Raw genomic sequence first — 144179 nt, 5'->3', positions numbered from 1 at the left:
GACAAGCCTTCTGTGCTTGACGTCGACCAACAGGCCATTGGCACAGAGGAAGTCCGCGCCGAGCAGTGCCATAGGCACGTCGGCAGTGACGAACGACCATCGGAAAACCTGCCCTCTGAACCGCAGAGAAAGGCAGTGTTTTCCGTATGTGCGAATGGGCGTACCGTTGGCAGCAAGCAGCGCGGGGCCCCGGCCCGCAGACTGCTTGTCGGACGTACCGGCAGGAACGACACTCACCTGCGCTCCCGTGTCGCACAGGTAACAGCGCTCGGATAAGGTGTCCATTATGTACAGGAGGCTGTTTAATCGGCCGGCGCTCAGTGCCACTACCGAGGGCCGGCCCAGGCGTTTCCCGACCTGCCGAATGAGCACGGCGGGCGACATTGCCGAGCCTCGTGGCCGAACCTAGTGTGGAAATGGCACCAGGTTTGCGGCGAAGCCGGAGGTTGCAGTTTCCGCGGTGGTGGTGGGCGGGGCGTGGCGGCCGCCACGAGACGCCCCTCAGAGCAGGGGTGGGAACCCGCAGGAGGTTCGGGCTTGGGAGCCGCTACGGCTGCACCGAAACTCGCCTGCGTGTCCAACACCCCGTAGAACTTTTCGGCCTCGGCCGCGAACGCACGGGGTTCCGTTGTCGCGGAACTGGCCAACGCGAGGCGGACTCGTGCCGGCAGCTGGCGTCGAAATAACGCCTGGAATAGAGCGTTTGGGGTTTCGTCGCCCATGAGCGACAGCATATGGTCCATTCGGAATGACGGTCACGTGTCACCGAGCTCGGGGAGGTCCAAGAGGCGATCGGCCTGTGCGTCCACCGTGAGGCCGAACGTGGCGAGGAGGAGACGCTTGATCGCCTCGTACCTGTCGTCGGCCGGTGGGTTCCTCAGGACCGACACGACGCGGGCGGCCGCGCCGGCCCCGAGGGAGGCGACCATGTGGCAGTAGCGTGTCTCGTCCGCCGTGATGCGTCGAAGCCTGAACTGGGCTTCGGCCTGCAGGAACCAGATCTCCGCCTGAGCTTCCCAGAACTCGGGGAGCTTTATCGCTACCGCGTTGGTTTCCATGGCTGTGGCGGGTTCGGGTGGTCAGTGACGGCTGACCAGAATGTCGGAGTCACCAATGAAGCGCGGTGCTACGCGCGCGACTTGCTACCAAGGAGGAAGCGGACAACGCGGTTAAAACAAAAGTGTCTTTATTGACAAGAGGTCATTGTAGCACTGGCGCGCTCCAGGCTGCGCACCCGGTGTATATCCTGAGGCCACGCCTACCCCTGGGGCGTGGCCGCTGCCCACTTGGTGCGCGGAATGATTTCACCACGCCAGTGGGTTTTCGTGACCGCCACAATAGCCTATTTTACTCCAGTGGATCCCAGGATTAACCAGCAAAATTTCGTTGCGATCGGTTCAGCCTTTTTTGCGGTACCTGGGAACAGGCAGACAGACATTTGGTGAAATATAGTTTTTTTTTTTTTTTTTTTTTTTAATACTGAATCGAGGCTCGTGAAAGAGCTAACATTTACTTCACAAACAAATCAACCAGACAAACAAAACACACAAAAAGAGGGAGCGGAAAACAAGATGGGGAGAGAAGGGGAAGCACACAAACACAACATTTGAGAGCAGGGAGATGTGTGGAAGGGAGAGGGCTTGGGGGGAGGAGGCGTGGGAAGGGGGGGGGGGGGTGGAGGGAGAAGTATAAAACACAAGGACTCCAAGGACTTCCAGGACAGAAGTTGGTATTTCCAAAAAGTGGAATTGGGGTGAAATTAGCGGGGGTAGAAAAGATCAAGGTTTTGGATGGGGGAAGATAAGAGATGGTGGTGAACAGCAGTTTTAAAGACCTGGAGGGTGGAGTGGGATTGAAGAGAGTGAGGGAGTTTGTTCCAGAGGTGGGAGAAGAGAGGAATGAAGGAGTGAAGGTGAGCAGAGAGTCTTGATTTTGGCAGTTTGACCATAAGAGGGTTGCAGGCAGATCTTGTGCGACCTGTAGGAATATTTGCGGGACAGAGCCCAGAGAGAGCTGGGGGGGCAACGCCAGAGAGGAGTCGGTAGAAGATGGAAAGACCACCAACCTGCCTGCGGTGAGTGAGTGAGAGGCCCTTGGAGTTAGCTTCATCGCGGGAGATTCCAATGATTCTGAATGCTTTGGTTTCAACAGCGTGAAGACGAGCTAGGTGTGAGGCAGGAGCACCAGCCCAGAGGGGAGAGCAGTATTCCATTGAGCTGCGGATGAAAGCCTTGTATGTGGTGAGGAGCTCAGGTGTGCCAAGGAAGGACTTTGCACGACGGAGGATGCCCAGTCGGCGACTGGCTTTGGAGGCCAGATTTGAAATGTGGTTTTCCCAGGAAAGATCATGGCAGATAGTGAGACCCAAAAGCTTGAGTGACAGAACTTCTTGGAGAGGATTATTCAGAAAGTGGATGGGAGGGTTGTCCAGTCGGTCTTTTCGGAGAGACATCGTAAGAGTGTGAGATTTGTCAGGATTGAAAGACATGTTCCACTTGTTTGCCCAGTCTGTGATTTTGTCCAGGTCTGCAGAGAGTGAGGAGGCAGCAGACTGCCGATCTGAGGGATGAAGAATGGAGCGACAGAGAGTAGATTCATCAGCAAAGAGATACAGAGGATTTTCAAGAGAGTCAGAGAGATCATTGATGAAGACCAGAAAAAGCACAGGGCCCAGAACACTGCCTTGTGGAACTCCAGCCTGAACAGGAAGAGGAGATGAGAGAAACCCATTCAGGGCCACACGTTGACTACGACTAGAGAGGAAGTCTGCCAGCCATGCGTGGAGATTTCCATTGATACCAAAAGAGGAGAGTTTGGTGAGCAGAGCGGGGTGCCAGACCATATCGAAGGCACGTGATATGTCAAGGGAGACTGCTCTAATTTCCTGTTTGGCATTGAGGACCTCCATCCATTGTTGAGAAAGCAGAAGCAGCATGTCCAGAGTAGAGTGTCCAGGTCTGAAACCAAATTGATGATCAGAGATCAAGCCATTGGAGAAGAGGAAAGATTTCATATCTGAAGCAATGATGGATTCCATGACTTTGCTGATAATTGGGAGAAGGCTGATTGGTCTGTAGTTGCTGGGATCTGTTTTTGCACCTTTTTTGTGCAAAGCGGTGATGTTGGCAGATTTCCAAGCAGATGGAAGATGACCTTGAGCAAAAGAGAGGGTGAAGAGAACAGAGAGAGGGAGTGAAAGAGCGGAAGAACAGGATTTTAGGACCCGTGGCCTGATGCCGTCAGGTCCAGTTGCAGAAGCCGAGTCGAGGGTTGACAGAAACTTTTCCACCTTGTCAGGAGGAAAGGACACAGAGTCCAGGAGCAGCTGGGTACGACTGGGTACGGTGGGTACAGAGAAGGATGGGTTTGGGACAGAAGATTTAGAGGCAAACACAGAGTTGAGGCATTCAGCTTTTTCACGCGCAGAGTCAGCCGTGTGGCCATTTGAGGTGAGGGAAGGGATGGAGGGGGAACAAACACCAGAAACAGATTTGACCAGATGCCACCAGGATTTGGAAGAGGGAGACAGATAAGAGAGTTCTGTCCTGAGAATGGAGAGATATTGTTTCCTGGCTCTCCTGAGGGTGGACACACACTTGTTTTGGGCTTTGTGAAAGGAAATGAGATTTCCTTCCGTTGGATTTGCTTTCCAGGAGACGAAAGCAAGTTGTTTCTGGGCAATAGCCTCACCACAAGATTCCGTGTACCATGGACGGGAGGAAGGGTAAGACAACAGAAGACGAGATGGGATAAATCTGTGCATGAGAGAGAGCAGTTTGCTTTGGAAGAATTCCCAGGAAGAATTTATGTCAGAGGCAGTAGAGATGGGAGACCAGTCCAGATGATTGATGGCTGCTTGAAGACCGTGCCAGTTGGCCTGAGTGAAATGGCAGACTCGTCGACGCTGAGGAGGCTCTCTGAGAATGGTCAGAGAGATGTCCACTTTAACAAGCACATGTTCAGAAGAGCCGATTGGAGCAGAAGAAGAGCAGCAGACATTTGCAGGGAAGTTAGTCATAACCAGGTCCAGAAGAGAAGATGCTCCGTTGACTGAAATCCGGGTCGGGAAATTGACAGATTGTGTCAGTCCCAGTGAGTCACAGAAGTCCTTTGCTGAAGAGCCATGGCTGGTGAGAGCGGTAGCCACACCCAGCCAATTGGCATGGTGACAGTTGAAATCACCACATATGAGGAAGAGAGAGTTGGGATGGGTGGATAGAAGTTGGTCCATATTCTCAGACAGCGAGATGTAGATGGAGTCATCACTGTTTGGTGGACGGTACAACACACATATGAACAAAAGGTGGGAGCGAAGGGGAAGCCGTAGCCAAAGGTATTCCTGGGGGTGAGGTGGAGAGAGGGCAGTGCAGGGCGAGTGAGGAAGAGAGTTTTTTTAATAAAGATTAGGATGTTTTTTATAAAGATTATAAGATGAGTTTCCTTACAAGTAACTTCAACGCAGGAGGAGGCCATTGGGCCCATCAAGCCTGCACTGTGGTGGTTGTCAGTGCTTTTTTGTATGCATGATCGAAGCTCGTGGAAGACCTAGAGCAGAATGGAAATAAACAAAATGGAAAAGGGGGAACCACCAACAGCAGAGTAGAAGTGAGAATGAGAGCATTGGGGATGGTGAGGAGGACAAATGGGGTTGAACAAGCTGATTGAAACATAGCAAGAATAGGAAGGGGGGAAAGCGGGGATGAAAGAGAAAAGGAACAAACCAACCGACATCTAACAAATTTGAGGAGGATGAGGGAGAAGGGGAAAATCGCCAAAACCTGGAAAAATGGAGTGCTTAGCAATGGGGTAATTTGGGGTAGAAGAGATCATGAGTATGGATGGGGGATGACTTGAGGTAGTTGTGAACAGCTGTCTTGAAGCCCTGGGGGGTGGGGAGGGAGGAATGGGACTGAACAGATTGGAGAGGTTGGTTCGACAGATTAGAGAAAAAGAGGAACAAATGAGTGGAGGTGAGCAGTGAACCTGGACTTTGGGGATTTAACAAGATGAGAGTTACTGGTCGTGCCTGCATTTTGGGAATTTAACAAGAAGAGGGTTACTGATCCTGCTTGCATTTTGGGAATTTAACAAGAAGAGGGTTACTGGTCGTGCCTGCATTTTGGGAATTTAACAAGAAGAGGGTTACTGGTCGTGCCTGCATTTTGGGAATTTAACAAGAAGAGGGTTACTGATCCTGCTTGCATTTTGGGAATTTAACAAGAAGAGGGTTACTGGTCGTGCCTGCATTTTGGGAATTTAACAAGAAGAGGGTTACTGATCCTGCTTGCATTTTGGGAATTTAACAAGAAGAGGGTTACTGGTCGTGCCTGCATTTTGGGAATTTAACAAGAAGAGGGTTACTGGTCGTGCCTGCATTTTGAGAATTTAACAAGAAGAGGGTGACTGATCCTGCTTCCATTTTGGGAATTTAACAAGAAGAGGGTTACTGGTCGTGCCTGCATTTTGGGAATTTAACAAGAAGAGGGTTACTGGTCGTGCCTGCATTTTGGGAATTTAACAAGAAGAGGGTTACTGGTCCTGCTTGCATTTTGGGAATTTAACAAGAAGAGGGTTACTGGTCGTGCCTGCAGTTTGGGAATTTAACAAGAAGAGGGTTACTGGTCGTGCCTGCATTTTGGGAATTTAACAAGAAGAGGGTTACTGGTCATGCCTGCATTTTGGGAATTTAACAAGAGGAGGGATACTGATCCTGCTTGCATTTTGGGAATTTAACAAGAAGAGGGTTACTGGTCGTGCCTGCATTTTGGGAATTTAACAAGAAGAGGGTTACTGGTCGTGCCTGCATTTTGGGAATTTAACAAGATGAGGATTACTGGTCGTGCCTGCATATTGGGAATTTAACAAGAAGAGGGTTACTGGTCGTGCCTGCATATTGGGAATTTAACAAGATGAGGATTACTGGTCGTGCCTGCATATTGGGAATTTAACAAGAAGAGGGTTACTGGTCGTGCCTGCATTTTGGGAATTTAACAAGAAGAGGGTTACTAGTCGTGCCTGCATATTGGGAATTTAACAAGATGAGGATTACTGGTCGTGCCTGCATATTGGGAATTTAACAAGAAGAGGGTTACTGGTCGTGCCTGCATTTTGGGAATTTAACAAGAAGAGGGTTACTGGTCGTGCCTGCATATTGGGAATTTAACAAGATGAGGACTACTGGTCATGCCTGCATATTGGGAATTTAACAAGAAGAGGGTTACTGGTCGTGCCTGCACTTTGGGAATTTAACAAGAAGAGGGTTACTGGTCGTGCCTGCATTTTGGGAATTTAACAAGAAGAGGGTTACTGGTCGTGCCTGCATTTTGGGAATTTAACAAGATGAGGATTACTGGTCGTGCCTGCACTTTGGGAATTTAACAAGAAGAAGGATACTGGTCGTGCCTGCATTTTGGGAATTTAACAAGAAGAGGGTTACTGGTCGTGCCTGCATTTTGGGAATTTAACAAGATGAGGGTTACTGGTCGTGCCTGCATTTTGGGAATTTAACAAGAAGAGGGTTACTGGTCGTGCCTGCATTTTGGGAATTTAACAAAAGAGGGTTACTGATCGTGCCTGCATTTTGGGAATTTAACAAGATGAGGGTTACTGGTCGTGCCTGCATTTTGGGAATTTAACAAGATGAGGGTTACTGGTCGTGCCTGCAGTTTGGGAATTTAACAAGATGAGGGTTACTGGTCGTGCCTGCATTTTGGGAATTTAACAAGAAGAGGGTTACTGGTCGTGCCTGCATTTTGGGAATTTAACAAGAAGAGGGTTACTGGTCGTGCCTGCATTTTGGGAATTTAACAAGATGAGGATTACTGGTCGTGCATGCACTTTGGGAATTTAACAAGAAGAGGGTTACTGGTCGTGCCTGCATATTGGGAATTTAACAAGAAGAGGGTGACTGATCCTGCTTGCATTTTGGGAATTTAACAAGAAGAGGGTTACTGGTCCTGCTTGCATTTTGGGAATTTAACAAAAAGAGGGTTACTGGTCGTGCCTGCATTTTGGAAATTTAACAAGAAGAGGGTTACTGGTCGTGCCTGCATTTTGGGAATTTAACAAGAAGAGGGTTACTGGTCGTGCCTGCATTTTGGGAATTTAACAAGAAGAGTGTTACTGGTCGTGCCTGCATTTTGGGAATTTAACAAGAAGAGGGTTACTGGTCGTGCCTGCATTTTGGGAATTTAACAAGAAGAGGGTTACTGGTCCTGCTTGCATTTTGGGAATTTAACAAGATGAGGGTTACTGTTCCTGCTTGCATTTTGGGAATTTAACAAGATGAGGGTTACTGGTCGTGCCTGCATTTTGGGAATTTAACAAGATGAGGGTTACTGGTCGTGTCTGCATTTTGGGAATTTAACAAGAAGAGGGTTACTGGTCGTGCCTGCATTTTGGGAATTTAACAAGAAGAAGGATACTGGTCGTGCCTGCATTTTGGGAATTTAACAAGAAGAGGGTTACTGGTCGTGCCTGCATTTTGGGAATTTAACAAGATGAGGGTTACTGGTCGTGCCTGCATTTTGGGAATTTAACAAGAAGAGGGTTACTGGTCGTACCTGCATTTTGGGAATTTAACAAGAAGAGGGTTACTGGTCGTGCCTGCATTTTGGGAATTTAACAAGATGAGGGTTACTGATCGTGCCTGCATATTGGGAATTTAACAAGAAGAGGGTTACTGGTCATGCCTGCATTTTGGGAATTTAACAAGAAGAGGGTTACTGGTCGTGCCTGCATTTTGGGAATTTAACAAGAAGAGGGTTACTGGTCGTGCCTGCATTTTGGAAATTTAACAAGAAGAGGGTTACTGGTCGTGCTTGCATTTTGTGAATTTAACAAGAAGAGGGTTACTGGTCGTGCCTGCATTTGGGGAATTTAACAAGAAGAGGGTTACAGGTCGTGCCTGCATTTTGGGAATTTAACAAGGAAAGGGTTACTGGTCGTGCCTGAATTTTGGGAATTTAACAAGAAGAGGGTTACTGGTCATGCCTGCATTTTGGGAATTTAACAAGAAGAGGGTTACTGGTCGTGCCTGCATTTTGGGAATTTAACAAGATGAGGGTTACTGGTCGTGCCTGCATTTTGGGAATTTAACAAGGAAAGGGTTACTGGTCGTGCCTGCATTTTGGGAATTTAACAAGAAGAGGGTTACTGGTCGTGCCTGCATTTTGGGAATTTAACAAGAAAAGGGTTACTGGTCATGCCTGCATTTTGGGAATTTAACAAGAAGAGGGTTACTGGTCATGCCTGCATTTTGGGAATTTAACAAGAAGAGGGTTACTGGTCATGCCTGCATTTTGGGAATTTAACAAGAAGAGGGTTACTGGTCGTGCCTGCATTTTGGGAATTTAACAAGAAGAGGGTTGCTGGTCGTGCCTGCATTTTGGGAATTTAACAAGATGAGGGTTACTGGTCGTGCCTGCATTTTGGGAATTTAACAAGAAGAGGGATACTGGTCGTGCCTGCATTTTGGGAATTTAACAAGAAGAGGGTTACTGGTCGTGCCTGCATTTTAGGAATTTAACAAGATGAGGATTACTGATCGTGCCTGCATTTTGGGAATTTAACAAGAAGAGGGTTACTGGTCGTGCCTGCATATTGGGAATTTAACAAGATGAGGGTTTTTTTTTTTTTTTTTTTTTTTTTTTTGTATACTGGATCGAGGCTCGTGAAAGAGCTAACATTTACTTCACAAACAAATCAACCAGACAAACAAAATATATAAAAAGCGGGAGCGGAAAACAAGATGGGGAGAGAAGGTGAAGCACACAAACACAACATTTGAGAGCAGGGAGATGTGTGGAAGGGAGAGGGCTTGGGGGGAGGAGGCATGGGAAGGGGGGGTGGGTGGAGGGAGAAGTATAAAACACAAGGACACCAATGACTTCCAGGACAGAAGTTGGTATTTCAAAAAAGTGGAATTGGGGTGAAATTAGCGGGGGTAGAAAAGATCAAGGTTTTGATGGGGGAAGATAAGAGATGGTGGTGAACAGCTGTTTTAAAGACCTGGAGGGTGGAGTGGGATTGAAGAGAGTGAGGGAGTTTGTTCCAGAGGCGGGAGAAAAGAGGAATGAAGGAGTGAAGGTGAGCAGAGAGTCTTGATTTTGGCAGTTTGACCATAAGAGGGTTGCAGGCAGATCTTGTGCGACCTGTAGGAATATTTGCGGGACAGAGCCCAGAGAGAGCTGGGGGGGGGGGCAAGGCCAGAGAGGAGTCGGTAGAAGACGGAAAGACCACCAACCTGCCTGCGGTGAGTGAGTGAAAGGCCCTTGGAGTTAGCTTCATCGCGGGAGATTCCAATGATTCTGAATGCTTTGGTTTCAACAGCGTGAAGACGAGCTAGGTGTGAGGCAGGAGCACCAGCCCAGAGGGGAGAGCAGTATTCCATTGAGCTGCGGATGAAAGCCTTGTATGTGGTGAGTGTTGTGTAAAACCAATCAGGTCCACACAACTTTAGTCCAACGGGTTGGTTTAATGGCATTTAGATCATAACATCATCCTGTAAAGTAGAAAATACAATAAGTATACGATGTGACATCTCATGGGTCCATTCATATCATTCAATGCAAGCAAGCTGGATAATCTATGCAGGCGTACCGTTAGCGAGTCTACCAGATGTAACATGTCACAGGAGAAGTCTCGGAGCACCGTTCGCAGCAGCGGGTCTTATAGTCACGCCCCTAGCGGTGTCAACGAGCAGCGAGCATCACCCCGGGTTCAGTACGAATACGATTTCACTACATTCTCCCCCCCTGTCAGAATTTTACGGCAGCGCGGCTAAAGCGAGTGAGCGTCAGCACGAATAGGGTGCGGAACATCAGTCGACCAAACCGTATCGGGCCGGGCGGCGAATTTCTCTGCCAGCACGCGTCCGAAATTCCCCAGGTACGGCATCATGTATCCCTGTGTCCCCGGCGTCAGAGGCGCCAACAGGGTCGGGTGACGAAGGGGGTAACTCCAAGTCGTCGGGCCCAGGTAGTCTCGGCGAGGGGAGGGTCGGTAGACTTTCGGCGATGGGAGCGTCGGGAGAGGCCATAGTCTCATAGATGGGTTCGACCGGTTCGTCCGATTCCCTACTTAGGTCGTCGACCCCGCAAGGGGCAAGGTGACGGACGGAGACAGTAGTCTCACGGCCATCAGTCGTCATCACACGAGCATGCTCAGGATTAGCCTGGAGAATCTGCACTTTGTCCACTAGGGGGTCGTACTTGCTCGCGCGAACCGCCCGTTTAAGGTAGGCCGGCCCGGGCCCAGCGAGCCAACTGGGCAAAGACCGTATACACCCCGAGCTCCTGGGGTGGTGGAAAAGTCGTTCGTGGGGAGTTTGGTTGGTTGCCGTACTCAGGAGAGCCCTGATCGAGTTCAACGCCGCAGGTAGCGACCAAGCCCATTTATCGAGGCCCCGGCCGAGGGTCCGGAGGTGGAGCATGACGGCCCTCCAGATAATCCCGTTGAAGCGTTCGATCTGCCCATTAGCCTGGGGTCTGTACGGCGTGGTGTAACTAGACGCAATGTTATTTTGGAGCAGATAGCCGCGCACCTCCTGAGACAAGAAGACCGCACCCCGGTCGGTATGGACATAGGCCGGGTAACCGAACATTGAGAACAAGTTCTGTAAGCATCGCATCACCGTGGCAGCAGTCATGTCCACGCACGTATAGGCAAAGGGGAATCGCGAGTACTCATCTACGATAGTGAGCAGATAGCGAGAGCCGCTCGACACCGGCAATGGGCCCTTGAAATCCATCGCCAAGCGTTCCCACGGGCGTGTAGCCTTCACCAGAGTCCCCATGGGAGGGTTATAGAAACGCGGTTTGATTTCCGCGCAGATAGCGCAGTCGCGACAGATACGGCGGATATCGTCAATCGAGTATGGGAGATTCCCACTCCGCACAAAATGAGCGAAACGCGTTACGCCGGGATGGCCCGCAGTGGCATGCAGCACCCGTAGGCCCTCCAAAGAGGTGATACCGGCACATGTAGCTGGCCGTGATAAGGCCTTCTGGCCTTATCGTGATAATGGCCTTCCCCGGGCGATATTTGATGGTGTAACAGAAGTCGGCGAGTTCGATACGCCAGCAAGTGATTTTCTCGTTCTTAATGTGCTGGGCGTGTAAGGTGTCGTACATGAACGCAACGCTTTGCTGGTCCGTGATGATTTGGAAGCTCCGCCCGAGTAAGTACGGGCGCCATCGCCGAATAGACTCGACGATCGCATACGCTTCCTTTTCAACGGACGAGTGTCTCCGCTCAGCGGTGGTAAGAGTCCGAGAAAAGAAAGCCATGGGACGCCCCCCTTGGGAGAGGGTCGCCGCGATGGCCTGATCCGAGGCGTCACTTTCGAGGACGAACGAGCCGCTCTCGTCGATTGTCGCCACGGCAGCTCGGGCGATGTCGGCCTTAAGGCCGTCAAAGGCCGTCAACGCGGCCGGACTCAGGGGGAAGGTGTCGCAGGCCACAAGGGGGCGAAATTTCACGGAGAAACTTTGCACCCATTTGGAGTAATGGGCGAACAGCCCAAGGAGCGCTTCAGGGACGCCCGATCGCAGGGAGGGGCCATATCGAGCAAAGGTCGCAGACGCTCCTTATCCGGAGCGACAGAGCCATGGGTCACGGTGTACCCCAGAAAATCTATCGTGCGTAGGGAGTATTGGCACTTATCCTCGTTCATAGTTAAGTGATACCGCTGCGCGACCTCAAGGAAGCGGTTCAGATTAGCATCATGGTGCCCTTGGTCATATCCACAAACCGTAAGATTATCGAGGTAGACGAAAACATCGGTTAAGTGCTCCCGTGCAACGAGGTCATCCATGGCCCTCTGGAAACAAGCGACCACGTTCGTTACCCCAAAAGGCAGTCGCGTAAATTGGTACAACCGCTGCCCCGACTCAAATGCGGTATAGATACGATCCGCCCTAGAGATAGGGATCTGGTGGTACGCACTACGGAGATCGAGAGTGCTATAGACCGAATACTGGGACACCTGTTGCACTAGCGCGTCCATCCCCGGAAGGGGGTAGGCATCCAGCTGTGTAAAGCGGTTAATCGTTTGGGAATAGTCGATTACCATGCGTCTGCGATGGGCCTCGCTGCGCACCACCAAGACCTGGGCGCGCCACGGCGACCTACTAGGTTCTATGATGCCGTCTTTCAAGAGCTGAGCCGTTTCGTCCGCAATGAATTGCATGTCAGCGCGAGAGTAGAGTCGGGATTTTACCGCGACAGGGGTGCAGTCAGAGGTTAGATTGGGGAACAGCGAAAGCGGCTGGACGTCCATTTGCGCTAGGGCACACACCGCAAGCGCGTCGTCCGCCCCCACAACAAGAGTGTCAGGCCCACCAAACTCCATTACCAGACGTCCATGCAGCTTAAGAAAATCGTGTCCTAACAGAATATCAGCACATAATGCGGGTAAAACCATAAGGTGTACATCAGGGAAAACCCGTCCCTTTAGCACGAGTTTCAATCGGCATTCCCCCTTCGTGCTGAGTCGAAGCCCCTGGGAAGCCATGAAGATCCGTCTCGTAGACCTCCAGATCCGCCATCCATGCCTGAGCACAAGTCGCTGGTCGATAAAACTATCCGTAGATCCTGTATCCACCAAGGCCCGAACACAATGGCCTTCGACCATGAGGGGAATAAGGGCTTGAGCCAGGCCAGACGAGGCTGCTGGGAGCGGGACTGAGCCCCCCGAATGGGTCGGACCAGCCTCGCGGGTGGATCCTACGCCAGCAGCAGTTTTGCGGTTGTGGCCGGAGTCTGTGTTGACCATGGGGAATCCATTATCGTCATCAGAGGGCTTTCCCAAGCATTCCAGTGTTTCGCGATTCAAAAACTGACAATTCTGACGGGAAAAGGCCTCCGTAGTATTTGAAATCACCTTTTGACACTTTTGGCAGGAAAAGGCTTCCGTAGTATTCGAAATCGCCTTTTGACATTTTTGGCAGCAAAAGGCCTCCGTAGTCTTTGAAATCTCCTTTGTCGGGGCGTGGGCCGCCGTTAGCTCGTGGACGACTCGAGGAGAACGTTCCGCTGGGGCTTGGCGTGGCTTCAAAGCCCCTTGCATAGCCCGGAGTTTGGTCAAGGACACGTCCTTTGTGCCCGATGGAGGATGAGACGATGGTGGCTGTCCGGTGACGCCCACCAAGGACGTCTGAGCGTCCAGGGGCCCGCAGAGAGGGGCCCTCCCCTTCGAAGTCGGGTAGGGCGCCGGGTGTCGGGCTCGGCTCGCGGGCTCCGCAATGAGCCCATTCAAGGTCGCCGCGCCCGCGCGACCGCGACCGCGCGAGTCAATGAGCCGCGAGCCGCGTGCCGTTTTCCTGCACACTTTCGCGTAATGACCCTTTTGCGAGCACAAATGGCATATAGCGTCTCGTGCCGGACACACGACCCGGGCATGACGTGGCCCCCCACAGAAAAAGCATGCGGCCCCGCGTAAGGCCTTGGGTCTGGTCGTAACGGCAGCCGTCAGGGCTGGGTCTTCCTCCAGAGCATCCCGGAGTTCAGCGAGCGGATCCGCGTCCTCGGCGGTAGCACTCTCTGGCCGGGCGTGTAGTGTGGTGCCCGCCACGAGGCGCGTGCGATCATAGGTGTTCGATTGCATCCGAGCTTCGGTGTAGACTGTCCCTTGCTCGAGTGCCGTAGCGAAGGTCAGGTCGGTCTTCTCCAAGAGTTTGAGCCTTAGTTCCTGGGAGGAGACCCCTGCAACGAAGGCATCTAAAAGACGATCATCCTGAGCCTGCGCGGGAGTCCGTGGCTCCCTGACGCTGTCCAGCAAAAGCTGCCAGAGCTCCTGGGCGTAGTGGTCCATCGCCTCGTTGGGTTGCTGACGTCGCATTTGCAGCAAATATCGTGCATACACCGGGCTTTTTTCCTTTATGTACAGCCGTTTGAGCTCCGCGATAGAAAGGTCATACGTCGCGCATTGAGCGATAGCGTTGTATACCCGGTAGTCGATTTTTGAATGGAGAGTTGCTAGCTTCGCGGCAGCCGTCGGAGCGGTCTCAGGCTCATCAAAAAGATTCTCCAATTGTCTGAGCCAGTGCTTCAGCTGCAAGCCTCCATCCGTGGCTTGCGGGTCGGCGCTGAATACGGACACCGTCAGCGTCTTGTTGCCAGCCATGTCTGTAGATCTTAAATGCAATTAAGTGTTGTGTAAAACCAATCAGGTCCACACAACTTTAGTCCAACGGGTTGGTTTAATTGCATTTACATCATAACATCATCCTGTAAAGTAGAAAATACAATAAGTATACGATGTGACATCTCATGGGTCCATTCATATCATTCAATGCAAGCAAGCTGGATAATCTATGCAGGCGTACCGTTAGCGAGTCTACCAGATGTAACATGTCACAGGAGAAGTCTCGGAGCACCGTTCGCAGCAGCGGGTCTTATAGTCACACCCCTAGCGGTGTCAACGAGCAGCGAGCATCACCCCGGGTTCAGTACGAATACGATTTCACTACAGTGAGGAGCTCAGGTGTGCCAAGGAAGGACTTCGCACGACGGAGGATGCCCAGTCGGCGACTGGCTTTGGAGGCCAGATTTGAAATGTGGTTTTCCCAGGAAAGATCATGGCAGATAGTGAGACCCAAAAGCTTGAGTGACAGAACTTCTTGGAGAGGATTATTCAGAAAGTGGATGGGAGGGTTGTCCAGTCGGTCTTTTCGGAGAGACATCGTAAGAGTGTGAGATTTGTCAGGATTGAAAGACATGTTCCACTTGTTTGCCCAGTCTGTGATTTTGTCCAGGTCTGCAGAGAGTGAGGAGGCAGCAGACTGCCGATCTGAGGGATGAAGAATGGAGCGACAGAGAGTAGAGTCATCAGCAAAGAGATACAGAGGATTTTCAAGAGAGTCAGAGAGATCATTGATGAAGACCAGAAAAAGGACAGGGCCAAGAACACTGCCTTGTGGAACTCCAGCCTGAACAGGAAGAGGAGATGAGAGAAACCCATTCAGGGCCACACGTTGACTACGACTAGAGAGGAAGTCCGCCAGCCATGCGTGGAGATTTCCATGGATACCAAAAGAGGAGAGTTTGGTGAGCAGAGCGGGGTGCCAGACCGTATCGAAGGCACGTGATATGTCAAGGGAGACTGCTCTAATTTCCTGTTTGGCATTGAGGACCTCCATCCATTGTTGAGAAAGCAGAAGCAGCATGTCCAGAGTAGAGTGTCCAGGTCTGAAACCAAATTGATGATCAGAGATCAAGCCATTGGAGAAGAGGAAAGATTTCATATCTGAAGCAATGATGGATTCCATGACTTTGCTGATAATTGGGGGAAGGCTGATTGGTCTGTAGTTGCTGGGATCTGTTTTCGCACCTTTTTTGTGCAAAGCGGTGATGTTGGCAGATTTCCAAGCAGATGGAAGATGACCTTGAGCAAAAGAGAGGGTGAAGAGAACAGAGAGAGGGAGTGAAAGAGCGGAAGAACAGGATTTTAGGACCCGTGGGCTGATGCCGTCAGGTCCAGTTGCAGAATCCGAGTCGAGGGTTGACAGAAACTTTTCCACCTTGTCAGGAGGAAAGGACACAGAGTCCAGGAGCAGCTGGGTACGACTGGGTATGGTGGGTACAGAGAGGGATGGGTTTGGGACACAAGATTTAGAGGCAAACACAGAGTTGAGGCATTCAGCTTTTTCACGTGCGGAGTCAGCCGTGTGGCCATTTGAGGTAAGGGAGGGGATGGAGGGGGAACAAACACCAGAAACAGATTTGACCAGACGCCACCAGGATTTGGAAGAGGGAGACAGATAAGAGAGTTCGGTCCTGAGAACGGAGAGATATTGTTTCCTGGCTCTCCTGAGGGTGGACACACACTTGTTTCGGGCTTTGTGAAAGGAAATGAGATTTCCTTCCGTTGGATTTGCTTTCCAGGAGACGAAAGCAAGTTGTTTCTGGGCAATAGCCTCACCACAAGATTCCGTGTACCATGGACGGGAGGAAGGGTATGACAACAGAAGACGAGATGGGATAAATCTGTTCATGAGAGAGAGCAGTTTGCTTTGGAAGAATTCCCAGGAAGAATTTATGTCAGAGGCAGTAGAGATGGGAGACCAGTCCAGATGATTGATGGCTGCTTGAAGACCGTGCCAGTTGGCCTGAGTGAAATGCCAGACTCGTCGACGCTGAGGAGGCTCTCGGAGAATGGTCAGAGAGATGTCCACTTTAACAAGCACATGATCAGAAGAGCCGATTGGAGCAGAAGAAGAGCAGCAGACATTTTCAGGGAAGTTAGTCATAACCAAGTCCAGAAGAGAAGATGCTCCGTTGACTGAAATCCGGGTCGGGAAATTGACAGTTTGTGTCAGTCCCAGTGAGTCACAGAAGTCCTTTGCTGAAGAGCCATGGCTGGTGAGAGAGGTACCCACACCCAGCCAACTGGCATGGTGACAGTTGAAATCACCACATATGAGGAAGAGAGAGTTGGGATAGGTAGATAGAAGTTGGTCCATATTCTCAGACAGCGAGATGTAGATGGAGTCATCACTGTTTGGTGGACGGTACAACACACATATGAACAAAAGGTGGGAGCGAAGGGGAAGCCGTAGCCAAAGGTATTCCTGGGGGTGAGGTGGAGAGAGGGCAGTGCAGGGCGAGTGAGGAAGAGAGTTTTTTATAAAGATAGCAACCCCACCTCCAGGACGAGGCTCAGGTCTATCATACCGGAGTAGGGAGTAACCTGGGAGAGATACCAAGGAATCAGAGACATCATGAAGGAGGAAAGTTTCTGTTAAGCAGATCACGTCTGGTTTGTCAGAAGCAACCTGAATGGAGAGATCAGACATGTTTGAGCGAAGGCCCCGGATGTTTGAGGTCCATACTGTTAAGGAAGAGGAAGGGGGAGCATCGGATACAGAACAGGGGGGGGGGGGGGGAGCGGTAGGGTAAGATGTGGAAGAGGAGGAAGAGGTAGGGAGAGCTGTTGAACGTGTGTCAGAGATTACAGAATAGCTCGGAGAAAGGGAAGGATGGGGCAGACAAAAGGTTTGATGGTGATTGGGAGAGGCGCAGTGAGGTGTTATTTGACGAGGGGGAAGAGCGAGGCAGAAGGTTGAGGGAGATGAAGGTGAAAGTTGGAAGGGGGAAGAAGCGGGGAGGACGCTTTGAGGGGGAGGGGTGAGAGGGGAGTCTAGGAGGGGAGGAGCGAGGGAGAGTCTCGGAGGGGAGGGGTGTGGGGGGAGATTTGAAAGGAATGGGTGATTGGGAAGATTTGGAGGGGAGGGGCAAGGGGGAAGATTTGAAAGAGATGGGTGATGGGGATGGTTTGGAGGGGATGGGCAAGGGGGTAGATTTAGAGGGGAGGGGTGATGGGAAATGGGGTTTTGGGGTGATGGGATTTTGAAAAATGTACGATTAATGGGAAACGAACATTTATTGCAAAATGAGTTTCTTGAGACATTCGAGTCAAAAATACGTTTGAGGACGCTGGAGGGAGGATGGAGTGCTGGAGAGTTTAGGGAATGAATGAAAGATGCACTATAAGAGATGGAATTTTTTTTTGGAATGAATGGATTTGGTGAGCAAGTCGAAAGCATCCTTTTATAGAAGAAGAAGAAAAAGGTGTTATAGAATATGACAGAATACAGGTCTTCAGGGTTCAGATGAGACATTTTTTAACAACGTGATCACAAACAGCGTGGTCGAAGAATGAACGAACGAACAACTAAGAACGAATAAACGAATAAAAACGGAAGGAAATGCTTTTGGGGGTTTTTTTTTTTTTTTGGAGATTTTAAAACAAGGAAGTATGGGATGAAAAGACCGTGAAAACAGAGACCGGAAAAAAATTTCAGCGTGATCGGAGAACCGCTGAGACAAAAACAAAGCCTAAAGCCAAGGTTGGACACAGTAGCCTAGTACTACACTTAGGCCTCAGAATACACGATGAGAAAGACCGACGATTCTGTACACAGGTACAAAAATCCAACGCCAAGAATACTATTAAAGACACCCCAATAGGTACATACAAGACCAGTTTCGACAAAAACACAATTGTGAAAAGTTACTTAACTTCGAAAGCGAGCGTGCATGGACAGCTTTGAAGAGACGAGACCTCCAATCTTGCGCGTTACTGGTCGTGCCTGCAGTTTGGGAATTTAACAAGATGAGGGTTACTGGTTGTGCCTGCATTTTGGGAATTTAACAAGAAGAGGGTTACTGGTTGTGCCTGCATTTTGGGAATTTAACAAGAAGAGGGTTACTGGTCGTGCCTGCATTTTGGGAATTTAACAAGAAGAGGGTTACTGGTCGTGCCTGCATTTTGGGAATTTAACAAGAAGAGGGTTACTAGTCGTGCCTGCATTTTGGGAATTTAACAAGATGAGGGTTACTGGTCGTGCCTGCATTTTGGGAATTTAACAGGAAGAGGGTTACTGGTCGTGCCTGCATTTTGGGAATTTAACAAGATGAGGGTTACTGGTCGTGCCTGCATTTTGGGAATTTAACAAGATGAGGGTTACTGGTCGTGCCTGCATTTTGGGAATTTAACAAGAAGAGGGTTACTGGTCGTGCCTGCATTTTGGGAATTTAACAAGATGAGGTTTACTGGTCGTGCATGCACTTTGGGAATTTAACAAGAAGAGTGTTACTGGTCGTGCCTGCATTTTGGGAATTTAACAAGAAGAGGGTTACTGGTCATGCCTGCATTTTGGGAATTTAACAAGAAGAGGGTTACTGGTCGTGCCTGCATTTGGGGAATTTAACAAGAAGAGGGTTACTGGTCGTGCCTGCATTTTGGGAATTTAACAAGAAGAGGGTTACTGATCCTGCTTGCATTTTGGGAATTTAACAAGAAGAGGGTTACTGGTCGTGCCTGCATTTTGGGAATTAACAAGAGGAGTGTTACTGGTCGTGCTTGCATTTTGGGAATTTAACAAGAAGAGGGTGACTGATCCTGCTTGCATTTTGGGAATTTAACAAGAAGAGGGTTACTGGTCGTGCCTGCATTTTGGGAATTTAACAAGAAGAGGGTTACTGGTCGTGCCTGCATTTTGGGAATTTAACAAGAAGAGTGTTACTGGTCGTGCCTGCATTTTGGGAATTTAACAAGAAGAGGGTTACTGGTCCTGCTTGCATTTTGGGAATTTAACAAGAAGAGGGTTACTGGTCGTGACTGCATTTTGGGAATTTAACAAAAAGAGGGTTACTGGTCGTGCCTGCATTTTGGGAATTTAACAAGAAGAGTGTTACTGGTCGTGCCTGCATTTTGGGAATTTAACAAGAAGAGGGTTACTGGTCGTGCCTGCATTTTGGGAATTTAACAAGAAGAGGGTTACTGGTCGTGCCTGCATTTTGGGAATTTAACAAGAAGAGGGTTACTGGTCCTGCTTACATTTTGGGAATTTAACAAGATGAGGGTTACTGGTCGTGCCTGCATTTTGGGAATTTAACAAGAAGAGGGTTACTGGTCGTGCCTGCATTTTGGGAATTTAACAAGAAGAGGGTTACTTGTCGTGACTGCATTTTGGGAATTTAACAAAAAGAGGGTTACTGGTCGTGCCTGCATTTTGGGAATTTAACAAGAAGAGTGTTAGGTCGTGCTTGCATTTTGGGAATTTAACAAGAAGAGGGTTACTGGTCGTGCCTGCATTTTGGGAATTTAACAAGAAGAGGGTTACTGGTCCTGCTTACATTTTGGGAATTTAACAAGAAGAAGGATACTGGTCGTGCCTGCATTTTGGGAATTTAACAAGAAGAGGGTTACTGGTCGTGCCTGCATTTTGGGAATTTAACAAGATGAGGATTACTGGTCGTGCCTGCACTTTGGGAATTTAACAAGAAGAGGGTTACTGGTCATGCCTGCATTTTGGGAATTTAACAAGATGATGGTTACTGGTCGTGCCTGCATTTTGGGAATTTAACAAGAAGAGGGTTACTCGTCGTGCCTGCATTTTGGGAATTTAACAAGAAGAGGGTTACTGGTCGTGCCTGCATTTTGGGAATTTAACAAGAAGAGGGTTACTGGTCGTGCCTGCATTTTGGGAATTTAACAAGAAGAGGGTTACTGGTCCTGCTTGCATTTTGGGAATTTAACAAGAAGAGGGTTACTGGTCGTGCCTGCATTTTGGAAATTTAACAAGAAGAGTGTTACTGGTCGTGACTGCATTTTGGGAATTTAACAAGAAGAGGGTTACTGGTCGTGCCTGCATTTTGGGAATTTAACAAGAAGAGGGTTACTGGTCGTGCCTGCATTTTGGGAATTTAACAAGAAGAGGGTTACTGGTCGTGCCTGCATTTTGGGAATTTAACAAGAAGAGGGTTACTAGTCGTGCCTGCATTTTGGGAATTTAACAAGATGAGGGTTACTGGTCGTGCCTGCATTTTGGGAATTTAACAGGAAGAGGGTTACTGGTCGTGCCTGCATTTTGGGAATTTAACAAGATGAGGGTTACTGGTCGTGCCAGCATTTTGGGAATTTAACAAGATGAGGGTTACTGGTCGTGCCTGCATTTTGGGAATTTAACAAGAAGAGGGTTACTGGTCGTGCCTGCATTTTGGGAATTTAACAAGATGAGGTTTACTGGTCGTGCATGCACTTTGGGAATTTAACAAGAAGAGGGTTACTGGTCGTGCCTGCATTTTGGGAATTTAACAAGAAGAGGGTTACTGGTCGTGCCTGCATTTGGGGAATTTAACAAGAAGAGGGTTACTGGTCGTGCCTGCATTTTGGGAATTTAACAAGAAGAGGGTTACTGATCCTGCTTGCATTTTGGGAATTTAACAAGAAGAGGGTTACTGGTCGTGCCTGCATTTTGGGAATTAACAAGAGGAGGGTTACTGGTCGTGCTTGCATTTTGGGAATTTAACAAGAAGAGGGTGACTGATCCTGCTTGCATTTTGGGAATTTAACAAGAAGAGGGTTACTGGTCGTGCCTGCATTTTGGGAATTTAACAAGAAGAGGGTTACTGGTCGTGCCTGCATTTTGGGAATTTAACAAGAAGAGTGTTACTGGTCGTGCCTGCATTTTGGGAATTTAACAAGAAGAGGGTTACTGGTCCTGCTTGCATTTTGGGAATTTAACAAGAAGAGGGTTACTGGTCGTGACTGCATTTTGGGAATTTAACAAAAAGAGGGTTACTGGTCGTGCCTGCATTTTGGGAATTTAACAAGAAGAGTGTTACTGGTCGTGCCTGCATTTTGGGAATTTAACAAGAAGAGGGTTACTGGTCGTGCCTGCATTTTGGGAATTTAACAAGAAGAGGGTTACTGGTCGTGCCTGCATTTTGGGAATTTAACAAGAAGAGGGTTACTGGTCCTGCTTACATTTTGGGAATTTAACAAGATGAGGGTTACTGGTCGTGCCTGCATTTTGGGAATTTAACAAGAAGAGGGTTACTGGTCGTGCCTGCATTTTGGGAATTTAACAAGAAGAGGGTTACTGGTCGTGACTGCATTTTGGGAATTTAACAAAAAGAGGGTTACTGGTCGTGCCTGCATTTTGGGAATTTAACAAGAAGAGTGTTAGGTCGTGCCTGCATTTTGGGAATTTAACAAGAAGAGGGTTACTGGTCGTGCCTGCATTTTGGGAATTTAACAAGAAGAGGGTTACTGGTCGTGCCTGCATTTTGGGAATTTAACAAGAAGAGGGTTACTGGTCCTGCTTACATTTTGGGAATTTAACAAGATGAGGGTTACTGGTCGTGCCTGCATTTTGGGAATTTAACAAGAAGAGGGTTACTGGTCGTGCCTGCATTTTGGGAATTTAACAAGAAGAGGGTTACTGGTCGTGCCTGCATTTTGGGAATTTAACAAGAAGAGGGTTACTGGTCCTGCTTACATTTTGGGAATTTAACAAGAAGAAGGATACTGGTCGTGCCTGCATTTTGGGAATTTAACAAGAAGAGGGTTACTGGTCGTGCCTGCATTTTGGGAATTTAACAAGATGAGGATTACTGGTCGTGCCTGCACTTTGGGAATTTAACAAGAAGAGGGTTACTGGTCATGCCTGCATTTTGGGAATTTAACAAGATGATGGTTACTGGTCGTGCCTGCATTTTGGGAATTTAACAAGAAGAGGGTTACTCGTCGTGCCTGCATTTTGGGAATTTAACAAGAAGAGGGTTACTGGTCGTGCCTGCATTTTGGGAATTTAACAAGAAGAGGGTTACTGGTCGTGCCTGCATTTTGGGAATTTAACAAGAAGAGGGTTACTGGTCCTGCTTGCATTTTGGGAATTTAACAAGAAGAGGGTTACTGGTCGTGCCTGCATTTTGGAAATTTAACAAGAAGAGTGTTACTGGTCGTGACTGCATTTTGGGAATTTAACAAGAAGAGGGTTACTGGTCGTGCCTGCATTTTGGGAATTTAACAAGAAGAGGGTTACTGGTCGTGCCTGCATTTTGGGAATTTAACAAGAAGAGGGTTACTGGTCGTGCCTGCATTTTGGGAATTTAACAAGAAGAGGGTTACTAGTCGTGCCTGCATTTTGGGAATTTAACAAGATGAGGGTTACTGGTCGTGCCTGCATTTTGGGAATTTAACAGGAAGAGGGTTACTGGTCGTGCCTGCATTTTGGGAATTTAACAAGATGAGGGTTACTGGTCGTGCCTGCATTTTGGGAATTTAACAAGATGAGGGTTACTGGTCGTGCCTGCATTTTGGGAATTTAACAAGAAGAGGGTTACTGGTCGTGCCTGCATTTTGGGAATTTAACAAGATGAGGTTTACTGGTCGTGCATGCACTTTGGGAATTTAACAAGAAGAGGGTTACTGGTCGTGCCTGCATTTTGGGAATTTAACAAGAAGAGGGTTACTGGTCGTGCCTGCATTTGGGGAATTTAACAAGAAGAGGGTTACTGGTCGTGCCTGCATTTTGGGAATTTAACAAGAAGAGGGTTACTGATCCTGCTTGCATTTTGGGAATTTAACAAGAAGAGGGTTACTGGTCGTGCCTGCATTTTGGGAATTAACAAGAGGAGGGTTACTGGTCGTGCTTGCATTTTGGGAATTTAACAAGAAGAGGGTGACTGATCCTGCTTGCATTTTGGGAATTTAACAAGAAGAGGGTTACTGGTCGTGCCTGCATTTTTGGAATTTAACAAGAAGAGGGTTACTGGTCGTGCCTGCATTTTGGGAATTTAACAAGAAGAGTGTTACTGGTCGTGCCTGCATTTTGGGAATTTAACAAGAAGAGGGTTACTGGTCCTGCTTGCATTTTGGGAATTTAACAAGAAGAGGGTTACTGGTCGTGACTGCATTTTGGGAATTTAACAAAAAGAGGGTTACTGGTCGTGCCTGCATTTTGGGAATTTAACAAGAAGAGTGTTACTGGTCGTGCCTGCATTTTGGGAATTTAACAAGAAGAGGGTTACTGGTCGTGCCTGCATTTTGGGAATTTAACAAGAAGAGGGTTACTGGTCGTGCCTGCATTTTGGGAATTTAACAAGAAGAGGGTTACTGGTCCTGCTTACATTTTGGGAATTTAACAAGATGAGGGTTACTGGTCGTGCCTGCATTTTGGGAATTTAACAAGAAGAGGGTTACTGGTCGTGCCTGCATTTTGGGAATTTAACAAGAAGAGGGTTACTGGTCGTGACTGCATTTTGGGAATTTAACAAAAAGAGGGTTACTGGTCGTGCCTGCATTTTGGGAATTTAACAAGAAGAGTGTTAGGTCGTGCCTGCATTTTGGGAATTTAACAAGAAGAGGGTTACTGGTCGTGCCTGCATTTTGGGAATTTAAAAAGAAGAGGGTTACTGGTCGTGCCTGCATTTTGGGAATTTAACAAGAAGAGGGTTACTGGTCCTGCTTACATTTTGGGAATTTAACAAGATGAGGGTTACTGGTCGTGCCTGCATTTTGGGAATTTAACAAGAAGAGGGTTACTGGTCGTGCCTGCATTTTGGGAATTTAACAAGAAGAGGGTTACTGGTCCTGCTTACATTTTGGGAATTTAACAAGAAGAAGGATACTGGTCGTGCCTGCATTTTGGGAATTTAACAAAAAGAGGGTTACTGGTCGTGCCTGCATTTTGGGAATTTAACAAGATGAGGATTACTGGTCGTGCCTGCACTTTGGGAATTTAACAAGAAGAGGGTTACTGGTCATGCCTGCATTTTGGGAATTTAACAAGATGATGGTTACTGGTCGTGCCTGCATTTTGGGAATTTAACAAGAAGAGGGTTACTCGTCGTGCCTGCATTTTGGGAATTTAACAAGAAGAGGGTTACTGGTCATGCCTGCATTTTGGGAATTTAACAAGAAGAGGGTTACTGGTCGTGCCTGCATTTTGGGAATTTAACAAGAAGAGGGTTACTGGTCCTGCTTGCATTTTGGGAATTTAACAAGAAGAGGGTTAATGATCGTGCCTGCATTTTGGGAATTTAACAAGAAGAGGGTTACTGGTCATGCCTGCATTTTGGGAATTTAACAAGAAGAGGGTTACTGGTCCTGCTTGCATTTTGGGAATTTAACAAGAAGAGGGTTACTGGTCGTGCCTGCATTTTGGGAATTTAACAAGATGAGGATTACTGGTCGTGCATGCACTTTGGGAATTTAACAAGAAGAGGGTTACTGGTCGTGCCTGCATATTGGGAATTTAACAAGATGAGGGTTACTGGTCGTGCCTGCATTTTGGGAATTTAACAAGAAGAGGGTTACTGGTCGTGCCTGCATTTGGGGAATTTAACAAGAAGAGGGTTACTGGTCGTGCCTGCATTTTGGGAATTTAACAAGAAGAGGGTTACTGATCCTGCTTGCATTTTGGGAATTTAACAAGAAGAGGGCTACTGGTCGTGCCTGCATTTTGGGAATTAACAAGAGGAGGGTTACTGGTCGTGCTTGCATTTTGGGAATTTAACAAGAAGAGGGTGACTGATCCTGCTTGCATTTTGGGAATTTAACAAGAAGAGGGTTACTGGTCGTGCCTGCATTTTGGGAATTTAACAAGAAGAGGGTTACTGGTCGTGCCTGCATTTTGGGAATTTAACAAGAAGAGGGTTACTGGTCCTGCTTGCATTTTGGGAATTTAACAAGAAGAGGGTTACTGGTCGTGCCTGCATTTTGGAAATTTAACAAGAAGAGTGTTACTGGTCGTGACTGCATTTTGGGAATTTAACAAGAAGAGGGTTACTGGTCGTGCCTGCATTTTGGGAATTTAACAAAAAGAGGGTTACTGGTCGTGCCTGCATTTTGGGAATTTAACAAGAAGAGTGTTACTGGTCGTGCCTGCATTTTGGGAATTTAACAAGAAGAGGGTTACTGGTCGTGCCTGCATTTTGGGAATTTAACAAGAAGAGGGTTACTGGTCGTGCCTGCATTTTGGGAATTTAACAAGAAGAGGGTTACTGGTCGTGCCTGCATTTTGGGAATTTAACAAGAAGAGGGTTACTGGTCGTGCCTGCATTTTGGGAATTTAACAAGATGAGGATTACTGGTCGTGCATGCACTTTGGGAATTTAACAAGAAGAGGGTTACTGGTCGTGCCTGCATATTGGGAATTTAACAAGATGAGGGTTACTGGTCGTGCCTGCATTTTGGGAATTTAACAAGAAGAGGGTTACTGGTCGTGCCTGCATTTGGGGAATTTAACAAGAAGAGGGTTACTGGTCGTGCCTGCATTTTGGGAATTTAACAAGAAGAGGGTTACTGATCCTGCTTGCATTTTGGGAATTTAACAAGAAGAGGGCTACTGGTCGTGCCTGCATTTTGGGAATTAACAAGAGGAGGGTTACTGGTCGTGCTTGCATTTTGGGAATTTAACAAGAAGAGGGTGACTGATCCTGCTTGCATTTTGGGAATTTAACAAGAAGAGGGTTACTGGTCGTGCCTGCATTTTGGGAATTTAACAAGAAGAGGGTTACTGGTCGTGCTTGCATTTTGGGAATTTAACAAGAAGAGGGTTACTGGTCGTGCCTGCATTTTGGAAATTTAACAAGAAGAGTGTTACTGGTCGTGACTGCATTTTGGGAATTTAACAAGAAGAGGGTTACTGGTCGTGCCTGCATTTTGGGAATTTAACAAAAAGAGGGTTACTGGTCGTGCCTGCATTTTGGGAATTTAACAAGAAGAGTGTTACTGGTCGTGCCTGCATTTTGGGAATTTAACAAGAAGAGGGTTACTGGTCGTGCCTGCATTTTGGGAATTTAACAAGAAGAGGGTTACTGGTCGTGCCTGCATTTTGGGAATTTAACAAGAAGAGGGTTACTGGTCCTGCTTGCCGTTTGGGAATTTAACAAGATGAGGGTTACTGGTCGTGCCTGCATTTTGGGAATTTAACAAGAAGAGGGTTACTGGTCGTGCCTGCATTTTGGGAATTTAACAAGAAGAGGGTTACTGGTCGTGCCTGCATTTTGGGAATTTAACAAGAAGAGGGTTACTGGTCGTGCCTGCACTTTGGGAATTTAACAAGAAGAGGGTTACTGGTCGTGCCTGCATTTTGGGAATTTAACAAGAAGAGGGTTACTGGTCGTGCCTGCATTTTGGGAATTTAACAAGAAGAGGGTTACTGGTCGTGCCTGCATTTTGGGAATTTAACAAGAAGAGGGTTACTGGTCGTGCCTGCATTTTGGGAATTTAACAAGAAGAAGGATACTGGTCGTGCCTGCATTTTGGGAATTTAACAAGAAGAGGGTTACTGGTCGTGCCTGCATTTTGGGAATTTAACAAGATGAGGATTACTGGTCGTGCCTGCACTTTGGGAATTTAACAAGAAGAGGGTTACTGGTCGTGCCTGCATTTTGGGAATTTAACAAGATGATGGTTACTGGTCGTGCCTGCATTTTGGGAATTTAACAAGAAGAGGGTTACTCGTCGTGCCTGCATTTTGGGAATTTAACAAGAAGAGGGTTACTGGTCGTGCCTGCATTTTGGGAATTTAACAAGAAGAGGGTTACTGGTCGTGCCTGCATTTTGGGAATTTAACAAGAAGAGGGTTACTGGTCCTGCTTGCATTTTGGGAATTTAACAAGAAGAGGGTTACTGATCATGCCTGCATTTTGGGAATTTAACAAGAAGAGGGTTACTGGTCATGCCTGCATTTTGGGAATTTAACAAGAAGAGGGTTACTGGTCCTGCTTGCATTTTGGGAATTTAACAAGAAGAGGGTTACTGGTCATGCCTGCATTTTGGGAATTTAACAAGATGAGGGTTACTGGTCGTGCCTGCATTTTGGGAATTTAACAAGAAGAGGGTTACTGGTCGTGCCTGCATTTTGGGAATTTAACAAGAAGAGGGTTACTGGTCGTGCCTGCATTTTGGGAATTTAACAAGATGAAGGTTACTGGTCGTGCCTGCATTTTGGAAATTTAACAAGATGAGGGTTACTGGTCATGCCTGCATTTTGGGAATTTAACAAGAAGAGGGTTACTTGTCGTGCCTGCATTTTGGGAATTTAACAAGATGAGGGTTACTGGTCGTGCCTGTGTTCACCTTGCAGAAATCCGAGAGAGACAGAGTCAACAGAGGGTAGAGGGTGCAATACCTAAAAGGAGGCTTTTTTCTTTTTAATTTCTGAGCATCAAGCAAGGAAGCAGCAAGGTCCCATTTTTAAATCTTTGGTTTTGACTATGACAGGGATTCAAATCACTGACCCCACAGACTCAGAGCAGATGCTCCAACTATTACACCAAAGCGTATGTTTAACATCTTTCATGTATGAACACATTGTCACACGACAGCCTAATATATTTTACATCTTTCATCAATGAACACCATATAATTGTTGGTTCAAGGAGGAAGGTATCTTTGGGCAGCCAGTGATGGATGCGTTGTTCTGCACAGATGCTTAATTGGATTATAAGATCGGGAAGTCGGGACAGCCATGGAAGTCATTGTCATCTTATGCACAATACAGGCCTAATGGACGGTGACATTGTTGACCCGGAGCATCCCGTTCCCACGTTGTCACCGGATGTCATCTGCCCCGGAATTTAATGAGATCACAACCGAGCAACGAAAGATGCCTCAGATCATGACACCAGATCATGGCAGCATGGATTGTTTGAATGATGGATGGGGGTTCAGTGCTTACCGACATATCCACAACATCCGATTGCTTGCATGTGTTGTCTAAAAGGGTGAATGTGATTTGTCGAAATACAAAACTCTTCTGTTAGATATATTTCCTATTCACGACATATCAGGCTCCACTGCAAATTTTTATTAGTCCTTTATCCGGAAGAGACTATAGGTTTGCTCTCCATCTGTCCGTCTGTCTGTCTGTCTCTCCGTCCCACATGTGGTTTTCTGTTCTTTTTCCATACCCTTTAACATATTCAACTGAAACTTTGTACATGGCTTTATTACAAGTTACAGAACAAGTTCCAGTTTCAGGGCAATTCATCTATTTTGTTAAAAATAAATATCTTTTAATTTTTTTTTTAGGAAAGGATAGTTTTCCTAAATTTTTTTTGCAGGAAAGTTAAAAAAAAAATTTAATTTTTTTAAAAACATTAATTGGAACCGGTAGGAGGCATGGATTGAAAAGAAATTCTCACTTCTTTTTAGATTATCTGGAAATTGAATTCCAGATCAGGTATTGTCATCGTGCACGGTCCGTCCGGCTATTATTTCGACTTTTTCGACCAAATTTGTAATTTGTCCTGATCCAGCTGAAATCTGACTGCAAGGTTCCACTCCTGACTGGTAGCGGGTATTGTAAAGCTCATTCCGGTCATGTGACACACTTCCGGTCATGTGACACACTTCCGGTCATGTGACCGGAAGTATGTCAAAATGGCAGACTTAGTAAATTCCTTCAAAAATCTTTTTCTCCAGATCCACCAGTCAGAATGCCACCCAATTTGGGTTACAACATTAGGCCAGGGTAGGCATGTTAAATTGCAGAGGTCACGCCAATCACGTGACTGGAAGTATCAAAATGGCTGACTGAGTCAATTTTGTGGAAAATCTTCTTCTCCAGATCAACCTGTCAAAATGTTACCAAGTTTTGACTACAACATTAGGCCATGGCCCAGATAATCTACCGCCTATGGGCCCAGTGGTCCTATTTTTATTATATCTGTTTGAAATGGTGATTGAAGATTCATGGAGACGTTTGAAATACAAGGACAATGGACAAACCGATATTTGATATGGGATTTGAACTTATTACCGTATCTCGGCATCGTCATGAGAACCTTCAAACAGGTCAACCCTTTGCAATAATGAGGTGCTTCTAATTAAATATATTTGGGGTAAGTGGAAGATCAGATCATGTACCATGCTCTATACAGGAAGTCGGTGCTCCCGAAGCAGTTTCTATGGCTGGGGTTACAATACTGTTCGGGTCGTCACTTCGACCGAGGAAGACAGGGCAGGAATTTGTAATTTGTCCAGGCTGCCGGCGATAGCTCGTCTACTCTTCACGAAGGGAAGGACACCGTTGGATCCCTCACGTCCACCTTATGAGGTCTTACATTAGTATTAATTGTACAAAACTCTCGAGTATTTTTCACCAGGTATTTTATGATCAGGTTAAAGTTGTAGTTCTTTGTTTTTGCCACAACAGTTATAAATACGTAGCCTACACGACACGGGATCTAATCTTTCCTCCATTTATCCCTTCCCTTGAACCTGATACGACATAGCAAACATCAGAGTGCGTGGTCATTTGGTGAGTTTTATGGATATGTTAGAAAACCTTTTGGTGGTCCTCACTTTGGCTATTTGAAAGTGGAAAAAACAAAACAAACAATGACAGTTGATTGCAGTAGTTTTGAGGTTGGGGAGGAGATGGAAGTGAAGGTGACGTTGGAAGAAGAAACCAAAATTAAAACTATAAAGCATCTGCAAATGCAAAGCCCGTCCGCATCCGTTTGTCGGAAGATGTCTTCTTCTTTTTCTTCTGGATGCTTAAAATAACAAAAAGCTATTTAAAAAAAATACAAAATGAAAATTGATGATTTTATGCAGCCTTGACCTTTGAGCTTTAGATCTAAAAAAATTTGTCAGCTTCTATCTTTTGATTGGTGAACCAATTAATTTGCCTTCTCCATATACTCAAAAGAAAACTTTGTTGAAAATTTGGTGAGAAACTCAAATGGTAAATTGGATGAAAATTGTTGATTTTAGGTGTCGTTGACCTTTGACCTTTAAACCTTTTGATACAATTATTCATTTGCCTTCTCCGTATTATCATAGTAAAGCTTTGGTGAAAGTTTGATGACAAAACTCAAATGGAAAAAAGTTAAGGCCCGGACAGACACACACATGCAGAGATTGCAGACACAGTAGTGATTGCGAAACACCGTCTTAAAGGGGTGTTTAAATGTTCAATAGTTAACAAATTTATTCGGTTTTAATGGAAGTAATCTTCGTTTAAGATTTATTTTTACGGCGTAGGCCATAGGGCAAAGCCATCTAGAACAGTGTTTGTCTGACGATATGACGTATATATGTATGTATGTATGTCCCCTCAAACGTACACCAATCAGAGCTGATGATCTGGTCACATGACATGGCTGCTGTGATGTCATTACGGCGGTATGACGGCTGACTCCTCATACCGCCATTTTGATTCCTATGCCGTTCAGGCACTGATCTCTACAACCACTGGATAGCGCATTGGCTGATCGATCTGACGCCAAACGTACGAACCGGCCGCCATCTTAACCACTCGCATTGATTCTCCAAGTAAGCTCGCGTTAACACTCCTGCCAATACATATATAATTTTGATTCGTTATCTATCTATAATTCCAGTAATCTCTGTTTGTACGTCTGTACGTTTGTACGTCTGTACGTTTGTCTGTGACCGCTGTTTCTCGACAACCACGGGTCCGATATACTTTTAACTTGCCAGGTATATTGCTGGGGACCCGAGGATGTGCCTTTTCAAGGTTTCATATTAATCGGACAATTACTTACCGAGCTATGTCCAAAAAACGATTCAACCAATCAGAGAGCAGCGAACGATCGCGTGTGCCGAACGTGGAGGACACACTCTGCCTCGGATGGCACATTTGAGAGCGTATTCATTTATTTCACGTTTGCAAACTATGTTGGCGTTAAACTATGTTTTAAAACTAATAAAACCGAATTTGCGATTCATTCGCTTTCCTGCGCGTTTGTGCACGCGATGGCGATTTCTTTACCAAACTCCGGAAGCCGTTCGCTTTGGACCAAACCATTGCATGTAAATAGAGGGGGGGGATTGTCACCGTACTCGCAAGCCGTTCGCTTTGGACCAAACCATTTCATGTAAATAGAGGGGGGGGTTCTGTGGTCGTTGCGAATGGACCAAACCATTCATGTAAATAGAGGGAGGGGGGTTCTGTGGTCGTTACTGCCACGTGGTTTCAAAGTTTTTTTTTGTTGTTGTTGTTTGCACGCATGTTTTTTTGCACCCACGTACGGGCACGCCCTAGGATGTTTACACACACACACCCCTACACAAATTTTTTTTTTTTTTTTTTTTGGCAAGGAACGGGCACCCACGTACGGGCACGTCCTAGCTTATATATAGTACGGGCATGCCCTAGTTACTATAAATGGGCTCAAGATGCCTTCATGTGCTGCGGTCAACTGCACAAATAGGCAGTTCGAGGGTTGCAATCCAACATTTCATCTGTAAGTATAATAAAGTTACTGTAAATGAGACTGTTTAGAGTTAATAGCGTGCAACACATGAACGAGTTCGATGTTTGTACAGACCCATGTGTAGATTCCCTTGTTAGTTGCTGTGTAAAAAAGTTCAATATTTTAGATTTACATTACAATCTAACTTTTAGTTAGGCTACTTTAAAACAAATAGCTTGCAAAGCCACAGATTTGTGTGGAGCTAAGTATGAATTATTACTTAATTGTAAGTGAAGAATAAAAATCTGTAAAAAAAATGCACAAAATTACGGTGTAAAACTGTAATCAGATCTCGATCTGATTACAGTTTTACACAAATGACAATGTGACTAGATCTAGAGTCTCGACTCCAGATCTCGATCTGATTACAGTTTTACACAAATGACAATGTGACGAGATCTAGAGTCTCGACTCCAGATCTAGATCTGATTACAGTTTTACACAAATGACAATGTGGCTAGATCTAGAGTCTCGACTCCAGATCTAGATCTGATTACAGTTTTACACAAATGACAATGTGGCTAGATCTAGAGTCTCGACTCCAGATCTCGATCTGATTACAGTTTTACACAAATGACAATGTGGCTAGATCTAGAGTCTCGACTCCAGATCTCGATCTGATTACAGTTTTACACAAATGACAATGTGGCTAGATCTAGAGTCTCGACTCCAGATCTCGATCTGATTACAGTTTTACACAAATGACAATGTGGCTAGATCTAGAGTCTCGACTCCAGATCTAGATCTGATTACAGTTTTACACAAATGACAATGTGGCGAGATCTAGAGTCTCGACTCCAGATCTCGATCTGATTACAGTTTTACACAAATGACAATGTGACGAGATCTAGAGTCTCGACTCCAGATCTAGATCTGATTACAGTTTTACACAAATGACAATGTGGCTAGATCTAGAGTCTCGACTCCAGATCTCGATCTGATTACAGTTTTACACAAATGACAATGTGGCTAGATCTAGAGTCTCGACTCGAGATCTAGTCACATTGTCATTGAAGAGTCTGGACTCGTAGCTCAAGCAACACTGCCACTACATGACTGTAAAGTATCTTGTATGTACATGCATGTAGTTTATTCCTTAAAGGCTAAAGGGCTAAGGCAGTTCCCTTGATAAGATTTATAATTTCTGAAAGGAATACTTAGATATCCTTAGAAAGGAATACTCGAACTGTTCTTCTGTGCGGTACGGTCAGCCAATGGGACAAATAACAACCCAACAGGTAGACAATTCCAATCCACCTACAAGAGGCTGCTGGTTCGTCATGAAATCAAGGGAATGGGAGGTAATTGCATCGCGCAAGACAAGACACCGATCCTTCATGTGTCCAGTGTACTTGTCAGCCATGACAGAGAAGGCCGCATCACCGATGAGAGCGACATGTTTCTTATCAGGAAATATGACTTGGAAGATCGGCAGCCATGTAATGAAGACCATGATTACATTGATGCACCTAACATCCCTCCCTTGTCTCCAGTGCTACATGATGCTATAGGATACGTAGCAGGCTACGTTGTACGTATGGTAAAGAGACGCACACCTTGCCTTGAATGTCAACAGGTTCTGACTTCAAATGGGATGGATGCCGGTGGACGCCTCTTGAAGAGAAAGAATCGGGGTGGCCTTATCAAATCTTCTGATGATGTGGCGAAGGTGTGCAAATCTACTGAGCGATGCCTCCAGAGACTGCTCCGTACAACAGACGGTGCTCTACCTCGGTCCGAAGGGATTGCATCTGCCCTATCGACGGCCGTTCTGCATGATGTCGGATCTCAATGTTTGTTTGCACAGCTGAACGATCACATGTTCGGCTGTCCGCCAGACCACAATCACGTTTTTGTGCTTATCAAGTGCATTGCAGCATGTCACATCAAGATCCGGATGCATCACCTTGCCAAGTGCTTCACTGAGAAGATAACAGGACCCAAACTACGCAAACAATTGTCAAAGCTCATGTTATTTAGGCATGAGTAGTTCGAACTATTAGCAGCTTTCATGAACAAGGAAACTACCCGCATCCTATTACCATGGATGGACGTACAGGATAACTCTTTAGATATTTTATATAAATCACTCCATCGATTGACTTTGTCAATGCAAACCAAAAGCTTGCAAGTCAAAGACCCACAGCCAATGTAGGCATATTCAATGCAACTTGAGTCCCCCTGTGGCAAGTCGCTGTCATGAGAATAGCCTCGGTTGATAGCTCATTGTACCAGTACAATTGTACTCCTTTAAATACAAACATTGCCAAGGGACGATCAATTACAAATTGCCTTTCATTGCCACAACTGTACTTTTTGCCTTACATATTGCCTTTCATTGCCATAACTGTACATGTATTCCTTAAATGATTTTTAAGTTTCCTTCATGCCCCCCCCCCACCCCCCCCCCCCATTTACTACTGAAAAGAGTTTACTTCTGACAAGAAATAAGAATGGAAATAAATCACTAGAAAGTAATTACCTTTTTAAAATTACTTTTATTCGGCAAAGAAAACAAATTACCATTCAATAAGAACTGTTAGTGGAGGCCATTACTGATCTCGTCTGCAAAATGCTGCAACATTAATAGCATTGTTTTGTTTTGAAGAAGGAAGCAAATGATTGGGACTTGGTGTAGTGGGGGACATTTTTTTGATGATTAAACAAGTTGATGTTGATGTAGGCCTCCATTACGAGAATACAATTTGAAACTAGAGTATAAGGGATTTGATATAAAGTCCAGATCTGAAGGAAAGTAGCGAGCTTAGTTGGGAATTGCATACAAATTACGTGTTGTTCACTCCCTGGCTCCTGACGCGTCCGCATACGATGCGAGTGGTTAAGATGGCCGACCTGTGTGTGCGGCAGCGTCACTTGTGTGTGTTACGTTCAGTGGGCGATGCGCTATCCAGTGGTTCTAGAGATCAGTGCGTTCAGGCCGGACATATCGTCAAACCCGTCATGTATCACAATCTGCATGCTCTACCTTCACGTTTTTCATTCAGTGTGAAACACAAACACGTGAAACACATGAAGTAAAACACGTGAAAATAAGAATCTTTTATAACACTCGGTTGTAATATCGTGGCTGTTGTGGCGGACACAAGGGACACAAATTCAGCGCACCAGCAGGTGGCCGGAACGTCCAGGCGGGGAACTGGAATGCATGCCCCGCCTATCGGCCGATCGGCCACGCCCGGGGACTAGGCGTGGCCTCGGGATATATATGCGGGCTCTAAGCTCGAGCTCGCTCAGTGCTGCAGTACGACCTTTGGAATAAAGACTCTTTGTTGTAACAAACGCGTTGTGGCCTACCTCTTTGGCATTCAAGTCATGTGTGCGCAGCACCACACCTCACTGGTGACCCCGATTGGTTCAGACGTTGCTGACCACCGAACGCGCCATGGCCACCAACGCCGTCGCAGTCAAACTCCCAGAGTTTTGGGAAGCACAGGCCGACGTTTGGTTCGTGTAGGCCGAAGCCCAATTTCAGCTCCGAGGCATAACGGCGGACGAGACCCGGTACTACCACGTGGTCGCCGCCCTCAGGCCCGGCACTGCCGCCCGAGTCGTGTCCATCCTTCGGCGCCCGCCGGGTGACAACAAGTACGAGGCGCTTAAACGTCTCCTCCTCGCCACGTTCGGGCTCACAGAGCTCGAACGGGCCGACCGCCTACTGGACCTTCCCGAACTCGGCGACACACGACCATCCGTGCGGATGGATTTTATGCTGTCGCTGCTTGGAGACCAGCCCCCGGATTTCTTATTCCGGTCGCTTTTCCTACGCCAGCTACGCGCACAGGTACGCCTCGCGCTGGCCGGTTCCAAAATAAAGGAACCCCGCGCCCTGGCCATAGAGGCCGACAAGTTTTTTGCGGCCTGCGACATGCGGTCGGGTTATGGTGCTGCCGTCGTGGATCCCGGGGCAGCGGCTACAGCGCCCCCGGCTTCCCTCGTGGCGGCTGCTGCTCCCCGCCCACCACAGCCACCGCCATCACCACGGCCGCCGCCGCCGCAAACCTGGTGGTACTACCACGCCAGGTTCGGCCACAAGGCTAAAACGTGTTGCCCGCCATGCTCTTTCGACAGGTCGGGAAACGACCGGGCCGGCGCTCATTAGCGGCCCTGAGCGTCGGCCATTCCGGCAGCCTCCTGTTCATTACGGACACCTTGTCCGGGCGCCGTTTTCTTTGTGACACAGGAGCGCAGGTAAGCGTCCTCCCAGCCTCCATGTCCGACAAGCAAACCGTGGGCCGGGGCCCCGTTTTGCTTGCCGCCAATGGTACACCCATCCGCACATTCGGGAAGCGTTGCCTCTCCCTGCGGTTCGGAGGGCAGCGCTTTCAACGGTCGTTCGTGACGGCCAGCGTGCCAATGGCACTGCTCGGTGCGGACTTCCTATGTGCGAATGGGATGTTAGTCGACGTGAAGCGCAGACGGCTCGGCCAGGCCGAAACCTTCAGCTCGCTCGCTTGTTCGCTGAGCGGCTCGTTGAGCGGCTCACTGAGCGGCTCACCGAGCGGCTTGCTGAAGGGTTCCGTCCCGGCGAGTTTAGTTTGCACGCTTCCGGCAGCGCACGACTTTACCCGCCTCCTCGCCAGTTTCCCGGCCCTCACATAGCCCACCTTCTCAGCGGTGGCCATTAAACACGGGGTGGAGCACCATATCCCCACGGTCGGGCCGCCGGTCTATGCCCGGGCACGCCGACTCGAGCCCACGAAGCTCGCGGTGGCGAAAGCAGAGTTCGCCACGCTAGAGCGGCTGGGGATCGTACGGCGTTCCAGCAGCGCTTGGGCTTTTCCTCTGCACATTGTGCCGAAGCCCGGCGGAGGATGGCGGCCGTGCGGGGACTATCACCGGCTCAATGATGCCACCACCCCCGACCGCTACCCGGTCCCGCACATCCAGGACTTTTCCGCCCGGTTGGCAAACACGACCGTGTTTTCCAAGGTGGACCTCATCCGGGGCTACCACCAGGTCCCCGTCCAACCGGACGACGTCCCGAAGACGGCCGTCATTACCCCTTTCGGCCTCTTCGAGTTCCTGAGGATGCCTTTCGGGTTGAAGAATGCGGCCCAGGCGTTTCAACGGCTTATGGACAGCGTCTTGCGCAACTTACATTTCCTGTTTGTCTACCTGGACGACATCCTGGTCGCGAGCGCGTCCCGGGAGGAGGACCTGCTGCACCTCCGCACGCTCTTTGAACGCCTGGGCCAGCATGGCCTAATCATCAACCCCGCCAAGTGCCGTTTCGGCGTCGCCACCATCGACTTCTTGGGGCACCACATCACCAGGCACGGGGCCGTCCCTTTACCGGCCAAGGTGGAGGCGGTCAGGGATTTCCCGCGGCCCCGCACGATCAAGGGGCTCCAGGAGTTCCTGGGCATGGTAAATTTTTACCACCGCTTCGTGCCCCACGTCGCCCAGCTCCTCCACCACTTGCACGACGCCCTCCGGGGCAAGCCGGGCAAAGGTGACATCGCCTGGTCGGCGCTGATGACCGCGGCATTTGTGGGCGCAAAGCTGGCCCTGGCCGACGCCACCATGCTGGCGCACCCGGCGCCCGATGCACCAATCGCCCTCACCACCGACGCATTGGACTACGCAGTGGGCGCGGTGCACGAGCAGTGGGTGCGTGGTGCTTGGCAACCGCTGGCATTTTTTAGCCGGCAGCTTCGCCCGCACGAACGCCGCTATAGCACCTTCGACCGTGAGCTGCTCGGGCTCCACCTGGCGGTCCGACACTTCCGCCATATGCTGGAGGACCGCCCATTCACGGCTTTCGTCGACCACATGCCCCTTGTGTTCGCGATGGCCAAGGTCGCCGAGCCATGGTCGGCACGGCAGCAGCGTCACCTCTCTGCCGTGTCCGAGTACACGACGGACATCCGTCACGTGGCGGGTAAGGACAACCCGGTGGCGGATTGCCTTTCCCGGTCCGTCGTGCTCGCGGTCCACCTCGGGTTCGAATATGCCCGGATGACGGAGGACCAGACCGCCGACCCCGGCGTCCAGGCCTTGCGGACCGCTGTCACGGGCCTCCGCGTCACCGAGGTGCCGTTCGACGCCGCGGGCGTGGCCCTCCTATGCGACATCTCCCTCGGCCGGCCTCAACCCATCGTGCCCGCTGGCTGGCGGCGCCCAGTTTTCAACGCCATCCACGGCCTGTCCCACCCGGGCCCGAAGGCATCCCAGAAGCTCGTCGGGGCGAAGTTCGTCTGGCACGGCCTCCAGAAGGACGTCCGCGACTGGGCAGGACGTGCCTCGCGTGCCAGCGTGCAAAGGTCCACCGCCACACCCAGGCCCCGTTGGCCCCGTTTGCGGTGCCCGAGCGTCGGTTCGACCATGTGCACGTCGACTTGGTGGGACCTCTGCCCCCCTCGCGGGGGTTCACCCACCTCCTCACCATGGTGGACTGCACCACACCGTTGGCGGCGACGTCTGCAGCTGATGTGGCGCAGGCCTTCATCGCCACTTGGGTTGCCCGGTTCGGTGCCCCCTCGGACATCTCGTCCGCCCGCGGCCCCCAGTTCACCTCGGAGCTCTGGGCTGCGGTGGCGCAAGGGCTCGGGGTGACACTACATCGCACCACGGCCTACCACTCCCAGGCCAATGGCCTGTGCGAGCGCTTTCATCGATCAATGAAGGCCACACTCCGGTCCAGCCTCCGCGATAGCGGCTGGGTCGATAGACTCCCCTGGGTCCTGCTGGGCCTCAGGACGGCGCCCAAGGACGACCAGCGCGCATCCTCGGCGGAGCTGGTCTTCGGGCAACCACTGCGGGTACCGGGTGAATTTATCCCCGACTCCACGGCTCCTTGGTCCGCGGCGCAACAGCGTTCCGCCCTTCAGGAGACCGCCCGGAGGTTCGCCCCGGTGCCGACGGCACACCACGGTTGCCCGCCTTCCCACGTCGCCCCGGAGCTTCGCACGGCGAGGTACGTCATCGTCCGGCACGACGCCCACCGGGCACCGCTCCGGCCCTCGTACGACGGGCCCTGCCGCGTGCTGGAGACCGGGGACAAATTTTTCACCATTGACATCGGCGGTGCCCCGGATCGCATCTCCGTGGACCGCCTCAAGCCGGCCCACCTCGATCTGGACCACCCCCCGCAAGCAGCTCTGCCTCCGCGTCGAGGCCGCCCCCCTGCTGTCGGACCCCCGGCACCTTTTGGTTTTTGGAGGATTGGAGGTTTTTGGAGGTTTTTGGAGGTTTTTGGGTGAAGGCAGACACCTTTTCCCTGACAGTGATCATGTTCACCCCTGTTCCTTGGATGCAGGTGTTCAAATCGTTGAGGTGTGTGAATATATCTGCCAGGTATGCCAGGGACAAAATGATGTCCCTATTTACAAGGTGGTCAGCAATGTCACTGTCTTGCTGTCAACCCTTGTAATTTTTAACAAAAACATTTTAACCATTGTCATTTTTAAATAAAAACATTTTAACCCTTGTAATTATTTTAATATAAAAACATTTTAACCCTTGTAATTTTTAAATAAAAACATTTTAACCCTTGTAATTTTTTAACAAAAACATTTTAACCCTTGTCATTTTTAAATAAAAACATTTTAACCCTTGTAATATTTTAATGAAAACATTTTAACCCTTGTAATATTTTAACAAAAACATTTTAACCATTGTCATTTTTTAATAAAAACATTTTAACCCTTATAATTATTTTAATAAAAACATTTTAACCCTTGTAATTTTTAAATGAAAACAATTTAACCCTCATAATTTTTAAATAAAAACATTTTAACCCTTGTAATTTTTTAACAAAAACATTTTAACCCTTGTAATTTTTTAACAAAAACATTTTAACCCTTGTAATTTTTAAATAAAAACATTTTAACCCTTGTAATTTTTTAATAAAAACATTTTAACCCTTGTAATTTTTTAATGAAAACATTTTAACCCTTGTAATATTTTAACAAAAACATTTTAACCCTTGTAATTTTTTAACAAAAACATTTTAACCCTTGTAATTTTTAAATGAAAACAATTTAACCCTTGTCATTTTTTAATAAAAACATTTTAACCCTTGTAATTTTTTAACAAAAACATTTTAACCCTTGTAATTTTTTAACACAAACAGATTGACCCTTGTAATTTTTAAATCAAAACATTTTAACCCTTGTAATTTTTAAATCAAAACATTTTAACCCTTGTAATTTTTTAATCAAAACATTTTAACCCTTTTAAATTTTAAATAAAAGCATTTTAACCCTTGTAATTTTTAAATAAAAATATTTTATCCCTTGTAATTTTTAAACAAAAACATTTTAACCCTTGTAATTTTTTAACAAAAACATTTAAACCCTTGTCATTTTTAAATCAAAACATTTTAACCCCTGTAATTTTTTAATCAAAACATTTTAACCCTTGTAATTTTTTAATAAAAACATTTTGACCCTTGTAATTTTTTTATAAAAGCATTTTAACCCTTGTAATTTTTTAATGAAAACATTTTAACACTTGTAATTTTTAAATAAAAACATTCTAACTGTTGTAATTTTTAAATAAAAACATTTTAACCTTTGTAATTTTTTAATAAAAACATTTTACCTGTTGTAATTTTTAAATAAAAACATTTCAACCTTTGTAATTTTTTAATAAAAATATTTTAACCCTTGTAATTTTAAAATCAAAACATTTGAACCCTTTTAAATTTTAAATAAAAACATTTCAACCCTTGTAATTTTTTAATAAAAACATTTTAACCCTTGTAATTTTTAAATAAAAACATTTTGACCCTTGTAATTTTTTAATAAAAACATTTTAACCTTTGTCATTTTTTAATAAAAACATTTCAACCCTTGTAATTTTTTAATAAAAACATTTTAACCCTTGTAATTTTTAAATAAAAACATTTTGACCCTTGTAATTTTTAAATAAAAACATTTGAACCTTTGTCATTTTTTAATAAAAATATTTTAACCCTTGTAATTTTTAAATAAAAACATTTTAGCCTTTGTAATTTTTTAATAAAAACATTTTAACTGTTGTAATTTTAAAATAAAAACATTTGAACCTTTGTAATTTTTTAATAAAAATATTTTAACCCTTGTAATTTTTAAATAAAAACATTTTTTCTGTTGTAATTTTTAAATAAAAACATTTTAACCTTTGTAATTTTTAAATAAAAACATTTTAACTGTTGTAAATTTTAAATAAAAACATTTGAACCTTTGTAATTTTTTAGTAAAAATATTTTAACCCTTGTAATTTTTAAATAAAAACATTTGAGCCCTTCTTGTTTTCCTTAAATACTGTTATACCCTTATTTTTGAATTGAAATTTATTTTGGGGCGGCATGTCTCGAACCCCCAGCTTGGAGATTTCATAGCCCGAGGGGGTACAGCCGTACAGGTACCCCTGGTTAAGAACCTATGGACAAAACTAAAGTATCAAACAAGCCCGGCTACGCCGCTTAGACTTTTGGTCTTGTTACCCTGCGCTCGCGAAGCGAAAAGTGGGGTTAAGCATTCAGGTGACTCCGTGTGCCGTGTGCTGTACATGTGCTGTAGGCTGTACGTGTGCCGTGTGCCGTGTGCTGTACGTGTGCCATGTGCCGTACGTGTGCCGTGTACTGTACGTGTGGCATGTGCCGTACGTGTGCCGTGTACTGTACGTGTGCCATGTGCCGTACGTGTGCCGTGTACTGTACATGTGCAGTTTGCCCGTCTGCATTTTAAAAATTCATTTTCTTGGCATCCGTTGGTCCGATTAACATGAAAATTTTACCATAGGAGGGCCTCCTCCTGTATAGTAGTTTAATGATTATTATGACGTCATAGGTCACATGGTACAGGCGCCATCTTGGAAAAACTTCGCACCTCGATATCCCTGAAACCACTCTATGGAATAAAATTGAGACCTGGCTCATTGCAAATTACTCCCCATGGGGAATAAGATATGTTAATGATTATGTCATCGGTGCCTTCGTTATGACATCATAATTCGACAAATACAACACTTATCCATCGATCATTATGATTTTTTTTCAGCAACTGTTGGTCTGATGGACACGAAATTTTCACCATAGGAGCGCCTCCTCCTTTAGAATATTTTAATGATAATCATGACGTCATAGGTCATGTGGTACAGGTGCCATCTTGGAAAAAACCAAAAAATGTTGCACCTCTATATCTCCAAAACTGCTGCATGGAAAAAATTGAAGCATGGCTCATTGTAAAGAACTCCATATGGGAAATAGGTGTTAACGATGACATCATTGGTGCCATAATTATGACGTCGTAATTCGACAGGGACAACACTTAGTCTGATCAGTTTGAAATGTATTGAGCGTGGTCTACTGGTCTATGCAACAATTATATTGGAGAATATAAATTTATGATGTCATCGCTCACGTGGTCTGGCAGCCATATTGGATCCCCCCCAAAAAATGTTCAAAAACAAAAGAGTTGGCTTGCAACAAGTTGACTGCGTACGTGACTGCGTACACGGCACACGGTGACTAAGTATTCTTTGAATACCATCTAGTTTGTTAAAGAGACACTTTCGTCTTCTTGTTTATCCGCTAGCACCACCTCCAGATGATAATCTGCATTACTAAGAACATTCGGATATTGTATCGAATAATAGTAAAAGTAGGGCTGGTAGGATAGCCGAGAGGTATGCACACGGCAGCACACTCAATATTGAAGCTGCCTTGCCTGGGTTCGAACCTCGACACAGCTATCAACTTTCACCTGAAGACGCTGCATCATGGAGTACGCCATACCTTGTCGAGGATACTCAGTTGGGTGTGTCGTCCACCTGGATTCGCTTTTTGAACGCTGTTTTGTTTGTACTGCCAGATACCTTTCCGGGTAGACCATTGCATGCATTAATTGACCTGAGTGACAATGACCTTGATACACTAAGCCAGTCCTTTGGTGTGACGTGAACGTTCAAATTAGGATATCGAACACGCAACCAAGATCGGGAAGGATATTCAAGGGGGCGATGGGTATGATGAACTCGAGGGGAATATTAGTTATTACTCCTTCCCCCATTACTCTTACGAGGTGTTCAAAATGTTCTACGAACGAGATACCCACAACAGAGGGATTTCAGTACCGATGATGCAGTGCGCGGGCGCCATATTGGTTGGCAAGCTAAACAAACGACAAAAGGTAAACAAAGACTGAACATGGCCAAATAACCCTCCATGCTCTTGCTGCCAAGGAAGTAAATAAATACAACCAACATGGCGGCGCGCACGGCATTATGGGATAACTCTGAAAACCCTCTCGTTTAAGCACTCTTGTCTCTAAGACATATCAAAATTAATTAATAAAGTAAAATTACAACCCAACATATAAATAAAAATGCATTTCCTGGTCCTCTTAATTAGAATTTTTAAAATATAAATCAATTGACAAACATTAATGATTTTGTCGGTATAACTTTTGAACGTCCTTCGTTTTAGCAATAAACGTATATTTGACCTCTTAGAAAGCGATATAAAATAGAAACTCCGCTTCCAAGTTCCAAACAAGCTTGTGGTAAATGCGAACTGCCTTGCACTTGCAGTGAGTGACACGTTTCGCCCTCTCCCGCTTTTTATTTGGTAATCCCCATAACGAAAGGTGCTTCTCTTTTTAAAATTTAAATAATTTTATTTTCAAATTCGCCCTTACTGTCTTCTGCCAGCTGTTATTTTCAATATTCTTCTTCAGTGATAAATTTAGTGTCCCAAAAACAACTACTTACTACAACGGGCTTATCACATTTCCGCGCTGATTGGTCAGTCGCGTGGGCCCTGATTGGGCCATTTGAGCTCGCCGGATTTGAATCTTTCGTGTGCATTTCCGCAAAGGTCGGTGGTGAGTTACGGAACCTGGCTATTTACTTGTTAATGTCTTGGAAAATATCAATAACAACACCCTAGGCCCTGCCTCTTAGCATGTTATTCATTCAGATGTTTAAATGCTTTCATTTGTTCCTTGTTCAGCGTCCAACGATCCCCTCTAGTTTCGTCCTCTCGTCCAGATTTCCATTCACACCCAACCTCCCCACCGCGTCCCCACCCCCCTAGCCCTCCTCCCCACCCCCTAGCCCTCCTCCCCACCCCCCTAGCCCTCCTCCCCACCGCTCCCCCACCCCCCTAGCCCTCCTCCCCACCGCTCCCCCACCCCCCTAGCCCTGCTCCCCCACCCCCCTAGCCCTCCTCCCCACCCCCCTAGCCCTCCTCCCCACCCCCCTAGCCCTCCTCCCCAGCCCGCCCCCAACCCCTCCAATCCTCCCAACCACTCCAATCCTCCCAACCCCTCCAATCCCCCCAACCCCTCCAAACCCCCCAACCCCTCCAAACCCCCCAACCCCTCCGATCCTCCAACCCCTCCGATCCCCCCAACCCCCCAACCCCTCCAATCCCCCAACCCCTCCGACCCTCAACCCCTCCGACCCCCAACCCCTCCGACCCCCAACCCCTCCGACCCCCAACCCCTCCGACCCCCAACCCCTCCGACCCCCAACCCCTCCGACCCCCAACCCCTCAGACCCCCAACCCCTCCGACCCCCAACCCCTCCGACCCCCAACCCCTCCGACCCCCAACCCCTCCGACCCCCCAACCCCTCCGACCCCCAACCCCTCCGACCCCCCAACCCCTCCGACCCCCCAACCCCTCCGACCCCCCAACCCCTCCGACCCCCCAACCCCTCCGACCCCCAACCCCTCCGACCCCCCAACCCCTCCGACCCCCCAACCCCTCTGACCCCCCAACCCCTCCGACCCCCCAACCCCTCCGCCCCCCAACCCCTCCGCCCCCCAACCCCTCCGATCCCCCCGACCCCTCCGATCCCCCCGACCCCTCCGATCCCCCCGATCCCCCCGATCCCCCCAACCTCTCCGATCCCCCCAACCTCTCCGATCCCCCCAACCTCTCCGATCCCCCCAACCTCTCCGATCCCCCCAACCTCTCCGATCCCCCCAACCTCTCCGATCCCCCCAACCTCTCCGATCCCCCCAACCTCTCCGATCCCCCCAACCTCTCCGATCCCCCCAACCTCTCCGATCCCCCCAACCTCTCCGATCCCCCCATCCTCTCCGATCCCCCCATCCTCTCCGATCCCCCCAACCTCTCCGATCCCCCCAACCTCTCCGATCCCCCCAACCTCTCCGATCCCCCCAACCTCTCCGATCCCCCCAACCTCTCCGATCCCCCCAACCTCTCCGATCCCCCCATCCTCTCCGATCCCCCCATCCTCTCCGATCCCCCCATCCTCTCCGATCCCCCCAACCTCTCCGATCCCCCAAACCTCAGATCCCCCCAACCCCTCCGATCCCCCCAACCCCTCCGATCCCCCCAACCCCTCCGATCCCCCCAACCCCTCCGATCCCCCCAACCCCTCCGATCCCCCAACCCCTCCGATCCCCCAACCCCTCCGATCCCCCCCAACCCCTCCGATCCCCCCTACCCCCCAACCCCTCCGATCCCCCAACCCCTCCGATCCCCCAACCCCTCCGATCCCCCAACCCCTCCGATCCCCCAACCCCTCCCATCCCCCAACCCCTCTGATCCCCCCAAACCCACGCACTCCCCAAACCCCAACCCTAACCCCACCCCCTCCCACTCCCACTCCCACTCCCACTCCCACTCCCACCCCCACCCCCACCCCCTCCCACTCCCACTCCCACCCCCTCCCACTCCCACCCCCTCCCACTCCCACTCCACCCCCACCCCCACCCCCTCCCACTCCCACTCCCACCCCCTCCCACTCCCACTCCCACCCCCACCCTCACCCCCTCCCACCCCACCCCACCCCACCCCCACCCCCCTCCAACTCCCCAATCCACTTTCAACCCCCACCCACCCCCCAACTCCCTCTGACCCCCCCCCCCCCCCAACTCCTCCCAACCCCCTCCCACCCCTATGGTTCTATTTCCTTGTATTTATCCTTGATGTTTTTTTCCTTCCCTGCCTTTTCCCCTGTTTCTCCGGAGTATTCTCTATTTCCAACCTGATTAACTGACCTGCACCTGACTATGATGTTGCTCTCTCCATTGGTTCCCTTCTTAGCTGAAATGGGGCTGGAGGACTATGAGGAACTTTTGAAGGACTATGACGTTTGGGAAACAATTGGGACGGGTGAGTGTTCTTATTTATTTATTTATTTGTATATAAAGTCAAGGCTCGTGGAAGAGCCAGAACAGAGTTTAGTGGAAAGGGGGCAAACACCAGCATCACCATAGAGGGACACAGCAGGGGGATAATTGGAAGAAGAATGAGAGCAAGGGAAAGAAGGTGTGCACAGGGAGTGAGCAAGCTGGATACGAGCTCAAACACAGCAAGAAGAGGAAGGATAAACTTGGGATGAAACAAATGAAATAAAACAAACGAAAAGGTGGGTGAGAGAGAATGTGGAAAACACAATAACCTGCAAAGGATTGAGTGGGTTTTGATGGGGTTTATGGGGTAGATCATAATTGAAGATTGAGGTTGGCCTGAGGAGGTGGTGAACAGAAAAAGGGGAAACCTGGGATGGGAGAATGTGATTGAACAGACTGAGGAAGTTGGTTCCAAAGTGAGATCCCCATAACAATGCCCGGCGAGCATAATCGGCGTCAGGAAAATGAACCACATGTCCATACAGCTGCAGCTATCGCTCCTGGATTATATAGGTACAGGTAACACCTGTACCTGTAATACAGGTACAGGTAACAAACCCCCTTGACAATTCGGTGGGCGAGAGCTCGGACTTCATTCTCAAATCACATCACAAACATTTAAAAAAACATGCACACCCAGATTGAGCACACACTTGTGGTTCTCACAGAAACTGACTTCAGACAGCAGCAAAAAAATAGCATCACGAATATACAAACAGGACATTGGACCAGTCATTGACTATGCCAGCTCATCCTGGGCCTCCAGCCTATCAAACACACATATCAACACCCTAAAACTACACGAAACAAAGCCCTTAGCATCATCACTGGTTGCACATTGACAACACCCACCGAGCACCAGATTTTTAATCTTCACCAAAATAGAATTGATTCATCCTTGTCTCACACTCAACATCTCCAAGTTTCGGCCGAATCCATCCATAGCCTTTTCAGATATTGTGCTATATATATATCGATTTTGGCCCTATCTCCCAATGGTGAAGAATCACTTTAAAAATTCTCGTATCCGGATCGTCAACAAAATCTAACCTTTTCATCCTTGTCTCACACCCAACCTCTCCACCAAATTTCTTCCAAATCTGTCCACAACTTTTTGAGATATTCTGTTCACAGACAAACGGACAGGGGTGAAAACCTAACCTCCGTCCACCTTCGGTGGCGAAGATAATAAAGCTATGGATAATGGCAGTTTGTGACATAATAGGGTCCATGGATGATATGGGTATGTGGGCCATAATAGCAGCGTGTTCGATTAACGATGGTATTTCTGTTCAGAATGAGTCTGCGAGGTGAGACTATGTGCCTTACTTACTGAGTGCCGTTCTAATGACTTCTATCACCAATAGTACAGCGGATAAGCTCTCGTATTTTAACAAATTGTGCATTTTTTGAGAAAAGCATGAAATTTCTAGCATAGTTAGTATATACCATGAGGTTTATTTTCGGATGTGGAGGGAAGTCATATTTGACCTCTGAGGACCGTGAGAGGTCAAATCCAAAATGGCCACCAGTCCACCGGGTCTAATGTTCAAACGTGCTTATAGGTGTCATTTCCAACTAAATTGGGGATGCCCATTCATTTGGTGATACTTTTGAGATCGCCAGAACTCAAGGACATGCATTTAGGTCACGGTCAAAGTCAAATTACGTTAAATATCTATTTTTATGATACTGCAGTTGGAACTGCTATTGGAAAAAGTTCATTTGAACTTTTAAAACTTTATTTTTTCAGGTACAGGGATAGGTACAGAACACCCAAAGACCAGAAATGATGAAAAAAAATGTGTTTACACTGCAAGGAATGATGCAATAACCTCTGAAAAAATAACTGTAGTTAACCAAGTATATCCACCAAAGCTTACATTAATTCAAGTGCAATGATGAAAATTGGTAATGATCTAAATCTAACAGTCTCCAGAACAGAAGCACAGTGCAGTGCACTTGAATGCAGCTTTGGCACACTTGCAGCGTCCAGTGCACTTGAATGCAGCTTTGGCACACTTGCAGCGTCCAGTGCACCCTTTCTTGCAGCCACAGTCGATCAATTCATGGCACGATTTTGATGCTTCAGGAAGAGTGCTCCAAAGAGGCTGCCACCCAGTTGTCTCCTTTGTCCAGCCCCAGTCAGGTGGGTCTGGCATCTCTGGATCTATGACCAATGCCTGGTTACAACAGTTGGCCTGGTAGCAAGTGCGCTTGATGTGCTGCTTGAGTGTTGCCTGGGTTGGAGGAATGTTCTCTAGAGTTCTACACTTCTGTGTGAAGAGCTGTTTCCTGGCATCATTCACTTCCGTGCTCTCACTGGTTCGGTCGTACATCAGCACCACAAATCACTCTAGCAGTAACATTGAGCCTTCACTGACCTCACTTGGCATGCCTAGGAGTTCATTGAAAGCATCATTCACCTCTGGGCATCCCCAATTTAGTTGGAAATGACACCTATAATGTTTTTCTACACTATTTGGTTCCAAAATTAAGCGCGTTTGAACATTAGACTCGGTGGACTGGCGGCCATTTTGGATTTGACCTCACGGTTCTCAGAGGTCAAATCTGACTTCCCTCCACATCTGAAAATAAATCTTATGGTATGCACTAACTATGTTAAAAATTTCATGCTTTTCTCGTAAAATGCACAATTTTGTGTATCTGCTGCACTACAAAGGTGGATGGAGGTTATGTTTTCACCCTGTTTGTTTGTTACTTGGCAAAGTTTTTTAAAAGTTTTTTTTGCAAGTATGTTGATCACTCGTGTGTGTGTGTGTGTGTGTGTGTGTGTGTGTGTGTGTGTGTGTGTGTGTGTGTGTGTGTGTGTGTGTGTGTGTGTGTGTGTGTGTGTGTGTGTGTGTGTGTGTGTGTGTGTGCGTGTTCGTGGTCCGACCAAATGATAGAGTTTGCGCTTTCTAAGCGTGCTGATTGGTCCGCGCAAGCCACTACTCATGGTCTGACAAAATCCCATATATTTTTGAGGTCAAAAGGTCAACATAGGCCAATGGGCAACCACTTTTTTCAAATTTCTAAAATCCTTAATTTTAATCCGATTGACTTGAAATTTGAAAAGGATTTACATATCGGCAAACTGAATTCAACCACCATCTATTTTTGAGATCAGCATAGGCCAAAAGGTCAACATAGGCCAAAGGTCAACCACTTTTTTTTCGAATTTCTAAAAGCCTCAATTTTCATCCGATTGGCTTAAAATTTGAATAGGATTTACATATCAGCGAACTTAATTCAATCACCAACTATTTTTAAGATCACAATAGGCCAAAAGGTCAACATGGGCCAAAGGTCAACCACCTTTTTTTCAAATTTCTAAAATCCTCAATTTTCATCGTATTCACTTGAAATTTGAATAGGATTTTCATATCAGCAAACTGAATTCAACCACTAATTATTTGTGAGGTCAAAAGGATGCTCTACTGAGTGCCATTCTGCTTTGTTCACTTGTGCCAAGTGTCGCTCTGAGTGATTTTTCATCTGTCTGTTTATTTGTCTGTCTGTGAACAAGATATCTCAAAAAGTTGTGGACGGATTTGGACGAAATTTGGCAGAGAGGTAGCTTATGTGACAAGGCCGAAATGCTTAGATTTTGGTGAAGATCCAGATCCGGATCCGGATCTGGCTAGTAGAATTTTAAAAGTGCTTCTTCACCATTGGGAGATAGGGCCAAAACTGACATGTAGCTGGATGTCTCAAAAGGTTATGGAGGGATTTGGACGAAACTTGGTGGACAGGTTGTGTGTTTGACAAGGACTAATTGATTCGATTTTGGTGAAGATCTGAATATGGATTCGGATATGAGAGTTATTTATTTTTTAAGTGATTCTTTACCATTGAGAGATCGGGCGAAAAGCGACATATAACATGATATTTAAAAAATGTTATGGATGAGTTACGACTAAACTTGGTGGAGGAGTTGGTTAGGTGGCAAGAACAAGCCGATTCGATTTTGATTCAGGCCCAAATCCAGATCCGGCCTATCAGTGGGATGCAAAACAAACTGTTCGGTCTGGCGGAGGTATGCGCTCTTTCGAGTGCCGTTCTAGTTTATCTTCTAGTTTTGTTAGTTTCCTCTTTGGAACATGCGTATTAACTTGTGCTTTTGTCGGTGCTTCTGCAGGTGGCTTTGCCAAAGTAAAGCTGGCACAGCACAAGCTGACAGGAGAAAAAGTTGCTGTGAAGATCATGGAAAAAGAAGAACTTGGGGTGAAGACATAGTAACAAACAGTTTGATGACATCTACGTCGTGCATTCACCCCCCCCTTCCCTCCCACCCCTTACCCATTGAAAGTTAGTTTGCTGATTTCATCGGCCTCAGCCGACATTTAGGAATAGTTTTATTTATTTATTAGTTTTTCATTTTGGTGATTAAAGTTAATGTAGGAGCTTATACACATCAATGTGCTTTACATTAATTTAAAATGCATTAGAAAACTCAAGAGTTCATAGAACACCTTACCCTACGTAGTCTTGAGAAAAAGGACATGGGAAGGGTCTTTTCAACATTTGCTTCGCATGATCCATATTAGCATGATCCGAAATGTCATCAAACATGATCCGAGCATGATCATGATCATGAGAAGTTTCCGAGCATTATCCATATTAGCTTTGTTCATGAGCTTTGAATAACAGGCGCGATGGTAACCATACAAAGCCGATTAGTCACACCGTCAGGTATCGGAGCAGTGCGTCGCCACGTACACTTTCCGCCAGTATTCCAGGGCCTCCATCTGGCCATCCCCCAGGCAAATGTCTGGCCCATTCCCATATCCTCAAGATATCACTCACCCTGCTGCAACCACAATGCACGTGATCAGCCCGTTGGCCTCCTCCACTTACAAGGCTCTCTCTCTAAGAGAATCTGGTGAGCAGGATCAGCGTCAGGAAAACGTGTCCATAGCGCTGCAGCTGATGCTCACATATTATACAGGTAACAAATCCCATCTGAGTTTCTCTGAGCAAACACTCGTTAGAGACAAAGTCCAACCAGTGATAGCCAAATATTTACCAAAGGCTTCGTATGGTTACCATTGTGCCTGTTATTTATTCAAAGTTGAACAAATCTAATATGAATCATGCTCAAACCTTTGTCTCAGACCCTTGGTCAGAGTCCAGGTTTCACCTCCATAGAGTGAGACTGGAAGCACCAAGGATTTAAAGACTCAGACTTTCGTCCTCCCGCCTAGGTAGCGACAGGACCACATCCCATAGTCCAGTGAACCCATGACTCCTCAGGCCTGACCCAGACATCTATTCTATTGACGTCTAGCTTACATCATGCGGAGATATGAATGCCACTGCCAAGGTAAGTGGATCTATCTGTGACCACGCCACACAAATACAGACAGGATAGCAACATCCAATATGTCATTGAAAGCCTGGATCTTAGTCTTGACCCAGGAGACCCATAATCTCAGTGGCTAAGACTACTCATGTCAGGCTTTGAGGGCCCCCATAAGGATATCCAGATTCTCTGCAAAAATGACTGCATAATCTGCGAAATCAACATCAGAGATCTTGACACACCCAAATGATGCACCACAGCTAGATCTCTTCAACATCCTCCCTATGATCCAGTCCATACAAGTGTTGAAAAGTGTGGGGGCCAATACTCACCCCCTGATGACCTTCAGTGGCAACTGGAAATAAGTTAGAGATGGCGCCACCACACCTACAGCACTATCAGCACCAGAGCATTGTTCAGATATCGGATTGATCAGCTTTGGTGACCTCTATGAAGATTGAGGATCCTCCAGAGGGTATAAAAATTTAATGAGTTGCCCGCTTTACGGAGATCAATATAGGCTGCAAGCAGTCCCTGCTGAAACTCTTGCCTTTATTCAGTGAGGACCCGAAGAGTAAGGATACAGAAAATTGTCTACCTCTATGGTCTAATGCCAGACTGCTCTGGGCACCTGTGCTCGAGCAGATGGTGGCGAACTCTATCAAGAATTATTCGATCAAAGACCTTATCCGGCACTGAGAGCATCATCGTCCCCGAAAGTTGTTGCAGTCCTGTCGATCATGCTTCTCTTTCTAGATAGGAACAAACAAGGCCCCTCTTCCAGTCAGTTGGAATGATGCTTGTGTTCTAAATAGTACACAGAATTGCATGCAACAACACGAGTGCAGCATTTCCACCATTCTTGAGAAGTTCAGCATGGATGCCACTGATCCCAGCAGCTTTTCCCCTTTCAACTGAATCACCCCAGCCTGTGTTTCCACAAAACCCAGACAGACTTCATGGTTTTATTTTAAAATGTTAAATTTCCTTCTCCTGTGTTGTATTCTCTCTTCTATTACAACTTGCTCTTCTTCCTTTTCAAAAGGCTGTTTTCAAATCTCTCAATCACTCCGATTCAAAAAATTAAATCTCTTACAGTTCTTCCTTTCTCCAAAGTCTTAACTCTCTTTCATATCACCCCTCCTCTGACATTTTGAAATGTATCTCTGACCTAAAAATCTCAAGAACCCCAGTTTGCATTTGATATTTGTATTTCATGAATCATTCCTTTTGTACATCTTCAGTGTCATACTCTTCCCTGTCTGTTCCCTCCTCTACTTGTACTTGCCCTTATTCTACCAACCCTATCTCTTACCAGTGTCCCACTCCATGCCCCCTACCTCTACTCCCTCCTACCCCCATTCCCTCACTACCTTCCCCTACCCCTCCCCTTCAAATCTCCCTCCTCACCCCTCCCCTTCAAAACTCGCTCCTCACCCCTCCCCTTCAAAACTCGCTCCTCACCCCTCCCCTTCAAAACTCGCCCCTCACCCCTCCCCTTCAAAACTCCTCCCTCACCCCTCCCCTTCAAAAATTCCTCCTCACCCATCCCCTTCAAAACTCACCCCTCACCTCTCACATTCAAAACACCTCCCTCACCCCTCCCCTTCAAAACTCCTCCCTCACCTCTCTCAGTCAAAACTCCTCTCTCACGCCTCCCCTTCAAATCTCCACTCTCACCCCCTCTCCTCAAAGTTTCCTCTTGATACCAGATGGCTGGGTATGGGTACCTCTTGCACCTACCATGGAACCTCAGCAAAGGACTTCTTTGACTTATTGGGACTGACACAATCTGTCAATTTCTCGACCCCAATCTCAATCAACAGAACATCATCTTTTCTGGACTTGATTATGACTAACTTCCCTGCAAATGTCTGCTGTTCTTCTTCTGCTCCAATTGGTTTCATCTGATCATATACTTGTTAAAGTGGACACCTCTCTGGCCGTACTCAGAGAGCCTCCTCAGCCCCGACTGGCATGGTCTTCAAGCAGCCATCAAACTTCTAGACTGGTCTCCCATTTATAGTCTGACATCAACTCATCCTGGAAATTCTTCGACAGAAATTTGCTCTCTCTCATGCACAGGCTTATCCCATCTCGGCCTCAGTTGTCATACACTTCTTCCCGTCCATGGTACACTGAAGCTTGTGGTGAGGCAGTTGCCCTGAAACAACTTGCCTTCGCCTCATGGAAGGCAAATCCAATGGAAGGTAATCGCAGTTCTTTTCACAAAGCTCGGAACAAGTGTGTGTCTACCCTCAGGAGAGCCAGGAAACGATATCTCTCTACTCTCAAGACTGAACTCTCAAACCTGTCTCCCCCCCCACCCTCCTCCAAATCCTGGTGTCGTCTGTCAAATCCGTTTCTGGTGTTTGTTCCCCCTCCATCCCCTCCGTTACCTCAAATGGCTACACAGCTAGCAGACACTGCATGTGAAAAGGCTGAATGCCTCAACTCTGTGTTTGCTTCAAAATATTGTGTCCCGAACCCATCCCTCTCTGTACCCATCTTACCCATTCGTACCCAGATGACCCTGGACTCTGTGTCCTTCTCTCCCGACAAGGTGGAGAAGTTTCTGTCAAACCTCGACTACAATTCTGCAACTGGACCAGACTGCATCAGCTCACGAGTCCTAAAATCCTGCTCTGCTTCTCTATCTTGCCCTCTCTCTGTTCTCTTCACCCTCTCTTTTGCTCAAGGTCATCTGCGTAAAGCTTGGAAAATAGCCAACATTACCACTTTACACAAAATGGTGCAAAAACAGATCCTTGCAACTACAGACGAATCAGCTTGCTCCCAATCATCAATCATCAGTCAGGTCATGGAATCCATAATCGCTTCTGACATTAAATCCTTCCTCTTCTCCAATGGCTTTATCTCAGATCAGCAATTTGGATTCAGACCAGGTCACTCTACTCTGGACATGCTGCTTCTGCTGTCTCAACAATGGATGGAGGTCCTCAATGCCAAACAGGAAATTAGAGCAAGGGAGCTTGACATATCACGTGCCTTCGATTATGGTCTGGCACCCCACCCTGCTCACCAAACTCTCCTCCTATAGTATCCATGGAAACCTCCACGCATGGCTCGTGGACATCCTTTCCTGTCGTAGTCAATGTGGCTCTAAATGGAGTTCTCTCATCTCTTCCTGTCCAGGCTGGAGTTTCTCAAGGCAGTGTTCTTTGCCCTCTGCTTTTCCTAATCTTCATCAATGATCTTTCCAACTCTTGAAAATCCTATTTATCTGTTTGCTGATGACTACACCCCCTGCAACTCCATCTCTCGTCCCTTAGATCGGCAGGGAGCAGCCTCTTCACTCCCTGTACCCTTGGATACAATTACAAACTAGTCAAATATGTGGGACATGTCTTTCAATCCTGACAATTCTCACACTTTCACCTTGTTTCTCTGAAAGGACCCTCTGAAAAACCCTCCCATCTACTTTCTCAAAAATTCTCTCGAAGAAGTTCTGTCACTCAAGCTTTTGTATCTCACTATCTGCCATGATCTTTCCTGGGAAAACCACATTTCCAAGCTGGCCTCCAAACCCGTCGCCGACTGGGCATCCTCCGTCGTGTGAAGTCCTTTGGCACCTCAGAGCTCCTCACCACATACAAAGCTTTCATCCGCAGCTTGATGGAATACTGCTCTCCCCTCTGGGCTGGTGCTCCTGTCTCACACATAACTCGACTTCAGACTGTAGAAAACAAGGCTTTTAGAATCATTGGTATCTCCCATGATGAAGCTGAATCTGAGGGGCTTTCACTCACTGCAGGCATGTTGGCAGTCTTTCTATCTTCTACCTATGCTACACTGAATCATCTGTTTTGAAGAAGAATTTTTTCCTTTTTGAATCTTCTATTAATCTTCTATTTTGTACTTGTACCTGTGTCCTATATTTACCGTAATCATTGTACGTGATGCATTATTGTTTATTCTTTGTATGTGCTTATAAAAGGCGTTCCTTTGCTCCTCTTCCACCTGATTATTGTGCGGAAACTGTAACCTTTCCATTTGCCTTCCAGGCGGACTTGCCACGAGTCCAGACTGAGATTGCTGCCATGAAGAACCTCAGTCACCAGCACGTGTGTACGTTGTATCAGGTCATAGAGACATCAAAGAGGATATTCATGGTGCTTGAGGTATGAAACACAAGAGGGTTGTATGCACCGTACAGTACAAAGGGTTTTTTTTTTCTTGCTTTCTTGAAAGTAATTTTGTGATTGTGTTTCGCAGTATTGCCCTGGTGGTGAGCTCTTCGACTACATCGTCTCTAAGGACCGTTTGGAAGAGAGTGAGGCAAGGGTGTTCTTCCGCCAAATTGTCTCTGCTGTTGCGTATGTCCACGGGCAGGGATTTGCTCATCGAGACCTCAAGCCAGTAAGTTTAATTTCTCCCTGCGACTCCTAGCTCGCTGCTTCTCCATTCCCTTCTACCACAGTCTGCATTTATCAACTTAAAACAGTGGCAACACAGCAAATGTCTCATGGCACGTTATTTTTTAATCAAATTTTGTCATGACATTTCTATTTGTGAGATTAACAGGGTTGAGGTACAGACCTGATGTTACCTTTATTATTAGTTTTTTTTTTTTTAATCTCTCCATTTTTTTTTCTGCTAGGAGAACCTTTTGATCGATGAAAACCACAACCTCAAGCTCATTGACTTTGGCCTTTGTGCCAAGCCAAAGGTATTGAATGAATGGGGATTTGGCAAAATGTAATCCAGACTATCTACAACGACTTCACTATGGAAGGGAATAGTTTTACCAACATAGAAGAGAGGATCAGTGTTCATTGCCCATCTGATGCAAATGTTGTCGTTTTTTTTTTTTTCCTCTTTTTATTTATTTAATTTTTTTTGAACAACTTGTTAAATTCTAGAAAATATGATGGTTGCTTTTAATTGGTTAGAAACGTGTCGATATTACACTGTCCACAGCCATAAGGATTGTCGATTCGACGTGATTTAAATTTATATGGATTTGCACACAAACTGACAGCTTGGCGAGCATGCAACGAGCCAAAAAGGCGAACCTGCCACACGTGGGGTTATAAGTTCCGATTATTTGTGCAAGGAAGCATTTTTACCTCCACCACCAAAGGTGAACGGATGTGTATTCACCCCTGTCTGTATGTGTTTTTGTGAGCATGATATCTCAAAAAGTAATCTGGATTCACATGAAACTTGTTGGACAGGTTGGATGTGTGACGAGGACGAAATTGATTCGATTTTGGTGAAGATCCAGAGCTGGTAGCCCAGATACGAGAATTTTTAAAGTGATTCCTCACTATTGAGAGAATGGGCCAAAAACGATATTTCAAAAAGTTGTGAGATGGGTTATGACAAAACTAGGTGGATGAGTTGGTTATATGACAATAACAAGCTGATTAGATCTTGGTTTTAGTTCCAGATGCAGATGCAGCCTATCGGTGGGATACAAAACGTAAACTATTCAGTCTGGTGGAGGTATGCGCTCTACCGAGTGCCGTTCTTGTGTATTACATGCTTTTTGTTACCGATCTAATATTGCAATTTATTCTGCAGTGAATGCATCTCGTTTAATTGGTTATTTTTGGTTTTGTTTTTTTGAAACATGACTTGCGGACCCCATTATGACCTGACAGGGTGGGTTGGAGTGCCGTTTGCAGACGTGCTGCGGAAGTCCCGCCTACGCCGCCCCAGAGCTCATTCGAGGGAAGGCTTACATTGGTTCGGAGGTGAGGATTCAGAACGGTTTCTGATGGAAAAATTGTTTTCTATATACCACACATTTCTTTTTCGCAAGTACATTGTTGTTTGAATGTTTTCTTGATTTTTTTTTTCCTGCTTCCCTCCATGGCTCAAATTCCAATTGGTTTATACCGTTGAGTGTATTTTCCTTGTTTTGCAGGCTGACTTGTGGAGCATGGGCGTTCTGCTGTATGCGCTCCTTTGTGGGTTTTTACCTTTTGACGATGAGAACGTGGTGGTTTTGTACAGGAAAATACAGGTACTTTCAGCCTGTCTAATGCATTATCACAATACAGTAAGGTACGGTCTTTTAATAGAGTTTTGAAGCTCATATAATTGCAGACCGAAGTAGTTTGCAGGCACAAGTAAAATGGGATGTTAATTACACAAAAATGATTTTTTTTAGGAGCAAATGATATAACATTAACATGGTTTTTCAAAGGGAAAAGTTACCGATGAAACAAGCGACACTTTACTACACCGACTAAAGAGGGCAGGGATAGTCATTTACACGCATTGAACATTGTTTTTATATTTATTTGCAATTATAAAACTTTTACTGATAAAAGTACGCTTTCATTGGTGCGCATGTACAAACAGAAGATTGTGTGGCTCATCAAATTAATTATAATGGCATTGTTTGTACTTTCAGCGTGGAAAATACGAGCTTCCATCATGGCTATCTTCGAGCAGCGTTCAACTGTTGAATCAGCTTCTGCAGGTATTCTTTACTCTCCTTGCACAATCCATCCAATTTCAAACGATTCAAGTTGACTCTACAGCAATGATTTTCAAACTGAATTGTTTGTCTGAGGCATTGCAACTAATTCCATACCACTACCACTATTACCACCACTACAACTTCTTTAATTGCCCAAATCATTGCTACATTGCTAATTTAATGCTAGGAGACGGGTCGCCAGCTTGACGTCCATCCGAGGGATGGTGCACCCTGTAATGCAGCGGCCCTGCCTGTGAAGCACTAATCTGACAGTTTATGGTAATCTAACCTGGAGTAGACTGTTCAAAGGTAAGTGAGGTACAGTTTGTACCAGCGATGCCACTTTTGCGACCTCAATTTTGTTTCCACAGTTAGCGGGAAAATTGAGGAAAAGTACTTCATTTAAAATAAAGGTTAATTGGGGTGGTGTTCAGGACTATTCCTGGACTTCAATAGCATTAAACTTTCGAGTTTTTTGTTGTTAAAATCACTATTTAATTAAAATTGAGGTAAAATTGAAGAAACACGGTGTGGGGTATCATGTTCTATGAACTCTGTAGCTGTTTTCTTTTTGTTTGTTTTTTGCTCCTTTTTTTTTTTTTTTTTTGAAGACATTCTAGGTTTATTGCCTTGGTATTTCTTATTTTTTTATTTTTGCTATGAGATGTGTTCAGAATATTCTACAAGTGAGATTGAATTTCTTTTCCAAAACCAACATTTTATTTTTCAATATAATGAAATTATTAATATTCAATTTTTCCTTTGATGAAGTATACATGTACATAATACCCCAGTTTGCACGAAGATTAAGTTCTGCACAGAGCACAACGTAAAGCACGTGTCGATGAGGATACATGGACCGGCGGACGCGCTAATTCTGGGGTTGACTCGCTACCACTGGGGACATAATAATGATTATATATTAGGCCGAAAAAAATATATTGCTGGTCTCTGGTCAGACCAAAGCTCCAGAATTTATGCGGTTTTTTTGGGGGGGGGGGGGTTGAAAAGCATAGATTGCACATATAAATGTGTTGTTTTTGTGTCCTCATGCCTTGCGGTCCTCCTCATCTGCTGTGGTGCCGTCCAGAGAGAAATTAAAGACAGCCAATGGGACAGGTCGGCCTTTTTGTAAATAATGAACACAAGCTCAAGTTATTTTAAAATGTATTTATTCTGAAAATCATTAAGTTCTTCAAGCATATTATTATAGACTGCAATTTCGTGTTCGAGATCGCCTCGCCGTACCGTCAAACATTCCAATGCGTCGATCGCATCAACACTGCGCATGCGCAAGTGGTCTAACAGGCCGATGGTCTCCCACGATCTCTTCTCCCAGTCCACCAGATTATCACAGACACTTGTAACTTCATGACAAACGAGATAGGATCCAGGCCTAACTAACGAGACCACCCGCAGCTCTCTCGGCCTCCTGGTTGCTTCACACGAACCCGACAAAGAACGTCTTCGTTTCAATAAATGACAATATCCAGCCGATTGGATTCATGACGGCACGGCACATAAAACTACTCATCTTTGGAACGGCTGGTTGGATTTGGACAAACTAAACGTAGTTTTGTAGGGGAGAACCGTGCGCGAACGTCGATACCAATGGCGACCCTCACAGACCCGTATTTCTCAGCCTTAACAGTAATAACCTGAAAACATTGATGTACACTCTTACACTAATTAATATTAGTAATTACTATGTCATCCACCTTAAAATTTTCTATTTCAGCTCTATGCTTGTGCTTTTTCTTGACACTTTGGGCTCAATTTGAGTACTAGCACTAGCTGCACATTTTTGTGTCAGAAGAGCACTATAAAATAAGCACATGATTCACTTCAAAATGTGTTATACAAATAATTAAAGTGTGGAGTCGATATGGTGGCACGCAGCGCAGGAAGACAACAATGTTACATATGTAATGCGAGTGCTGTCTGATTGAGAGAAGATGTGCTCAGAGACACATTCTCATTGGCTGCCAGTGATGTCAACACGGTCACGTTTCTGGGCGTCGCGGTGCATTTTAACATGTAACTTTTGACTTGGTTGATGGATTTTGTTATTTTTTTTTTTTAGGTAGTGAAAAATCGCACCCGTATCTGATGGAAACGGTTCAGTTTGACATCTTTAATATTAAATAGGCAAAACCTAGAAATCTAACATATCCCTTGAGAATTAACCTTTGGAACTAACCCTTTGAACTACCCTTTGGAATTACCTTTTAGAAACCATTATAATTATACACGGTGGATTAGAAAGGTTCTTTTTCTTCATTTTGACAGCCAGATGGACAGCCAGACCTCTATCCCTGCCCTACCTACACATCGTTTAACTGTCTTTTTCTGGGAGCTACCTAACATTCTTCTCTCCTTGTCCCGCTTTCCTGGTTCTTGGTCTCTTTTTCTCTGCTGTCCCCACAATTATCCAAACTGAGGTCAACATTCTCATATTTCTCCAATTTTGTTTTCCTGAAACAGGTGGAGCCAAAGCAGCGGATTTCCATCAAAGAATTGCTTGTCCACCCATGGCTGACTCAGGAATATGGCTGTGATGTGGAGTATCACAGCAAGTTCCCGGTAGGTGGTGACTGCAGTTTGTTTTTTTAAATATTTAAATTGCTCCAATTGCATTGCTGGGCCTCAAATCTTGCAGCATGTTTGTGGAGTCTGTAATGGAAGGTGATTTATTTTCATCCTCTTTTGGTCATTGTACTTGCAGTATTTATACAAAGGGTGAAGGTCTGGTGACTTTGTTTTTTCTATTCTCGGTTACCCACAATTCTATGATATGTGGATGTCACTTTGTGTTTGAAAGCAACCGTTATATTTCTCTTACCTAGCACTTGTCCACACATCCTGCCCTCAACCCCACATTCTTCTGGCATTCTCCTAACTTTAGCTGCACCACTTGGATCACCAGTGTATTGCCGAATTGACCACATGGTTTGGCGGTAATCACAAGACCATGTCGTGCCTTGTCTCTGAGGTAAGAATGATGACACCTGGTCGCAGCTGCATTTATATTCCGTGCATGGCATTTAACTGCCATTGTGCTTCTTGTAGCTTGAAGCACCTTTCAGACTCTTAAATTAAAAGTTTATCCATACCAGTTAATCTACAATATTTTATTTAAATATAAAGCTAATCCACTTGTCAAAATGGATAAAAAAATCGTACCCGTGTCCGAAGGAAGCGGTTCAGTTTGGTATTTTTAATATGAAATGGGCAAAGCAGATTTATAGTATGAAATGCACGTTTCAATATCATGGGTACTGTATACATAATGGGTATGCCTCTGAACATTTCATTGGTTATTGTACCACTATGAATCCAACTATGGTGACCATTTTTGCTAACATAATGAAGCACCTCTCTTGCTCCTCTTGCTGAGCAGCTTGCAAAGTGGAAGCATTGAAATTAACGGTACCCTTTAGAATTACCCATTAGAACCCTTTAGAATCACGCATTAGAACCCTTTAGAATCTCGCATTAGAACCCTTTAGAATCACGCATTAGAACCCTTTAGAATCACGCATTAGAACCCTTTATAATTACTCTTTAGAACCCTTTTGTAGCATATTTCAAAAAGTTGTGGATGGCATGACAAAACGAAGTGAATGAGTTGGTTAAGTGATAAGAACCAGCTGATTCGATTTTGCTTCAGGTCCGAATCCAGATCTGACATATCGGTGGGATACAAACCGTAAACTGTTCAGCCTGGCGGAGGTATGCGTTGTACCGAGTGCCGTTCTAGTTACGTGCTGCACCTCTTCTGATCCACGGCCTGTATATGTGTGATGTAGACCTTGGGCCCGATTAATGAATCTTGCCCTGCTCTATTATCCACTTACCCTGGATCTGGTAACGTATGCCAACTTTTCCTAAAGATAGATAAGTAGGTCTAATTGAACAATAGCACCTACTTTGTTTCGACTGCTTGTTGTACAGGGACAACTAAGCCAGGGAAAAAGTTGAGGCCTTTTCATGAGGGATATTTAAGAGAAATTCCATAAAGCTCGCAGTGTTAGTGTGAGGAATCTCAGAGGATATCCCGGAGACTCAATAGCTCAGTGGGCTGTCACCGTAAGTGATGTCCATGGGTTCAAGCCCCAGGTCCAGAGTCAGAAATTTTTCACACCAGCCCCACGCAGGCATCTACTTCCTGTTTGTTAAATAAAAATTTGTATAAAACATTTGGTTATGGTAGTTATGTATATTTTTGCCTCGGAGGATCTTGTGGAGAGTCTCAGAATTTCTAAAAGTATCTACACATAAAAGCTAAATCGATGCTAATGACATGAAATAATAAAATCGGGTCCACAATCACTTTTGAGAGAACACTCATCATTTGGTCTTTAATGCTTAATATCAAAGCCATAATAGTTGCTTCGTATTTTCCTCCATCCCTTATTTCTCTTTACTCGAGTGGAAGTATGACCACTTGACCGCCTGCTACTTGATATTGGTGGCCATGAAGGCATCCGGGCGACGACCTTGCCTTCTCTCTTCTACACAGTTGCTCAATGAGCGACATGATCGTTCGACCTCCATATCTCATGCTCTTACCGAAATCAAGGTGTGTGGTTTTAGGCCCAGAATGGTGCAGTTGCCTGTTCTTTTTGTTTAGTTGTTTTTTTTTCTCATCTCGTGATTGATGATGAAGATGAGGATTCTGATGTTTCGAGTTTTCTGAGTTATTTTTTTTATTTTTCAACCAATGTTTTGGATTGAAAGTTTTCTCAAATTGTCACCACCTAGGTTTTAGATGCACACCAGGCCTTGTCATCCTTTTTTTTCGTGTAATTGCCGATGATGCTTTGGCTCTGTGCCGCACTAAATTAGTGAAATGATTTAAAAGGCTTCAACAGGTGAAGTTGCTTTTTAATAACGTATGTGCAGGTAGTGGATAAAAAAAAATGGAAACACCTGGGTAAATGAGGGGCACCAGACAATGGCATTAATTAAGCAAACACCATCCCAGCATGCTTAGGGTAATGTGCAAAAATGCTGCACAGGCCTGGTTGCCTATAATTATGGCTATCATGGCTGCAATAGGAGACCCACCCTAATCCCCCCCAATGCCCCCATTCACAGAGCACGTGTGGTCACCCAATGGTTTGATGAGCATGATACTGGTGTTATACATGTCATGGCCTTCTCAGTCACCAGATCTGAACCTAATCGAGCATTTGTAGGATATTCTGGAATGACGCTTGAGGACAGCGATTTCAACCTCCATCAAACAGGTGTGAGTTGATTGACTTTCTCGTGGAAGGATGGTGCCGCATCCCTCCTGCAGAATTCCAGACGCTGTTAGACTCTATGCCATGATGCATATATGCCGTACTTGCTGCATATTGTGGCCCAACACCCCATTAAGTGACTTTACATTGGTGCTTCCATTTTTTTCGTCCAATACTTGTACATTTTGTGCATTCCTGAAATGAAAACATTGGCTTTGCATCCACAATATACGCTGGCAGGATGGCTTAGAGGTACGCACACTCCCCTCTAAGCTGTCTAGCCTGGGGTTGAATCTCGGCCCAGCTATAAACTGCCGTCCTGATGTTTTTCGGGCAGAGCAAGGAATTGATGATGTGTGCCGTCCCTAGATTTGACGTTAAACTTGGTGTCCCATCTGCTGGCATTAGGTGTTGGACGTTGAAAGATTCCACGGTGTACTTCGTGAAGAGTAGGCAAGCTATCGCTGGCACCCTGACAAAATTGCAAAACCCTGAACACACAGTCGAGTATCCCGTGTCGGAGTAGCGACCCCTCCAGGATTGTAACCCCAGCCTAGAAACTGCTTCGTCAGAACTGACTCTCTGTATAGAGCATGGCAAATGATGATACACGATAATCTGAGTTATGGTTATTGATAGAAAAAGTATGCAATTAATGGTACAATGGCTTCTCATGGATCATATGATTGATTGTCTCTTTATTGGTTTGTTCGGTGTCATTGATCTTTGACTAGCAAGTTTGTCTCTTGTAAGATATATTTTTATTTGACTTCATTTGCATTTTGGAGCTGTCCTGTGACAGTAACTGTAGTTGCCCGGGTACGTTGCGGATGTGTTCTGCTGCGTGTTACGCAGACCCAGTGGATTCGACGATCAGATCGTGATGAAGCCCTGGACCCAAGCTGCAGCAAAACAGAACGTTGTGCTTTTGGCTCTGTGGATTTTGAGGATGTGGATGATTACTTTGATGACTGTCCATTTACCAAATTTAATTCCAGCAGTGGGGTAGGCATCTCTCTTATGGTTCCTATCATTTATGCTGTATTCACTTCGTTCTCAGTTATTAATTTGTTCATTTGTATGTTATTTGTTTTGGCATTTTATTTGTGAATCTTGCCGTATTGGATAATGAAACAACTTTTCCGGGAAGGAATACGCGTACTTTGAGGAAGTCTTCTTTCATGGCACGTGATGATGTGAGAATCGTGACGGAAGTAAAGCGAGCTGTAATTGAATCAAATTTGATTAGAGAATGAAAGCTTTTTGACACAATATAAATTGCATGCAACCTCTTCTTTCTGCCGTTTCATTTTTCTGAATCTCCCATCCAGACTTCTATTTATTTATTTTTATGTTTAATCCCCTTTCTCCTGAATTTCCTGCACCGATATATCTTTATCCATTACATATACTCCCCTGCACTTCACCTCAGGTTGTTCACACACGTCCCAAGTCTTTAGACTTTGCCTCGCCTCCTCCCAAGCGACATCGGTTGCCTTCTGGAAACGAAGAGAATGGACCCATGTATGGCATTCCTTGGCCACGCAGGGCTGTGCTTTCATCGCTGCCACCACCACCACTATTTACAGCATTACCTCCTGTTTCCCCGCTGGTCCAAAACAACCGACGCCATCAACAGTATGATGAGCTCAGAAGCCCATGGCCATCTTTGGATATTGGCTTGCCATCACCCCAGTTGAAACGCCCATCTTCAGAAGCTCTCAATTATCCGGCAACACCAAGCTATCAGCGGAACAAAGCATTGCACAAACCACCCGGAACACCTGTATTCCCACGACCTTCACAAGGTAGGTATAATACATGCTAGATGGGATGATATTTTGCAAATTAGGTACGTTATGTTAAGGCAAGAACATTTGCATATTTACAAAGCAAGAACACTATCATTCCTGCCCTTACTCCCACTACTGCTTCCCGTAACTTGTACTGTTTAAAGCAGCACTTTATACGGGATGTAAATTAGTTGTTCTTCAGTTCTTGTGTTTACGTTTGTGTGAGTTGGATTTATCCTTTTATATATAAAAGAAAGTTTTTGTTTGTTTGTCTGCACGCACTAATCTACTGAACGGTGAAGGATAGGAGGAAACCTCTGAAACAAAAAATGTCGGGACGGGCCCCGGGAAGGTTATAGGCTAGGTGGCGAGGCCGGTCCAGGCCGCCTCAGCCGGGCTGGGTCCATTTCGCAATAAATCTTCTTCTTCTTTCAAAATTCTCTTGAAGTACAACTTATGCACTTAATAGGAATATCTGACTGATTGCAACACGTGCTTTCAAAATTCTCTCTCGCGGGGCCCGACAGAAGAAAGAACAAGGAATCGTTAACACTAACTGATACTGGGCTCGCGTCAGACCTATGTACAGGAGATTGAATTCATTCAAAAAGAACCTGGGCAACGCCGGGTGCATTCAGCTAGTCCTTTATAAAGAAACCGCCAAGGATGTGGTTTCAATCCAGTATAAAATTCATTTTGGGATAAATGAACAATCTTAATGCAACGACGAGTCCAAATTGCAGCCTGGTACCTTGCATGGTATTGTGGGATAATTAAAGGTTGAATACAAAAATAAACAATGTAATGTAAGCACAGTAGAAAGATACTGAGCACCTGTGGTGGTGGTGTTAGAAGGAAGTAGAGGATGGGGAAGACCGAGAAATACTTGGCTAAAGGTGGTGGAAGAAGAAATGCGGGCAAGGGGGTTAACAAGGGGAGATGCAGAAAATATGGCAAAATGGAGAAGATTGTCATGGGGCCCGCAAGGCTAACCCCCGCTCTTGCAGGGAAAATGGCCTTAAAATGCCTGTGGTGTGTTGTTGTTGTGGTGGTGGTGTCATGAGCCTCAGTATTTGAGCCTCCCAAGACCCTTTCTGGACTTCAATTGCACTGAACAAATTTTCTAGGGTGACCAAGCAGCGTGACCTTGGTTCGGTTTCGCTAAACAATTGATGCAGATGCAGATGCAGAGCTTTATAAATGAAAAAAACAACAAAAAAAACTATTCTCATGAAGATTAAACATCTCTTCTTATACCCACAGCTGCTACAGTAAAGTAATGCATCCCATTAATTGTATTTTGTGTATACAAGACCTAGGCTCATAGAAGAGCAGGAAGGCAATGTAATGGAGGAGAGAATTTCAAATTTTATATGATAATGATATATAGGAATGAATATATATTATAGGAATGCATGATATAATGGGATAGAGGAGATGCAATGTCGCCGGTAAGTATGAGCTTCAAGAGGGGTTAATAGGGTATTAAAGACCATGCATGGAAATTGAGGATGACATTAGATCGTTGTGCTGCACCTTGAAGCCCTGAAGGGAGGGGAGGGGGTGAGATTGCACCCCCTCAGGAATACAGTTCCACAAGCTGGGGAGGAGTGGACAAGGGGTTGAGGTGAACATTAAGTCTGGATTTTGAAGTTTAACAAAGAGGAAGTTGCTTGAAGAACATGTGCATCCTTGATTAAATGGGGAGGGTCAGAGGGTTGAAAGAGCATGAGGAGCAAGACCAGAATAGAGGCAGTTAAAAAAAAAAACATGGGTGACCAACCTGTCTGTGGTGGGAGAGGGTTAACTACTATGTTTCTGCTTCGTTGTGCGAGATGTCAATGATTAGATTTTTGGATTTCACAATATCTGAGATTTGAACACAGGGTACTGGCCCATAGGGGAGAGCAGTATTCCATTGACCTACGAACAAAGAAAGGCCTTTGTAGGTCATGAGATGTTCAGATTTACTGATGAAGAACTTCCGCGAAGGAGGATGTTGAGTCTGCAGCTAGCCTTTGAGGCCAACTCGGATATACGGTCTTCCCAGAGGGGAAGTTGCATCTGATGGTGAGGCCGATAAGTTCAAGCGACTGACCTCCTTTCAGTGGTCGATTGTAGACATAGATTGGTGAGTTTAGGAGACCGGGTGAAAGTATGAGATTTGCTTGGATTGGATGACATTTTCCATTTGGGCAGCAGAGAGGACAGTAGCTACTGCTGTCCTGTCCTTGGGATGGGGATTCAGTATGACAAAGAGTAATCTACAAAATATCAAGAATCACCACGTATAAACTGACAAGAAACATTGACACACAGCATAAGGTGGAAAAAATCGTTATCTTTGGAGATTCGTAAATGAAGCTCAAGTTCTCCACAGAGCAGTGTCTCTGCAGCACTTTGCCAGCACAATGAAATATTCATTAGAAAGTCACAACCGTTGATCATGGGGGTAAAAAAAATAAAAACGCACTTCCACTGCTCGAGGGAAACCGGTACACCTTTACAGAAATTGTACCTGCATCTGGCGACATTATTTGAACCTTGTCACTTTGCAGGTTATGTCCGCCGACAGTGCATGCAGAAATTTGTGCACTTAGTAGTGCAGCATATGTTTTGCATTTTGTTTTGAGGGTTGCTTGTTGGTTTTTGTTTGTGCACTCAAATTCACAGATAAAGTAGAAGGCACGGGATGGGAGGAAGGGTGGTGGGAGTTGAGACCGGCATCTTACCTGTGCTTGTTGAGAGCTCCTTATACCCAGCCTTATTTGCAGTCTTATCTTGAGCTTTGGAGTGGCCAACAAGGTGCTAGACTTTCCGATGCCTTAAGAACTGCTTTAACTTCGTTGACTTATACTCTTGGTTTTAATCTTTGAAGAGCAGTTGTGGTTCTATAAATACCCCAGCTACAATTGGCCAGAACACAACTAATTTGCAACCATATAAACTGGCACCGTTCGTTGTATCAGCTTGAGATCGGTACTTTCCAGAGTCTTGCGGCAGGTCTTGTCATATTAACACCGTATTTTTCTGCTGACACGAGAATGGCTTTATTAGGGGGTCACAAGAACAGTGTCAAACAGATGCTGGCCACTTCTCGATTACAGGTTGGTACATCGAACACACACACACACACACACACACACACACACACACACACACACACACACACACACACACACACACACACACACACACACGTACACTCGGCATTTTTAATCAAAGGGCAATACGTTGTACTTCACAAACGCTTCTGAAATGTCTTGAGGGTTGGATTAATCTGGAGGGTTGGATCAAATTTTTGAGTTATAACTATGAGCCAATTGTGTACTGGGTGAAGAGGCTTGAGAGAAGAAGAAGGTAGACCTGAAGTGAAGTACAACACTTCACAAAAGTCGGATAACATCACCTTCATCAAGCAACAATGCTGCTTATATATGGTGCGGGCAAAAATCACTTCCTCTTCGGTGCCAAGCTAAGTGTTGGTTACTTTTGTTTGAACCTCTTCTTAAAATTAATGAAATGAAATATTTTTAATAATTCTCACACAGATTTCAACATCACTGTAATGCATATTGTCAGGTTGTTTAAACTTTATTTTTATATTCATGATACGTACCCACATACATGACAGCTGCATTATAGTATTAAAAAAAAAAAATAACCACCTTTAGAGGCCATTTTTCCCCGCAAGCGGGGGTTGGCCTTTTTCGGGCACCGTGGTTGTTGTTGTTTTTTGTCCCCTTTTTGAAGCAATGTTTTACGGCCGGATGCCCTTCCTGACGCCAACCCTTTTTGCCGCCTTTAACGACAAACAGGGAATTACCAGTGAACTGGTACTCAATTAGCCGACCTCGGAAGGATGACAGGCTGAGTCAACCCCCCTGGCGTTAATTCAGCAATCGACCGGGATTCGAACCCAGGATCCTAGGATCCTAAGCCGGCACCCTAGCCGCTAGCCCAACACCAGGGTTAGCTGCATGTTAGCTGCAACATGTTAGCTGCAACACCAGGGTTAGCTGCATTATAGTATGATCTAAGATAATTTGTAATACTGGCTACTGCATGATGCCCATCCCCTCCATCCCCCACTCTGAGCTGAGAGCTCCCTCCACCAGATAGAAACCATACTTGGATTACCAACATGCAAAATTTTGTTGGATTTGGTTCAGTATATATGTGTGTGTGTGTGTGTGTGTGTGTGTGTGTGTGTGTGTGTGTGTGTGTGTGTGTGTGTGTGTGTGTGTGTGTGTGTGTGTGTGTGTGTGTGTGTGTGTGTGTGTGTGTGTGTGTGTGTGTGTGTGTGTGTGTGTGTGTGTGTGTGTGTTTTTTTTTGTTGTTGTTTTTTGATGCACATATAACCAAATAAGTAAACAAATATAAAAATTCACTATTATAATGAATGTGTACACACACACAAATGTATTTTCCCTTGTGGGTCTTCATTTTTTCACAGCATGATAACCTTTAGAAGGGCATCTTCATCACAGTTCGGTTGTCATGAACATTATATATATATATACAGTCACGTGAAAAAGTAAGTACACCCCATGTAAAGTTTTGACTTTTTCAACATATTTCAACCGACAGCTATTTGATCTTCATTTCAACAATATTGATAGATAAAGGTGATATTGTAGCGGCTACCGCTGGGTTTTCACAATCGCCTTGCACCTATCAAGGACGCGGAGCGATCACCATGCCGGGCTCGTCCAGGACGCCCGGTCAGGCCCGCGCTCAACTTGCCAGGCCTCGGTCGGGATGCCCGGGCATGCCCGGGCAGGCTCGCCCTCAACTTGCCAGGCCGCAGCCAGGACGCTCGGCCATGCCCCCTCTCGCCTTTCCTGGGCAAACGCTCTGGGATAATGTGTGTATATATATTGCTGCCCGATAAACGGGCTTTTCAGAGTACCTGAGTGTTTTGTTTGAATAAAGCAACTCGGACGAATTCCAGCTTTTTGTCGCGTCCATTCTTCCGATCGACGTGGGAGCCCGAGCTCCTTCATTGGTGACCTACCGACATGGACACGGCAGTGGCCCTTAAAGTGGCAGTGGCCCTTCTGGGAGGCTCACGCGGCGGTTTGGTTCGCACAGGCGGACTCCCTGTTCGCCCTGCGAGGCATCATGGCCGACGACACCCGCTTCCACCATGTGGTAGCAGCGCTCGGTTCAGCCACCGCGGCCCGCGCCCCGAGCCTCCTCGAGAGCCCGCCAGCCGCTGACAAATACGGCGCGATTAAAAAGCTCCTCCTCGATGCTTTCGCCCTCCCATCGGCGGAACGCGCACGGCGTCTGCTCGACCTGCCCGAGCTCGGCGACACGCGCCCTTTCTGAGCGAATGGACTACATGCTTTCGCTGCTCGGCGAGCACTCTCCGGCAATTCCTGTTCCGGGAGCTGTTCATCCGTCAGCTGCCTCGCCCTGTACGCCTCGCCCTGGCAAGCACGACGATCACGGATCCCCGTGCCCTTGCCAGGGAAGCCGACAAGATCTCCGCCACAGGCCAGCGCATCGCAGCAGCGACCTGAGGCCCACCGCCGTCCGACGCAACACCCATGGCGCCCGAGCACCCGGCACGGTCGACGACCGAACTGCCGACGCAATTGGCGGCCGCTACACCGAGCCGACCACCTCCAGCACGACGACCGGGGCCTCCACCTGACCAAGCGTGGTGTTACTATCATGCCAGGTTCGGACAGAAGGCCCGGACATGCCGACCCCCGTGCACATTCGGCAGGCCGGGAAACGGCCGGGCCGGCGTTCATTACCAGCCATGAGCGCCGGCCACACGGGCAACTTACTGTTCATCACGGATAAAGCGTCCGGACGGCGCTTCCTGTGCGACACCGGCGCCCAACTGAGTGTCATACCCACCTCTGACCAGGACAGGCTGTCCGCGGTTTGCGGCCCCTCCTTGGTTGCGGCCAACGGATCGGCCATCCGCACCTTCGGCCCGCGCAACGTCACCCTCTGCTTCGGCGGCCAACGCTTTGCTTGGACGTTTGTAACCGCAAACGTGCCCATGGCTCTGCTAGGCGCTGACTTCCTCTGCGCACACGGACTGCTGGTGGACGTCCAACGGCGTCGTTTAATCAACGCCGAAACCTTCAGCTCCCTGGTATGCACATTGAGCAGCTCCGCGCCGACCGAGCTGGCATGCGCCCTCCCGGCGGCGAACGAGTTTGCTCGCCTGCTCACGGAGTTCCCGGCCCTCACGCGGCCGACGTTTTCGGCCGTCGCAGTACGGCATGGGATCGAGCACCACATACCAACCACGGGCCCGCCGGTCTATGCCAGAGCCCGCCGCCTCGACCCAGCCAAGCTCGCCGTGGCCAAAGCCGAGTTCGACGCTTTAGAACACCTCAGCATCGTGCGGCGCTCCAATAGCGCGTGGGCTTCGCCACTACACATCGTCCCAAAGCCAGGGGGCGGCTGGCGCCCATGTGGCGACTACCGCCGCCTTAACGACGCTACCACCCCCGACAGGTATCCGATCCCGCACATCCAAGACTTCTCCGCCCGTCTGGCGGGACGGGTCATTTTTTCGAAAATTGATCTCATACGGGGATATCACCAGGTACCTGTCAGGGCGGCCGACGTCCCTAAAACGGCAGTCATCACGCCGTTCGGCTTATTCGAATTCTTACGGATGCCGTTTGGTCTCAAGAACGCGGCTCAGGCGTTCCCGCGCTTGATGGACGGCGTGCTGCGTGACCTGCCGTTCCTTTTCGTTTACCTGGACGACATCCTCGTCGCCAGCACGTCCCGGGCCGAGCACCTCCTCCACCTCCGAACACTGTTCGGGCGCCTCAGCGAGCACGGCCTCATCGTCAACCCGGCCAAATGCCACTTCGGCACGATGGCCGTTTATTTTTTGGGCCACCACATCACCAAGAACGGGGCCGTGCCGCTGCCAACCAAGGTCGAGGCCATCACCACGTTCTCGCGTCCCCGCACCATAAAGGCCCTGCAGGAATTCCTGGGAATGGTGAATTTTTATCACCGCTTCGTGCCCCGCGCTGCTCAACTCATGCGGCCCCTCTACGAAGCCCTCCGGGGCAAGCCGGCCAAGCACGACATCGCCTGGTCCGCAGCAATGGACGCGGCCTTCCAAAGCTCAAAGCGGGCCCTCGCCGACGCAACACTGCTCGCTCACCCGGTGCTCAACGCTCCCATCACCCTCACCACGGATGCCTCCGACTACGCGGTGGGCGCCGTACATGAGCAATGGGTGAACGGGGTTTGGCAGCCACTCGCTTTTTTCAGCCGGCAGCTCCGGCCGAACGAGCTCAAATACAGCACGTTTGACCGTGAGCTCCTCGGTCTACACCTGGCCGTCCGCCATTTCCGCCACCTCCTGGAGGGCCGACCTTTCACGGCGTTCGTCGACCACAAGCCGTTGGTTTACGCAATGGCCAAGGTCACGGAGCCGTGGTCGGCCCGCCAACAGCGCCACCTCTCCGCCGTGTCGGAGTTTACCACGGACATCCGGCACGTCGCCGGCAAAAACAACGCCGTGGCCGACTGCCTTTCCCGGGCCAGCGCGAACGCGGTCCACCTGGGCGTGGACTTCGCGCTTATGGCGGCGGACCAAACCACCGACACCACGGTGCAAGCCCTCCGGGCGGCGGACACGGGCCTCCGCCTAGCCGACATCCCCTTCGCGGACACTGTCCTGCTCTGCGACGTCTCCCAAGGCCAGCCTCGCCCCATCGTGCCCGTCACCTGGCAACGCCGCATCTTCGCCTCCCTCCACGGCCTTTCCCACCCGGGCCGGAAAGCTTCCCAGAAGCTGGTGTCGGCGCGATTCATCTGGCACGGCCTTCGTCGGGACGTCCGCGATTGGACCAGCACCTGCACAGCCTGCCAACGGGCCAAGGTCCACCGACACACCCAGGCCCCGCTGGCACCTTTCACCGTGCCTGAACGACGTTTCGACCACGTCAACGTGGATCTGGTGGGCCCCCTCCCCCCGTCACGGGGGTTCACACACCTGCTCACCATGGTGGACAGGACCACCAGGTGGCTGGAGGCCGTTCCCCTCGTCTCCACCACCACCGCCGACGTGGCGCAGGCTTTCATCGCCACCTGGGTCGCCCGCTTCGGCGCACCGGCGGACATCTCGTCAGACCGCGGACCACAGTTCACCTCCGAGCTGTGGGGCGCGGTCACCTGCAACCTGGGAGTCAAGCTCCACCGTACTACGGCCTACCACCCCCAAGCAAACGGGTTGTGCGAGCGATTCCACCGCTCCATGAAGGCCGCGCTCATGGCCGGCCTTCAAGACGGCGGTTGGGCCGACCGGCTGCCGTGGGTCCTTTTGGGCCTCCGCACGGCCCCCAAGGAGGACCTCCAGGCATCCACCGCCGAGCTTGTCTATGGCCAGGCGCTACGCGTCCCGGGCGAATTCGTGCCCGACGCTACCAGTCCCTGGTCCGCAGCTCACCAGCGCTCGGACCTCCAGGAGGCCGCCCGACGGTTTGCCCCCGTGCCAACATCCCACCACGGTGACCCCCAGTCCTACGTCCCCCCAGCACTTTGCACAGCGGAGTATGTTTTTGTGCGTCACGACGCACATCGGGGGCCACTCCGGCCGCCGTACGACGGGCCCTTCCGGGTCCTGCGACTGGACGACAAGTCGTTCGTCATCGACATCGGTGGCAGGTCGGACCGGATTGCGGTGGACCGCCTCAAGCCGGCCCACGTGGACGTCGACCAACCACCACGGGTGGCCCTTCCGCCGCGGCGAGGCCGCCCCCCGTCTACGGTGCCCCCCACTCGACCGCCCACCACCACACCGGACCCCCCCCCCCCCCCCCACGACCCGCCAGGGGTCACTTCGGCCGGGTCATCAGGACCCCCCTCAAATTGACCCTGCCGGTGCAAGTCGATTCTGGGGGGACGTGTGTAGCGGCTACCGCTGGGTTTTCACAATCGCCTTGCACCTATCAAGGACGCGGAGCGATCACCATGCCGGGCTCGTCCAGGACGCCCGGGCAGGCCCGCGCTCAACTTGCCAGGCCTCAGTCGGGACGCCCGGGCATGCCCGGGCAGGCTCGCCCTCAACTTGCCAGGACGCTCGGCCACGCCCCCTCTCGCCTTTCCTGGGCAAACGCTCCGGGATAATGTGTGTATATATATTGCTGCCCGATAAATGGGCTTTTCAGAGTACCTGAGTGTTTTGTTTGAATAAACAACTCGGGCGAATTCCAGCTTTTTGTCGCGTCCATTCTTCCGATCGACGTGGGAGCCCGAGCTCCTTCAATATAATATAACAAATATCATGAAACATTTACATTTTGTAGTCAATTGTATAATTTAAATAAACATAAATGCAAATTTCACATGTGGAAAAAGTAAGTACACCCTTGGCTCTAATAGGTGGTATTGCCCCCTTTGGCAGAAACAACCTCAAGTCGGCGTTTCTTATAAATGTCTAGCAGTCTCTGACATCGACTGGGAGAAATTTTTGCCAACTCCATGCAGAATTCTTTCAGCTGTGCGATGTTTGAGGGGTTTCTTGCATGCACAGCTCGTTTCAAATCCCCCACAACACCTCGATGGGATTTATATCTGGGCTTCGACTTGGCCATTCCAGAACCCTCCATTTCTTTCTTTTCAGCCATTCCTTGGTGGATTTACTGGTATGTTTATGGTCATTGTCATGTTGCAATGTCCACCTTCTGTTGAGCTTCAACTTTCTGACAGATGGCCTCACATTATCCTCAAGCACCCTCTGGTACAATGAAGAATTCATAGTGGATTCTATGATGGTGAGCTGCCCAGGCCCTGATGCAGCAAAGCTGCCCCAAACCATAATATTTCCACCACCATGCTTTACAGTTGGTATCAGGTTCTTGTGGTCAAATGCTCTCTTTGGTTTTTGCCAAACATGTCGTCTGGTACTGTGGTCAAATAGCTCTATCTTTGACTCTTCTGTCCAGAGCACATTGCTCCAGAAGTGCTGGTCTTTGCCTAGGTGTTCGTTGGTAAACTTTAGTCTTGCCCTGATGTTCTTTCTGGACAGCAAAGGTTTCCTCCTGGCACACCTCCCATGTAGATCAAATTTGTGCAGCCTCTTTCTAATGGTAGACTCGTGCACTTTGACATCAACAGTGGCAAGAGCTACCTGTCGGTCCCGTGATGACATTGTGGGGTTCTTAGAGACTTCTTTCAGCATCTTGTGGTCTGCTCTCGGGCTGAACTTGCTGGGGCGGCCTGGCCTGAACAAGTTGGCAGTTGTTTGGAATCTTCTCCACTTGTAGATGATCTTCCGGACAGTCGAATGATTGATTTCAAATTGTTTGGAGATCTTTTTAAATCTGTTCCCAGACTCGTAGGCATCTATAACCTTCTTTCTGAAGGCCTCAGAGAGCTCTTTTGATCTCGGCATGGTGACGCCGCACACTTCAACAACAAGAGCAAACCAAACTAAATGTCTGAGGTTTAAATAAGACAGGTTCCTCCAAGATCCTCTCTAACGATGTTCTAATCATTTGCACTTGAGCTGGTGCACCTGATTCTCATTTTAGGTATTTGAAGTAGTGATAAATGTAGGGGTGTACTTACTTTTTCCACATGCGAAATTTGCATTTATGTTTATTTAAATTATACAATGGACTACAAAATGTAAATGTTTTATGATATTTGTTATATTATATCACCTTTATCTCTCAATATTGTTGAAATAAAGATCAAATAGCTGTATGTTGAAATATGTTGAAAAAGTCAAAACTTTACATGGGGTGTACCTACTTTTTCACGTGACTGTATATATATATATATGAATTTGCTATTGCCCATACCCCCATAACTAATTTAATGATCGTTGACCGGAAGCCTATTTCTTGCCATTCATTGATAGAGGTTTATGCCCGTGTAATGCAAATGAGGAAGCAAGTCGAGCATGGTTCTTTTAACATGTTTTAAACAGGATTCATTGTCCTAACTAGAAAACACTCATGATATAAACGTGATTATATGTCTGTGGCCTTTTCAAAATTTTACCCCAAGCCTGCAAAGTAGTTGGGATCCACCTCCTCTGAATACTTTATTTGATTTGACACAATGCAGTTCAAACTGAATTTGAGATGTTTTTAAAATTGACATATTGTGCACCAGTGCAACTTGCAGCAAGCTGCAGGTCATGTGATGTCATCTTGTTAAATTAACAAGTTATAACAATTAACAATTTTGTACATTTATCCTCGTCCTTGGCATTTGCCACAATTCTTTTTTCCCATCAATGTAATGACAAAAGCCTTTGTGGTCTTTATTAAGACTGCAGTAATTCCTTCCACTTACCTTTTCTTTCTTGCCCTCACCCCATTCCCATCCATTTTTTTTCAGCTCCCTATACTGTGACACCCAGAACAAGCCGGCGACCATTTGAGCCCGAGCATGCATCTCCGTCAGTATTGGGCTCAGACCAGAAGTAAGAACCAACGCACGTGTTTCCCTTGTCAACCCTAAACTTGACATTTATATATACACTTTTTAAAATCAGATGATCAATTCAAAGATAGTCCTGATCGTTCCTGTTCACATTGTAGAATAAGAAAGCTGCCTGAAGCAATCTTAAATCCAGCAATTCATTGCTCAGCACTTTTGATTCTCGAATGCAATCTCAAACCGCTTTACCAGAAAGAGAGGAGAGGTGAGAAAAATACAAAGCAAGTGTAAAAGATATGATTTAAAGAGAGAATTTGAAATTGTAATCAACGATAATGTGTAAATTTTAAAAGCCAGTAAGTTCCACATTTCAAGATCAATCTGAAGAATTCTCCTGATTAATCAAAAAGTCCTCACTCGAGTGAAGTGAATGCCAAGAGATTGCATATGTAGGACTGTTGTGTTCATGTAGGGCTGGGCAAAATCGGTCATCAGCAAAAGAACCTAATTTGTTCGTGGCTTTATTGGTCATCAGTTATATTTTAAGATCTATATGTTGGCAGAATGGGAACCACTGAAATGTCTTGAGGATCGGATCAAATTTTTGAGCACAGAAATATGAGGATTGTAGAATGGAAAACTAGTCTTGATAATGAAGGTTATTGTCATTCTGCATCGACAGACAGAACGATGGATGCAATCAACAGAACTCGATTTATCAAAGTATGCTAACTGCCATCGGAATCAAGAAGCGGACATATCCCCAATTGGGCCAATGCCTTTCCGTGGGGTTTTGACTCATTACTTACCTTACTTATTGTTCTGCCTTTTTCTTTTTACTGTTAAATAAGTGAAATCTGACTTCGTTGACAAATCATTTTATTTAATAAAGACGTTGAGCACCATCACAGCCCTGTCTGACGTACAATTGATCAATGAAGTAATGTGCAAAATGCCAGCGGCTTGGGTGCGAGAATCGAAATAGCAAGTTGAGAAACACAGTTGTGACGTGTGCATTTGTTACAACTTCACTAATGGTATTGCGAGAATCACTTGATATTCTCAGTGGTGCATGTGCTGTTGCCGCAAGATATGGGACATGCCAAATCCTTTTATCTTCGTTATCTAAGAAACAGGTGGGTAATTGCATACCCATTTTGGATGTGTTGAGTTTTCGACCACGAAAATGTGAAATTATCCTTGAGGACAGATACGGCTTCAGACCACAACTCAGAATTACTCCACAATGCACAGTGAATTACGACTGGAGCGTGGTGGCTCTGGGCGTCGATGATCATTTTAGATACTCAAGCCGAATGGGAGGCGGAGTGAGCTTGTGTGTTATGCCAGTGAGGTATAACAGTTATGTGCATGTAAATAAATAAATAGATAAATAAACGTTGCAAGCTACATCCAAGCAGTATCTTGAGAACTTCTGAGCTTTGATGCAAAAACAAAAACCATTTGATTATTAATGGTTGTAATATTTTCCCATTTTGAGGAGAATCTTGTAAGGTAACGCCGTAATTCGCTGCACCAAATTAACATGATTTAGGGTTACTACATTATCAACAGAATTCAAAGATGTATCTTAATCAAATGAATTGATTATGCCACACGTTAAAATAATCACATTTGTATTGATGGAAAAATAAACAAACAAGTTGCCATCCTGCATTCATGAGGATGTACGAGTGATGTTCAAAATATTCTGGGACGAGATACTGGCAGTAGTCCAATAAATGCTAACTTTTCTTATCCAACTAAAAACCAACTGTTTTCTGAGAGAGAGAGAGAGAGAGAGAGAGAGAGAGAGAGAAAAAAGAAAAAAAAAAAAAAAAAGATTTCATGGTTTCGGAGTTATGGAGGACACACACACACGCCCTTTTATTATTGTAGATACACCTTTCAAGTTTAAGCCTCTTTAAACCTTTATTTGAATTGAATTATATACTTGGAACACTAGAATACAAATCGCCTTCATCGTACTTCCAAGAACCATGCTATATAGCACGAGAGAGAGTGGCATTTAAGAGGATCGGGGTGAAGATGATACCGATTGATGCTGTTAAAGCGCGGCGTTACGCGCGCTGCTTGCGAGCAAGGAGGAAGCGGACAAGCGGTAACTTATAAGCGTCTTTATTTCAGGAGCTCACTGTAACACTCGCCCGCTCCAGGCTGCGCGCCCGGTGTATATCATGAGGCCACGCCTACCCCTCGGGCGTGGCCACCGCCCACTTGGTGCGTGGAATGATGTCACCACGCCAGTGGGCTTTTGTGTCCGCCACACGTGCCCCCCCAGAATTCCCGCGCACCTGGAGGGCCAGTTTGCGGGGCAGACGAATGATCCGGCCGAAGCGCCCCCTGGCGATCGGCGGCGTCCGGGGTGCAGGGATGTCAGGTGGGATGCCCCTGGGATAGGTGCAGGACCGGGGAGCGGCGTGGTGGCGGGGCTGGGCGGTGCCGGGGTCCGCCCGCAGGGGGGCGGCCCCGACGTGGGGGTCGGGCCACTGGCGGTGGATGGTCCACGTCGAGGTGGACCGGCTTGAGGCGGTCCACCGAAACGTAGTCAGGAGTACCGCCGATGTCCAGGGTGAAGTGCTTCGCCCCGGTCTCCAGCACGCGGAAAGGCCCGTCGTACGGGGGCCGCAGTGGTGTCCAGTGGGCATCGTGGCGGACGAAGACTTACTCCGCCGTGCGAAGCTCCGGGGCGACGTGCGTCGGTGGGTGCCCGTGGCATGCCGTTGGCACCGGGGCGAACCTCTGGGCGGTCTCTTGCAGAGCGGAGCGCTGCTGTGCCGCGGACCATGGTGCCGTGGAGTCGGGGAGGAACTCGCCCGGCACGCGCAGCGGTTGCCCGAAGACCAACTCCGCCGCGTATGCGCGCAGGTCCTCCTTGGGCGCCGTCCGGAAGGCCCAGCAGGACCCAGGGGAGCCTGTCGACCCAGCCGCCGTCGCGGAGGGTGGCCCGGAGCGCGGCCTTCAATGAGCGGTGAAATCGCTCACACAGGCCGTTAGCCTGGGGGTGGTAGGCCGTGGTTCGGTGCAGCCGGACCCCGAGCCCCTGCGCGACCGCCCCCCAGAGCTCCGAGGTGAACTGGGGGCCGCGGTCGGACGAGATGTCTGAGGGGGCGCCGAACCGGGCGACCCAGGTGGCGATGAAAGCCTGCGCGACATCGGCCGCCGTTGTCGACGCCAAGGGCACGGCCGCCGGCCACCGGGTGGTGCGGTCCACCATGGTGAGGACGTAGGTGAAACCCCGCGAGGGGGGCAGAGGTCCCACCAGGTCCACGTGGACGTGGTCAAACCGGCGTTCCGGCACCGTGAACGGGGCCTGGGTGTGCCGGTGCACCTTGGCGCACTGGCACGCGAGGCACGTCCTGGCCCAGCCACGGACGGCCTTCCGGAGGCCATGCCAGACGAACTTGTCGGCGATCAGCCTTTGGGAGGCCCTCGCGCCCGGGTGGGAGAGGCCGTGGATGGCGTCAAACACCTGGCGCTGCCAGCCCGCGGGCACAATGGGGCGAGGACGCCCGAGGGAGACGTCGCACAAGAGGGCCGCGCCCGCGCCGTCGAACGGCACCTCGGTGACGCGGAGGCCCGTGACGGCGGTCCGCAAGGCCTGGACGTCGGGGTCAGCGGCCTGGTCCGCTGCCATCCGGGCATAGTCGATGCCGAGGTGGACTGCGTGGGCGACGGCCCGGGAAAGGCAATCCGCCACCGGGTTGTCCTTCCCCGCGACGTGCTGGATGTCCGTCGTGTACTCGGACACGGCCGAGAGGTGACGCTGCTGCCGGGCCGACCATGGCTCGGTGACCTTGCCCATCGCGAAGATCAGCGGCTTGTGGTCGACGAAGGCAGTGAACGCACGGCCCTCGAGCAGATGGCGGAAGTGCCTGACCGCCAAGTGAAGCCCGAGCAACTCGCGGTCGAAGGTACTGTAACGGTGTTCGGGCGGGCGAAGCTGCCGGCTAAAGAACGCCAGCGGTTGCCAAGCTCCACGCACCCATTGCTCGTGCACCGCGCCCACCGCGTAGTCCGAGGCATCGGTGGTGAGGGCGATCGGTGCATCGGGCGCCGGGTGCGCGAGCATGGTGGCGTTAGCCAAGGCGAGCTTCGCGCCCGTGAACGCCGTGTCCATCTGCTCGGTCCAGGTAACGTCGCCTTTGCCCGGCTTACCTCGGAGAGCTTCGTGCAGGGGGCGCAGGAGCTGGGCGATACGAGGCAGGAACCGATGGTAAAAGTTCACCATGCCCAGGAACTCCTGCAGCCCTCTGATCGTGCGGGGGCCCGGAAACCCCTTCACCGCCTCCACCTTGGCCGGCAGGGGGACGGCTCCGTGCCTGGTGACACGGTGCCCCAGAAAATCGATTATGGCGGCGCCGAACCGGCACTTTGCGGGGTTCACAATCAGGCCATGCTGGCCCAGGCGTTCGAAGAGTGTGCGGAGGTGGCGTAGGTGCTCTTCGCGGGATGCGCTGGCGACGAGGATATCGTCCAGGTAAAAAAAAAAAAAACACCTTTAGAGGCCATTTTTCCCCGCAAGCGGGGGTTGGCCTTTTTCGGGAACTGTGGTTGTTGTTGTTTTTCGGTCCCCTTTTTGAAGCAATGTTTTACGGCCGGATGCCCTTCCTGACGCCAACCCTTTTTGCCGCCTTTAACGACAAGCAGGGAATTACCAGTGAACTGGTACTCAATTAGCCGACCTCGGAAGGATGACAGGCTGAGTCAACCCCCCTGGCGTTAATTCAGCGATTGACCGGGATTCGAACCCAGGATCCTAGGATCCTAAGCCGGCACCCTAGCCGCTAGCCCAACACCAGGGACTAACACCAGGGAACAACACCACCAGGGAACGTCCAGGTAGACGTAGACAAAATCCAAGTCGCGCAGGACGCTGTCCATCAGTCGCTGGAACGCCTGAGCCGCATTCTTCAGACCGAAGGGCATGCGCAGGAACTCGTAGAGTCCGAATGGCGTGATGACCGCCGTCTTCGGGACGTCCTCTGGCCTGACGGGGACCTGATGGTAGCCGCCTATGAGGTCCACCTTCGAGAAGAAGGACATGCCCGCCAAACGGGCGGAAAAGTCCTGAATGTGGGGGACGGGGTAGCGATCGGGAGTCGTGGCGTCATTGAGACGGCGATAGTCCCCGCACGGTCGCCATCCCCCGCCGGGCTTCGGCACGATGTGCAGCGGCGACGCCCAAGCGCTCTCTGAGCGCCGAACGATGCCGAGTCGCTCCAGGGTAGCGAACTCCGATTTTGCCATCGCCAGCTTCGTCGGCTCGAGGCGGCGTGCCCGGGCGTAGACCGGTGGCCCGACGGTGGGGATGTGATGGGCCACCCCGTGCTTGACGGCCCCCGCCGAGAAGGTGGGCCGCGTGAGGGCCGGGAAGCCGGCGAGGAGGCGGGTGAATGCGTCCGCTGCCGGAAGCGTACAGACCAACGTGGCCGGAACCGAACCATTCGGCAAGCCGATGGCAAGCCGCTCGTTGAGCTGCTCGCCGAGCTGGGCAACGCACAAGCGAGCGAGCTGAACGTCTCGGCCTGGACAAGACGTCTGCGCTTGACGTCGACCAGGAGCCCATTAGCGCACAGGAAGTCCGCGCCAAGCAGTGCCATGGGCACGTCGGCGGTGACGAACGTCCATCGGAAAACCTGCCCTCCGAACCGCAGAGAGAGGCAGCGTTTTCCGTACGTACGGATGGGCTTCCCGTTCGCGGCAAGCAGCGCGGGGCCCCCACCCACGGCGTGCTTGTCTGACGTGCCGGCGGGAACGACACTCACCTGCGCTCCCGTGTCGCACAGGTAACGGCGCCCGGAGAAGGTGTCCGTTATGAACAGCAGGCTGCTCGAACGGCCGGCGCTCATCGCCACTATTGAGCGCCGGCCCGGGCGTTTCCCGACCTGTTGAAGGAGCATGGCGGATGACACTGCCGAGCTTCGTGGCCGAACTTGGCGTGGAACCAGCACCAGGTGGTGGAGCTGGAGGAGCGCGGCTGGCTCTGCCAAGCCGGTGGAGTTGGCGGGTTTCTCCGCGGTGGCGGTTTTCGCGGCGGTGGGCGGGGCGTGGCGGCGGTCACGAGGTGCGTATCAGCATGCTGCTTATGCTGTATAAGCTGATGCTGTGGATCAGCAGCATCAGCAGCATTAGCAGCATCAGCCACGAGGGCCGTGACGGCCACGCCGACTCTCGCCCGCGTGTCCGAAGCAGCGAAGTACTTGTCCGCCTCGGCCGCCAATGCTCGGGGTTCTGTTAGCCCGGTCCCGGCCAACGCGAGGCGAACCTGCGCTGGAAGTTGGCGACGGAAAAGCGCCCGGAATAGAGAACCGGGGGCTTCGTCGCCCAACAGTGACAGCATATGGTCCATTCGGACCGACGGGCGCGTGTCACCGAGCTCGGGGAGATCCAGGAGGCGGTCGGCCCGTGCGTCGTCCGTGAGGCCGAACGTGGCTAGGAGTAGCCGCTTGAGTGCCTCGTACTTGTGGCCGTCCGGTGGGTGGCGAAGGACGGACACAACTCGAGCGGCCGTGCCGGGCCCGAGGGAGGCGACGACGTGGCAATAGCACGTGTCATCGCCGGTGAGGCGCCGAAGCTGAAATTGGGCTTCGGCCTGGACGAACCAGACTTCGGCCTGAGCCTCCCAAAATTCGGGAAGTTTGATGAAGTTGGCCATGGCAATGGCGTCGCGTGTGGAAGGATCGCTCCGGCAGATCCAACGTCGAGGGGGTCACCAGTAAAGCGCGGCGTTACGCGCGCTGCTTGCGAGCAAGGAGGAAGCGGACAAGCGGTAACTTATAAGCGTCTTTATTTCAGGAGCTCACTGTAACACTCGCCCGCTCCGGGCTGCGCGCCCGGTGTATATCATGAGGCCACGCCTACCCCTCGGGCGTGGCCACCGCCCACTTGGTGCGCGGAATGATGTCACCACGCCAGTGGGCTTTTGTGTCCGCCACACTGTCTTCTATATAGATGGTCATCAATAAAGCCTCCATCTCCTAAACCTAAACTGTTATAATACAACTCAACGTTGTGTTATAATAGTGTATAGGAGTGACGTATATAAGACTGCTTCAGTCGCGCTAAGCTTCCGGATTTTTTTCAAACAAACTTTATAACACTTTTTTCAAACAAACTTTATAACACTTATTTTCTTAAAATTGAAGTACTCTACTCTACTGTACTTGCACACTGCACGGGTGTTGGCGTTCTGTGAATTTTCGGCATTATGTTTTCAGGTTGTCCGTCCGGCTGTCCATCCGTCTGTCCGTGATAGGTTTTTGTTACCGCGATAACTTGAGAACGGCTAAAGGGATCTTACCCAAACTTGGTACATGTATGTATAATGAGGTAAACATGAACTGATTCAATTTTGGGGTCATGAGGTCAAATGCCAAAGGTCAGAGGTCATGTTAGGTAAAAGTCCTGTTACCGCGATAACCTTTGAACCAGGGATGGGATTCTGACCAAAGTTAGTGCATTTATGTAGAATGATGTAAAGATGAACTGATTAGATTTTGGGATCCTGAGGTCAAAGGCCAAAGGTCAGAGGTCATGTCAGGTATAAATGTGATAACTTGAGAACAGCTGAAGGGATTTAAATTAAAACTTGGTACAGGTATGTATAATGATTAATGATGCAAGCATGAACTGGTTAAATTTTGGGGACAAGAGGTCAAAGGTCAGAGGTCATGTCAGGTAGAAATGTGATAACTTGAGAACAGCAGAATGGATTTAAATCAAACTTGATACAAGTATTGTGATGTAATAATGTGGGCGGAGGCATATCGGTCGACGTCGTGACGTCGAAGAGTGCCGTTCTAGTTTTTTAAGTGATTCTTCACCATTGAGACATCGGGCCAAAATTTATATATAACACAATATTTCAAAATGTTGTGGACTGATTCAGACGAACCTTGCTGGACATGTTGTGTATGTAATAAGGCCAAATTGATTAGAGTTTGGTTCAGATGCAGATCTGGCCTATCAGTGGGATACAAAACATAAACTGTTCACTGTTCAGCCTGGCAAAGGTATACACTCTACCAAGAGCTGTTCTTGTTTTTTTTCGTTTTTTTTGGTGCACTTTGATTTTTGCATTTATCTTAAAATATTGCAGATTTTTTTCCAACATTCAAGCATCTTTTCTGCCTAAAAAAGAACTCAACAAAAATAATATTTGTACAATTGTTATATCAAGTGTATGCATCTGTTAAGTAATCCAGCTGTTTGCTTTTTGCGCTATCTTCAGAATGTACACTTTGGAAGGAAAACCAGATGGTGTAGGTCACTGTGCCATCTTGCAGAAGAACAAGAAAAGCACGAAAGTTTTGGGCAGCCTGGAGCGTGGCCTTGACAAAATGCTCAACATATTGACACCTGGAAAACGTTTTGGATCTTTGCGGGATGGGCCTCGCAAAGCCAGGGTTTGTGCAATCATTGGTGTTTTGATTATTTATTTATTTATTTATTTATTTATTTAATAAAAAGCTTTGGCAGGATAGTCGACATATAATTTTATAATTTTTTAAACTATCTTTTCTTGTTTTCCAAGTATTGTCGACTTCCTGGATGATTTTATGTTTGCGATTAATATTGAGGAAGTTTCGATGAACGTTGTGGCTTGAAGTAGGTCAGAAAATAGTACTTGAAGGAGCAAGTTTGAGTGAACGAAGCATAGAATAGGGAATAGACACTCTCCATCATATCCCTTTTCCCTTGTCATTCCAGCATCACTACAATGTGACTCCAGTACAAGGTCTAACTGCAGAGCACATTTTGAGTGACCTTGTTCAAGTCCTCAGGCAGAAGAACATCAATTTCCTCCAGAAGGGGTATTTTGGAACCAGTTGAAATGTCAGACATGCGCCCTTTTCCCAGTCACCCCAGCATCACTACAATATGACTACAGTACAAACTTTCAAGATAATGCATTGTGATAACACTGTGTCACCGGTGAACAAACTGATAGTTCGAGCAATATGTATATATAGTGGTCAAAAAACCCAAAGAAAAATTATATATATATATATATATATATATATATATATATATATATATATATATATATATATATATATATACATACATACATACATACATACATACATACATACATACATACATATATATATATATATATATATATATATATATATATATATATATATATATATATATATATATATATATATATATATATATATATACAGTATATATATATATATATATATACAGTATATATATATATATATATATATATATACAGTATATATATATATGTATATATATATATATATATATACAGTATATATATATATATATACAGTATATATATATATATATGTATATATATATATATATATATATATATATATATATATATATATACTGAAACGCAAAAGAAACTTACCACCTTTGAAACCTTTAATATCAACAATAACACTGCGTGTAGTAAATGTGTGAACTTATTTGTGGACAATAGTGTCCTCACTGTCAGACAAAACGGTCACGGATGGTCACTTGAACCTTCAATGGTCACTTCATAGCACAGCTGTTGAACAGCCGTTTTGACTGTCAGTGATTAGCCAAGGGGTACGGGATGATTTTAATGAGCTGCACGTGATGTCTTGATATTGGCTTTAAAAAGGGCCAGTGCAAAATGGGCATTTTGACCGAAAAATTTGGCCATTTGACCAACTTCAAAAAGACCGAAACGCAAAAGAAACTTACCACCTTTGAAACCTTTAAATATCAACAATAACACTGCGTGTAGTAAATGTGTGAACTTATTTGTGGACAATAGTGTCCTCACTGTCAGACAAAACGGTCACGGATGGTCACTTGAACCTTCAATGGTCACTTCATAGCACAGCTTCACTTCATAGCACAGCTGTTGAACAGCCGTTTTGACTGTCAGTGATTAGCCAAGGGGTACGGGATGATTTTAATGAGCTGCACGTGATGTCTTGATATTGGCTTTAAAAAGGCCAGTGCAAAATGGGCATTTTGACCGAAAAATTTGGCCATTTTGACCAACTTCAAAAAGACCGAAACGCAAAAGAAACTTACCACCTTTGAAACCTTTAAATATCAACAATAACACTGCGTGTAGTAAATGTGTGAACTTATTTGTGGACAATAGTGTCCTCACTGTCAGACAAAACGGTCACGGATGGTCACTTGAACCTTCAATGGTCACTTCATAGCACAGCTGTTGAACAGCCGTTTTGACTGTCAGTGATTAGCCAAGGGGTACGGGATGATTTTAATGAGCTGCACGTGATGTCTTGATATTGGCTTTAAAAAGGCCAGTGCAAAATGGGCATTTTGACCGAAAAATTTGACCATTTTGACCAACTTCAAAAAGACCGAAAACACAAAAGAAACTTATCACTTGTTTGAAATGTAATAAAATTGTAACAGTTCAAAATAAAACAAACCAACAATTGCTAATTGAAACATTGGCATTTTATTGATGACATGTCAAGTTTTTGACCAAGATACACCATCTCATCAGTTTGTTCTACAGTACAGAACAGCACAGGGTGCAATGTCAGTCCCCTTTCAATAGCGTGTGTGGCCACCATTGTTTTGGATACAGGCAGTGGATCGTCGGCGTATACTGCCTACCAGTCTTTGGATGGATTGCTGCTGGATTCTGTCCCACTCAGTCCTCAATGTCTGAAGCAGCTCTGCCCGTGTCCTGGCCCTGCCAACTACGTGTCTCCCAAGCTCATCCCACAGGTGCTCTATGGGATTCAGGTCAGGGGAGAGCGCAGGCCACTGCATGGTGTTGATGTTCTCGCCTTGGAGAAATGCAGTGGTAAAGCGAGCAGCATGGGGACGAGCAGTGTCATGCTGAAAGGTTCTCAGTTCTGGGTGGTCTAGCAGGAATGGCAGCAGATGAGGTCGCAGGATGTTATCCACATACCGCTGGGCGTTAAGATTCCCATCCACAACCACCAGTGGCGTCCTGTACCGGCCTGATATGGCGGCCCACACCATCACACTTGGGCCACCCCACCTGTTGGCTTGACGCACGCAACAATCGGCATATCGCTCGCCAGTTCTTCTCCAGACACGCTCACGCCCATCAGGACTGTCCACACAGAACCTTGACTCATCGCTGAAAGCGACCTCATTCCACTGCGCCAAGGTCCTCCGCTGATGCTGCTGGCACCATCTCTGTCAGTTGCGGCGATGGGCAGCCGTCATCACGGGGCCTCTGTATGGTCTTCTGGCAGTCAGACCATAGTCATGCAGTCGTCTTCGTGCAGTATCATTGGAGATCCGTGGGTTTGCATGCCCCGGAGTTTCTGCCGCAATGCGGGATGCTGGACGGAATCGATCCCGCAGGTGACTTCGGACCATCTGCCTGTCCTGCCTTGCAGTGGTGACTCTTGGCCTCCCTGATCGAGGTCTGTCATCTGCAGAGTTGTGGAGGGTGTCTCTGACCACCAGGGCCGATATCTTCTGGTGTGAACAGCCAAGGCGACGTGCCACCTCACGGTAGCTCAGTCCGCCTTGCAGCATGCCCAGGGCACGCTGCCGTTGATCCCTTGACAATCGTGGCATGTTGATTGAAATGCCCATTTTGCACTGGCCTTTTTAAAGCCAATATCAAGACATCACGTGCAGCTCATTAAAATCATCCCGTACCCCTTGGCTAATCACTGAGAGTCAAAACGGCTGTTCAACAGCTGTGCTATGAAGTGACCATTGAAGGTTCAAGTGACCATCCATGACCGTTTTGTCTGACAGTGAGGACACTTGTCCACAAATAAGTTCACACATTTACTACACGCAGTGTTATTGTTGATATTTAAGGTTTCAAAGGTGGTAAGTTTCTTTTGCGTTTTCGGTCTTTTTGAAGTTGGTCAAAATGGTCAAATTTTTCGGTCAAAATGCCCATTTTGCACTGGCCTTTTTAAAGCCAATATCAAGACATCACGTGCAGCTCATTAAAATCATCCTGTACCCCTTGGCTAATCACTGACAGTCAAAACGGCTGTTCAACAGCTGTGCTATGAAGTGACCATTGAAGGTTCAAGTGACCATCCGTGACCGTTTTGTCTGACAGTGAGGACACTATTGTCCACAAATAAGTTCACACATTTACTACACGCAGTGTTATTGTTGATATTTAAAGGTTTCAAAGGTGGTAAGTTTCTTTTGCGTTTCAGTATATATATATATATATATATATATATATATATATATATATATATATATATATATATATATATATATATATATATATATATATATATATATATATATATATATATGTATATATATATATATGTATATATATATATATGTATATATATATATATGTATATATATATATATGTATATATATATATATGTATATATATATATATATGTATATATATATATATGTATATATATATATATGTATATATATATATATGTATATATATATATATGTATATATATATATATGTATATATATATATATGTATATATATATATATGTATATATATATATGTATATATATATATATATATAATTTCAAAACACACCTGGTCACAAGTGTGCCTCACTGACCAGGTCCTCAGCATAATCCCGTTTCGGCCCTTTAACCTCAATATGGTCAGCTAAGGTGGGCCAGCAGGGGCACCTGGATGCGTACATACCCCCACCCCCAGCCAGTGAGAACACAGACTACAACAACAAAACCACCTCCACTCCCAGAATCAACAGCCCCTCATCCACTCACTCACACACCAAAAAAATGACACCAAACTAACCGACCACCTACCCTTACAACATGCACCACTCAAACAAAAACACATTCATGCAAAACCACACCCACACCTGCAACACACAAACCCACTCCTGCAGCACACACACACACACACACACACACACACACACACACACACACACACACACACACACACACACACACACACACACACACACACACACACACACACACACACACACACTGTGTGTGTGTGTATGTGTATGGATTATGGGCTGTAACATTTTTACCATTTGAGTTTTGTCATCAAATTTTCACCAAAGTTTATTATGAGAATATGGAGAAGGCAAATGAATAATTTTGTCAAAAGGTCAAAGGTCAGCATAAAATCATCAATTTTTATCCAATTGACCTGAAATTTTAATAATTGGCATATTGGATCAATTCATTTGTTGACCAATCAAAAGCTAGAAGCCTATTGGTTTTTTTTAGATCTGAAGCTCAAAGGTCAAGGCAGCATAAAATAATCAATTATCATTTTATGGTTTTTAAAAACTTTTTTTTTATTTTGAGCATACAGAAGAAGAAGCAGAAGAAGAAGTCTGAGTACAAACTGATGCAGACATTGCCTTTTCAGATGCTTTCTGGTTTGGCAGTTGCACCTGGCCTAACTCCAGCACCACCCCTACTCCACCCCTTTTATTTCTTTTTCCACACACGGTTAAAAACCACAATGCGATAAGCTCCACAAACTATTAATCTGAACCGATCTTCAAAATTCCAACTTCAGAATTGACTCTAACAGTAACAGCTATGCAGAAAATAGGGCAAAATGGAGAAGATTGTCATGGGGCCCACAAGGCTAACCCCTGCTCTAGCAGGGAAAATGGCCTTAAAATGCCTGTTGTTGTTGTTGTTGTTGTTGTTGTTGTTGTTGTTGTTGTAACAGCTGTCCCAACTACTAAAAAAGTGTTGTTTGCCAAAAACGTTTCAATCAAAAAACACGTCTCCGAGCAGTTCCCATGGAAGTAAGAATTAAGTTAAAAACGATTATTAAGTTAAATAAAAAACTAACACCAGAACGAGAATCCCAGCCTCGATTAAATAAATGCATATATACACTTAGTTATAAAATCGCAAGATATGGTAAATTTTGTCAGATTTCACACCAGATTTAGACATTATTTAGTCTACAGCATCCAATCCTCATATCCGAATCCAGATTTTGATGATATGCTTCAATTATGAAATGATAATTCATCGTGTTTCCAAGGTAAGGCACGTTTGAGTAGGCCTCAACAAAATGGTGGCTTAAGAACCCAGCGAGGTACAGTGGGCTGACCAAGATGGCGGGCCGCCCACCCCAGACAAACATACACACTCACACGGGGATTGTAGCTGGTCGATGGTCAGGTCGAGGGTCCAGGCTCCAGTCGACTCCAGTCCCGGCTCCGGTCCAGCGGCGAAACCCGGTAGGCAGCTCCGCGCGTAGTTGGACGCGAGCGGACAGTTTATATAACGGGGGGAGCTGGTGTCCTTCGTACATAATATTTGCACGTTCGTGCTACACGCCCCCTCCCCAAAGTCCTCTTAATCAGCGCCAGCGAGTGAGTCCTTAACAAGTGCTGCCGTATCTCTCCAACAAGCGCGCCTCCGACAAGTCCTCCAAGTTCTTTGAAAATGCGCTCTCTCCCATCCGAGTCCTTTCACAAAGGTGCGCTCCGTATCAGTCCTGTGAAAGGGCTTTGCGCTCGCCTTTTTATAACGCCCCGCGCGATCACTCCGCGAGTCAAAAAGCCACGCCTGCCACCGATGTTGCTTCAGCCCTGGTTGGCTGGTGAGGGCTTACCGGCCACGCCTTTGACTGCTGGTTGACATGCCACACCTTCTCGCCGTTCCGCCCCCTTTTCTCGGGCCTAACCGCATGGCTTATGGCGTCGTTTGAGCGAGCTTCAGCTCAAGGCAGCGAACGCTGCTAACAAAGGCACGTAATGGCGTTGCTTGGAGAGGGAGGTCGCAAAATGGACGAAATGAAATGGGCCATTTCTTATTTCATTGACGCAACGCAGATTCAACTTTTGGAAACACGGCCTTATCTAAAACACATACTAATGAAATAACTGAGTCCTATGGTGGCCTACGTGTTGCTTGTGGACTAACTAGGGGTGCTACCTTTAACCTTTTAATAATGTATATAAACTCTTGTAAATATCCCAAGTGTGGGTTCTCAAAATCGCAACACTGCACCCCCCCCTTTTTCCAGGCTCACCCCGAGCCAAAACAAAAGGGACTATTTTTTAAATTAATGTGACACTTAGGTGTGGTTACCCTCTACTTTTAACCTCACCCTGAGTGCGACAGTTTTAACACTAGATATGTCCCACCTGCTGCGTTGCATCCTATCTAACTGACTCACGCCCACAATTAACAGAATTACGGAATGGTCTTCAAACTAAACATTTAGCCGGTGGGGAGCATTATTTACAAGACACTAATTATTTACCAACTGCAACCCAGGACCTGTCTTTTGTGGGGAAATAAGAACTTTTGAGAAGGGGAAAATGCCATTGCCATGCACTGCACCGATACACCATACCATATGTACCCATAAAATGAATGCACCATAATAAAGAAATGCGCCACAATGAAAATGCACGAAAAGCACCAAAAATGAAAAGGCACAAAAACACTTTAAAATAATAAGTGGTGTCTTCTTCTCCGCTGGGTCGATGCACCTTGGCTTGATTGATGGATCTTCTTGCTTGATGTTGTTTTAATTAAAAGGGCACACACCGCGTCTGCTTTTTATTATTTATATGGCCAGCAGGGCCAACTCAGGTGGTCCACTGCTGGGCAGAGATGCCACTTTAAAACAGTGGTCCGCAAGCCCGATACCGCTGGCAACAATGGTTGGTCCCAGCAGAGGTGCCAGGCCACAGAACGTGTGGTTCATAAGTGGTGCCAGGCCACAGAACGTGTGGTCCATAAGTGGTGCCAGGCCACAGAACGCGTGGTCCATATGGTGCATCAGTGCAGGCAGGAGGTAGCAAGAGTGCGGGTGCCCCGCACCTGCACACTCCCCTCGGGCACAAAAGAACATGGTCCATGAGTGGGGAAGGAAGACAACCAGGTTAGCGGGGGGCAAGGGCGCAAGGGTACACATCATACAAGGCAATGCAAGATGAGGGGCGCGGGAGAGCGAGCCGAGAAAGCTCGTCCCTAACCGTACGTCACCCCCCATGTCACATACTCTACCCTTGCCCCTACCCCGTATTTACACAATTTACAAATTCGTCGCTACCGTCTTGTCTTTCCCATCCCCTAATCCAAATTCGTCATCAATCCCTCCTAAGGAGGAAGAGATGGAATAAACACAGTCTCACCCACGTCCTGATGCGTCTTTCATTCCAAACATTTGCAAAAAACTGGTGTGGAGTCTTATCACCTCAGTGAGTGGATGCGGATGGTGCAAAGAGACTTTCTCCTCCTATTCTTCCAAATGACATTAACGCTTTTACTCTACCCGGGGTCTTGCCCTGCCAAACCATTGGCCATCTTTACTCTATGTGGTTCTAAAAACGAATTCCCATTGCACATACTGTGGCGCTCTCCAATTTGGGGTCTCACTCCCCCGATTTTTCTCCCTGTGCCCTCGCACAATTTCGGGGCTGGGTCGTGTGGCTCACTAGCAGGTCCGCTCACCTGCACACCTCCGCCACTGTCGTTGCCACCCGAGCTTACCTAGCTCCTCACCCTAACCTGGGGAAGGCCCTCTGGCTCCCTTACCCCACTAATGCCCCCTCTGGCATCGGGCTACCCGGGTCCTCTCTCGGGATCCACGGGCCCCACTGAACTCTACTACCTGGCTTCCAGAGCCTACCTGCGGCCTCACCTGGCCGACAGACTACCAGTGGCGGAGTGCCCATTTAACCATTCTCACTAACAGGCCACACGCCCAGCCATTTCACTTTACTCATGCACCAAACCAAGCAATACCTTGCTACTTTCAGCACCACAGATGTCAATATCCAACCAAATTTACCTACTCCCTCTACCTACTTTTAAACTACCCTCCTCGGGTGTTCGTGAAGGGGTCCATCCTTCCCCCATCCACTCCTTCGCACTATACACTCCACTCCATGTATTCCACACTACTCACTCCACACCATTCATTCCACACTCCTGTACTTCACCTGCACATCATGCAGGTCAATCACTTAACACACACACACATCCCTCTCGAGCATTGCCTCATTTCATCACCCTCACCACAAAGATTCTCATGCACACAGCATCATCTGGTTATCTATCTCCCCTAATATTAGTGCTCTCCCTGTCATCCCTTATACTATGCACATCCCCGTCATTATCACCCAACTACTCTACTCTATGTCCCCACTACAGGTACAATGTCACTACTTAAATCTCAAGTCTCCTAAAGTCATTTCTAGGTCCCTATACATTTATCCTAACCCTCCCGGGCTAGTTTGTACTGCCACCCCATAAACCTATAGCTCCTTTGCCCCAACGATGCGAGGGATGGTAGAGCCACCATCCCCCTACATCAGGCATCTCCCACTATCACCCCCCCCCCCCCCCCAGTCCTCTTGCACTATGAGCCCCCGTCATGTGAGGCACTGGGTCCCACCTCGGCATCTAAAGCCGAGGCGATCCATGAGGGCGCCTGCTCGCCGGTGTAAGGTCTTAACCGGTCGGCGTGGGCGATCCGAAGGAGGGCTCGTGGCCCCATTTTGATCTTAACGACCACGTCACAGACTTGCGACAGGACGACCCCCGGGCCTTGCCAGGGAGAGGTGAGTTTGGGGCACCTACCCTTCCGCCTCCGGGGATTGAAGAACCAAATCTTCATCCCCGGAGCGTACTGACTCCCCTGGCTCAGGTGGTCGTATCTGCGCTTCATCTTGGCCAGCTGTAGCTGGCGGCGGGCGAAGGCGTGGACCCTCTCCATGCCTTCTTCTATGTGACGTGCATAGCCCTCCCTCGGCGGGATATCCGTCATGTCTGGCACAGGACCGCATAGCAAGTCGGCGGGAGCCCGCAACTCCCGCCCATACATAAGCAACGCCGGACTGCATGCGGTGTCCCCGTGCTGGCTGGTTTGGTAGGCCATTAACAAATACGGGAGATGTTCGTCCCAGTCATCCTGACGGGTGGTGGTGAACAATGCCAGTTGTTGGATCAATGTTCGATTGAACCGTTCCACCATCCCGTCAGATTGTGGCCGCAAGGGTGTTGTCCGTGTCTTTCTAATTGACAGGAGTCTGCACACATCTTTTAGCAATTGACTTTCAAAATTTCGACCCTGGTCGGTGTGCAGCTCCTGTGGAATCCCATGCCGACATACAAATCCTTCCATGAAGGCCTGTGCCACCACCCCGGCTTCTTGGTTTGGGAGGGCATAGGCCTCCGGCCACTTGGTAAAATAGTCCATTACAACAAGGATGTACTTATTACCTTGGCGGGTGCGGGGTAGTGGTCCGAGAATATCCATAGCCACCCGCTCAAGGGGGGCCCCCACCTGGTGTAATTGAAGGGGGGCCTTCATCCTCTGTGCTGGTACCTTTTTAGCAGGACAGGCATCGCATCTCCAACACCAGTCCTGTATATCGCGCCCCATATTTACCCAATAGAACCTCCGGCGGACCCGAGATGTGGTCTTTGTCCTGCCCAAATGGCCGCCGGAGCAGGTACCATGCACCTGCTGTAATATTGTGTTCTTAAATTTGTCAGGGACTATCACCAGTGAACAATGATGAATTGCGAAAGATGATGGGAATATTGCCTGTGATTGATGCTGTGAAGAGGAACAGGTTGAGATGGTTTGGTCATGTATTGAGGAAGGATGAAAGTGACTGGTTGAGAAGAGTGATGGAAGTTAATGTAGAAGGAAGTAGAGGACGGGGAAGACCGAGAAAGACTTGGCTAAAGATGGTGGAAGAAGAAATGCGGGCAAGGGGGTTAACAAGGAGAGATGCAGAAAATAGGACAAAATGGAGAAGATTGTCATGGGGACCGCAAGACTAACCCCCGCTCTAGCAGGGAACATGGCCTTAAAATGCATGTTGTGTGTTGTTGTATCACCAGCCAGGAAGTTCTCTCAGAGGTAACCTCAACCCACTTGCGATACAAGATGTTGTCTTTCAATTCCAGGGTTTGCCACAGAGTCCAATATGCCTTTGTTGGCGCCCCGAGGGGGGTGACCTCTTCCCCATTAGGTCTTTGCCCCAATCGAACCCATTCGCACACCGGTCCCAGGACGGGATCCTCCCGCTGGGCCGTGCTCCAAGCCAATGTGCCAAATGCTTCATCCGCGGTTAGTGGCATGATTGGCCCTCTCATCCGGGTTGCACGGACTACGAGGGTAGGGGTGGAATCAGCCAATTGTTCCCTCTCCTCGTGTCTCGCACAAAATTTGCAGTTTTCCCCCAAACAAGGATACCGAGAGAGTGCATCGGCATTCCCATGGGCCTTCCCGGCCCGATGAGTCACACTAAAATCGTAATGCTGCAACTTTTACAACCACCTTGCAATTTGGCCCTCCAGTTCCTTGAACCGAAGGAGCCATTGCAAGGAGGAATGGTCAGTTTGAACCAAAAATTTCCGCCCGTACAAGTACGGGTGGAAATGGCTCATAGCAGCCAGCATAGCCAATAGCTCTTTGCGAGTGACGCAATAAATTCGTTCGGGCCTACTCATGGCCCGACTATAATACGCAATCACTCTCTCCACACCCTCCTGTGTCTGAGACAAAACTGCGCCCAATCCTTCCTGGCTTACATCCGTGTCCAGGGTAAAGGTCCCGTCACTAGTGGGGTAAGCTAGAACGGGTGCGGATGTCAAACACCCCTTCAATGCTAGGATGGCCTCTTGGCACTCCCTTGTCCAATTAAATCTCGTCCCCTTCTCCGTAAGCCGGTGAAGGGGCCGGGCCAACTCTGCAAATTTTGCCACAAAACGCCGGTAGTAGGAGCAGAGTCCCAAAAATCCCCGCACCTCCTTGATGGTACGTGGTGTGCCGTGCGGGCCACTCCTCTACCGCTGTAATTTTGCATGGGTCTGTTTTTACCCCCTCGCAACCGATAACGTGACCTAGATAGGCCACCTCTCTTGCAAACAAAGTACATTTGCTCGGACTCAACTTCAACCCTGCCTGTCTGAGGCACCCAAACACCTGGTCCAAATTAGCTTTTGCTTGGGGGAATGCTTTAGCATGTACCAGGACGTCATCCAGGTACACCAGGCATGATTGCCATGGCATGCCGCCCAGTACATGCTCCATCAATCGTTCAAAGGTGGCGGGGGCGTTACACAAGCCAAACGGCATCACAGTGAACTGATACAGCCCCTTACCTGTGGAAAATGCCGTTTTCTCCTTCCCTGCTCTATCCATCTCCACCTGCCAATACCCACTCCTTAGGTCCAAAGTTTAGAACCAATTTGAGCCCGCAACGGCATCGAGGGTGTCATCAATCCTTGGCAGGGGATATGAGTCTTTGAGTGTCACGTTGTTCAGCTGACGATAGTCCACACAGAAACGCGTGGTCCCATCTTTCTTTTTCACCAGCACAACAGGTGACATCCAAGGACTTCCCGAGGGCTCGATGATACCTGCATCGAGCATTTTTCCTACCTGCTCGTCAGCTTCCTCCCTCTTGCTCCAAGGGAGCCGTCGGGCGGACTGACGAATAGGCCGGGCCTCACCGGTGTGGATCTGATGTTTCACCAGGCCCGTACGTCCAATATCCTCGGAGGACAAGGAGAAGATATCCAAATGGGATTCAATTAATTTATGTAAGGCCTCCCTCTGGGTACCTCCCAACTCTATGCTACTACGATTTACCATCTCACAAATGGGCTCGGGCCAATTCCTAATACTTTTTGAAGGCTCCCTCTGGGGCCGGCTCGGCTGGACGTTCTCGTCCCTCACTGGCACGACTTCGTTAACTAGGGTGCAGCCGGCTATCTTCGTGGCCCTTACTATAGTGCGTGGTTCTGCACTAATGTTAATTACCCGGACGGCCACCACCGGCCCGCCCGTTTTTATGAGGGTGCGGCCCACGATTAAACCCGGAATGGACTGCGCTGCCACCGGTTCGACCAGGCCGCAGGACTCCTGCCATGTTGGGCGAGCTAACCATCGGGCCGGCACGATTGCCTCGGCCCTTGGAGGAATGGTCACGGCCTCAGAAGCCTCCAGCTCCGTCCTTTCGGCCGTGCTCACCCCCTCCAATGGTAGCTCTTCTACTCCCACTTGCAGGGTCCCCCGGCACAAATCGATTTTACAACCACTGGCAGTCAACAAATCCAACCCTATTAAGCATGGGTCGCACACCTCCGCCACCCAAACTTCTATCTCCCTCTTTACCGACCCTAACTTGAGGGTTACAAAACCACGCCCTATGATCGGGGCCGTTACCCCGGTAGCCAGCTGCAAACTATAATTTTCCAGACGCTGGATTTTATTCCAGCCGTCTGCACTCAAATTGAGGATCACAGGGCTGATGATCGTGGCGCTAGCTCCTGTGTCCACTACGGCATCTACCCCCACGCCGGCAATTTTTCACCGAATTGTCAAACTACCTGTACCAATTTGGCCACAATGAATGACCTGTCGCGTCAATGAGGGCGCTTCACCATCCCCTACTACCGAACACGGCCCTGTATGTCCGGCACCTTCTAGTTTCCTGGGCCCTGGCGGGGGGGTGTCTGGGGTCGGCTAATCCGACCCGTTTGAGGTGGAGTTGATGGTTCTGGCTGCCGGAGTCCGTCCTGGCGCGGAGCTCGACACTCTCGTGCACGGTGACCCAGCCGACTACAATTATAGCACCTGACCTGGTCAGGTGCCTTCCCCCAAAACACCAAATTGCCCCCCCTGAAGGTCCTAATTGGGGCATTTGTCCATGGCCTACCGGGGCCACCTCCGGGGCCGCCTGCCATGGTCCGGGTCCCGCCAAGCGCTGGTTCACCAGCCTTCGGACCATGCTCTCCAGGTCAGGGCCCCCTTCGGGGGTGGCCCCCTTGGGGGGCTGCCACCTCGGGGGGCCGCCACCCCTCACGGGCCCTACCTGGCGCACCGCCACTGCGTGGCGCTCACTTCCCCGGGCCAGGGGCCTCGCTGCTTCCCAACGGGCCGCAGCGTCGGCCGCCTGGCTCAAAGTCCGCGGGCACCACATGGCGAGTTGTTGCCGAAGCTCGGGGTCCGGGAAGGCCTGGCTAAAATGATCCAGTGCCAGGCTTTCCTGGGAGGCTGCCGCCATGTCCGCGTGTGCAATCCCGACTGCGCGGTGAATGTCATGGGCAAGCTCCCCGATGGTCTCCTGGGGCTTTCTCTTTCGCACCGCGAGCTGAGCTTCAACAAGCTCGCTCTGCTGTTCAATGCGGAATCTATTAATTAAGGCCGGGCGGAGGGCTGGCAGGGTGAGAGCACCCGGTGGTAAGGCCGTCAGCACCTCCGCCGCTGCGCCGCGCAGTGCTCCCACAAGGTGTACTCCACCTTCGTCCGGATTCCAACCGTTGCCCCTACACACATGTTCGAACTGCGCCAGGTACGCCCTCAGATCACTTGCCGTCATACGGCGCGAGTGGAACCTGATGGCCGCCCGAAGGCCGGACCCCGTGCGTCGCTCCTTGCGGAGTTAGCGCGGGGCCGAACCATTCGGGCCCCCATAGTACACTATTCCCGGGGGGCTCGCGTGCGTCCCCCGTCCCTCTAAAGACTACCCCTGTCGGTGTCGATGCTTGGGTCGCCCCGTCGCAACCCGCTACCCACTCCATACTCGCACATCCCAGCTCACCAACACCTCTTGCACTCCCCATGGTCGGACATCCTTGCACACACTCTTTCCACACACTCCGGACCAGTCGCACACCTTACCATTGGCCTCTCACGAACGCCCGGGTCTATACCAACCCCCAAGCTCGCTGAACCTCCCCTCACACCATATGCATTTCCGATCATATCGCCACTCACCTCGGCGTTTCTTCCTCTTCGCTCCTCCTCCGCCACCTGCAAACTCTTTATTTGGTTAGCAAGTACGTCATCACAATGTGAGCACAGATCTTGTACCAATTCCATCACCTCCTCCTTTATTTCCTTCTTAGTCTCCCTCCGTCTCTTTTTAATTTCACTCACCCCTTCTGCCACTTCCTCTAACTTCTGCTTCACCTCTTCTATCTCCCGGTGCGCCCCCACAATTTCTTCTTCCAAGGCCACCTTTGTCGTCTCTATATGCTTCCTAACTTCTCGTTCTCTCGCCCCCAACGTCTCTACCACCTCATCCAACCTCTTTGTCAGCCCCTCATGTACCATCTGGCATTCTTTCTTTGTCGCTATTAGTTCTTTCTTAATTTCCCTTTGTGCTGCTTTCAGCCCCCCCATCACGTCCGTATTCCTACTTACTTGCTCCCCTAACTCCTTTTGTCCCACTGTCAGCTGCTCTACTCCTCGCGTCAAATCCTCTATACCCCCCTGTAACCTAGCCGTGCTCTTTCTCACCTCCTTCTCCACACGCTCCTCACCCCGCTCTACCTCGTTGCGTACCCCCGCGACCTCTTCGCTCACCCCGCGCCTTATATCCTCCCCCATCTCTCCTATTTCCTTGGTAGATGCCGCCCTCATTTGCTCCAATTCGTTCTTTTGTGCGTCCAATTTGCTTTCCAGCCCATTTTTGACCTTCTCTATCCGATCCCCCACTTGTTTGATTTCCCGGGCGGATTGATCCCCCATTTCCCTCAATTTGCCCCCCATCTTATCTTCTAGCCCCGTTAACCCATTCTTCACTCCTTCCATTTGGTTTTCCTGGGCGGCCATTCTGTTTTCCAACCCCGTTATCCCTTCGTTCATTTGGCTACTCACGTCCTCCAATTGGGCCCCTAATTTACTTTCTAACCCCCCAATTTTGCTGTCGAATTGCTCCCTCATTCTATTTTCCATTCCCTCACTATCGGCCCTCATTTCTCCCATCTCCTTACTCAATCCCCCAATTTTTCTATCTAATCCCCCAATTTGGCTTCCCAATTGCTCCCTGTTCTTTTCCATGTCTTCACCCGACTTGACCATAAAGGCCCTCATTTGTACCATAAATAGGCCCCAGTCCGTTGGCACCGCGGGCTCGGCTGCCGCGGCCATGTGCGAGGCACCGCCATTTTGTGCGCCTGCAACCCCCACTACCGCACCTTCCTCATTTTCCTCCTCCATTTCTCCCACTTCTTCCCTGGAGTCCTGGGTTGACTATAACTCCTCTTCTACCTCCTCATTCACCCCCACCGGCATCCGATCGCCTTGGTTATCCATGGCACGATTCAATTTAGATCTTTCAATAAAATTTCGGCCGCTCGAAATTTAGACCAAATTTTTTTCAGATATATAAAATTTGGTTCGGGTCCAAATCCCGCCCCCAGACACCGATTGTTACGCATCTCGGCCGTTGGCGCTCCCCTTATCAAGGGGGGGGGTTGTTAATCCCCTTGTCCTCTTATCTGGCCGACCCGAGTCCTGGGGGTTATAACGTCCTTCCCGGCGCGGCGCTAGATAGGGTTTGTTAGGCCTAGGGGTTCACTACTACCTAAGTACCAACGCCGGCCGGAAACGAGGAAATAACTCCCGCTCGAACCACGGATATGTTGGAAAATGCTGAGCGGATAGCAATCCGCGATCCGAGCTATTAACAAAGCGACTTGACCCGATTATAGAGGTTTCAATCGTGTCACGTTTACCCAATGATAGAAAGGACGGATGCGATCGGATGGAGAGGAAACGAAGGTAGGAAGAACAAAGATGGGTTTATTAACAAATATACAGAAAGAAGAGGAAACGAAAGAATGTACAGGAAAGGAAGAGGAAGAAGCAGCACACAGGGCAGTCTTAAAACAGTCTTACTCTAATACCCCAGACAAACATACACACTCACACGGGCATTGTAGCTGGTCGATGGTCAGGTAGAGGGTGCAGGCTCCAGTCGACTCCAGTCCTGGCTCCGGTCCAGCGGCGAAACCCGGCAGGCAGCTCCGCGCGTAGTTGGACGCGAGCGGACAGTTTATATAACGGGGGAAGCTGGTGTCCTTCGTACGTAATATTTGCACGTTCGTGCTACACGCCCCCTCCCCAAAGTCCTCTTAATCAGCGCCAGCGAGTGAGTCCTTAACAAGCGCCGTCATATCTCTCCAACAAGCACGCCTCCGACAAGTCCTTCAAGTTCTTTGAAAATGCGCTCTCTCCCATCCGAGTCCTTTCACAAAGGTGCGCTCCGTATCAGTCCTGTGAAAGGGCTTTGCGCTCGCCTTTTTATAACGCCCCGCGCGATCACTCCATGAGCCAAAAAGCCACGCCTGCCACCGATGTTGCTTCAGCCCTGGTTGGCTGGTGAGGGCTTACCGGCCACGCCTTTGACGGCTGGTTGACATGCCACACCTTCTCGCCGTTCCGCCCCCTTTTCTTGTGCCTAACCGCATGGCTTATGGCATCGTTTGAGCGAGCTTCAGCTCAAGGCAGCGAACGCTGCTAGCAAAGGCGCGTAATGGCGTTGCTTGGAGAGGGAGGTCGCAAAATGGACGAAATGAAATGGGCCATTTCTTATTTGATTGACGCAACGCAGATTCAACTATTGGAAACACGGCCTTATCTAAAACACATACTAATGAAATAACTGAGTCCTATGGTGGCCTACGTGTTGCACGCAGTCGGGTTTCGGGACCAATTCTCGCTCGTACCCAAGTACCTGCGCCGCCACGGAAACGAGGTAGCAAGCCTCGCACGAACCACGTGTGATGTGAGTACGCCGAGCGGATTGCGTACACGTGGTCCGCGCAGTTACCTAGATGTTGGAACCCGATTAGAGCGATGGTACTCGTGCCACGCTTAGCCAATGAAGGAAACCACAGAAACGATCGAATCAGGAAAAGGAAGAACAAAGGTTTAATTATTCCCACACGTATGTACAATGTTCAGGAACGCAGAGACACAGAGTAGCCTTAGACAGTCTTAACTTAAAAACCCAGACAACGGGCCCGTCTCACACTCACACAGGGAATTGCAGATGGGTAGACGTCCCCCAATGCGTCGATGTGGTCGTCCAGAGATGGTCCCCGTCCGGCTCTCCACGGTCCCCGGCACGTCCCGCCAAGATGGTGGCAGGCGAAGGCAGGGACTCGTAGCACGTCTCCCGAACAAGGCAGATGATGGGGCGGAACAGCAAAGGGCGGGACTTTTAGCGCGGCTGGTGATTACTCAGCCGTTTCACTCGCGCGTCTCAAATGCACTGTATATCGGCTTAAGCGCGTCTGGCTGCGCCCGCGTATCTGTACAGTTCTCACACGCGGCCAACTCCTCTTTCTCGATCATCTGAGCTGGTTTAGTGCGCGCGAGTTCTCGTGCAAGTTCTTTATAACGATTCTATTCCGCGCTAGTCCTGCTTCAAGTCCTCTTTCGCGTGTCCTGTGCATCGAGTCCTCTTTCGCGAGTCCTGTGCATCGAGTCCTGTCGAGGGCTTGCGCAGCGGGTCTTATAGCTACACCCCCCGAACCTTCTGGAACACTCGATCCTTCTCACCACGCCCTGTGACGCAACGCCGCCGTCACCACCTCTGAGCTCTGATTGGCGGCTCGTGCTTACCGTCAGCTCTTCTGCTGCTCTGCCCTCGACTCCGCCCTGGTCCTCCTCTGCCTGCCTCGTGTTAACTCGCCCAATAATGAACCAACGTTAACGCAAAAGGGATTGAGGCTACGGACGTAGGATGATCGGTGGCAGTAGGGCCTATTTTCTTGGCTCTACTCAACGCAGAACTAACAAAGGAAAATAACTAAGCTTACAAATACTAAGACATAACTATACTATCGCGAGGCTACATGTTGCTTGTGTGACTAACTATGGGGGGAAAATTTTAACCTTTATTAGACTCACTTTACAAACTCAAAACCGCAACACTGCCCCCCTCCCTCGTCAGACTCGTCCCCGAGTCGAACCTACAAAAACTGGAACGACCGGTTTTGAGAAAGATCTGGGACTAACTTTTAATTACGTGTGACATCAAGATGTGGTTCCCCCTAACATTTATTCTAACCCGTGTATGCGACAGTTTTAAAAACACTAAATATGTCCCACCTACTGCGTTGAGTAGCTAACTCTAACAGACTCACGCCCACAATTAACCGAATTGCGGAATTATTTCCAAACTAAACATAAAGCCGGTGGGCAGCATTTTACTTACAAGCACAACACCTAACCTTATTTACAATTCTACGACCCAGGCCCTGTCCTTTTTGGAACGAAGATTGGAGGGGAGAGAAAAGCACAGCAATGCACAAAAACACATTCAAATTCATCACAATTCATTTGCAGGTGTCTGGCATCTTCTATCTTCGGTGTGCACATATCGAACCGGCAAGCCCCCGGACCGGCATACAGGCCATTCCTGCTCTTCGGGGCGTAATAAGCTTACAATCTTCTCGGCCCTAGCACACAAAAATATAAAAAATGCACAACAAGTGTGTTCGTTTTTATTTTGCCAGCAGGGCCAACCCTATGTGGTCCGACTGCGTGACATTGATGCCACTCAAAAGAAGTGGTCCGAAGATGCAAGGTGAGTTTGCAGCAAAGTGCTGCACAGCAGAAGTGTAAGGCCACAAAACCTGTGGTCCATTAGTGTAATGTGATAATGTGCAGCAAAGTGTTTGTGGCAGCAGCGTGCTGCACATGTGCAGCAAAGTTATAACAAACGGATGCGGCAGCAAAGTGCCGTGCAGTTCAGCTGCACAGGTGTAGCAAAGTGCAGCAGGGGTGCTGCACAGGTGTAGCAAGGTGCAGCTGCCACAGTTCCACCTCCAAAATGGTCCTGGGGTGGGGGGGAGAGACACAGCACCACCAGCAAAGTGGAAAGGGCACAGAGGTACACAGCAATACAAGGTAATGCAGCATGAGGGGCGCGGAAGAGCGAGCAGAGCAAGCTTGTCCCTAACCGTCCATGCCCCCCCCCCCCCCCCCAACGTCAGCTTACACTACCCTTGCCCTTCCCTGTATTTACAAATTCAAACTCGTCTCTACGTCTTGTCTCCCATATCCCCCTCTAAACCAAATTCGTCTCACAATCCCTCCCGGGAAGGAAGGGATGGAACAAACACAATGTCAAATCACGTCATGATGCATCTTACTCACTCAACAGTTTCACAGAGTCCTGGTGTGGAGCTTCGTCCTCCTTGGTGAATGGATGTGGATGGCGCGAAGGGGATTTCACTTCCTAACTACTCTAATGACATTAACTTTGAAAATAACCTGGGGTCGTACCCTGCCAATCGGCCATCTTTAAACTATGTGGTTCTAAAAACCGAATTCCCCATTGACCACCCTGCGGTGCCCCTGAATTTGGGTCTCACTCCCCAATTTTTCACTCTGTGCCCTTGCACAATTTTGGGGCTGGGTCGTGTGGCTCTACTAGCAGGTCCAACTACCTGCGCACCTCCGCCACTGAAGTCGCCACCCGAGCTTACCTGCTCCTGGGACTACCTAAACTGGGGAAGGCCCCTCCTGGCTCTTTACCCCTCTGATGCCTTCCTTGGCATTGGGCTACCCGGGTCCTTCCCTTGGATCCTCGGGCCCCACTGAACAACTCACGACTACTCTGACTGGCTCCCAGAGCCTACCTGCGGCCTCGCCTGGCCGACAGACTACCAGTGGCGGAGTGTCCCAATAACCATATGCACCAATTAAGCCACACACCCAGCCATTCACTGACTCATGCACCCAACCAAAGCACTACTTGCCACTTCTTGCACCACAGGTGTCAATATCCAAACAATTTACCTAAGCCCTCTACCTGACTTTAAACTACCCCCCCCCCCCCACCCCCAGGTATTCGTGAATGGGTCCATCTCCCCCCATTCACTCCTTCGCACCATGCATTCCACACCTTTTATTTCACACCAAGCATTCCACACCAAATTCGCACACCTTTCGTCTCGCACACGTTTTGTGCTCGCACACCATTTATGTCACACGCCTTTTGTCTCGCACACCTTTTGTGCTCTCATACCAAATCTCTGGCACACCTCTTGTGCTCACTCCTCAAACACAACTCCATTTGTTCTCCATACACAACTCCTGGTTATTCTCAACTAATTCCTCATACACACAGCATCATCTATCAAGCTGCTTTTCCCCTAAAACTCGTGCTTCCCCGTCATCCCATTAAACTAAGCACTCCCTTCGTCATTAACAACCACCTAAGCTACCTACGTCCGCACTATAGTTCAGATGTCCCTACTTAATTTTCATGTCCTCTACCGTCATCTAATTCCCTAACAATTATCCTAGCCCGCCCTCGGCTAGCTTCGGTGCCCCATGGAGGTAACCATCGCTGGTCCCTCCATGTGCATGTCACTGCCATCCCCCTAAACTAATGCTCATGAGCCCGGGGTGAGGAATGGTAAAACTACCCTTCCTCCACGCCGGGTACCATTCCCGAACACTATTTCCATTCGTCCACTGCACTTGAGCCTCTCCAGGTGGGAATACATCGTCACAGCTCGGCCCTCAAAAAGCCGAGCGATCCGTGCGGTTGGTCAGTCTTCTGTAGGTTGGGTCCGTCCGGCATTTTCGATCCAGGGGAGGAGGCATTGATGGGCCAAGGTGCAGAGACCCATCCCTGCGCGAGGCCTTGCGGTCCCACACACGATGGCCCCAACCGCCCACGGTCGGCGCACCGCACCCGCCAGGGGGTGCGGTTCCGAACTCTCCTACCTCCCCCTGAACCTTGCCGATCGCCTTTCCCGCCACGATGCGGCACCAACCATACAGGGCGGGGCCCGGCACGAATGGTGCACAGCGGTCCTTGTGAGACCGCCGCGGCACCGATCCCCGCCGATCCCCGCTGCACACAACTCACCGAAGGCTCACGTCGGCTATCCGTCGCGCTAAATGCTGCCCCGGTCTGCGTCGATGCTTGAGCCGCGTTCTCACCACACGCGACCCACTCCACACTCGCACACCGCGGCGCTCCAGCGCCTCCCATACACTCCATACATTTTGTTACCGCACTCTCCTGTGCACACTCTTCAGTTACACACTTAAGTGCACACCACCCAGGCACATTCACGCCCCTCACACACTCCGTTACACACTTTTCCTCCACACACTCCTTTACCGCACACTTTCCTGTTACACACTCCGTAACACAATCGGCCACCGTACACCTTCGTGCACACTCTTGCGCACTCTCCCGTTACGTACTCCGTAACGTCCACGGGTGTGCACTCTCCTGGTACACACCCAATAAAACGCTCTGGTGTGCACTCCTGCACACTCTCTACAACATGCTCTGGTGTGCATTCTCTCTCACTCTCCTCGGCCATCGCACACTCTGTAACACACTCTGTAACACACTCTCCTGTTACACACTCTTCCCCGACACACTCCGTCATACACTCGCGCTCCGGTGCACACTTTTCTCGCACACGCATGCCATTCGCTCTCGTACACCGTACCACGGACCTTCCACGAGCGCCCGGGTTTCGTCTTGATCCCAAGCACGCCAAAATACTTTTCGCGCCATACACACCCCTACTCACCTTGGGGACCTTTTTCTCCGGCAACACCTGCAAACTTTTATTGGGGTTAGCAAGCCCGGCATCACGGTGCAAATGCATACTTTGTGCAAATCCCATATCTTCCCTCTGTGCTATATCCTCTATTTCTGCCGTCTCTTCGGCCCCAATCATTTCTTTTATTTTAGTGATTTCCTCGACGACCGCCGGCACGCATGACTTTTCCCTGTCCAATTCGGTGGCCGTCGGCTCTTTTACAGCCCGAGTCTCGTCCCTTGTAGTCCTGCTAAACCTGGCTACCCTTTGCTCGAGCTCGCTCTCCTCGCGTTCCTCGCATTGCTTCACCTCGTCGCGCACCACCGCGATCTTCCCGCTCAACCCGCGCCTAATGTCCGCCATCGCTTTTTTATTGTCCCTTTTTGCCTCTGCTATCAGTTTTTCCACTTCACACCTGGATTCCTCCCTCAATTTTTCCATATCACACCCGGATTCGTCTGGCATGGCGTCCTTTTTTCATCCATCTTTTTCAAGCTACACATTGACTCTTCCATAGAGGCCCTCATTTGTGCCAGAAACCATTGCATGTACCTTGGCACCGCGGGCTCGGTTCTCGCCACCACGTGTGAGGTGCCGCCATTTCCTTTACCAGCTGCCGCACCCTTTTCTGCTTCCACTACCACCAACTGTCTCTCTCGATCCTGGGTTATCAATTTCTCTTTTTCTACCTTATCCATTATTCCCAACGGCATTCTACCACCTTGGCTAGCCCTGGTACGAATTTAATTTGGCTTTTAATACTAAATTTTGGTCGCTCGCAATTTTGGGGCCAATTTGTCCAAAAAAAAATTGGTAGGGTTCCAAATCCCACTCCCCGACACCAATTGTTGTGGTTCTTCGCCACCCTACTTCCCCTTACAAGGGGGACTTAATCCCCTTGTTCTTGCTGGGCTTGGCAGAACCGAGACTTGAAACGCCCTTCCCGGGCGAGCGCGAAGTAGGGTTTCGGGACCAATTCTCGCTCGTACCTAAGTACCCGCGCCACCATGGAAACGAGGTAGCAAGCCTCGCACGAAACACGTGTGATGTGAGTACGCCGAGCGGATTGCGTACACATGGTCCGTGCAGTTACCTAGATGTTGGAACCCGATTAGAGCGATGGTACTTGTGCCACGCTTAGCCAATGAAGGACACCACAGAAACTATCAAATCAGGAAAAGGAAGAACAAAGGTTTAATTATTCCCACACGTATGTACAATGTTCAGGGACGCAGAGACACAGAGTAGCCTTAGACAGTCTTAACTTATACCCAGACAACGGGCCCGTCTCACACTCATACAGGGAATTGCAGATTGGTAGACGTTCCCCAACGCATCGATGTGGTCGTCCAGAGATGGTCCCCGTCCGGCTCTCCACGGTCCCCGGCACGTCCCGTGAAGATGGTGGCAGGCGAAGGCAGGGACTCGTAGCGCGTCTTCCAAACAAGGCAGATGATGGGGCGGAACGGCAAAGGGCGGGACTTTTAGCGCAGCTGGCGATTACTCAGCCGTTCTCATTCGCGCGTCTCAAATGCACTGTATATCGGCTTAAGCGCGTCTGGCTGCGCCCGCGTATCTGTACAGTTCTCACACGTGGCCAACTCCTCTTTCTCGATCCTCTGAGCTGGTTTAGTGCGCGCGAGTTCTCGTGCAAGTTCTTTGTAACGATTCTCTTCCATGCTAGTCCTTCTGCTTCAAGTCCTCTTTTGCGAGTCCTGTGCATCAAGTCTTCTTTCGCGAGTCCTGTGCATCGAGTCCTGTCGAGGGCTTTGCGCAGCCGGTCTTATAGCTCCGCCCCCTGAACCTTCTGGAACACTCGATCCTTCTCACCACGCCCTGTGACGCAACGCCGCCGTCACCACCTCTGAGCTCTGATTGGCGGCTCGTGCTTACCATCAGCGCTTCTGCTGCTTCGCCCTCGACTCCGCCCCGGTCCTCCTCTGCCTGCCTCGTGTTAACTCGCCCATTAATGAAGCAACGTTAACGCAAAAGGGATTGAGGCTACGGACGTAGGATGATCGGTGGCAGTAGGGCCTATTTTCTTGGCTCTACTCAACGCAGAACTAACAAAAGAAAAGAACTAAGCGTACAAATACAGGGTCCGTCAGGGAGGTGTGACGATTTTCAGAAAACTCGTACACAGTTATTTTTAGTCGAATTTCAATTTTTTTTTTTTTAAAGACTACATATATAATGCCAGGTAATACACTGTAACAAAGACATTTTAAAAATGTAATTCATGTTTCAAAAATGACATCTAAATGACGGCCGTTCTTGTCCAAGCATTCTTGCAGACGCGCGGAAAAGTTGTCCATAGACCTTTCAACCATGGCAAGTGGAATAGCTCGAATTTCTCTGGTGATGGCATCTGAAAGGGTCTCAAGAGTGCGTGGTTTTTCAATGTAAACCTTAGCTTTCAGGTAACCCCATAAAAAATAGTCACAGGGTGAAAGATCGGGCGATCGAGGGGGCCACTCCACATCCCCACAGATTGAAATGAGGTGCCCTGGAAAATGTTCTCTTAATAAGACCATTGATTCTCTTGAGGTATGGGAAGTAGCCCCATCTTGCTGAAACCAAACTGTAGGGAGGTCAATGCGACGTCGTCTCAATTCAGGCAGTAAGAACTCGCGCAACATCGTAACATAACGTTGTGAGTTGACTGTCACAGTGCGTCCGCCTTCCTTGAAAAAATAAGGCCCAATTATGCCGAATCGGACAATTCCGGCCCACACAGTGACTCGCTCGCAGTGCAGGGGTCATTGATTGAGTTCGCGCGAGCGTGCCGTACCGCTGACCTACGAGGGCTGGCCTCCACAGCTTGTCGAACCCTTTCGATGTTTTCCGGGGTCCTAACGGTTCGATCACCTCCCCGAGCTGCTCCCGGCCTCACAGATCCAGTTGTCCTGAAGTTTTTTACCCACTTCAATATTGTTTCGAGACGGAACGGTGCCACGTCGACCAACATTGCACAAATGTATTTGTAATATGCGTGATATTACATTTTATAAACAATTGAAGTTGAAGTCTTAAGTTAAAAAAAAAAAAAAATTCAAATAAATTAAAATAAAAAAAAGTAATTTGGAATTTTTTCAAAAAAAAAATACCCTAAGGACGTACACACGGGAGAGGTAGGTGCATACCAGAAGTTTGGCAGTATTTCACAAACGTTTGAGGGAGTAGTTCAGTGACAACACAGGACAACACAACACAGGACAAGACAGACACTGCACAGATATATATATATATTAGCTTGGCTCGGCTCGCTACGCTCGCCTCACCACACGTCGTTTCTGAGGAACGGGCTTATTTTAGCTGAGGATAATGACGGTACCTGAGTTGCTGTGTTGTCATGATTTACACCAATCATAATACAAACAATTATTTCACACAAATTTATTTGTTATGTTTGTGATATTACATTTTTATAAGCAATTTAGGTTGAAGATTTAGGTTGAATGTTTTTTTTTTTTCAAGAAAGAACCCCTCAGCACATACATACGGAAGGGGTAGGTGCAGACTGGAAGTTTGGGAAGATTACACCTCACCACCACATAATTCAAAACACCTCACCACCAAGTAATTCAAAACACCTCACCACCAAGTAATTCAAAACACCTCACCACCAAGTAATTCAAAACACCTCACCACCAAGTAATTTAAAACACCTCACAGCCATAAAACACGTAATAAAAACACCTCACCACAACGAAATTAAAAACACCTCACCACAACGAAATTAAAAACACCTCACCACCACAAAATTGAAAACACCTCACAGCCATAAAATACGTAATAAAAACACCTCACCACCACGAAATTAAAAACACCTCACAGCCATAAAACACGTAATAAAAACACCTCGCCACCAAGTAATTCAAAATGCCTCACCACCACGTAATTCCAAACACCTCATCACCAACTCATTCAAAACACCTCACCACCACATAATTAAAAACACCTCACCACCACATAGTTAAAAACACCTCACCACCATGTAATTCAAAACACCTCACCACCACGTAATTCAAAACACCTCACCACCACGTAATTCAAAACACCTCACCACCACGTCATTTAAAAACACCTCACCACCTCATAATTCATTCATTCATTCACCACCACCTGATTCAAATCCACCGCAACGTTATTAAAAACACTTCACAACCACGGAAACAAAAGTTTGAGGGAGTCGTTCAGTGACAACACAGTGTCTGCGTAGATATATAGATAAATGACTGTACCCGAGTTGCCATTTTGTCATGGTTTAAACGAATCATAATTCAAACAATTATTTTGCACAAATGTATTTGTAATATACGTGATATCACATTTTATAAACAATTGAAGTTGAAAGCTTCAGTTGAAAAACAAATTTTTTTCCCGAAAAAATTCCAAAAAAATAAAATTGGAAATTTTTTCAAAAAAATACCCTTAGGACATACTGACGGGAGAGATATGTGCATACCAGAAGTTTGGTACGATTTCACAAAAGTTTGAGAAAGTAGTTCAGTGACAAGACAACACAAGACAGACACTGCACAGATAGATAGATAGATAAATAAATATATATATATATATATATATATATAAATAAATATATATATATATATATATATATATATATATATATATATATATATATATATATATATATATATACAGACTTGGCATTTAATATAGAATATTTTTTTGGTGGGGGTGAACTTACTTTTCAAGATGTCTTAGAACCAAAAGTTCATTGGAATTATGTTGAAATTATTCTAGATTTTGTTAATGTGACCTTTAAAAGAAACAAAAACCACATTTGACATTTCGAATCAAATAAATTGATCCTTGAAAGTGATGTAAACTGATATCGAACTCGATTCATGGACAGTACTGTGTTAAACTTCTGTACGTTTTCCAGAAGTATCTCTTTAGTTTGCACATTAGCCAAAATTTTTTTTAACAAAAACAAAAGTTAAATTACGACTGGGATTACGGACAGTAAAATTACAGTTCAGTACTTCGTGTAACCCCCACGAGCATTCAGGAGAGCACGTACATGTTGAGGCATGCTATTCACGAGATTTGCCAAGGTTTGGACAGGAATTGCTTGCCATGCAGTGACAATAGCCTGCTGCAATTCACGCACAGAGGTTGGCTGCTGGTCCAAGTGGTCGATTTGACGCGTTAATTCTGCCCACGTTCTCTATCGGATTCATATCCGGGGACATGGCAGGCCACTCCATGTGCTCTACACCACGGTCAGCAAGAAAGTGTTGGATCATGCGAGCACGATGAGGCCGTGCATTGTCATCTTGGAAGACAAAGTTTCCTCGAAAGGCTGCACGAGCAAATGGAAGCAATGTTTCTTCCAGAATGGCCCTGTACTTGAACTGGTTCAGGTTTCCATTCAGAACAACCAGGTCAGTTTTGCCCCCTGCATGAAAAGCAGCCCAAACGGCCACCCCACCACCTCCAGCTTGGACTCTTGGCACTATACAATCTTTGTTGTAGGCTTCATGCACTTGTCTGCGCACTCGGACGCGGCCATCTTGACAATAGACCAGAAATCTAGACTCGTCACTGAAGATCACGTGATTCCAGTGTCCTGGCTGCCATTGACGGTGCTCTCTGGCCCACTGCAATCGGTGCTGGCGGTGTTGTCTGGTCAGGTGTGGCTTTCTCAGGGGACGCCTGGAACGATAGCCTGCTTGAACCAGTCGTTGGTTGACTAGCCTTCTGGATACAGGCACATTTGTCAGTTGCTGCCACTCAGCCCTAAGCCGATTAGCTGACTTGGTACGGCCATTGCGGACTAACCGGTGCAGCTGGCGATCATCCCTCCTTGTGGTTCTGCGGGGACGTCCTGGCCTCGGTATTGGAGTAGGGACACCCCTCTGAGCATTTCGTTTCAGGATGTTTGACACCTGACCTTGAGTGATGCCATACTGCCGAGCAATCGCACGCTGTTTCATGCCGTAATTTCGTAAAGCCACCACTCCATGACAAACAGCATTGTAGAGTTGACGGACCATCTCCAGAGGAAGCGGCAATAACTTTTGGAGACGTGCAGCAGTTGTTTCCACTAATAGAGAATGCAACAACCCTTGTATACCCGACTGTGAAGCCAATCATCAAATGCACCTGTCCGTACATTTTGCCACGCCACGCCACCTGTGATATAATCTTGTTGTTGACTTCTTGCTGCGACAGACAATCAGTGACATGGTTCTTTTAACAAATAAATCACCAAAGTGTAAAAGACACTCACCAGATTGATCTACTGAGTTAAGAAAGTAAACCCAAGTCAAGAAAAAAAAAATTCCATATTAAACGCCTGTATGTATATATATTGTTGCGGATCCCGTGTCTGTCGACGTAATAAGGGGGGGGGGGGAGGGGTTAAGGCCCCATTTCCCCACAGACTGGGTCCACGGGCCATAATGAATGCACCATCCACCTGTCGCTCTGGAATTAAATTGGCACTGGGTGGAAACTGTGTGGAAAAGGACTAGCATCTTTGCTGAGTCTTGCTGGTGCAGGACCATTGCTTCATGGTTTCGTTCTTTATTTTATTTTCTTCTTATACTTCTAACGGCCCCAGTTATTACCATCACATAGGTTCAGCTCTGGTGGGAATGATTCTGGCTGTAGTCGTTCTGGAAGCAGCTGGCAAACCCTGACTTTTGTCTGTGGCCAGAGTTTACAATTTGGCCTGGGTGTCGGAAGCAACTCACCTACTCTTCAAAAAAAAACCTTGGGATCTTTATCGTTCACCGACACCATTGGTGTTGACAAATGGTTCCCCTAGATTTTCGTCAGTCCGATGATGGTACACATATCAATGCTTATCCTTGCATATGAAACACCAGGGTGACAGTTTATAGCTTGGTCGAGATTCAAACCCAGGGTAGACAGCTACGGGTCAAGTGTGCGTACCCCTCAACTATCCTGCCAGCCCTGCCAGAGATACAAAACAAACTGTTCAGCCTGGTGGAGGTTAGCTCTCTACTTAGTGCTGTTCTAGTTTTTTCTGGTCATCGCTCAATTTTGCCAATGCATAATCTTAAAGACCACTTGACCTTCCAAGATGTTTTGCATCATAATATGGTACCTGCACTCAAGTTTTGCATCTGATATTTCATTTGTGTCCTTGACCTACTTTTTTGTTTCGGATTGTGACCTAATTTCCCAAAAAAACAAAACTTTTTGATCATAACTTGAATAATTTTCCATTGATTTTTATGATGTTGAGTTTTATGGATATACCAGCAGAAGTACCTGGCGTTGCTGGGCGGGGGAGGGAAGGGGAACGGGGGGGGGGGGGGGTGAGGAGGGCAAGGGGAGGGGAGGGGGAGAAGGGGGGCAGTCAGAAGTTGAAGCTCTTTTATGGAGAATTTATATCTTAAAGGGGAGGGGGGCAAGGGGAGGGGGGGAAGGGGATGGGGGAAAGGGCGGGGAGAGGGGGAAGGGGAGCAGTCAGAAGTGGAAGGTCTTTTACAGAGAATTTATATTTTAAAGGGGGGGGAATCTGAGGGGGGAGGGGGGGGAAGGGGAGGAGAGGGGGTTGGCAGGAGAGGAAGGGGAGTGGCAGGAGTGGAATGGGAGTGGCAGGAGTGGAATGGGAGTGGCAGGAGAGCAATGGGAGTGGCAGGAGAGCAATGGGAGTGGCAGGAGAGCAAGGGGAGTGGCAGGAGAGCAAGGGGAGTGGCAGGAGAGCAAGGGGAGTGGCAGGAGAGCAAGGGGAGTGGCAGGAGAGCAAGGGGAGTGGCTCACGTTTCTGAGTTAAGTGTGATGCCGATCAGGAAGAAGAAGAAGCCATACTACCAAATTCGTACACTTCCGGAATTGCTTGATTTACTTGTATTCAAATGTCTGGTAATTGTTTTGTATTTATTTATGCGAATGTGTACTTGTATACAACTGTCATTCATTTAAAAAGGCTTCGGCACCATCGAGCGATTTTTATTATTTATTTATTAATTTTTTTCAATTGTTTTTTTTTTTTTTTGCCTAAAACACTCCCAGGCACTCACTGATGAACGTCTGAAAGTTTGATGAAGATCCGTTCAGCCATCTCTGAATAAAACGCGGACACACAGACGACTCACGTTTATATATATATATATATATATATATATATATATATATATATATATATATATATATATATATATATATATATATATATATATATATATATATATATATATTGGGATTTAAATTTAATTCAAAAATTGATCCAGACGTCTATTCTCTTTGAAACATTCAAACCGACAGAGGTAGTTATTTATCACAGCATCTGTAGAATTTTCACCGTTTTACTCAACTCCGTTTCACTGTTATTTGGTGGAGCAAAAAGTCAACTGAGCTTTATCGATATTTAGATTCTCGATGGGGACACGTTTTTTAAATGTACACTATCCCTGTATGTTGAACGGCAGGGTCATATGGCAGTCTGAAAAACAAATAAACATGACCATCATTGGATCACGGGTGCCGGGAGGCTTACCCTTGGCGGTCACTTTGTAATCGCAGATATCTAGTTATTATTGATGGCCAATCTTTAACTTCACAAGTTCTGTCGTTTTTTGTTGTTTCTGTTAATGCCTTTCAATCGGGTTTCAGTGAAAGGACAGCAAAGAAATAGCCATGCAGTATGTAATGCTGAACACCAGGTGGCGATGCTTCTCTTCTGGCGGCTTGTGATGCACACTTTGGGGCAATGCCTGCTTGACTGATCATGGCTTTTGAAAATATCTTCCCATAGTTCAAAAATTTGCTTCTCTTTGACATCAGTTCTCAGGCATATTGAATCCTAACTGCTTTGTCACCTCAATCCGCTTTCCCCATTCCCCTTTCACCAGGTACGTACTCAAATGCCAGACGGCTTCAGACTTTGGCATGGTGACGATGCAATTTGAGCTGGAAGTTTGCCACCTGGGGAGACCTCAGGATCTTGGAATTCGCCGCCAACGGCTCAAGGGTGATGCCTGGGTCTACAAGCGCCTTGTTGAAGAAGTGATCTCTCCTTTTGCACTGACATAGCAGCGCTTCACTGCCTGACGGCGTCCAATTCCACGGTTAAAGTATTATGTTTAACAAAATTACACTAAATCCTTTCAGTCTTGTCCTAAATTTATTTTCCTCATCCCTCTTCCTTATTGCCTATACCTTTCACTGATGTTTCCTTGATAGTAAACTGCTTCCTTCTGAATGTATTAGATGTTGGTTCTGTTTTTGCCTTTGTTGCTGTTTAATCTGTCGTTGAAGAGTTTATCCTTTGGAATTTTTCCTTGCTTCCTTTGTAAATCATTTTAGGAATGGCAGAAAGTGCACTTAACTTGTCATTCCTTGTACCTTGCACTACCTGTGACTGACTGCTTTGACCCTGTCGTACACCAGGAAAGCACAACCATGTTTCCATTTGTGTGGGTACAGCCTCCCACGTGGTATCGGGCACAGCTTTATTAATGCTTCTTGTTTTTAAGGTGCATGAGAACTATTAGTACCCACATTGCAGCATGGTGAAGCTTTCTCCTGAGTGTCCATGTGACGATGAAGTAACAGGTAATGAATGTTCCAGGGAGAAACAAACTAACAATCAAGATGGATACAAAATATATGGACAAACAGCATGGTTATAACGACTATAATTCATTGCAACTCTGATATTGTTCAGTCGTCATTCTCATTGGTCTAAATTGTTTCTTGTATATATAATAATAAAAAAACAAGGCTACGATGATTCATCAATCTAACAATGCCTGAGAGGATGGGGTTTATTACCCTTTGCACCACTGTTTCAAAGACTTCTCATGCTCGATGTTGCTGTGAACTGAGGGGATCTTTGTCCATCTCTGTCAATGTCCACCTCTGTCAATGTTCAAACAAGAAGACGTCATGCAGAGCACGATACTTGCAAAATCCGCAAGAAATGGTGATTTTAGAAATTTGACCTCCAGATGACCTTTGACCTTTGACCTCAAAATCAATAGGCTTCTCAATTGGGACGACCTATACAACTTGGTGAAGTTTCGTGACGATCGGTTTACGCTGAGTAAACGCTGAGCTGTTGGAAAATGTGGATTGTTGATGAAATTTACCCTTTGGCTCTTTTCACAACCATTTGAGTTGTACATTACTTCGTAACAATGAAGAACTTTTCCAGTGAAAACTGACCATTAATTCTATTATCCCAGAGACTGTAGTCTATCGATAGTGTGGCCGCCAAAGCTTCAATGCACAGATTTCCCACCAGATTCCACAACTCTAGACTTTTGAGGCTTACCGATTTGTTGGAATGGAAATGTGATCCTACTCATGCTCATGTGAGACCTAGACTATTGGTAACATATTACTGACTTGCACCTTTTACACATTGTTATGTATCGTTGGACAAATGGTTTCAGGATTGGAACCTGCTGGGATCCCAGTTTCACGAGTCACATGTCAGTCAATCTCTGTTTGGTCCCTTAATCAAATTAAAAGAACTCACTTTCCCAAAGACTGTTTTTCAAATTCCAGATGAAGAAAAAGCTGCCGTTGAAGACTTTGTGGCAGCAGGCAAGTTATGTTCCGAAATGAGTGAACCTAGCCGAAGATAACGACCGATGGTATCGGAACCCTTTTACATGCCCGCGGGTCTGCATGAACCTTGAGATTGAAATACCGCTGAATGGCGCATCTCCTCGAGGGTCACGTTACAAAGCCTCAAATCGGATCGATGATTGGCAAAGTGCGGGTAATTACACGGTTCTTGTGTAATTATCAACACTCGGGTATATATTTCACCGAACAGCCTGTGGGCGCATGTTTAACAACAACCACAGATTGCAAATCCGACGCGGTCCCAGCGGGCAGTCGGTGTATGCTCGGGCTCGGGGGTCCTGTCTGACTATGATCATGGGAAGCCCTCAGCTGGACGATCCGATTCACGTCGGAGCGGACAAGACGACTGAGAAAGAGATTATGGAGATGTGATACACACACGGCCGGTGCCATCCATATCAAATAGCACATCCATCGGTGTGCCCAACACGACCGGCGCATTGAGCAGAACCAAGACCAAAAGGACCACTGGACAGCAGCAAACGGGGCAGGAGCCTCCATATTCAAGTTCAGCTCAAGGCCAATGGTTCCGTTTTCTTATTCTGATAACTAAATCCTTTTGCTCTGACCGATTATTTCCTTCAGCTGGACTTCAGTGCCATAAACATCATTTAGGTCGACTCTTTCCCTCACATCTCAGAACAAAGATCCCTTCGGCATATCACATACGCAAAGGTAAAACGTTTTTTTTTTAAATTCCGCTTTCACCTCCACTCAACCTTTCACCTCCACTCAACCTTTCTCCTTACTTGTCTACAGCTACACACACACACACACACACACACACACACACACACACACACACACACACATATATATATATATATATATATATATATATATATATATATATATATATATATATATATATATATATATATATATATATAGGGTGGTTCTTAAAATGAAAATTAGGAAAGTCATGCTCCTAACACTAAAAAAAAATTTGTATGTATGAAAAACCCTTGTGGTGAAACTTTAAGCCATTTGGGCTAAATTTAGGGGTTGCACACGGAGTTTGTTATATCACATATTTGGCTCTTATCAATGTTTGGAGTTGTTTATTTATTCTCCACTGCTATACTTGTGATTTTGACCATTACAGTTGACCTATGACCCTGCTATGTACTGCACATTTTGAAGTTGTTTTTAAGTTAATTGAATACAGTACAGCTGTACTCTGGTGTATGCAGTTGCCCATTGAAGAGTACAATTGTCTCCTGACGAGGGATGAACAGCAAACCCAGTATCTGCTTCAAGTTGTGACAACATCACAAGAGATTTCCTGATTGCAGGAAATCAATGGGTATCAGGCACAACGCTTATCGGGCACAAACATTGAGTGGCTGGCAACCATGAGTCACTGTGCAACCCCTAAAACTTGATGTATTCAAAAAATAATTCACAAGCAGTTTTGCCTCGATACCAAAAAAATTTAAGGTTAGGAGTAAAACAACCGATGGTATCGGAACAACCGATGGTACCGATGGTTTCATAAATATGTGAATTTTTTTTTTTAGCCTTATGTAGCTAAGAACCACCCTAATGTATAAATATATATATATATATATATATTATTATCATTATGTTTTTGTTTTTTTTATAAACAGGAAGTAAATTCCAGCGTGGGGCATGTGTGAAAAAATTCTGACTCAACCCGGGACTCGAACCAAGGACCTCATCACTTATGCGGTGACAGCCCACTGAGCCATTGAGTCTTCGGGATATCCTCAGAAATTTTCCACACTTAACACTGCGAGCTTTATAATGGCTGATGTCTTACATATAAAAATAAATGTTTTGCCTTATTGTAGATAAGAACCAAGAATATATATATATATATATATATATATATATATATATATATATATATATATATATATATATATATTGTTACGGTACGCTGTTAAAGATGTTATATTTGCCGAGCGGAGGCTCCGCGACCGAACAGTTATTCCCCGACTAAAACCCGATTTACCCCAAACTTTGGTCGTATCGCGCCGCAGCTGCTCAATCTGGAAAACTCTAAAGCGACCGAATGCAAAGAGGAAGAAGACGTACAGAAGAGTAACTGGGTTTATTATTATTCACACATATAAGCAAAAAGAAAGCAGTCACGTTTATTTACAGGGGACATGAGACGCAGGTGACACAGTGAAAATCACTAGCTTACCTAACAGGCTTAACTTATTCCCAGGGACAAGACAAAAGACAGACTACGAACACACTTACACGGGGAATGATTATAGGGATGGCAGGTGGATGGCTGGCGGGATAGGGAGGTCCAACTGGTCCTGCAGCACGATCGGCTCGTTGGGCAGCCTCCGTTCCTTCGTGGCCCTGCTCCAAACTGCCGTCCAGGCCCCACGCTGCTGTGGCTGCAGTTTCGGTGGCTCGAGCTGCTGTCGAGACAGTTTCGGTGGCTCCAGCTGCTGTAGATGCAGTTTCGGTGGCTCGAGCTGCTGTAGATGCAGTTTCGGTGGCTCGAGCTGCTGTAGAGGCAGTTTCGGTGGCTCCAGCTGCTGTAGATGCAGTTTCGGTGGCTCAAGCTGCTGTAGATGCAGTTTCGGTGGCTCGAGCTGCTGTAGAGGCAGTTTCGGTGGCTCAAGCACGCAGCTCAGCTCTGACGACCCAGCTCTTGTCTCCTCCCTCCTTGTCTCAACTGCTGGACTTCTCTTTTGGACTCAACTGCCGGACTTCTCTTTTGGACTCAACTGCCGGACTTCTCTTTTGGACTCAACTGCCGGACTTCTCTTTTGGACTCAACTGCTTCGGGAACGCCCCGCCGGCGGGTTATATAGGCCCCGCCCCTCAACCTTTGCGAACCTCCCCCAAACGTTCTTCCTCCGCCCTCTCTAGCCAAACCCCTTGTTCATGGTTGGTCGAGTGGGGCTGGCTCACTCCTCCCCTCTATGACGAGGTGGAGACACGCCTTTCTTCCCCAACCCTGCCTCGTGGCCAATGGTGGTTGAAGAAAAAACCGCCCAAAATGCAGTTGGCCATCGAAATGAAATGAAAGGGGACCTATTCTTATTTCACTTGGTACAATGGAGTATTTAAGTTAATGGGAGACACAGCCTTACCCTAAGACACATAATAAGATATAAGCTATCGAACAGGGGTATTCTATGATTGGCTGACGTGGATGCTTTATGGACTAATTACCGAGACGCCCTTTTTACCTTTACACAACTCCGGAGGCAGGAGGCGCAGAATAAACAATAATAATAATAAAGCACACAATAAAAAAAACACAATCCTCATATCCGCAACTATATATATATATATATATATATATATATATATATATATATATATATATATATATATATATATATATATATATATATATATTGTTGCGGTTTTGAGTTTGTACAATAAAGGTTAATTTTCCCCTCATAGTTAGTCACACTACAACACGTAGCCTCGCAATAGTTCAGTTATTTCATAGTAAATGTAAGCATAGTCCTTTTCCTGTGTTAGTCTTGCGTTTAGTAGAACAATGAGAGTTAGGTCCCCTTATTGCCTTATGCCGCCTTATGCCGCTTTTGGCGCAAATTAACACGAGGCAGGCCTGGCAAATCGAGGCAAGACCGAAGGAGGGCGGAGGAGAAGCAGACAGTAAGAGCGAGCCGCCAATCAGGGCTCGAAGGGAGTGACTGCGTCACAAGGCATGGTTAGAACATTCGAGAGGGCTAAGGGGGTTGGCAATATAACCCGTTACGCGAAGCCCCCACCCCAGTTATGGGAGGGGTGCTTGACAAGAGTTGAGTTCTGTGGAGGGAGGCACTTGAACAAGTTCGAAGTTCTGTGAGTGTTGAGCAAGTTACGAGTTCTGAGAGAAGACGCACATGAACCAAGCTATAAGCGCTCTTACCAATTAAACGCTCGGTTGAGCTTGAGGCAGAGCCGCTATTGGGTTACGCAAGTGAGAGCGCGCCGGTAATTAAACACGCTGTGGAAAACCACCAAGCCTGGCGAGAGACGCGTACATTTCCCTCCTGCCTGCCTGATCTGTCCTTTGTTCGAGAGACGCGCTGCAAGGATCCCTCCCACCGCCTGCTTGCCTTCATCGCGGGACGTGCTGTGACCGGGGAGAGCCACGCTGGGCGGGGCCGTTCTTTGTCGACCAAGTCGGCGCGTTCAGAGCGAGTGAACATCATCCTACCTTCATTTCCCCTGCGAGTGTGATCGGGCCCGTGTTTGGGAATAAGTATAAGACTGCTCTGTGTCTCTGTGCTTCTACCGATCATTGTACATAATAGTAATTAAACCTGTGTTCTTCCTTTATTCGACCGTCTCGTCTTTTCCATCATTGACTAAGCGTGGTACGAATAAAACCGCTCGAATCAGGTTCTAATACCAAAGGTAACTGCACGGACCACGTGGTACACAATCCGCTCGGTGTACTCAAATGATGTGTGGCTCCTGCGAGGCTTGATTCCCAGCTTCCGTGGCGGCGCAGGTATTTTGGTACGTGCGAGAATAGTCCCGAAACCCTACCTTGCGTTTGCCCGGGAGGGGCGCTTCAGGTCTCTCGGTTGCGCCGGCCCAAAAAGAACAAGGGGCTTAATCTCCCCTTGGTAAGGGCAGGAAGGGCGGCGAAAACCGGAACTATATATATATATATATATATATATATATATATATATATATATATATATATATATATATAATATATATTGTTGCGGATTTCAGCGTCGGCCTTTTCCCCTTACCAAGGGGGGATTAGTCCCCTTGTCTTTTACTAGCCGACGTGACCCGGGACCTATGACGTCCTTCCCGGACAGCGTTAAGTATGGTTTTAGGACTAAGAATTCGCTATTACCTAAGTACTAACGCTGCCCAGAAACGAGGAAATAAGCCCCGCCCAAATCACGGGTGTTGGTGGAAACGCCGAGCGGTAGCGAACCCGTGACCCGAGCCGTTAGCAATGACTAAACCCGATCCAAGCGGTTCTTAATCGTGCCACGCTTACCCAATGGAGGAAATCACGGAAACGGTCGAATTTGGAAGAACAGGAATAACAAGGTTTATTTACACTTTGTACAATAATAATAAGAAGAATACACAGTGCAGCCTTAAACAGTCTTAACTTATCCCAAGACAAACGGGCCCGTCACACTCAGCCACTCACACGGGGTTGCAGACGAACAGGTCGATGGTCCAGGGATGGTGTCCAGGCAGCACGCTCTCTGGTCCCCAACTCGCACCGCGAAGTAGATGAACACAGCGGCCAGGAGCTCTCCACGTGTCGTTTGGCGTGCACGGGATTATTACAGAGCGGACGGTAGGGCTGGCTTTGGCGGTTACACTTGCGGCTCAGCCGCGTACGTAATAAACGGACAATTCAATAAACGCAAACAATGCGCTTCTCAATCAATGGCCTCGAAACTGTCGTGTGCACGCCGGTCCCCTGAGTGCTCCAACAAGGGCTTGGCTTCAGTCCTCCCAATAGTTTTTTTTTTTTTTTTTTTTTGTATACTGAATGAGATGAGCTCGTGAAAGAGCTAACATTTATTTCACAAACAAATCAACCAGACAAACAAAATATACAAAAAGAGGGAGCGGAAGACAAGATGGGGAGAGAAGGGGAAGCACACAACCACAACATTTGAGAGCAGGGAGAAGTGTGGGAGGGAGAGGGCTTGGGGGCAGGAGGCGTGGGAAGGGGAGGGGGGGGGGGGGGAAGAGGTATAAAACACAAGGGGACCGAAATTAGCGGGGGTAGAAAAGATCAAGGTTTTGGATGGGGGAGGATAAGAGATGGTGGGGAACAGCTGTTTTAAAGACCTGGAGGGTGGAGTGGGATTGAAGAGAGTGAGAGAGTTTGTTCCAGAGGCGGGAGAAAAGAGGAATGAAGGAGTGAAGGTGAGCAGAAAGTCTTGATTTTGGCAGTTTAACCATAAGTGGGTTGCAGGCAGATCTTGTGCGACCTGTAGGAATATTTGGGGGACAGGGGACAGAGCCCAATATTTGGGGGACAGAGCCCAGAGAGGGCTGGGGGGGCAAGGCCAGAGAGGAGTCGGTAGAAGACGGAAAGACCACCAACCTGCCTGCGGTGAGTGAGTGAAAGGCCCTTGGAGTTAGCTTCATCGCGGGAGATTCCAATGATTCTGAACGCTTTGGTTTCAACAGCGTGAAGACGGGCTAGGTGTGAGACGTGAGGCAGGAGCACCAGACCAGAGGGGAGAGCAGTATTCCACAGAGCTGCGGATGAAAGCCTTGTATGTGGTGAGGAGCTCAGGTGTGCCAAGGAAGGACTTCGCACGACGGAGGATGCCCAGTCGGCGACTGGCTTTGGAGGCCAGATTTGAAATGTGGTTTTCCCTGGAAAGATCATGGCAAATAGTGAGACCCAAAAGCTTGAGTGACAGAACTTCTTGGAGAGGATTATTCAGAAAGTGGATGGGAGGGTTTTTCCAGTCGGTCTTTTCGGAGAGACATCGTAAGAGTGTGAGATTTATCAGGATTGAAAGACATGTTCCATTTGTTTGCCCAGTCTGTGATTTTGTCCAGGTCTGCAGAGAGTGAGGAGGCTGCAGACTGCCGATCTGAGGGATGATGAATGGAGCGACAGAGAGTAGAGTCATCAGCAAAGAGATAGAGAGGATTTTCACGAGAGTCAGAGAGATCATTGATGAAGACCAGAAAAAGCACAGGGCCCAGAACACTACCTTGGGGAACTCCAGCCTGAACAGGAAGAGGAGATGAGAGAAACCCATTCAGGGCCACACGTTGACTACGACCAGAGAGGAAGTCCGCCAGCCATGCATGGAGATTTCCATGGATACCAAAGGAGGAGCGTTTGGTGAGCAGAGCAGGGTGCCAGACCGTATCGAAGGCACGCAAAATGTCAAGGGAGACGGCTCTAATTTCCTGTTTGGCGTTGAGGACCTCCATCCATTGTTGAGAAAGCAGAAGCAGCAAGTCCAGAGTAGAGTGACCAGGTCTGAAACCAAATTGATGATCAGAGATCAAGCCATTGGAGAAGAGGAAAGATTTCATATCTTAAGCAATGATGGATTCCATGACTTTGCTGATAATTGGGAGAAGGCTGATTGGTCTGTAGTTGCTGGGATCTGTTTTTGCACCTTTTTTGTGCAAAGCGGTGATGTTGGCTGATTTCCAAACAGATGGCAGATGACCTTGAGCAAAAGAGAGGGTGAAGAGAACAGAAAGAGGGAGTGATAGAGCGGAAGAACATGATTTTAGGACCCGTGGGCTGATGCCGTCAGGACCAGTTGCAGAATCAGAGTCGAGGGTTGACAGAAACTTTTCCACCTTGTCAGGAGGAAAGGACACAGAGTCCAGGAGCAGCTGGGGACGACTGGGTATGGTGGGTACAGAGAGGGATGGGTTTGGGACACAAGATTTAGAGGCAAACACAGAGTTGAGGCATTCAGCTTTTTCACGTGCGGAGTCAGCCGTTAAGCCGTTTGAGGTGAGGGAGGGGATGGAGGGGGAACAAACACCAGAAACAGATTTGACCAGACGCCACCAGGATTTGGAAGAGGGAGACAGATAAGAGAGTTCGGTCTTGAGAACGGTGAGATATTGTTTCCTGGCTCTCCTGAGGGTGGACACACACTTGTTTCGGGCTTTGTGAAAGGAAATGAGATTTCCTTCCGTTGGATTTGCTTTCCAGGAGACGAAAGCAAGTTGTTTCAGGGCAACAGCCTCACCACAAGATTCCGTGTACCATGGACGGGAGGAAGGGTATGACAACTGAAGACGAGATGGGATAAATCTGTGCATGAGAGAGAGCAATTTACTTTGAAAGAATTCCCAGGATGAGTTGATGTCAGAGGCAGTAGAGATGGGAGACCAGTCCAGGTGATTGATGGCTGCTTGAAGACCGTGCCAGTTGGCCTGAGTGAAATGCCAGACTCGTCGACACTGAGGAGGCTCTCTGAGAATGGTCAGAGAGATGTCCACTTTGACAAGCACATGATCAGATGAGCCGATTGGAGCAGAAGAAGAGCAGCAGACATTTTCAGGGAAGTTTGTCATAACCAAATCCAGAAGAGAAGATGCTCCGTTGACTGAGATCCGGGTCGGGAAATTGACAGATTGTGTCAGTCCCAGTGAGTCGCAGAAGTCCTTTGCTGAAGAGCCATGGCTGGTGAGAGAGGTACCCACACCCAGCCAACTGGCATGGTGACAATTGAAATCACCACATATGAGGAAGAGAGAGTTGGGATGGGTAGATAGAAGTTGGTCCATATTATCAGACAGCGAGATGTAGATGGAGTCATCGCTATTTGGTGGACGGTACAACACACATATGAACAAAAGGTGGGAGCGAAGGGGAAGCCGTAGCCAAAGGTATTCCTGGGGGTGAGGTGGAGAGAGGGCAGTGGAGGGCGAGTGAGGAAGAGAGTTTTTTATAAAGATAGCAACCCCACCTCCAGGACGAGGCTCAGGTCTATCATACCGGAGGAGGGAGTAACCTGGGAGAGATACCAAGGCATCAGAGACATCATGAAGGAGGAAAGTTTCTGTTAAGCAGATCACATCTGGTTTGTCAGAAGCAACCTGTATGGAGAGATCAGTCAAGTTTGAGCGAAGGCCCCGGATGTTTGAGGTCCACACCGTTAATGAAGAGGAAGGGGGAGCATCGGGTCCAGAACAGGGGGGGGGAGGGGTAGGGTAAGATGTGGAAGAGGAGGAAGAGGTAGGGAGAGCTGTTGAAGGTGTATCAGAGATTTCAGAATAGCTTGGAGAAAGGGAAGAATGGGGCGGACAAAAGGTTTGATGGAGATTGGGTGAGGCACAGTGAGGTGTTATTTGAGGAGGGGGAAGAGCGAGGCAGAAGGTTGGGGGAGATGAAGGTGAAAGTTGGAAGGGGGAAGAAGCAGGGAGGATGCTTTGAGGAGGAGGGGTGAGAGGGGAGTCTAGTAGGGGAGGAGCGAGGGAGAGTCTCAGAGGGGAGGGGTGTGGGGGGAGTTTAGGAGGGAGGGGAGGGAAGGGGCAAGGGGGGAGATTTGAAAGGGATGGGTGATGGGGAGGATTTGGAGGGGAGTGGTGAGATTGGATTTTGAAAAGTGTACGATTCATGGGAAACGAACATTTTTTGCAAAATGAGTTTGAGACCTTCGAGTCAAAAATACGTTTGAGGACACTGAAGGAGGCGTGGAGTTCTGGATAGTTTAGGTAATGTAGAAAGGAGGAACTGTAAGAGATGGTATTATATATATTTTATGGAATGAATAGATTTGGTGAGCAAGACGAAAGCATCCTTTTGTAGGAAAAGAAGAAAAGGGTGTTATAATATATGAGAGAAAATAGTTGTTCAGGGGAGAGATTATACATTTCTAACCACGTGATCGCGTGATCGCGAACGAAGAACGAACGAACAAAAAAGAACAACAAATAAACGAATAAGACCTGGGAAGGAAATATTTTTTGGGTTTTTTTTTTTTTTTTTTTTTGAGTAGAGATATTAAACAAGGAGGTATGGGGTGAACGACTGCGACGAAACAGAGAACGAAAATGATTTCAGCGCATTCGACGAATCGCTGAGAGAAAAACAAAACCACAAGGTCGGAGACGGTACGGTAGCCTAAGCCTACGAGTACTATACTAGGCCGCAGAATACTCGATACGCATTAACCGACGATTGTGTATACATGTACGAAAAATTAGCACCGAAAATTTTCCAAAAGATACGCTATAGGTACATACACCGAAAGATAGATACAGTCTCGACAAAAACACAATTGAGAAAGATCACTTAGCTTCGAAAGCGTGAGTGCATGGAACAGCTTCGAAAAGACGTGACCTCGCCGTGATCTCGCGAGATCTCCTATCAGTTCTCTTGAAATTCGAGCGCCTGCCTCTCCCTTCTCCTAACTCAGGTCAGTCCTCGTACCAGTCCTTCTCATAAGTCTTCTCGCACGAGTCCTTTTCCAGCCAGTCCTTTTCCAGCCAGTCCTTTACAATGCGCGATTCCTTTCAGTCCTGGACAGTCCTGTTCAAGGGCTTTGTGCGCTGGCTTATATAGCCTTGTCCAGCAAACTCTCTCGAACTTACTAGACGCTCTGTACCACGCCCTATCAAGCCATGCCCTCTCAGCCCCAGTTGGCTGTTGCTCTTACCGTCACCGCTTTTGACGCGGCCACACCTCGACCCTCGCGCTCCTCCCTCTTCTTAGGCCTACCTCGTCGTTACCCGACTAGTTTCGATCGAAACCAAGGGCAGCGAACGCTGCTGGCGGCCAAAGCATAACAAACTTGAGGGATGCCAAATGGGGCGCGGGATCGAGTTTGCCCACCCATGATGAAAATGAAGGGTGGCCGCAAAATGAAAAGGACCTCAGCTCATTTCTTTGCACAACGCAGATATTACTAGGGAAATGGCCTACTCTTACACATACTATGACATAACTAATACTCCGTGGGCCTACGTGTTGCTTGTGGACTAACTATGGGGGGCAAACCGTTAACCTTTAATCTTTAATAATGCTATATGTGCAATCTCAAAACCTCAACAATATATTCACTCCAATTTTTTCTCATGCTGTCCTCTTTCATTCCTATGTTTTATTTTTCAAAAGTTCTCAATTTTAACATCCCTAGGTGAACGAGCCTGGAACTCTATTGTGTGAAGCAATTTTGTAATTCCTGCTGTGGCTTTGCTGAAGAAGGCAGGGCACTGTTTCCTCAAGTTCTCCCAGGTCGAAAATCCCATAGAAAACAAATAGGACAAATTACATTTTAAAAAACCCATAGGAAATTGGACCAGTAGGATCTACTGGTTTCAATAAGGAAAGTGAAATACTGGACCGTTAGAAAATACAAATAAAAACAGTAGGTCAATGGGACCAGTAAGAGGCCAATGCAATACCAATACATGAATGAACAGGATTGAAAATTACCAATTAAATTGATATATGTGGGAAAATGACAAGCCCAGACCAGGTATATGAACCCAAGTCCTTTGTTGATCTGTTCCAGTGCTCTCCCATCTGGTTCTTTGATGGTAAACAACTTATATTCACAAAAACAGGAAAAAACTACAGGGAACCCCTGTTATAAAGAACATGGCTATAACTCAATTTTATATGGAACTGTGTGTTTTGCGTTTGTTTATAACAAAATATAATTAAAGTATTTTGCTTTTGGTCAATGGGTTTTCACACCAGTTAACTCTAATGGTTTCTACATGACCAGTTGAACTTAAAGGTTCCTATTGCTTTCTATGGGATTCAGAGCAGTTGCATCTATTGGTTTCAACCAGCGTGATTTCCAATAGAGACCCACAGAAATATCCTACTGGTCTCTATTGGTTTGTATGGAATTTTCGACTTGGGTTGACCAAATATGGTTTCAGAAGACCGATGTGTCATGTATGTCGGTGGGTCGCCGAAGCGCACCATGGTCTCTGCTTCGCAATGCCCTCTCGAGTCGAGATGCCATGAGAATTTGAGAAACAATCTTCTGTGACACGTGACTTTGTTACTTGATTTAGGCCGGCAGTGCGATATATTTTATACAATATAGAAATTCCTGGTATTACAAGCATTTGGATATCTTCAGACAACGCCTAACACTTAAAGCAAACTGTAGTGTTGGTAAGGGAGAATATAAGATGGATGCCAAACATGCTAACTGGCAAAACCCTGTGGAATCGCAAGGAACTTCAACGCAGTTGGACGCCATTAGGTCCATAAAGCCGGTGCAATCTGGCCAACACTCATATACCCTTCTATCCCCACTGCTTCTACAGGGTGAGTCATAAGTCCCAGGACACGGTTTTAGCTGCTTATACAAGATTTGTTTATACCATGTGTTTGAACTGTTTTATTTTTTTCAGAGGATACATTCAACCAGGATGGCAGACACCAGTCCATTTACAGTGGTAGAGAGGCTGCTAGCTAGCAGTAGTGTGGTACCACGAGAGGAGAAACCCAAACAAGATGAAACAGGTGGAAGAAGACTTTGATGAGCGTTTTGGAAAGTGAGCACCGTCAAAATCAAATCTTCATCTTTGGGGAAAATGGTATTTCAGATTGCAAATGTACTTGACAGCAAGCACGGAGGATGACCAAAGATTCGTGATTTGTGACTTCAAAACATTAAAACATCCATTCTGAGATCTTTGGGAAAAAAATCATTACGGAAACGTTCTGCAGAGTTGGGTGATTCATTGTTGTCTCGCACAGTGAAAGAAGACCTTCACATGAAACCATATGAACCAACTGTCATTTGTGAATTGTCAGATGCAGATCATGAAAACATTTCTGTAATATGTTATTACTCTCGGGGCTTATGGCTAACCCTGGTAGATAAATGTAGAAGCTGACGAATGGTAATTGTCATTTCTGTCCAATCAAAGCCAAGGGAAATAAGGAGTATCATTGGTAGTTGATTACAAGGGAAAGATGAATTGCATTCTGGGTTTGACGCCAGTTGTTATTGTAACTTGTGGGTTTGTGGGTTATCATGTAACCTTGCTGCTGATTGGATGAAAATCAGCTTTAGGTGAAGGGTTTGTTGTGTTGCTGGAGAAGATTGTATGGAGCTTATTGAAACGTGGCTCACGGGAGTAGGGCAAATGGTGAACTTTTAAACTCTTTATGTAAGGACTGGGGGAGTCATTTCTAGGAATTGTGGGTGCCACGTCGTCAGCTCACAATCTCATTATGGGAGATAACATGCTGTTCCTCTTGGCAATGTATAAATACCACTAACTCGACGCTTGATTTTTCAGAGAATGGTAGGGTTGCTTGGTGGATACTCATCTATATGATTACCAATCTCTCCGTGTGCACGAACTTCAATAAATTTCCTTGTTCAGTCTGAAGTGGTTGGTGATCCATTTCATTGTTCGAGTGGTTCCAACAACTTGGGTTCCATATCAGATGGTATAAACAAATATTCTATAAGCAGCTAAAACCGTGTCCGAGGACTTATGACTCACCCTGTAGGTACCTATCCATCTCTAGTTTCAATCCATCTCCTGTTTCTGCTGCCACCACCTTTCCAGGCATAAACCTCTCTGAGCGAAAGACCTCTGCCTCAACATCATCTTAACTCTTTTCTTTATTCTCAAGCACTGGTTCTGTCTGTCCATTCTGCTGAAAAACTTCTGCACTTATTTTGTCTCTAACCTTCATTATCTTAAACATCTCGATCAGATCCCCATCGTAATCACCTTTATAATGTATATAAAGTACCGTTTCATCCTGTCTCTCTTTATCGACCTACGTCATGTCCCATCTTTCACTCTGATACATTTTAAAGTTTCACTTGCAGGTAAAATTTGCTTTGACCGCCTATTGTATACCGGAGTGGTGGGACCGTTCCGTTACTCCACCCCTCGGGGTCGTTATTGGTACATTATTTGCCATCACATTGGGGTCGGGACTCTCTCCTGCAATAAGGCAATTACATGGGGCTTCTCAGATTTGGAGCTAATTGATTGGCTTATTGCATTGGATTTCTACATGATGAACATGTCTTCCAGTCTGAAAGTGAAGACCTCCATGATGGTGCATCATTCGTATTAAATGGATGCCCTGTCTGAATTCCAAATCCCTGAAAGGGTCAAAGGTTGCTTCAGCAGCATCTTGTGATGGAGTCTGGGGGACCTCTCTATGTCTATAGGAAACGTTCGCCATTGGTCGTGGGTACCTGTCTTACCTTACTTATTACAGGGGAGAAGAATGAATGACTGATGAAGTTGTTAGCCCGTCCCATGCACAGCAAGTTTATTATGATAATACCAAGAAGGCAAATTAATAATATAATAGGTCTTAATAATATTAATTAATATTAATTAATAATATTAATTAATTAAAATAATAATAACGTCCGCGTCACTGAAATCATCAATTTTCATCCGATTGATCTAAAATTTAAATTTACCATTTTGAGTTTTGTCATGAAATTTTCAACAAAGCTTTATCAGAATATGGAGAAGGCAAATCAATAATTTGGTCAAAAGGTCAAAGGTCAGCATCACATAAAATCGTTAATTTTCTTCCAATTGACTTGAAATTTTAAGAATTTGCATATCGAGTCACAGAATTGGTTCACCAATCAAAAGCTCGAAGCTGATTGTTTTTTAGATCTAAAGGTCAAGGCTGAATAAAATCATCAATTTTAATTTTGTATTTTTAAAACTGTTTTCGTTACTTTGAGCATACGGAAAAAGAAGACGTCTGATACAAACGGACGCAGATGGGCTTTGAATTTTCAGATGCTTTCTAGTTTTATTTTAACTTTTTTTTTAATGAAATGTGTCTACATCGAAGATTGCATAGACTGCCCTGTCGGCTGTCCGTGAAAGTTTGGTCGTGGTACTGCTCGGGGGCCGAGGGTTAGGAGCAGGAGGGGCATCCCATACCCCTCCATCTCCAATGTATCCAGGTACCCATCTAATTCCATTTTTAACCTATCCATCCCATCTACCGCCACTTCCTTTCCAGGAAGACCATTCCATGCATTAACCACTCTCACACTGAAAGACCCCTGCCATAAAACTATCCTAACCCTCATCTTATTTACCTTCAAACTATGGTCCCTCGTCTCCCTCCTCCTCCTATGTATATGCGATTCCTCTTCTTCCTCTCTCTAGTTGCTTGTCCCTCTTGCATCCTCCTCTGGTACTGAGCCGACGTGTTCCCCGGACACCCATCGCGCCGCACCTTTTCACGTTAAATTAACAGCCGGGAAGCGCTCGGAGCGGCGCGCTTGTCAAGCCGGGATTAAACGGGTCGCTCCGCAAACGGCGCCGGGGGAGCGATGTAAGCTCTCAGCACTTTATTACAGTGGGAGCGCTGGAGGGGAAATTCAACGGTGGCGAAACCCGGGGCCACGAACATGGAACACGCCCCGTTCACTCCGTGTCCCGCAGCCCGCGCACACGCACGATATTCGCCCTCCACGCTCATTCGAAATCAGGGGGCGGAGCCATGGGTGCGGGCTCCGCCCATCGCACGCCATCCTTGATTCGTCATCAGGATGAGAGCTTCATGAGTTTGTGTCATTCCAAAAAGCAGGAATAAGTTAACGATGGAAGCCATCACGCCTACCTATGTTTGGGATGTACAGAGCATTCGGTCGGGACATTGTCTCACTATTATGTTACTTCGTTGTGTTGTTGTCTTACGTCTGTTTTGTAACCGGTAACTCAAAACGCTAATTGTTGTCAAACGAAGCTGAATTTTTTATTTACTTTTTCTATGGCAATCAAGGAAGAAGTGAATAGATTTTGTTTGTGACGTCATTTTGCACGTACTTTTTAATGTTGTGACCTCAAGTTGCCATTGCTTGATGGTTAAGGAACTTTATTCATTGGGATTGAGGTCATACTCCTTGAACTCTCCAGGATGAACGACCCTTCTGGTATTCCTTGAACTCTCCAGCATGAGCGACCCTTCTGGTATTCCTTGAACTCTCCAGCATGAGCGACCCTTCTGGTATTCCTTGAACTCACCAACATGGACGACCCTTCTGGTATTCCTTGAACTCACCAGGATGGACGACCCTTCTGGTACTCCTTGAACTCTCCAGCATGAGCGACCCTTCTGGTATTCCTTGAACTCTCCAGCATGAGCGACCCTTCTGGTATTCCTTGAACTCACCAACATGGACGACCCTTCTGGTATTCCTTGAACTCACCAGGATGGACGACCCTTCTGGTACTCCTTGAACTCTCCAGCATGAGCGACCCTTCTGGTATTCCTTGAACTCTCCAGGATGGGCGACCCTTCTGGTATTCCTTGAACTCACCAGCATGGGCGACCCTTGTGGTATTCCTTGAACTCACCAACATGAGCGACCCTTCTGGTATTCCTTGAACTCTCCAGCATGAGCGACCCTTTTGGTATTCCTTGAACTCACCAACATGGACGACCCCTCTGGTACTCCTTGAACTCACCAGCATGGGCGACCCTTCTGGTATTCCTTCAACTCTCCAACATGGACGACCCTTCTGGTATTCCTTGAACTCACCAGCATTGACGACCTTTCTGGTACTCTGAGAACTCTCCAGGACGGGTGACCCTTTTGGTACTCCTTGAACTCTCCAGCATTGACGTACATCACTACCTTAACGTGGAGTTTCATTGCTGTAGTTCTCTCAAAATTGAGAATGGGTATCATTTGGAGAATTTTTTTAATAAGATCAAAAGCAAGCAAACTACCCTTGAGTGTGAAAATGAAAGTTTACAATTCTCCATTCATTCGCAATTGGTATTGAAACAAGGTCTCCAACAAAGGTTGGTCACCACAAGCAAACAGCCATGGAGGAATGCTGTCTGGAAACTAGAACGCCACTCAGTAGAGCGCATACTCCCGCCGTGGGTCAAGTTGGAATAGTACGATTTCACAAAAGTTTGAGGGAGTAGTTCAGTGACAACACAAGACAGACACTGCACAGATATAATATATTCAGAATATAGAGAAGATAATGTTAAAAAAACAAAACAAGGCAATTTCACTTACATTTTCGGATTCAGCGTTCAATTCTATATGAGTGAGTGTATTTTGAGGCATGTGTGACTTCAAATAAAATTGTAAGCCAGGAAAACGTTCGTTTCATTCCTTAGGGATACAACATGTAAAACTGGCCCAAACGTCAAAACAAAACTCGCTCATTTTAAGTCGTACAAGCTAATGCGACCACACATTCTTCTGGGAAGAATCCCATGCACATGCTGGTCACATTTATAACTCACCGAAGTCTTTATAAGTTCATCAAATACTGACACCGCGATTGACATTCGCTGAGGTAAATGTTGATATCTCTTCTGAGGTTTAAAAAAAAAAAAAAAAACAGTTTTAAAGCATTATACGTATCAAACGATACATTTTATGGAACGGGGAAACCGAATACACACTTTGGTCGTTTTACAATGACAGAATATGTCTTTATTAGAAAGGAAAAAAAAAAAAAAACCTTTGTGGTGCTGTGCACACACAATTCGTTTGCCAAGAAGGTAGGCCACAACGCGTTGTACAAACTGAAACCCTTCATTAACAGCTCGCACGTAAGCACTGGGCGGGTTCGACTTTCGAGCCCGCATATATGTCCCGAGGCCACGCCTTGCCCCCGTGCGTGGCCGGTCGGCCGAAAGGCGGGGCATGTATCTCAGTTCCACCCTGCGCCTCGTGACGCCTTCGCTCCGGGCGTGGCCCGAGCTGCGCTTCCACGCCCGGACGCTCGCGGCACCCGTTGGTGCGCGGAATTATTGCCCACTGACTATGTGTCCGCCACACGCACCCCCCCCCCCCCCTCAGAATTCCCGCGCACCTGAAGGGTGAGCTTGCGGGGAAGCCGGATGACCCAGCCGAAACGCCCTCTGGCGATGCGTGCAAGGCTGGGGGGTAGCGGGACGGTGGGGCTGGTCGGTGCCGGGGTCGGCCTCGACGCGGAGGCAGAGCTGCTGGCGGGGCGTGGTCCAGGTCGAGGTGGGCCGGCTCGAGGCGGTCCACGGAGATACGATCTGGAGTACCGCCGATGTCCACGGTGAAATGCTGGTCCCCGGTCTCCAGCACACGGCAGGGCCCGTCGTACGGGGGCGGTGCCCGGTGGGCGTCATGCCGGACAAAAACGTACTCCGCCGTGCGAAGCTCCGGGGCGACGTGGGAGGACGGGCAACCGTGGTGTGCCGTCGGCACCGGGGCGAACCTCCTGGCGGTCTCCTGCAGGGTGGAGCGCTGTTGCGCCACGGACCAAGGGGCCGTGGAGTCGGGGATAAATTCGCCCGGTACCCGCAGTGGTTGTCCGAAGACCAGCTCCGCCGAGGACGCGCGCAGGTCATCCTTGGGCACCGTCCTGAGGCCCAGCAGGACCCAGGGGAGCCTGTCGGCCCAGCTGCCATCGCGGAGGCTGGCCCGGAGCGCGGCCTTAATTGAGCGATGAAAGTGCTCGTACAGGCCGTTGGCCTGGGGGTGGTAGGCCGTGGTGCGGTGCAGCTTGACGCCGAGCCCTTGCGTCACTGCTCCCCAGGGCTCCGAGGTGAACTGGGGGCCGCGGTCGGACGAGATGTCCGAGGGAGCACCGAACCGGGCAACCCACGTGGCGATGAAGGCTTGCGCGACGTCAGCCGCAGCCGTCGCTGCCAATGGCACGGCCTCCGGCCACCGGGTGGTGCGGTCCACCATGGTGAGGAGGTGGGTGAAACCCCGCGAGGGGGGCAGAGGTCCCACCAAGTCGACGTGGACGTGGTCGAACCGACGTTCGGGCACCGTAAACGGGGCCAACGGGGCTTGGGTGTGGCGGTGGACTTGCGCGCGCTGGCACGCGAGGCACATCCTGGCCCAGTCGCGGACGTTCTTCCTGAGGCCATGCCAGACGAAGTTCGCCGCGACGAGCTTCTGGGAGGCCTTCGTGCCCAGGTGGGACAGGCCATGGATGGCATCAAAAACCGGGCGCTGCCAGCTAGCGGGCACGATGGGGCGAGGCCGGCCGAGGGAAACGTCGCACAAGAGGGCAGTGCCCGCGACGTCGAATGGCACCTCGGTGACGCGGAGGCCCATGACGGCGGTCCGCAAGGCCTGGACGTCGGGGTCGGCGGTCTGGTCCGCCGCCATCCGGGCATAGTCGATCCCGAGGTGGACCGCGTGTGCGACGGACCGGGAAAGGCAATCCGCCACCGGGTTGTCCTTACCCGCGACGTGACGGATGTCCTTCGTGTACTCAGACACGGCAGAGAGGTGACGTTGCTGCCGGGCCGACCATGGCTCGGCGACGTTGGCCATCGCGAAAACAAGGGGCTTGTGATCGACGAAGACCGTGAACGGGCAGCCCTCGAGAAGATGGCGGAAGTGTCGGACCGCCAGGTGGAGCCCGAGTAGCTCGCGGTCGAAGGCGCTGTACCGGCGTTCGTGCGGGCGGAGCTGCCAGCTAAAAAACGCCAGCGGCTGCCAAGCACAAGTGACCCACTGCTCGTGCACCGCGCCCACCGCGTAGTCCGACGCGTCGGTGGTGAGGGCGATTGGTGCATCGGGCGCCGGGTGCGCCAGCATGGTGGCGTTGGCCAAGGCCAGCTTTGCGCCTGCAAACGCCGTGGCCATCGGCTCCGTCCAGGCGATGTCACCTTTGCCCGGCTTCCCCCGGAGGGCCTCGTGCAGGGGGCGCAGGAGCTGGGCGATGCGGGGCACGAAGCGGTGATAAAAAGTCACCATCCCCAGGAATTCCTGGAGCCCCTTGATCGTGCGGGGGCGCGGGAAACTCCTGACCGCCTCCACCTTGGCCGGTAAAGGGATGGCCCCGTGCCTGGTGATATGGTGCCCCAAGAAGTCGATGGCGGTGACGCCGAAACGGCACTTCGCGGGGTTGATTATCAGGCCATGCTGGCCCAGGCGTTCGAAGAGCGTGTGGAGATGGAGCAGTTGCTCCTCCGGGGATGCGCTTGCGACTAGGATGTCATCCAGGTAGACGTAGATGAAGGACAAGTCACGCAAGACGCTGTCCATGAGCCGCTGGAACGCCTGGGCCGCATTTTTCAACCCAAAAGGCATCCGCAAGAACTCGAAGAGGCCGAAAGGTGTGATGACGGCCGTCTTCGGTACATCGTCCGGTTGTATGGGGACCTGGTGGTAGCCCCGGATGAGGTCCACCTTGGAGAAAATGGTCGTTTTCGCCAACCCGGGTGGAAAAGTCCTGAATATGCGGGAACGGGTAGCGGTCGGGGGTGGTGGCATCGTTGCGCCAGCGGTAGTCACCGCACGGCCGCCATCCGCCGCCGGGCTTGGGCACAATGTGCAGAGGAGAGGCCCATGCACTGTTGGAGCGCCGTATGATGCCCAGCAGCTCCAGCGTGGCGAACTCCGCTTTCGCCACGGCGAGCTTCGTGGGGTCGAGGCGGCGCACCCGGGCGTAGACCGGTGGTCCGACGGTGGGGATATGGTGCTCCACCCCGTGTTTGACGGCCACCGCTGAAAAGGTGGGCCACGTGAGTGCTGGGAAACTGGCAAGGAGGCGGGTAAACTCGTCCGCTGCCGGAAGCGTACAGATTAACTTTGCCGGGACGGCACTGCTCAGCAAGCCGCTCAGCGAGCTGCTCAACGAGCCGCTCAGCGAGCTGCTCAATGAGCCGCTCAGCGAACAAGCGAGCGAGCTGAAGGTTTCGGCCTGGACGAGGCGTCGACGCTTAACGTCCACCAACAGCCCATTCGCACAAAGGAAGTCCACACCGAGCAGGGCCATTGGCACGCTGGCGGTGACGAAAGACCATTTGAAGAGCTGCCCTCCAAAACGCAGCGAGAGGCAACGCTTCCCGAATGTGCGGATTGGAGTTCCGTTGGCAGTGAGCAAGGCAGGGCCCCGGCCCGCGGCTTGATTGTCGGACGCGGAGGGTTAGGGTCCGTGTCGCACAGAAAACGGCGACCAGACGAGGTGTCTGTGATGAACAGGAGGCTGCCGGAATGGCCGACGCTCATGGCCGCAACTGAGCACCGGCCCGGTCGTTTCCCGACCCGTCGAAAGAACATGGCGGGCGGCACGCTCTAGCCTTGCGGCCGAACCTGGCATGATAGTAGCACCAGGTTTGCAGTGGTGGCTGCCACGGAGGCCGTGCCGGTGGTGGTGGTGGCGGCGGCGGCGGTGGTGGGCGGGGCATAGCAGCGGCCACGAGGGAATCAGTGGGTGCTGTAGCCTCCGCACCGGGATCCACTACGGCAGCACCATACACCGACCGTGTGTCGCAGGCCGCGAAAAATTTGTCCGCCTCTCCGGCCAGGGCGCGGGGTTCCGTTAAGTTCGAACCGGCCAGCGCCAGGCACACCTGCGCAGGTAGCTGGCGGAGGAAAAGCACGCGGAAAAGGAAATCCGGGCGCTGGTCTCCAAGAAGGGACAACATAAAATCCATCCGAACGGACGGTCGTGTGTCACCGAGGGCGGGAAGGTTCAGGAGGCGGTCGGCGCGTTCGGCCTCCGTGAGCCTGAACGTGGCGAGGAGAAGACGTTTGAGCGCCGCGTACTTGTGGGCGCCCGGGGGGCGCCGAAGGATGGACACGACGCGGGCGGCAGTGCCGGGCCCGAGGGCGGCGACCACGTGGTAGTACATGGTGTCGTCCGCCGTGATGCCCCGGAGCTGGAATTGAGCTTAGGCCTGCACAAACCAAACGTCGGCTTGCGCTTCCCAGAACTCCGGGAGTTTGATGGCGACAGCGTTGGTAGCCATGGTGCGTTCAGGGGTCAGCTACGGCTGAACCATTTGGGGTCACCAGTGTGGTGCTGTGCACACACAATTCGTTTGCCAAGAAGGTAGGCCACAACGCGTTGTACAAACTGAAACCCTTTATTAACAGCTCGCACATAAGCACTGGGCGGGCTCGACTTTCGAGCCCGCATATATGTCCCGAGGCCACACCTTGCCCCCGGGCATGGCCGGTCGGCCAAAAGGCGGGGCATGTATCTCAGTTCCACCCTGCGCCTCGTGACGCCTTCGCTCCGGGCGTGGCCCGAGCTGCGCTTCCACACCCGGATGCTCGCGCCACCCACTGGTGCGCGGAATTATTGCCCACTGACAATGTGTCCGCCACACCTTGAAGACGACGCTGCTCACAAAATACACCACTTGAACGCATAACCACGAGTTTAAACTACATTTACAACAAATATGAAAACTATTTTCATATCACAATGTTAAATATAGAATATATAGAAGATGATGTTAAAAAAAAATGAGCCCTATCTTCCAATGGTAGACAATCGTTCAAAAAATTCCTGGATCCGGAATAATATCCTGAGCTTCACCAAAAACTAGTCAATTCTTCCTTATCCCAAGGGCAATCATCCCACCAACTTTCATCCACATCCGTTCAGAACTTTTCCAGATATCTTGTTCACAAACACACTAACACACACACGCACACACACACACACACACACACACACGGACACGATCGAATGCATTACTCCCTGGCGGGAGTAATAAATCAAACGCTTGAGAAGAGACAAAAATGTATCAACCAGAAAACGAAGAGTCCCTTAATGTTAGTGGTCACTCACAATGGAACTTGGCTGGACATGTAACTAGGATGACGGACAACCGGAGGACAACAACAATTACAAACCTGCAATGCACAGGCGTTAGAAGAAGCAGAGGTTGACCAAAGGTCACATGGAGAGATAAAATTGAATAGAACAGAACAGACCATGTTGAGGGAGGTCTTCGTCCTGCAGTGGACTAAATAGACCGGTCAAGTCAACAAATTATCCAATCATTGTCCAATGAAGGTCTCAGGTTTGATTCTGCAGTTTTTCACCAATTACTCAAGGACGAAGAAGAGGAAGGTAAAATTTTATATGGACCTTCAAAAGAAAGTTTGAAATTGCAACCAATCAACTAAGTCTTCACAAGTGATGAAAAAACAAATGACGTCATCAACGAAGTGATATACCATCGTACCGTACGCTTTGTTCCAACGAAGGGTTGATACCTGAAACGTGAGCTTCTCCTTTACGTTTATACCACAATCAACGTCCTGTTCATTTCATCCAATGTGGTATCGGTGACAGTTTAACTCAGTTGGCATCCTTGTTGTTGTTTTTTGAAGATCTGTGGGACACACCGGGAGATGCTCTTACACGACCCTCGATCTTGTATACGAAAAAAAAAAAAACGACCACGTGATTTTAAAATAATGACAAAGTTGTTGTTTGGAGTTGAAATAGCTGAAAAATTAATTTCGAATTTCCATTGCATTTTCATCTTTCCGTTATCCCAAGTCACCAAGAATGTGTGCCATGTGATCATGTTTATGTTCAAATGCTTTCCCCTCATCTCCATTCATCGAGCAATCTCTGAACCGAATCATTCACAGAAGGAGCGATAAAGGAGCGATTTATAGGGGTTCGAGAGGATCAAACGATGTTACAAGCTTCATGGTAATGAGATATCCTGCTATATTAAACAAGGTAATTGTGTGTGTATGTGTGTGTGTGTGTGTGTGTGTGTGTGTGTGTGTGTGTGTGTGTGTGTGTGTGTGTGAGTGTATGTGTTTGTGTATGTATGTGAGTGTGTGTGTGTTTGTGTGTATGTATGTATGTACTGTATGTGAATGCATGTATGTGTGTGTATGTGAGTATATTGCAATATTATAGAAAAAAACAAGTGTATATATGTATGTATGTATGCATGTATGCATGTATACATATTGTTGTGGTTTTTAGAACCCTCCGCTTTGTAAATATTGTAATAATTCCCTGTAAATATTCCCATTTTTGTGTAAAAGGTCAAAGGTCGCACCCTAGTTAGGCCACGAGCAACACGTAGCACACCATAGGATCTTCTTTCGTTATTTCATTAGTATGTGTTTCAGGTAAGGATCTGTTCCCAATAGTTTGACTCTGCGTTGCATTAATCAAGTAACCTGGGCCCCTTCAATTACCCCCAATCTCTCTCTCTCTCTCCAAAGTGCCAGTAGCACCTACAGACAGGGTTTGTCCCTCCCAATGCTTTCACGTGATTTTATTAGCAGCGTTCACTGCATTCAAACGCCATTGAACACGAGGTCGGCTCGAGGAAAGAAGAGTCGGAGCCACGGGAAGAGGTGTGGCCTCGCCCACGAGCCGTCGAGGGTGGAGCCGGTGAGCCCTCGCTGACCAATCGGGGCTGAGGTAAGCTCACTGATAGGCATGGCTCGATGAAGCGCGCATGGATTTTCCAAGCGCGTTATATAAACGCAAGCGGGAGGACTGCTTGAGGAGACTGCGCGGAGACGACTGATTGCAACATTGAGGAGACGAGATCTGATCTGCGCGAGGGTACCCTCTGATAAGGACGTTGGGAGAGAGAGAGTTGGCACGCATATTATGTACGCGGCATCCCAGTCCCTCGCATATCTATAAGGTCCGGTCGCGCGCCAACGACACCAGCTGCCTGCCCTTCTCCGCGGCGGACCCGGAGCCTGGAACCATCTGCTGGACGCTTCTCTTCCTTCCCACCACCACCACCACCTTTTCGTGTAAGTGTGTTTGTTCTGTCCTGGGCGTGTTAATTAAGACTGTATAAGGCTGCCCTGTGTTACTGCTTCTTCCTCTTCACTGTACATTCCCTTTCGTTTCTTCCTTGGTTTTGGTTTTGTACATAATTAATAAACCTGTGTTCTTCCTTCTTATTCTTTGGGTTTCCTCTCATCCGGGCGCTTTAGTGATTTCTCCATTGATATACGTGGCACGATTTGGCCAACGCTCAGGATCGGGTTAGTTCTATTGCTAACGGCTCAGATTTCGGACTGCTAACCGCTCGGCAAACTCCATATTGTCCGGGTCCGAGGTGGGAATTATATCCCTGCTTTGCGGAGAGGTTGGCAAAGGTATCTGGGAACCTGTTGACCAGTCACCCTGGTCAATCTCAACCCCGCAAAGGAGCGTGTAATTTCCAGGAACGGAGGATCGGCCAGTGTAAAAGACAAGGGGATTTACCACCCCTTGGTAAGGGGAGCGCCGACCCCCGGTTCCGCAACAATATGTATGTATGTGTGTACATCGCAAAATTATCGAGAAAACAATTAAGGCTGTCCCGCCCAACACCTAATTTTTCATACATGTTGGTTGTGCTCATGGTCAGATCATGGGCTAACCTCTCTCTCTCCCCGCCACCCTCTCCCCCCAATCCCCGCTGATGCGAAGTGGAGGGAAGTACACTTGCCATTGATCCCGAAGGGAGTAGATGTTTCGAATAGATAAAGACCCTTTAACCTGTGAGATAGAATGTTTAATGGCAATTGTAGTAATTTAGAACTAAAGTATGTACTGTGTAGTGTATACTGTATATAATATGTACACTGGCAGGTTGACCCAGTCTACACCTCCAGATCAGTTTTCTCACATCTAGGCTGTCTGGCCTGGGTTCGAATCCTGACACAGATATAAACTGTCATCCTGGTGTTCCACAGGCTCAGTGGTTCATCCGTGTGTGTGTGTCTTCCCTCGGATGAACGTTAAACTGGTTTCCCTTCTGCCGGAATTGGTCGGTGGACCGTAAAGATCCCACGGTACCCGTGAAGAGAAGGCGAGCTATCACCGGCACTCTGTATGCAAATTACAAATTCCTGCCCTAACAACTACTGGGAAGACAATGGTAAACCGCTCAGTATAACCCTTCGCAAACAACTGCTTCTGCAGCACCGACACTCTGTATTAGAGTGTGGTACACCAGAATACATTATGTAGTGTTGTGGTGTTGGGAAATACACCTTCGAGGGAAGTCCATTTACACGATCGGAATCCCGAGATATAGTTATTTCGTAGTCTTTCGCAAAGGTACACCTTTCCCCATTGTCGATTGTGTGCCACGTAGCACACACAAATAGTAGGAAATTGCCCATTAACGACACGAAATAAAAACCAACCAGAAACAGGACATTGAGCACTACCGTGGATAAGATCGACCTGGTGAGCACAAGGCGCAAAACCAAAAGGTCCGTGAAGCCACGCCCAGAGGAGCAGTGATTGGTCCGGGATTGGTTGGCATAAAGACTACTAAGATGGGACTCGCTGATAGGAGCGGACACAGAGATCGTGAGATGACGTCAGAGCCTTGACTATAAAGGAACGCTCAGCCGACATTTTCTCCTCTTGCGCAAGGGAGATTCATCACAAACAGTCATGTCTCGACATTTTGTCTCTTTCTTCTTCTCTCGCTTTCCTCATGGCTTTCACTCTTGTGTTGGGGTGCTCCGGAGCGAGGGACATTCTTAATGAATTGGGACATATACGGTGCGCTCTTGAGCGAGGGACATTCATTGGGAGCAGCCACGATTTTGTATCTCTCGGGTTCTGGATCTGGTGGTGAGTGGTCGTGTTCCGACATCTTCATCCTGATCGTGAGGAGGAGGAACTGCCGACCGAGAACTGCAGTTACCTGCGCACGGACGACGAAGAGGAGCACGGCTGGGCGAACGAGGGTGCGCGAGGCCTAGTTCGTGCCCACGGCAGTGCAGCCTGCGGTTTTTTAACCAATAACGCGAGGGGGTTTTGACGATTCCTGACGGGGTTCAAGAGCAACTCGGAGCTAAGTCCCCACAATAAATAACACATTTATTTTCGTTATTTTATACTTCCCTTTGTCCATATTCGAGTCTGTCTGTGGGGACGTCCCGTTTCGGAATTATAGTTTTTATTTGACCGTGTTTTATTTTGTGACCGGAATTTTCTTTAATAAAGCCGATATTTTGTACATTTTAATTCCGTGTCGGTTTGAGTTGATTTATTACAGGGTCGAGGACGTCGGGTGGACTCGTGCAGGTAAGTGCTCACGGCTTCTCCTCAATTGCTCCCTGCGCATATAACGAAGGTCATCCATTGAATTGAACACCTCGGTGTTAAAGCTCGTTTGGTCATCTGTGTCGCCCTGTGGTGTTCACCAGAGGGCAGGCACACGATAGTATTGTGCATTACATAATTTGCTGCCAGAGTGATTGTGCCGCTGATGCAGTGCCCCCTGTAGGTTATGACAGTAATTTGTTCATGGTGCCGGTGATAGCCTGCCTACTCTTCGTGAAGGACACCTTGTGATCTTTAACATCCATCGCTGAATGCTGGCAGATGAGACACCCGGCTTAACGTACATCCGAGGGACGGCACAACCATTGTTGAATCACTCTGCTTGTGAAACACCAGGAAGGCAGTTTATCGCTGGGTCAGGATTCAAACACAGGCTGGAAAGCTTAGAGGTGAGTGTGCAGCATACCTGTAGGCTACCCTACCAGCTCCCCAGCAATGATACTACCAGCAGACAGGTGATGCATAGAGATAGGGATGAAGATGGACCACTAAAGGTGAGCAGAAACAGTCTTTGGCGACGATGTGACGAATAAAACATTCGAGTGCACGAAACATTGTGTACGGTACTTTATTAATCACCATTAGGTGTGGCAGGTGTGTGAACTCTACAAACATTACTCAGTTTGTTGGTGATGGTGTTATTGGTGTATGATCCGCAGATTCTGTTGAAATCAGCAAATGATGGATTATTGTGTATGGTGATTGGTGATCCATTTCTCTTTGTACTAAAACTCTCATGTCTATAGAAAAGTTTAAAATCTGCAACTACTATTCTATAAACGCATGATCAATCCAAATACATATATTAAATGATATGTGTTTGTGTGTGTGTGTGTGTGTATATATATATATATACGTATATCTGTGTGTGCGTGTATATATGTGTGTGTGTGCGTGTATATATGTGTGTGTGTATATGTGTGTGTGTGTGTGTAGGTGTGTGTGAGTATATATGCATATCTGTGTGTGTGTATATATATATGTGTGTGTATGCGTAGGTGTGTGTATGCGTAGGTGTGTGTATGCGTAGGTGTGTGTCTGTGTCGATGTGTGTATGCATAGGTGTGTGTATGTGTGTGTGTGTGTACACACACGGTGGCCCAAAAGTTTTTGAGCGATTGGACTACAATGGTTAATTTTAACCTTATATATTATCTTAAATACAGTAT

The 144179-nt window shown here is 47.9% G+C and overlaps 1 protein-coding gene across 4 annotated transcripts; it reads left to right on the top strand.

Annotated features, from left to right (window-relative positions):
• The first annotated feature begins 42237 nt into the window (after positions 1–42237).
• Positions 42238–115891, top strand: MELK (maternal embryonic leucine zipper kinase). Of its 4 annotated transcripts, none has more exons than XM_068113889.2 (18): positions 42238–42260; positions 45555–45623; positions 49785–49870; positions 54974–55090; positions 55185–55328; positions 55570–55638; positions 56576–56668; positions 56842–56940; positions 57334–57402; positions 59887–59985; positions 60308–60394; positions 61835–61984; positions 63507–63656; positions 64084–64459; positions 75794–75878; positions 84090–84264; positions 84569–84672; positions 115017–115891. In XM_068113889.2, exons 2-18 carry the CDS (start codon positions 45560–45562, stop codon positions 115195–115197), a joined length of 2148 nt encoding a protein of 715 aa, XP_067969990.2. In that variant the 5' UTR covers positions 42238–42260; positions 45555–45559; the 3' UTR covers positions 115198–115891. The 4 variants fall into 4 exon arrangements, with proteins under 4 accessions (XP_067969990.2, XP_067969987.2, XP_067969991.2 ...); XM_068113886.2 differs by lacking the exon at positions 42238–42260 and adding an exon at positions 43288–43358; XM_068113890.2 differs by lacking the exon at positions 42238–42260 and adding an exon at positions 43288–43358 and having other exon boundaries at positions 84569–84694; positions 115017–115146.
• The last annotated feature ends 28288 nt before the right edge of the window (positions 115892–144179 follow it).

The sequence above is a fragment of the Myxine glutinosa genome, chromosome 4 (genome assembly GCF_964187855.1).
Source record: "Myxine glutinosa chromosome 4, kmMyxGlut1.1, whole genome shotgun sequence".
NCBI lineage: Eukaryota > Metazoa > Chordata > Myxini > Myxiniformes > Myxinidae > Myxine > Myxine glutinosa.
The sequence above is the reverse complement of the archived record's forward strand: the minus strand, read 5'-3'. Positions and strand labels throughout refer to the sequence as shown.

Bases quoted from the DNA above. Each gene is read 5' to 3' on its own strand.
- MELK (XM_068113889.2), top strand. From the start codon at position 45,560: ATGGGGCTGGAGGACTATGAGGAACTTTTGAAGGACTATGACGTTTGG. The intron at 56,669-56,841 runs GTGAGGATTCAG...CTTGTTTTGCAG, and splicing joins AGGCTTACATTGGTTCGGAG to GCTGACTTGTGGAGCATGGG. The intron at 60,395-61,834 runs GTAAGAATGATG...TCTTTACTCGAG, and splicing joins TGTCGTGCCTTGTCTCTGAG to TGGAAGTATGACCACTTGAC.